Raw genomic sequence first — 144,179 nt, forward strand, 5'->3', positions numbered from 1 at the left:
TCCACAGTTCACATTTATGTCCCTTTTGAACTTCGTCATGTAATGATTAGCAGGATAAAATTTATGCAATATTTTAAATGAGACTTCCTTCACTTTATTCGTTACCAGATACTTGTTAGGAATTGTCCATACTCTTTTCCAGTTAATGTCACTGACAAAGAAATTCCAATAAGAGACCACATGTGGGATAGTTAGAGATTCTGTCTGGAACAAAGCACGGATATTCTTATTACTTTTACTGTGGTTTGTTAGACAGATTCTTCCTATGTGTGAATCTAAAGGGTTGGGGAGAGAAACAGATGATATGCAAGGTTGAATACCTTTAAAAAGCATTATAATACCCGTAGGTATTGCATCAAATAATATGGCATATTCTTTGGGTGTGGCTGGAAATTTATAGGTGTTTAAGAATTCTGAGTAGGACATAAGCTGCCCATTAGGATTAAACAGCTGATTCACTAAAACAATCCGTTTCTCAACCCACCACATTCGACGCTTCGACAGACAGGACACAGCAATACATACGTCATCACTGCGCGACATCGCGTGCAGGACTGCGAAGGACGCAGAAGAGACGCTCGGGATGAAATAAGTTAAAATATAAAGGTTAGTCGAATGCTACGGTTAGGTTCGGTAATATCACACACTTGACCTCAGACTAGGGGTTAAATAAGATCTGTTCATTAAAACCGAAAAGAAACGTTACTGAGCTGATGGAGCTGTCTTTGTAGAGAGACGCTAAGCTAGCGGTGGTTCACGTTTGCTTGTCATTTGGTAACTGAAGATATGCTAAGCAGAGCTGATGCACATATGCAACCACCGATAAAAGTCAGGCGAACTATCGATTATGTGACCGATTTGTGTCAGCTACAGTCGGGGCCGAAAGCAGGAGAAATGTTAGCACTTACTTGATTTTAAACACAGTGTCTCCCTTCACCAGTCTGCAGGTCCTTGTTGTGATGGCGCTGTCGTGTCTAACTCGAGCCCTGCGCTCCCTGACTCTCTCCCAGCCCGCATTGGTCTCCTCTCAGGTAAAAACGCCTCCTGCCTTGGTCCTGTCAGCCATATTTAGACAGTAAACATGACATCAGGAACAATCTGAGCGGCTCTTTTTGGTGTTGACAGGCAGCTGCATGGAGTAAGCTGGGAGCTCAGGTGCCCAGTAGTGCGGTGATCCAGTGCAGAGGCTTCCTCACCACAGCCTCTCTGGAGCAGAACAGGGTCAGATGGAAGCAGAGGGAGAAGTACACCATCAGGCCTATCGGAATGAAAAAGACAGGAGGCAGAGATCACACAGGTAAAGTGCAGTGGTAAAAAAAAAATAGCTGTATGTTCACAGGATGTTTTTGAGATACAGCCACATAGGGGTTTGTTTCTCCTCTCCATAATGAACCAGGGATCTTTCCCTTGTTTTGCGAATATGTAAAGCACTACACTATGTAGCCACTGTGTTTAAAACAAAAAGATGCCACTGAAGTCAGAGTTTATGGTGGCATTTAAATGCTGATGTACAGCTTTTAAATGCTGCACATCTTCTAGTTTATCAATGAGGACAGAGAAAGCTTTTTATGGTGAAATGGCCCCTTAATGCCTGCTCCCTCTATACCCAGACATCGGTGGATGCAGGGGGTTCACACTCAGAGTGGAGTGAAAGTCACGTGAATTCAGACTGAGGTCACACTGCAAAAAAAAATCACATTTGAGTCAGTGCCTGTAGTGTGAATGCACCAAAGAGACTTGTCTTCAAAAGAACAGATTAGATTCAACAGATTTTTTATTTTTTGTAGCAGTCTGCTACAGGAAAGGTTTTGTTACATTTTGTAAAACACATTTTAATAGAAACCTGCCTGGTGCTATAGTTAAAGTATGAAATTGTGCTCAAGGTAAAAGTTTGAACTCCTGTGTAGCCTCAGAATTCAAGGCTTGTGGCTTTCTTTCAAGCGTTTGCCGCCCTACTTCCTTCTACAGGAAGAATACGTACACATGGCATTGGCGGTGGTCATAAACAAAGATACCGGTGGGTAGACTTCCATCGTCTACGGTATGAAGCCAACAGAGAGGGCCAGCCTTTTGAGGAGAAGGTTGTTGAAGTGCGATACGACCCGTGCAGGTGAGACCACTTACTGCCCGGAGTCTAATGTGTACGCTCAAAGTACTGAAAACACTAAGCTGGGTTTGTCTGCGTGCAGGTCTGCTGATATCGCCCTGGTAGCTGGAGGTGAGCGAAAAAGATGGATCATTGCAACAGAGAACATGCAGGCTGGAGACATCATTAAAACATCTGGGGTTATTGGACGCATGGCAGGTACAGGATCCAAGTTTTTCAGTTGGAGGTTCGTCGGCCTTCGTAACCTGTATATCTAATGAGAATTGTTTAATTTTGCAGTTTCGGCCAATGAGGGAGATGCTTACCCGCTGGGGGCTCTTCCTGTGGGGACGCTGGTGAACAACCTGGAGTTACGACCTGGGAAGGGATCAGAGTATATCCGGGCTGCAGGTAACCTACTGTACTGTATCCCTCACTATGTAAGCTGCTGGAAGGCGAGGTTGCTCAGAAAAGCTACTAAAGTGAACGCTGTGTTTCATTTGGTTTTCAGGCACGAGCGGCGTTTTGCTTCGTAAAGTAAATGGAACGGCAATCGTTCAGCTTCCTTCAAAGCAGCAGGTTCAGGTGAAGTAATCTGGAATAGGATTACAGCCGCTGTTAAAGACACGTTCAGTTTGGCTAAATGCTGTCTCGTAAACACACACAGGTGCTGGAGACTTGCATGGTCACAGTGGGACGCATCTCCAACGTCGACCACAATAAACGGATCATCGGCAAAGCCGGGCGCAATCGTTGGCTGGGCATCCGCCCTTCCAGCGGCTTGTGGCAGAGGAAGGGAGGCTGGGCAGGGCGCAAGATTAAACCGCTGCCTCCGATGAAGGTCTACATCAACCTGCCCTCAGTCTCAGCGAGCTAACACGGCACATGTTGGACATGTTTAGCGGATTGTAGATTTTTTTCTTTGATCCCTTGGGATGAAATCTAACGTTGTTCTGAGAAATAAATCTAAATAAAGACGAGCCGTTTGTACAGAAGATTAAAAATTTTTATTAAACACAACTGCTTGTGAGAGCATGGAAAGAAACAATATAAAAATCCAAAACATATTTACATCTATAGTAAAACATGCAGAAGTAACCCATATTTTTATTTTTTTTTAAGATTTTTTTTTAGTGGTAAATTTAAAAATACTGTCATGTCATTTAAAATAGGGTTTGTGCAAAGACACTGGGTGGCATTTCAAGTAACCGGAGCAATGAGATGGCATGATGTAACTTTAGCTAGATCAGGAATAGAAGGATCAACGCTGATGATGCGTTCTTTTGTTTGTGGTGCTAAATCACGGTGGCAAAGTGAGCATGCCTGCTCATTGATCCAGCCTTGTTTAATGCCCCCATGCTACCTCTGGATTTTGGGCAAAAAAAAAAAAGTCTTGAGGTTACATACATTGAAATACACTTGTTATTTAGTATATGAAAAGCTAACCCGCATGACAAATTCCCCTCACATAACTCTGCCGCTGTTAATACTTAATGCTGAAATATTTAAGGTTCGGTTTGCGCTCCTGACTTGAAAGAGGGTGAACTCTTCAAAAAGCAGGAGACGGAATAACTTGACTGTACAAGTCACAGGCAGACACGTGCGGTGGAAGCTGTAAAACAGACCTCAACATTTAGTGGCAAAAAGGTTACGTAACAAATGAGCCATGATGGGGTTTTCAGACCAAACATGGCAGTTAAAGCCATCAATGTAACACATCATCCCTATGGTTAAAAAAAGAAATCAAGAGCCTTCTCCTGACTACAGGTAGTGGTTTAAATTCCAAAAGTAACACCTAACACTTTACCTTGAGAACCAAAGTATGTCCCAATTTGAGCTACAATGTGTGTAAACCCATATGAAAGTGCATCAGGGAAATGTATATGAGGAAAACATACCTAATAGTGTTTGCATTGTACTTCATAGTTATGAGTTCTGGAAATATATTTGGCATTTATGTCAAGAAATAAAGGTATACTATTTGTGCTTTCAATTTAGTGGAAGAGGGAGGGGAGTTTGTGATTCACAATAGTATATCTTGTACATGTTTATATACAATGCTAAAAAAAAAAAAAGCCAGCCTATCAAAGCTTGTTAAGTCTTCACTTTATAAAAAGCAACAACCTCATAGAGAAGGCCCTTTGTCCAAAGGTTTCCTATTGCAAAAGTTTCACGTAACACTACTCAGGAAGTACCATCGAACATAGAGCACACCTACACAGACACACGGGGGGGGGGGCAGTGACTTGGACGTCAGGCAAGACTCCATACACTTGTAATCATATTTCCAAAGCGAGTCAGCACTTGGCTGTCCCCTCCCTCCGAGTCAGACGGACTCATTTGTAATATTCCCTCCATAGCCTTATGCAATGCTGAACCCTTTCAGTAACGTGCACATCCAACCACAGTGAAGCTGCAGATTACACAATTGTAATCACTTAGAAATGTTTAGATTTGGCTAAATGTGGAGCGCTAACTGGTGAATTTGTCTCAGAAATCGTAATACTGATCTCCGCAGGGACCACAAACACATCACATATACAATTTGAGTTTTCACTTTGACATACTATGAAGTTAGGCCTGGCCAAGATACTCCTGTGACTGGACTGTTTAAAAAAATAAAAGGACTCGACTTTGGCACATCACTGCACAGTCTAGTTTTTGCTAAGTTACTGCAGGTCTGTGACAGATCTGCTCAGGTAAAGCTGAACACAGGGGCGACCACGTTTAACCACAGAAATGCTGAAATTCCACCTGGAAGGTCGAATTATGTAAAGGCGGAAAGTATAAAAAACGGCACAACAGCTCATGCAATCGCAACTAAATTTGGCATTTCAGCTGTGGGGAAATAAGTAGTTACCCTGCTTCTAAGTGGCTGTTACTGTACAGTTTGCATGTACACCAACAGCAAAGGGAAAACATCTGCATTAATAATAATGAACTGATCTGATATTCTGCTTACACGTAACAAATGTGTCATAGCTACATTTATTATAGCTACCTTCAAATACATTGCTCGACTTGGGTTTTTTTTTTTTTGACTTGCTTTAGGTATACAGTGTGCTTCAAAGCAACGAGGCAAAGAACATTCTGTTCCTTCCTATAAAAGCTTTACCTTACTGAGAAAGTAAAGGGACGAGTAAGAAAACTGAGCAGTGAGTTAAAAGGATTCCATCTAGATTCACAGCAATATTCCAACTTTCAACAACGAAACACAAACACGGTCTCCAACAACCTCACGCACGCCACTGCACATCACCATCACACTCCTCCATTGTCTATAGAGTAACAATAAATGTAGGATTTCACAGAAATAATAAAATGTTAACAAAAACAAAGTGCAAACACAGCTGCCATTATCGAAATGTGGCAAATTGTCAAAAAACCTCAAAATACCTCCGAGGCGGTAGCGCAAATATTACAAATTAGTACTTGTTCTGTTTTGTAGTGTGTAAAAAAGAAAAGAAAACAACAGCAACATCCAACAACATCAAAAACATCAACATGAAATTTTGTCTTGAACGTGTGAGTCTGTGAGTCAGTAAGATTTCCACAGGAAAACTATTACTGCCGGGAGGAACGAGGAGGATGTCGGTTTTTCTTCTAATTTTCTGCAGCCTCTCGCTGAGTCGGGTAGAGCCGAGAGATTCTGGTGGCGGCCGGGGTCACACGGGCTTTGTGTAACCGAAGATTCCCACCGGGAAGTGTTTGACATGCGTTGGCCACTGGGCAGCGAGCTGGAAAAACTTGACGTCATTCCACTCCACTCCGTCAATAGTTACTAAGGGCAGAAAAGACAGAGCTAAATGCACGAGAAAAACATGATGGCTACGCTGTATTATGAACACAAGGTGGCAGTGGAGCTCCAACAGTGGAGGCTCTCAGCTCTCACCTCTCAGCATCGTGTGCTGGTGCTTGGCTGTGCAGATCAACCTGCTGATACCATCAATCACTTGGCTCTTAGAGTCCAGCTCTTTTTCCTTCGGCTTCTTGCTGAGAAAAATCACTGGGAAGGGAGAAAGAAGCAAAGTCATATACAAAAGAGCTAAAAAAATACTTTAATAATGAGAAATCCACAAAGTTTGGTTTCACAGGTCATGGAGGATGCTGCTGCATTACTTGCACAGAGCCTGCTGGGAGAAGCCTCATAAACTGCCTCAAACAATGTCGCCTGAGTCAGCATCAGAGAGCGCTGAACACTACAACATTTGGACCTCTGTAGCCTGCTTCACATCTCTGCTGGAAACCACAAACTTGATTTGACATCAGCTCCTCCTGGTACAACACACCCAAATAAAGCTACGTTCAGCTGCTCCCTTATTTCCCAAGAGTTCGCCACAGTAGATGTGTCCACATGTTTCACTTGGCATAAATTTCAGTCCAGATGCCCTTCTTGACAAAACCCTCCCATTTATCTGGGCTTGTGACCCCCTGAGGCTGATTTGTGTTTCCTCCTTGAACCACCAATCTTTTTGTGTACAGCACATGTGACTCTGACTCAATATAATTGTATTTTCAGTAACCACGGCTATAATTTGGAGAAAGAAATAGAAAATGTGGAATAAATGAGGTAATCTATCTGGTTCTGCCTGCTTTGGTTTTTTTTACTGTTCATTGTAACTACAACAAGAGAGTGGAGACTAAAATTTCAAAGAGTGGAGAAAAATAAGCAAATAAAACCAAAAATACAAATTTGAAAAAGATTTTTTAGTAACTTCTATGTGCAACTCCTCCAAGTGTACCTTTTTTGTTCTTCTCCTTAGTAACAACAGTCATAGCCATGCTGGGTGGAGGAGTGAGTTCTCCGCCGCAGGGAAGGCGGCTGACTTGTAGTGAACGGAAGTTACTCTTCAGGGTGTTCTTCAGTCCTATGTCTCTCTTCTCGCCCTCTTTCTTCTTCTCGGGGCCTTGCCATGTCCAGTAGTCCACTTGCAGCCCCATCACCTCACTGCCCGAACATGGAGAGCTACAAAGGGAAACAAACACGGCTTTGCTTTGGTTTGTTTGTGGTTTGTTCATTTCCACATCCGTTTACCCTGAAAGCTACAGTGATGTGGGCAATTATGAGTAGTTGTTTTAATAAGAGACGTGGGCTTTTCATACCCAGCTCCAGACAGGGTGGTGGACACAGAGGGGGACTGTGGGGGCGTGCCCCCGATCTCCTTTCCATACGGACCGGCCGATGGAGGCGTCGGGGAGGACAAGATGCTTGTGTTGCCTCCCATGGCATCATCTGAGTCCACTGCAGATTTAGGGGGGGGAAAAAATCACTGTAAGTGAAAACTGTGCCTAAAAAATATTTAATGCTTTCCAGATTATGCCAACTCTTCCTATAACTGAATTAAGTAGGAAAAGAGGGCTTCTCTCTTTATTTTCCTGGTCAGTATCCTGTGAGTAAAATCCCAATGACACTAAACTGATAACACATCTTTAAAAATGTGCTTTTCTTACCTGAGGTCGAGAGGCTTTGTTCCACAATCCCAACTTTCACTACCTGTAACAAAAATAAGAGCCAGTGTTAAAGAAAATATTCAATATAGAATGAATTAAAAAAAAAGTGCAGGACATGTTTGCATGGTAAACAAATGTGTTTCTTACCCCAATAAATGGCACAAATTTCTGACAGGAGTCCTCATCAGGGCTGTGAAAAAGAGCGAGAACAAAAAGAATCTGTGAGTTTGACCAACGGTGGGTCTGAAACACTTTCAACACTCCAGAGGTGCACATGAACACTCAATGGTCCTGGAGGGCAGATGGCTGTGGCATGGCCTGCACCATGTCCCATCACAGCGGAAATGGCACATGACTGGCTTGGGTGGAATGGGATCATCTCGGGGAGTCACGATACAATGAGATGAATGAGAGGACCTGCTCCTTACAACCAGAAGAAGACGGGGAGGTGGGGTCTCTCTTGTCAACCAGGACGATAACAACAAGTGTCTGCTTTTAAATACACGACTGTTTTGGATCTGTCCAGTAACTGTGTGGCTGCTTTATGTCCAAGATTACATGCCTATCCAAACAAACAAAAAACAGGATGACAGTCAACATCCCGTAAAGTTTGAGGCACGCTCAGGCCCATGATCAGAGTGCAAACGGTTAGCACCATAGTTCTGCAAGTGTCCAACAGTGACACTTTTAAAACAAGTCACTGATTCTTCCTTAGTCTTTAATGAGCTTACAAAAATAGTCTGCTGCAACATCAAACAACACAAGAAGCACTGCTGGTACCCACTCCCATACGCATATGCAGGACAACACTTCCCAAACATTTTAATGCCTTGCTTTCATTACACAGAATTCCAGTAACATTATCGAACAACTACATCAGGACTGAACTGCACCACCTCTTTACTGTGTGTCAGGTCATTCACAAGATCCTAATAAAAAACATCTTATAAAATATGGACATGCTAAATCTACTTGCACTATTAAAACTTGAGTGTGTCAACTCGTAATACCCACGTATTATTTCTAAAAAACATCTGCCCGACAGGAAGCAACTCGACTGTAAGCACAACATTCAGGTATCTGAGCACCACTGTGAGCTGTAACAAACTTCCAAAAATAACAATTACAAAATAATCTTAACTGTCAAGCTTTTGCATACAGGCTTTGCTTTACTCTGTTGTGCACACAAAACGCATTTGTCAGTAGTTAGTATCATTCATGCAATTCAGAACACTAGCAGTGTTATTAAGAGTTCAGTTTTAGTTTTTCGAATGGGAATGTAATTTAACTTATACTGTGTTGTCTCTGTTCACATCATCAGCATTTTTGGTACATTTTATAGATTTTAAAAGATAATCTGAAAATGTTGTGAAACAGTGTTTAGGTGACAAAACAGCTGATCTTGTGACTGATATGGAGTTCTTTTGGCCCTGCAGTAACAGTTGCATCTATAATAAAACAAGGAGCGGTTTTAAGTGTAGCATCATATATACATATATACTGTTAGATATTGTAAGTCAGCAAACCATCCACGCTGTGAATATTTATTTTAAGGTTGTTAGGCAAATCGTCACAGCAACAACACGGAGGACAAAGTAAGAATCAAAGTCATACCAAACCAAAGACACACGCTGGGACAGAGTGCCAAGTGAAGTTACAGTGAGTATCGAAAGTGAAAAGGGAAATGTTAAGACACAGCAAGAGGAGCTCAAGCCAAATGGAGAAGGGAAAATAGGGAAGGGGGGGAAACGAAACACGAGTTGAATTAGATACCTGATGTAAAAATCAAAATACAAACTTCTTTTCCTTGAATGCAAATCAAAAAGGGGGGAAAGGGGAGGAGAAGGAATGCAACAGCGTTAAAACTGTGTTGTATTTAGTACCTTCTGACCAATAGGAAGCCACTCTCACAAAGAAGGGGGAAGGGTTTGGTCAAATCTCAGAAAGAAAACAAGCAAATGCACAGAGAAATGCAGTGGACTGTCTCTGTCTGCAGATGTGACTGTGAGACACCTAGAATGGACTTTTTAACATTTTTATCAAATCATACAAAACCTACAAGTCCTGCTTTCATTCAAGTCAAAATAAACAGAAGTGAGTTTAGTGTGGAAACTGAGCTGACGCTCGCTTTGTGTGTTTAATGCATGTTCTTGCAGCTGCATGCTTACATGCACATTCATCTAATTATGTTCCTCATGCAGTTTTAGCTGATATTCACTACAAGTGCTAGTTTATGATGGGCTGTCAATGCAACATTAGTTCAATGATTCATTTTTTGGAAACATAGAAGAAAATTAACATCAGAACTATCAGTTACGAATAACTGCAACACAGACTTGCTTAGAGCACAAAAAAAGCACAGATGCATGCTCAAATACAGAAAACATTGGATGAATAAGCCACGACTTCAATAAGCACGGTCACTTTACCTCTTCTGCTTGTAGGTGAGCATGGCTTCTGAGATGGGAAACTGGTGGGACACGTTGGCACCGGCCAGATACTGAATGATTCGTCCTGCTACATCTATGTTATCTTCAGGGAGCAAAGAGATAGATTGTTAACAACAAGCCTCTCCTGTTTTATGTCTTGCTAACAAGCTGACATTTGATGCAAATGGTAATTTTCACATAGAGCGGTGTGCTAGGGGACTGTGCATTCATCATTCACATTCCACTGAATTAAGGAGATGGGGGCTGCTGAGTGTAAAATGTGATTAAAATGTGGGTGAAGTCGACCGTGTGACACACGGGATAAATTATATGTCAAACAAAATGCATGTGGGGGTCGCTCGTATCTTGGGGCGCAATTTTTTTTGGCAACTTGAAATATAGACTTGAGTTTTAATCAATTCATTTTGACCTGTAGCTTCTCGGCACTTAATCGACTGAGAACACTCAAAGTCGGTCCTATTACAAACTGCCTTCAGTGTCGGGATCACACCTTATGTTAAGAATAAAAGACCTCTGCTCTAGATCTTTTTTGTTTTTTGGTTCAACCCAACTGCTTTGAGATGATTTAACACCATGTGTAACATTGTGACTCTTGCACCTTTGGGGATTAAAGGGAGGGAATTAATAGGTGAGGATGGGTGAAGATTATCAGGCATGTTTGGGCAGAACAAGTGATAATGGAGGAGTTGGATTGGAATAGAGGCTTAAGCATGGATTTATGTGAGCCATTTTATGTAACATTCTCACATAGTGAGAGTGTAAAAAAAATATATTCAAGGCTTAAAGTTAACAAGAAAATCCTAAAATAAACATCAAACACGCAAATGTCTTCGATTTGGCTGCTTGGATTAATCCTACGGATTCCTACTTTATTGTTTCAGACTAATTAGCTACAACTGGCACACAGCTGGGAGGTTTAAAGCTAAAATCGTTGGAGATGTTGGAAAAAGTTGAAACAAACAAACCCAAAAAGGTTATGATGATGTGCCTTTTCAAAAACAACAACCTCTGTTTTTAATATTACAATGTGTTAGAAGCTTCGGGGTAAAAATGAGAATAAGACTTCTGACAGTCTGGCGGTCTTCTTAATCAGCAGCAGGCAGTTTAAAGGAAGACGGAATAATGCCATGATCTCAAACAGGATGTAGCTGTCTTTTGCAATTGGAAGAAATCTCTTTCTCCAATTCATCAGCCCCTGACCTCTGCTCCCACCCAATTTCTTTCCCTTTCAAGTTGGCTGCACATAAGAAATGCAGACACCAGAGCTGCGTGTCCTACCTGAGGCGGGCCGGTCTGTCCTGCAGAACAGCTCCCTCCACGCAGTGTCCATAAAGATGCTGTTGAACCGGCTGTCAAAAGAAGCCACGTGCTTTGCCAGGGGATGAGAGCCTGTGGAGAGGATTTTTATATATAAAACAAATGCTAAAAGTACAGAATATGCCTGTATGGATTTCGTATAAATCAATGAATTACCAATGGGGATCACCAGGAAGCGTATGTAACTCAGCCAGTCAGGAGTCTTGTTGGCTAGCTGCTCCACAAAAAACCTCAGGATGGTGCTGAGGTAACTCTGGTCACCCGCCACCGCCACCTTCATCGTCGGTGGTGTCTGTGCATTACAGTTACAGCTGCAAGGGATAAAAAATGGAGACAACAGATGAGTAATTAAGAGGAAGACTAAGATCCAACTTCTTAGAAATATGGGTCAGAGCATGAGTGTGAGAGAAGTGACAGAAGTCTGAAGCAGAGATTTATTTCTCAATAAGATCCGTCTGGTTTAAAACCGGTCTTACCTTTTTGGGAAGCCAAAATACGTCATAGGCTATAATTTATTAGGTACTTGCGAGTATCTACAAGCCTTTCTAGAGCAAATGGCACAACATTTTTTAGATCCTACTCCTACAATAATAAACCAAAGACCAATTCCATCTTTAAATTAAACGACAAAAAAAAGAAAGAAGAATAAATTCAGTTTAGCCAGGAAAAATTCATCAAAAGAGTCTTAAACCCGCAAATAATTTCAAGTTTCACGAAGCTCTTTCTAAAGCAGCAATCAAACCCTAAAAGTACTTACATGCTGTAACATATAATGGATCATCTTAAAGAATTTCTAGGTAATGTCAAGAGAGATTAAAGCAGAAGAGAATGTTGATACATTTGGTATTAAAAAGACAAGCAAGTTGTGTTTACTCCAAGTGACAACATCTCAGAAAACATCATTCTGTTAGCGGTGGCACAGCACTGAGCAAGCACGTTAACATCAGCGACATGCGCGGCTCTGCGTGACGTTGCCCCAGCTGGAGTAAATGCGTTGACTGAGGAGCAGGTGTCTAAAGCGCTAAAAAGTTGCAGTTCAGCTGAATAAGGGAGAAAAACATGTTTGACAGAAGCAGTACAGCAAACCGAGAGAGCCTCGTCTCCCACTGACATGACATCCTGAGGAGATGACAGCCAAGCAGGTGGATCCAGGAAACGGAGAAGGCAGCTGAACTTAAGCTTTTCATGAGGAAACGGCCGTATTTTGATAGAATGGGTTCACGCACAGTGAGCGCTTTAGCAGCATGAGCAATACCATCCTGGAATTATCTAGTGAGTAGCCATCAAACACATATAGTTCGGTGAAGATTGGCTCAAGATAATGAGATAAAAAAAATAAAAAATAAATAAACAATAAAAATCACGCCATCTGATGGGCTGTGTCATTCAGCCAATGCGTGTGTATGTATGCATGTATGTGACTCACAATCTCTGGATGCGAGTAACGATGGTGTTGAAGGCAGCCTGAACATCTGCAGCAGAGCAGGTTGACACAATGGGCTGGCTCTGTTCATGGAGCAACTCGGCTACATACTGCACAGAAACACACATGAGAGGGACACGATGAGTTAATGGATATACCAGAGGCAGGGTTGGAAAAAAGAAAAAAAAATGCTACTCGGAAGCACACACACATTTTTTTTTGTATTTTCCTCTTTTTGCAACACTGTAATGTGTGCATGGGTAAAAATAAGCCCTGTTCTGCATGATCCGTGTGGTTCTATCGCATGTATGAACAAATGAAAGTAAAGGAATTCATGATTCAATGCTACTTATAGAAAAACAGACCTGTCCTTGCCACTCTGTAGTGTTGATGAGAATGATGCTCTCTGGTAAGCGTTCGTCAGAGATGAGAATCTGGTTTAGTTGGTCATAGACGGACTTCCTTGGAACCTTTGACACAAATTAGGAGCGCAAAGTATGACAATGACACAAGTCAGCACATTTCCACTGGACTGAAAAGAAAAAAAAAAGTGTAAAGAACAGAGTCTGATGCTCGATCCTGGATGCGGTGTCTACCTGCGCTATGAGTCTTGAGTCTGGGGAGCACTCAGACTCCATGCTGCTGGTCCTGTCGCTTTGGGCCTTGGAATTCTGCCTGTCTTTCATGGAGGTGCTGCGAGGTCGTCTCTGCAGCTTGTTTTCCACTTTACTGAGGCGACAACAAGCGAAGAATAAAATATATGACAGTCAGGAAGAAAAAAAAGAACCTAATGATCCGGTTTATAAGAAAAGCAAATTAACAATTAAAGTAGACAAACATTAGATCTATACTGAATGCTTATTCCCAGATGTAGTCATCAGCACTTTACCTGGGAGACATGTGGTTTTGGGACTCAGTCTTGCAGAGCTTGCCAACGGAGCAGGGCACCCGTTCAATGTTAACATCCCAGCTGCTCACCTCCCCAGGCCCTGGCCCGCTGTCGTCAGTCTCTGGCTCCTGAACCAAAAGGGGGGGAGCAAAGATGAGCCAAGAGGGCTGTAAGAGGACAACGCTAATGTTTATCAAACACAGGCACTGCAGGTTTGCAAATGTTCAAGACAATCAATTTGAGAGAGAAAATCTAACTCAGTCATACCACAAGATTAGTGGAAAACAAAAAATAAAGTGCAAATAACACAAGTGCATTTAACGTCACGTCTTTTTCAACATTTCAAAACTGTATAAAACAATATGACAGTTCATTTCTATTAACAACGAATATTAGCTGGAGTCATGCATTAATAATAAATTAACCAGGGCTCCATGATCCCAGGCCTATGGAAAATAACAGCTAATTTGTCTCTTCTGTAAGTTACAGAGCTCAGTTAAAATACTTAAAAGACTGAAAAACAAGACCAAAAAAAAAATTTTAAAATCCAGAAGAAAGATGCAAAAGTACGTTTCAACCTGCAGGGCTGAGTCCAGCCATTTGTCACATTACAATTTGGTTGAAACAGAGCTTTTTCCCAGCAGCCGTTGCAACGTGAAGAGAGCAGGTAAGCATGTGTTGCTAATTAAAGCTTTGTTTATCAACTGTTTCATGTCAAATCGGCTGCTGTCAGAAAAAAGCTCCATACGCACTCCATGGGCCAATGAGCTTCCCAGCAACTGTCTCCTGGCAACCAAAATTTTCACCTAACGTTTTATTTGTGTGTCTACAGTAACGCTTTTCTATGTGTCTGCATAGTAAAGCACACAATTAGAAAGTACTTCAAAGTTTGGATCAAACCACACATTAAAGGCGAGTGTCAAAATGTCCAACATACAGTCAAACATATCATTCCTGCATACACACTTCCATATGCACATTAAAAGATCAAGACCTTTAAAATGAATATTTCCGATTTTGAATTTTTCTTTTTTAAACACTCGCAGGTATTGCATGGCATCTCCAATTCAAACGGCATCAGTTTCTCTTTCTGTGGTTTTGTGTGTAGCCCTCCTGCTGCCAAGACGAGAGTTGAAAGAGCAGAGGTGGAGGGTGAGGAGCTAGAAAGATACTGGCTTGGTGAATAACTGAGCTCATTTTTTTGAGGTTTGAGATAATGGTGTAAGCCGACCATGACATACGAGATAAAAAAGTCATGGTCTCTTAGCAGGTGGCTGGGGAAACACTGCTCCTGCAGCTTAGATATTCAGTTTGAACTCACTCAGTGGATTGGGGTGGTGAGTGGCTCAGAGGGGCGGCTGGAGCTCGATGAACAAGGTTAGACCGACCCGACAGCACAAGAACAAAAACAAACACAAACACCCCTCTTTCCATCCTCATCAGTCAAGATTTATCCAGCATGAAGCTGCCTTGCCTGCTCTGCTGATCCATAATGGATGACTATGCTGTTTAGTTTGCATGCCCTCGCACGCTCCCTCCCCTCTTTTCTTTTTCCCGGAAAACAACTAAGACCCACGGGAGTAAAAGGGCACTCAAGTGGAGAGGGTAGGGGGTTGGAAAAGAAAAATGTGAGAAAGGGATGCTCAAGGGTATTAAGTAAAAGAAAAAAAAAAGAAGGAAAGAAAGAAAGAAAGAAAGAAAGAAAGAAGTGGGATAAAAAAAACAAAACAAAAAAATGTATGACTGTTCCAAAAACATACCCCAATGGTTGTGTCTGTGACACTGTCATCCTGATATCGCCCCCCTTGTACTTTACATCTGTCCACAGTGAGAAAGTCTCCACTCTGGGGGGTAAAACACACATGCCAACACATTAGATCATTTTAACCATGAAGCTCACCTTTCTGGTGAAAATAAAAGCTCCAAATGGAAGTGCTCATGTCATAATTAATGAAATGCAAGATTTGTAACCGACCAGTTTTACAGGGTAAGTATATATAAATACCTCACCTATAGTGCCTGTACATTTCACTACTGCTTGGTGAAATATATATAAACCCCAGAAGTGCAAGAGGCACATTCCTGTTTTTAATTCTCGTCTTGTTTGAACGGCTCTTGTAAAGTGTGATTTATTTAAATATTAGATTAAATAGTTTACATTCTGGCAGCAAGACATGTTTATGCAGTTCGACTAGAATGTAGTAGCCTGAATTGCTCTGGGCCATTTTATTACACGCCAAAATGGATTCCCTGATATATATAAACACCTCTCGCTCTCTCGCCATCACACTCAACGTGTCTCTCTTGTTGTTCAGATGGGCCATAAATTTCTGAGTAGGAGTTCAGGATTGCTCCATCCAATCTTCTCTCTGAGAAATGGGAGCATATTTGTGTGCAGTGATGGTGGTGAAAAGGTCATTTTGTGTCAGACCCTATAAATTCTGAAGGACAGCAGGACCCAGTCCTTTTCTGCCAGGGTCCACATGGCGGACATGCTAAGAATATCTTCTCTCTAGTATCCTTGGGAATCCCTGAACCACAATATGAACAGAGGGCTGCCAGGAATTTAAACACTGGGGCAATACAGGGGAAAGTCTTTTACGTAACACTGTTTATAAGGACGTCTAAAATAACTGCGAGGCAGAACTTTATAGATAAACAGTGCAACTCAAAGGCAAAGGGGTCTGTTCATAGAGTTCGTGCTAATCAACTCACAGGGCATGACATCTCTCTCTGCTGACTTTTTTGGCTGTGGATGCTTCCAATTTCTGTCTGCGAGCTGGAGTGAGACATCCCTTCAAAAAACGGCCTAGAAGCAAGAGCAAATATTTGAATTAGACAAGAACAAACAGTTTAAGTAGGGGAAGCCTTCGGATTGATCGAAACGTTTGCTTTAAGATGTAGTAAAATGGGCATCAAAGTAAGAAAAAAACATTTTTGAACTAATAAAGCAAAATTCATATTGCTCTTGTCCATACTACAGGTGTCAAACAATTACAGTGTAGTTTAGAAAACTATGAACCTTCAAAGCTACGTGCAGTCAATAGTCCGAAAGCCCAAAGCATATTTATAAATCAATAACATATAAATTGTCAATCTGTTGATGTCAAACCGTCCCTGTAAACATCGACTATTAAATTGATGTAGCTTCCAGTTCACAGTTCAAGCCTCACCCCTTTGTTCTTCATTACAGCCTGCAGAGGGCAACTTCTCCGGTTACCAAAAGGCATCCAATTGCATACAAGTCAAATGGGAAACAATGCTACTTCTCACTTTATTTCTGAACTCAAGCACTTCCCTTATGAGTTTATGGTCTTGGATGTAGCTTAAAGGCTTATTTTATACAGCATAAATACTAAAGCAGCATATGACTTAGGATGTGGCAGGTCAGTACCACATGAGCGAGCAGTACTCTCATGTTCCCAGCCAAATCCTTGGAGATGGTGAACATATCTGTTCATAAATAGGGATGATCTCAATGACTGGGCATCATAAAGGACACTGCAGCAGGACAATGACCCTAAACACTGCAGTAAATCTACAACAGAACAGCTTCAAACAATATCTGCTTTTCAGAGTGACCCATTCAGAGCTACTGAAACTACTACTACGTGGAATGACCTAGAGAGAGTCACTCATCCTAGAAATATATTACTGAACTGAAAACAGGTTGCAGAAGAAGAATGCTGGTCTGACCTACAGACACAAAGTATCTGTCATGGTTACTGCTGCTAAAGGTGAAGAATAAGTTCAAGATCAAATCACAGTATAAAAATGAATGGGTGCTTTTTCCCGACAATGTATATGCGTACTTTTCGATCATTATTTAACATTTTTAAAATGTAACAGTTCACCCTATAACCACATACAAACTTTCAACTATAAACATTTTATCTGGAAAAAAAATATGAAAGACAGACATACTTGAGTTTGGGCTTAGGAGTGCTCAGGACACTCTCATTGTCCTCCATCTCTGGCCCACTGTCACTCTGATTATACACCTCTAGACTGTCATAGAGTAAGTCCAGATCCTCCTCAACCTCCTGTGTCTGGTCTACTGGGTCAGAGTCCAGGACCTGTCACACAGGATAGACACATCATCAGTATCCTGTAATCAAGGATTTGTAATTATGGCCATGGATTAAATAAGGGCAGGGTGTTACTGGGTGCTGTGCATAAACTAATCACTTTCACAGCTGGAGTAATGGAGCTTCAAGAATGAATGAGAATAGTGAAAGCTGTAAAACAAACATCTGTATGTAATATATATATATATATATATATATATATATATATATATATATATATATATATATATATATATATATATATATATATATACAGTCCTGCCTTAGTTCAAAGAAGAGCTAATAAAAAGTGAGCGTTAGCGAAGTGCTAAGATGCTGAGCCTTGCTCTACCAGCTGCACAGTGGAGATGTATATCATAGGAACTACACACAGCCAGGCTTGTGGACTAATCAGGTGATTAATGCCACTCCATAAGTGCAGGAGCTGGCAGGGAGCAGACAAACACAGTCTGTCCCCTCTCCTCCTCCCGGCTATGTATTTATAGAGCCGCAGCCACAAGAAGGAGATTAGCGACAGGGAACGTGATTAAAAGATCATCGGGCCACCTGGAGCTTTCAGAACCATCCAACAACCCCCCCCACACACACACACTGGCAAAAATGCTGGTGAAAGCAGCACTAGGTTAAATATCTCAGACAGAACTTTTTAGATCTTGATCACATATAAACGAATCCCCATTCAGTCTGAAAACCCACATAACTTGTTTTTATGAATAGGATTTTTCGAAACATGCTCGCTGATATAGTTATTGGATTGCTTGCAACACAAGGAGGAAGAAAGATGAGAAACAAGGCATGTTCCAGGTTTTCCCTATAGATTTCTTACAGTTCAAGGATAATATTTTCATCCAAAGGGCTTAACACAGATTATGCACTAATGGACATGTAGGGGTTGCTGCATACAATTTGTCAATGTCCTGCTGATGACCTGATTACAAGGCATTATGCTGAGAGACATTTATTCATAACAAGAGCGCAAATCTAAATAATACATTTTGTATTGCATTAAGTAGTAAAAAATAAGATGGTTAATGGATTCCAGATATAAATCGCTGCTAATGGAAATGTGCATCTGTGAGGAGAAATGTAATGCAGCGTAATGATGCTTGTAACCCTGTTGTGGCAGTGATTTCTCTACTGGTGATTGCCCTCTAGTCAGGAGCACATTAGCAGTGATGTAACAGAATGCTGCTTAGACAGTCAATACTGAGATTATTCCGTCCTGCCTCGAGGGTAATTTACTAAATGCAAGTTTCACAGCTGACCTCCAGAAGATTTCATAAGAGAAGGACAGAAATTCCTGGGGGCACAGCGAGGAGGATGCTGTATCCCTCATTTGCTTTGACATTGAACATGTTCTTATGCGGTGTCAGTTCAAACAAATGCAATTACCTTTTTTTTTTGCAACTCACCTCATCGGTCACCTTGAACCTCTTCAGCAAGGCCACAAATTTCTGCTTAAAGTTAGGTTGCTGCAACAGAAAAACAGAAAAAAACCCCACATGCAGTTATGAGAGAAGGATTAACAGAATAGAAGGATACCAAGTCACAGTTAAATAAGCACGATAGCTCCACTCCAGGTAACTGTTCACTGGATTACATATTCAGAGCTGTTCTATGTAAAGGCCATTTTAGCCACTTCACTGGGTTCATTTACACGTCTGTCCACATTGTCTTAATGGCCTGAACAAGGAACACAGTGTGTGCTTTCCCTTAAAAGCTTGTAGAGAAGCAAACACAGGTTTTAAGCTATTCACAAAGTGACTGCTGAGCATGGAAAACTGCATACAGTGGAAAAGAAAGCTACTAACCCTAGTCATGGAAGTGGTTCGGATCATTTTCCTGCGGGCCTTCTTGGGCTTCCTGACCTCGTCGTCCTCATCGTAAAGATCCTGAAATAGAGAAATTATTAAAATCAATTTCTCTTATATTTTTATAAACAAAGAAAAAAAAACCTCTCTACTTCCTGAATAACATTTGATGTAGACTTCTTTTGTTTATATGGGAGATTTTATTTCTTGGTGTATGTACTATACATTTGTCTGGATCTAAACATTCTCTGGCACGAACCTGGCCGTGAACTGCGTCATCACTGGCTTCTTGCTCTGACGAATAGCTGTCGTCATCGTCCTCAGAATAGTTATCCATATCTGGGGAGCGGTCTGAGGTACGCCAACCACACACACACACACACACACACACACAAACAAACACATTGAGGTATAAGTCTAGAGGAATATATCTAGGCTAACATTAGCAGCATTACACCAAAAAGGTTAAAATTTAAAGTTTTGAAAAGACACATCTTTTCTAAAAGTTCAAAAGACAGAGATACAAAGTGTGAAACAATAATCCAAGATGACTGCAATATCTAATAAAACAATGGTTCTGGTTCTAAAAATTGTTCTGGTCAGGAATTTATTAAGTGAAACCTCCTAAACTTAATGTTTAACATGGTTTTCTTCACTAAATATTCTTCTTACCCTGCCAGTGCAAAGCATAATGTCTTACACATACCAAACTGCATAATGCTAATAAGATGTAAATCAGGCTGTTATTAAATGTTTAGTCCATTTTTCACACATATCAGGGTGAGGCCAAAGGCAGTTTTACATTTTGTGCGGGGAAGGTTTTTCAGTTTTCTGCCTAATGTTCTTCTGTTTGTTAACAGTAGACTGTTTCGGCTACAGGACAAGAATAATGGGCAAAATATATGAGAATACAAAAATGCACGGAAAAGCTCTTTTTGTTTAGTTTTCAGGTCTAATGGTTAATAAATTCTGTGTCATCTGAACTGGACATCATTTTAAAGAGGCAGTTTGTTAGTTTGACAGCTGAGGGCAAATCAGGTGATGGAATATCTTTACTTTTTATTTTTTTGGTAAATGTTAATGCAGACTTCCTTTTGCCCGTCAAACATCCTGTTCTGCGTTCCTAGGTGGGATGGATGCTATTAAAGATCACTGCAGAGGAGAGAAAGGCAAACATCTTTTCTTCCCTCAGAGTGACACCAGTTTAATACTTGGTGCATGAGCTCATCTGTTATGTTAGAGCGGCCTCCCTAATAACATCCAGAACAGCGACGGATCAGCACAGCGGGATAAAAGCACGGAGTCCGAATAGGGCCCAGTATTTCTCCTCAGTCCAGAATTAGAGTTGTGTAAGGTAATAGGCCCTACATCTGTTCAACTCTCAAATCAACATTACAACCATAGCTAAAGAGAATAACATATCCTTGGCCACAGCACAGCCTGGGATTAATAGAGTTTATTCTGTCCTCAGTTGGGAAATAGGAGCCATGTGGAAGGAGGGAAGAAAGAGGCCTGAGTAGGGTGAGCTGGCTAAAATTACAAGCAGAACTTGGCTGGGCAGCATGGGTGCAGGCCTGTCTAACAGACCCAACACAGGCAGGTGAGAGATTGCTGTGCCCACCTGAGGTTTTGGTCTTGCGGCCAGCCTGGCCGCTACCATCCTCGTGGTCGATGGGCTGGCTGGAAAGAGAGTACACGCTGATCTCCGCCACACGCACTGGCGCCTCCTTTACGTTGCTATGGAGACCCAGAATCTGTCCTCCGTCTGTTGGGTGTTGCATCACCTGGACATAGTTCAACATTGAGGCCAGGAATAATTTTTTAGAATCCATTCAAATGACAGGCTGAAAATTGAGGTATAAAAACCCCCACTTTAGTCCTTTTTTGTCCCTCACTGAAAAGTTCCTTATACCTTTCTTTTTTTAACGTTTTTGCTGAGACTTCATGACTTCGATACTTGCTATGCATACGCTGGAGCAGGAGGGATCAAATATTGAAAATACAAACATTTTTCGCAGCAGACAATCAGGATGGAAGAATTTGTCTCTTTACAGAGCAGATAACGATCCCACAGAGATCAAAATGGCTTCTGCCACACTGCTTTACACCAACTGACTACAAGCAGACAGCTATGCTACCTCTAAATAAATCTTCATTAGCACAAAAACTGAATGTCTAGAGGAGCCAAGCCAATTTGTGCATATCACCCAGACAAACAGAATAACACAGTTTACATAAACTGTTTTGAATCAGATGAGAAGGAATGAGCTTTCGTTCCGAGCTCCATCTGTGGGGTGCTTTCAATATTTCACTTGATGAATTGCTGTACAGAGAGTGGGCTCATTTTGCTCAAACGCTGACAGGGGTGCACTTTGAATGTTCCATTCAAAGTCCAATAAGCGACTTCCTCCTACACAATGCTTCGATAGTTTCAGAATGAGGGCACAAGAGGGTTTACGCCACAGCAGATGACAACGCAATTACCCAACAGCATCCAATAATGGCCTATCTAGCTTTATTCATAGAGGTCTGGGAGTTGCTTCATTGCAGCAAGCACCAACAGCACAACAGCTGAGTGGTATTTTAAAATACAATAATGCATTAGTCTGTCCATCAATTGCCGTCCTGGGGCTCCTGCTGGAAAATAACTTTGGAGAGGCACATCAGGAGCTGTAATGAGAACTGTCACCTTTTTCTTTCTACAGATAAATGTAGAACTCAATAATTATGTCTAAACCTAATGGCAGTCTTGAAGACGCCCCCCACCACCACCACCACCAAAAAAAACAAAACAAACCAAAACAAAACAAACACCCCAACCATGGAGCACACTCGGCTTTGTACAGTTTTGAGGGGATGACAGTTATTGATCAGTGATCTTTGCTTGTTTGCAGAGAGTGAATACAGTGGAACGACTGCAGCAAAGTTTCAACGTCTGATATCAACACTGATAACAGAAAAACAAATACGGCCGTTTTGAAAGTCAAATATAGCAGTTTGATGGCCGAAGATACGTGCAGGATCCAGCTGAGCACTGTACTCACATTAAAGGACTGCAATCAAGACAAAAAAAAAAATTCCACTTCAAACAAACATCCAGCTCTCACTCAGGTGTTTCTGCACAGCATGCCTGACTGCACTGTTTTTATACAAGTGCATATGAAGGCAGATCCAGATGGTTCATAATCTCATACGGCAATATGTGTGATGACTGAGTCATCTGAGAAAAAAAAAAACGTGCATCACAGGAGGGCCTCTCTCTCTGGCAACCAAGACATGATAAACAGAAGCAAATAGCCATGTCAATCACTGTGAAAGAAGAATGCCATCGCAGGCTCCAAGCAAAATGAAATGTTCCTCAAGAACAGCTTACAATGAAACAAAAGTAAGTGAGTGAAATAGCTGCCTTAGTTAAGGCACTGTGCAGTACCTCTGCCATATTGATAACTCCCACAGCCAAAGTCTTGTAGCCCAGGATGGTTCGGTTCTTGTAACGTTTCCTCCTCTGCAGCATAATCTGCAGCCTATTGGCATCCCGCTTCAGAAAATGGGGGTACTGAAAATAAGACAAATCAAGTAAGACAAGCAAAATAATAAATTCATTATGTCCTGTAAAACGTAAGAGCTTTTGCTGCATACTTATAAAATAAAACAGTTCTGACTGTTTTTACTTCCAGGCAGTATTTTATCCTGATCTGACAAATGTTTAGATGCCCCACAGATAACTGCCATCAAACGCAGTATATACTGTGGCAACAGGCATATTATTAGTCATCAGATACATCTGGTATTTTACCAACCACTGTGCTCCTTGGACTGCCATTGAAGAATTTAAATTTTCACAACTAGAGCCCATAAATGCATTTATGAGAAAAATGCGTCACTTTTTTCTCAACCTTTTAGGATGTACTTGCCTCCCTCGGAAGTCACACTGTCCCAGATCTTTACATGTCATCTCCATCTTACCAGCATCAAGCCTTCACTCAACATCACTGTAATTTCACCCAGTTCTTACTCTTCTGAACTTGTGCATTTTTATTTTTTATACAACTTTATAAAACTCGTTCACTTAATTTTTTCACCTCTGTAAACTGCATTCTACTATTGCAGTCTACAAATGCCTTAAAAATGTCAATGAGAACAACACAGGAGATGCTGCAGAACTTCGATCTATAAATGGGGTAGACAACAGATTCCACACGCTCTTGCTCCTCAAGTAACCGCCATATTTGTGTGAGAATTCACAGTATAATGTCAGAGCGCTTGCCTGCAGTGAGAATGTGAGCTCCAGATCTGTCTCCATCAGTCCACTGGGTGGGAGGACATACTCGTTTGATCTCAGAAGACGCTTAGAACCCTGTAGGAGACAAAGCAAAGCAAAATGTCACAAAAATGCTAGACAAAAACTCATCACACCCAGGGACTTCCAGGAGTGACTTACTCTTACTTGAAAACACCATAAGCCTGTTCTAAAAATAAAAATGACAGTGTTTGCTGTTGAAACTGGGAACTGTTACACTCCCAAGCCCTCTTGCGGCGCGACTGTCTGTTCTGTGTTGCGGGGGATCCTTTCCGGAGCTGAGAGAAATTGGTGGAAATTTGAAACACCTGGTCAGTGTTCGGCACAGCTATTTAAACACTGCTTTCCTGTGGACATGTGCTGGGGGCTTTGCCTCGCAGCCCTTCTTCATTGCTTAAAACCACAGCTAGAGTTACAGTCGTGGCCGGTGAGACGATCACGACCGGGATGTTCCAATGTGACACTGGGAAGGACTAGTGGTCCAATCCCGGCTCAAAAAATATATATCAGGTAATGCTGACAACAGACTGATCAAAACCATTCAATTTGTTTTTTGTTTGCAGCCACACATTAGAAGCAGCGCACAAGTTCCTAGCAGGAGAGCTAACAGCATGTAGGAGGCAACAGCTTTTCTTTATTTGTTTGCATAGTTTATGATCAACAGCAGTTATGTGAGTTGATAAAAGCTCTGTTGATGACGACGACGTCTTTTCTGTCTGTTTTGCTGTCAGTGTTTAACTTGTTTGGAAGGCTTTGTTTTTTCTGTAACATGACATGTCCTCAACTTGACTGTTGCTTTACAGCTACACTACATAAGTAATGCACATGTGAAGTCGTGCACCCACAGTGAAACTGCGAGGATACAGAATTGGAACTAGTAAGACCATAAATGGCGCAATGAACCGAAATGAGACTTCTGCAAATAAATTAGGTGAAGGACCACAGTGTTTTATTTTAACACCGGTATTGGACAGGTACTTGGTACTGGCAGATATCCAATACCAAGGCTGAAAGCGCTTGTTTGCTTTTCATCAGGGCAAACAAATAACAGTTAAAAAAAAGAAAAGAATCACATACATGAAATCATTAGATGCTACTTGGTTGATAAATTGACTAAAAATCCTTGACACAAAAATCAATGAAGTAAAAAAACAAAAAAAAATCCCAACAAATCACATATTTTGTGTTTTTTCTTAACCGGTTATCAATGCAGACAACAGGGAGTGAGTGTGCATACCCTATTTTAGTACCAGCCTCCTTCACATTCACACATTTATGCAGATTCGCGCCTTGTGGTAGCCTAGTACAAACAGTCCTCAACTCCTTTGCTTCTACTAGGATAAGTTAAATAGCTTGTGCTAATATATTTAAAACAGTAACTCTCTAATCAAAGCATAACACTAAGAAAGTTATTAGTATAAATACATTCACACAGCTATTGTATTACACTTTTTACTTCCACTGATATTCAAGCTACTACTCAAAACCAAAATTAGCTTCATTACCTAATGCTTTCTATTCTTGTAGAGAATTGTCTGTTAAGCCGGTTGAGAAAGTCTCATCACCTAAGCTAGTACTGGGTTCTGGCACAATGATATGGTGACCTAACATTCTCGGGGGATTTAAATGGCACAGGCTGAACGCCGCCTCTTCCCTAAGTGTAACTGTAAAGACAGCAACACACAGCGTGTCCTCAGATGACCTGTCTCAGCCCTCAGCAGTTCCTTAGATTTCTGTGATATGCCTTGGATTAAAGCCTCTCGTGTTTCTTGCCAAATTACAGATTTCCACAACTAAGCGTCTTTTTCTCCCTCTTATAAACTTAAAATTGGGAACTAAAGTGTGATTATGAGGAAATAAATAGCATGTCAAGCCTTTGGCTCCTGATGTTTTGCCAGAGTAGCAGTGCTGTGTCATCCCATTGACAGCTACAAAAATGTCATGAACACTCAAAGCTTAGTTCAGGTATGTGCTCTATCTGATGATAGAATTAAATAAGACTTGGTGAGCAGTATGGAGTAGTGAGGATATCCAGTGTCTCTCTTAATACCCAGGAGAGAAACTCATGGAATAGTCCCACGCAGTGGGTACGACATTGGATCTGACTGTTGCAAGAGCTGCCAAATCATGTAACAGATACCAAATAAAATAGTTGAATGTGTGCTGAGGAATCATCACAAGACACCAGAGGGGTCACTTTACACTGCAATATACTTCAGATGAGATGGCTTGTAAAATCTTGTTCTAAGTGATAATGCGTGGATCTGTCTGTATGTCCTTGTGATTAAGTGGCTTCCTTTTCAAGACATTCTTTGGCAAATTGTACAAATTAAGCTAAACCAGACCTAGCTTTGTCACAGATTCTATTTGCAGCTTTTAAGCATAAAACTTATAGGCACTGTAGACGCTGAAGTAGTTTGCAGCTGATTGTAAAGCAGGTGAAATGACAATTAGCACCTCCGGATCTGATACCACTGCCCTTAGTTACAAAAGGGTGGAATGCCTGCCATATGTTGGGAAAGAGTAGTTGCCTCAAGTCAAGTAGTAAAAGTAATTCACGAGTTTTGTTCACAAGTGGGAAAGAATAGAGTAAGAGACTGACAGAGGAATCTGCAGGTGCTGTAACAGCGAAGATAGAGCTGAGCCTAAAACTCACAGTTTAACAGATGAACTATGGAAACATCCTCTCACATAGTCACAACCTGTTAGTAGTGAGAAAGTACCAAGGTTTTAGTACAAGCAGCAGTAACTAGGTTTCTACAAAGAACCTACTTTGACTGTTTCCCTGGCAACCCAGGAAAAAAAAGAGTAATTAGATGATCGGACTGTTCGTTCATCGTTTTAAAGTTTTAGCAATATAATGGTGCAGATATGTATCACCACAACACACACATGCATACACACATATATTGCATTATACACACTTAAAGCCTTTTGCTATGTTTCTAGTACTGAGCAATCATGTGAAAATAAAGGGTAATAAACTATTTTTCTATGACACAATGTGGGATGGCAGTAGGAAAATCACTTATGTAAGTGTTTAACATATTTAATATGACATTGCCCCGGGGTACAAGAACTCTTTTTCTTTTTTTAGCTTCATAAAATAATTGTTAAGCACTCCACTGTGTCCACATCCAGAACTGGTTTAAGTACTTCTATGTCTTTAAAACTCAATGCAGCAAGAACACAATGCAATGTTCTAGCTTAACTCACAAAAGGCGATAGAGAACAATGTGCATTTAAAAAGCAGAAGGTGAGACACAAAACTTTAAAGGACTGAGGGTTTAAGGATGTTAACCGTTGCTGACTCTTAACAATCATTCATTTCTTTTTCTATCTAACCTAATGGCACGATATGCTCCAGAGAGGAACGTGCTGCCAGTGCCTCGACAGTACCTGCAGCTTTTGTTAAGTATGGATATATTTATATAAAACATTAAGGTCAAATCTCTGTCCAAGTCTGACCTTGTCACTAACTTGAGCTCTATAAAGAGGCCTTATATGCACCCTCATGCTTACTGGCTAGTACAATGAATCAAGGCACAAAAGCAGAACACTCTGAAACTGCATGACATGCATTAACAATACAGAGCCTTGGCAAGGAAAGCTTGTACTGAATGTCCTTTGGCCCTCCCTTTCTCTCATCCTCGCTCCCCTGCTGCACACTTTGACTGTCTTTCTGGGGCCAGATGGGCTATGTTACAGACCTTCTCCCAAGCTTTACAAGCCTGTGAAAACAAGTTCAACTATACAGTCTCAAGGTTTCCTTTTTAGACATTTTCAATTCCCTTAATTGGACCCCCATCCCTTTTTTTGTTGCAGTAATGAGAAGGATTAAGGGTAGGGATGAGAGCTCAATGTGAAATTGTATTAAATAGATTTTAAAGGTTTTGAGGCTTCTGCCTTTACCCAACACAGTGTAAGTCAAACATGCACAAACACATAACTGGATCATATCTAAGTATACTGCAAATGGAAGTGCTTTGGACAACAACTTGCACTAAAATGAGAATTGAATGATGTTCTCCTATCATAATCCAGATGACACTGAGGCCTGCCCACAGCCTCAGTCAATTGTACACAAAAGACAGGAAAAAATTTGGGATCATGGAGTACATACGTAGAAGCAACATATGGAAAAATATGTATTACACGTAGCTACTTGAAAAGAGCCAGAAAAAAAAACAAAAACAACTTTTTGCAGACTAAAATGCAACGTCATCATTCTTTCTGCTTCAGTTTAAGCAGACGATCCAAATGTCTTTACATGAGCTCTGTGCGTGCATGCAGACCACTTAACCTAATGAGGCCCAGAGAAAGAATAGAGAAGGCCACGGACCATGCTGCAGAGACAACCCGATGACATGCAGTAATGAAGCTTTGTCATTTACTGACTGAAAACAAAGCCGTTCCTTTCCTCTGTCATCCTCCCCGACTGTCTCTTTTATACCCTCAATGTCTCTGTTCTCTCTAACCAAACCTGCTAGAAATTGCATTTAATGCTCCAGTTCCAGAGCCATTGTGAACAGAGCTTCGCTCTGCTGTCCTCTGGGCGGCTCAGCAGAAATGGAGAGATTTCACGCTCTGGAGACGGTGTAGCTCATGGATCAAGCCACATGTGGTTGCTTTCTTTCTCCTTCAGGATGACAGTAAAGAGAGGATGATTTGTTCCTTCTAGAACAGAATTGTCCAGTCCAGTACTACATAGACAAATTTTCAATTAAATACATATATATTAAAAAAAAGGGGGGGTACTTTTGAGAATGGGATTTAAAAAAAAAAAAAAAGGTCAAATAACGAAGAGTGGATTTTTTTTTTAAATAAAGTGTCTTTTATATATATATATATATATATATATATATATTAGGGGTGCAACGATATTCGTATCGATATTGAACCGTTCGATACAGTGCTTTCGGTTCGGTACGCATATGTATCGAACAATACAACATTTGTAATTTATTTTATCAATTTTCCTTCTGACGATGCTGTCTGTGTGGAGCGCTCAGTGAATCTGTGTTCGACTACTCCGCCTAGGCTGCACTGTCCAGCGCAGATCCACTGAGCGCTCAACACAGACAGCATAGTCAGAAGGAAGAGCGCAGGGCAAGCTAGCGAGACAGAAGTTAAGCTCTCCTTGCAACAGGCAAATTGACCCTCATTCAGATCTGGCGTTTGGAATTATTTTGGTTTTCATGTGACGTATGACCCTGAAGGTAAGCGAGTCATGGACTAAAGTAAAACAGTATGTTGGATGTGCCATGCAATGCTCAATTACATTGGTGTGAACTAGTGTGTTAGCGCAGTTAGCTTGTTAACGTGTTGGCCGTCTAGCCCCATGCACGGGGCGATCGGCGGTAGCTCGTTAACGGAGATTTGCCGTGTTGTGGCGTTAAGGTCATTTCAACGAGATTAACCTGAATGCACTAGTGGGAACACAACGAATATGACTGCACACTTACGCCGACATCATCCTAGTGCAAAGACAAGTGGAAGCAGACAAAAAAAAGCAAGCATGATACTAACTTTAGCCGAGTCATTTAGACAGCTGTTAGCACATGATTCTCCTTATGCTGCTGAGAATATAGCCCAGAAGAAGCGGATAGTATAGCTTTTATTTTGGAAAGAGACATTTCTCTGTAATAAACTCTCTTTTCCAAAGATGAGTGATTCCTCAATCAGATACAGGGCTTGCAATATCGCTAGCCCGACGATTTTTTCAGTCGGGCTACCAAAATCTATCTCTTCCCTGCCCGTCGGGCTATTGTAGGAAAAATATATGTCAATGCTTTTGCATTCTTTCAGAAATGTAGCTGGGTAATTATGTCATTGGCATCGGTGAGCCACTGTCAATATGTGACATATTGAAGTCGCGTTTGAATTTGCGCTTGTTTTTTTGCTTTCACTTTGCAATCGCGCGAACTGTGTATAGAGAGCGACAGCACTGATCTGTGAGTGATGATAATTTGCGCACCAATTCCTCTGACATCGTCTTATTAATCGTTAGCTTACTATGCAAACATGACAAGTGAAATCTCCCGCAGCAAGCTTAAACATGTGAGAGGTTGATTGCGCAGAGAATCGCTGAGCTTATGTGAGTGCGTGTGTAAAAGCATTTCAGTTCTGCTGAGCCAAATAAGACAGGTCAGGGTGAAGAAGTGACAGCCAAAGAAAAGCTTACCACAAAACGGAGAAGTTATGACAAATCAGACTATAAGGCAAAAAGAAAGTGCAGCTTTATGGTTTCATGGACAAAAGAATTTCTGTGGCTGCAATATGACGAGCTAAATAACCAGGGCTGCACATAAGTGGTCCGCAGGTGCGCATTCGCTGTCAAAATAAAAAACACGCACAAGGGTTGGGGTTAAATTTAAAAACTGTACTTTTGAGTTAAAAACTGTATCCAGTAAGGGTCCTAAGGCTAGACCCCCTATGCTAAGCAAGCCTACCGCAGACATGAGCGAGACAGATAAATATGAAGGCATGCCGGCTCGGACGTCGCCCGGATCAACAAGGTCCGCGTCAGGTGTTGAGGAACCAGGGCACCCTGACGAAAAGTGGGCTACTGGAACAAGAAGGCATCGGTGGGCAAGGGACGAAAACAGGGCGTTGTTGGAATGCTACTACGCAAGTAACCCCGGCGGAAGGGGCTACATGAATAGGATGAGGGACCTATGGATTCTTCGATACCCAACATCCACAATGACGGCGAAACAACTAGTAGCTCAGTGTTCCAACATTCGAAAGAAGGGACTGCTCTCACAGCTAGAGATTGACGAGGTACAACACAAATGCTACGGCAAGGAGGAGTCAGGACGCCAGGTCAGGGGGGAGATATCATCACCCCCACCCGAGATTGGGTACATAGCCCCAAGTGTGATAGGAGAAGGATCGTTGAGTGCGAGAGGAACTGACCTGAAAAATAGGATCATGGCCAAGCTTGAAACCTGGATCCCCCGTAGCCGGTTACCAAGATTACGTGAAGTACCCTCAGAAGGTCTGCTAGATGATGTTAATGCAGCACTACGGGCAATACCTACAACCACGATTACCGACACTAACAAGCTGATCTACAATACGGCAGCAGTGATCAGTGAGATGCTTGGCTACAAGTTGAACAGCCACAAGGGGCAGTACCCTCCATGGAGAAGGAGGCTAGAGGGCAAGATCAAAGTAGCACGGAGGGAGGTTAGCCAACTAACAGAGTTGCAGAAAGGTGCGACAAATAAGGTGCCTAAGAAATACAGCAAGCTGTCCATACCTGAGGCCTTGGAAACTGCCAAGCAAAGACTCACAGCCTTGGCCAGCCGCTTGAGGAGGTACACCAGAGAGATAGAAGGCAGGAGAATAAACCAGCTGTTCTCCACAGAACCAGCAAAGGTGTACTCTCAGTGGCAAGGGAACAATAAGAGAACAGCACCACCAAGGCTGGAGACGGAGCAATACTGGAAGAGCATATGGGAGAAGGATGCAACCCATAACGGCAATGCTCAGTGGCTAGTGGATCTGAGGGCAGACCACAGCGACCTCCCTGAACAGGGTCCAGTAACCATCACAGTGGCAGATATCCAAGAAAGGGTCTCCAGTATGAAGAGTTGGACAGCACCAGGGCCCGACATGGTTCACGCCTACTGGCTGAAGAAGCTGACTGCACTCCACGAGCGTCTGGCAGCACAAATGAACCAGCTGCTAGTTAACGAGAGACACCCGGAATGGCTAACCGAAGGCCGGACGGTCCTGATCCCCAAGGACCCCAAGAAGGGACCGGTCCCCTCCAACTACCGACCAATAACCTGCCTCAGTACTACATGGAAGCTCCTGTCAGGCATCATATCGGCTAAGACGAACAGGCACATGGGTCAATACATGAGCGGGACACAGAAAGGAATTGGCAAGAATACCAGAGGCGCAAAACACCAGCTACTGGTAGACAGAACAATCAGCCGAGACTGCAAGACCAGACTGACCAACCTGTGCACTGCCTGGATTGATTACAAGAAGGCCTATGACTCAATGCCCCACAGCTGGATACTGGAATGCCTAGAATTGTACAAGATCAATGGGACCCTAAGAGCCTTCATCAGGAACTCAATGGGGATGTGGCGTACAACACTAGAGGCCATAGCACAAGTCACCATCAAGTGCGGGATCTACCAAGGAGATGCTCTGTCCCCACTGCTGTTCTGCATAGGCCTGAACCCCCTCAGTGAGATCATTAACAAGACTGGCTACGGATACCGACTACGGAACGGAGCAGTTGTCAGCCACCTCCTGTACATGGATGACATCAAGCTGTATGCCAAGAGTGAACGAGACATCGATTCACTGATCCACACTACCAGGCTATACAGCAATGACATTGGAATGTCGTTCGGACTGGAGAAGTGTAGTCGGATGGTAACAAAGAGAGGGAAGGTAGTCAGAACTGAGGGGATTGAACTACCAGAAGGCAACATTGCAGACATAGAGGACAGTTACAAGTACTTGGGGATCCCGCAGGCGAATGGGAACCATGAAGAGGCCGCTAGAAAAGCTGCAACCACCAAGTACCTGCAGAGGGTCAGGCAAGTCCTGAGGAGTCAGCTGAATGGTAAGAACAAGATCCGGGCCATCAACACGTACGCCCTGCCCGTGATCAGGTACCCTGCTGGGGTAATAGGCTGGCCAAAGGAGGAGATAGAAGCCACTGACATAAAGACAAGAAAGCTCCTTACCATGCATGGAGGGTTTCACCCCAAGTCCAGCACCCTGAGGCTGTACGCTAAGCGGAAGGAAGGGGGCCGGGGACTGGTGAGTGTCAGCACCACAGTCCAGGATGAGACAACGAACATCCAAGAATACATTGGGAAGATGGCCCCAACTGACCGAGTGCTCAGTGAATACCTCAGGCAGCAGAAACCCAAGAAAGAGGAGGTAGACGAGGAACCATCATGGAAGGACAGGGCCCTGCACGGTATGTACCACCGGCAGATAGAGGAGGTGGCTGATATCCAGAAATCCTACCAGTGGCTGGACAAAGCTGGACTGAAAGACAGCACAGAGGCACTAATCATGGCAGCACAAGAACAAGCTCTGAGCACAAGATCCATAGAGGCTGGGGTCTATCACACCAGGCAAGACCCCAGGTGCAGGCTGTGTAAAGATGCCCCAGAGACAATCCAGCACATAACAGCAGGGTGCAAGATGCTAGCAGGCAAGGCATACATGGAACGCCATAACCAAGTGGCCGGCATAGTGTACAGGAACATCTGTGCGGAGTATAACCTGGAAGTCCCGAGGTCAAAATGGGAGATGCCCCCAAGGGTGGTGGAGAATGACCAAGCTAAGATCCTGTGGGACTTCCAGATACAGACGGACAAAATGGTGGTGGCTAACCAACCGGACATAGTGGTGGTAGACAAACAGAAGAAGACGGCCGTAGTGATCGATGTAGCGGTTCCGAATGACAGCAATATCAGGAAGAAGGAACACGAGAAGCTGGAGAAATACCAAGGGCTCAGAGAAGAGCTCGAGAGGATGTGGAGGGTGAAGGTAACGGTGGTCCCCGTGGTAATCGGAGCACTAGGTGCGGTGACTCCCAAGATAGGCGAGTGGCTCCAGCAGATCCCGGGAACAACATCGGAGATCTCTGTCCAGAAGAGCGCAGTCCTGGGAACAGCTAAGATACTGCGCAGGACCCTCAAGCTCCCAGGCCTCTGGTAGAGGACCCGAGCTTGAAGGATAAACCGCCCGCAGGGGCGTGCTGGGTGTTTTTTTTTATATATATATATATATATATATATATATATATATATATATATATATATATATATATATATATATATAAATAAATCATATATATATATATATATAAATAAATCATACATATATATATATATATATATATATATATAAATCATACATTTAACTGGAAATAGTAAAAAAAACATGACAGTACAACTTTGTACTTTAATCTCCATGTAAACCCAGGCTTCATCATGTTAAGTGAGGTCTCTGTTGATGCAATTTGGTCTAAAAACCAAACAAACACTTGTTCATATTCATATATTTTAGGGGTCGTTGTTTTGACAGAGAATTAATTTGTTTAAAAAAAACTGTCCAAAACACTCAGCTTTTTTAAACCTGACATTAAAATCACACACAAAGTAACCTCCATACAATATATTGAACGGAAATGTTGAATAACACCGAATAACACCGAGATTAGGCGAGGCGTGCATGCACAAGCAATCAATGAAAGATACACAATCCGTCTTAAGGTGCTAATGCTACTGCTTAGCATGGTAATGCCAGTCTGCCATTTAAGGAACCTGAGAGCACGTGACTCACCACAGCTTCCTGTTCACCTAGGGAGGTTTTTTCTTTTTAATCAACCAGCAGGATTACTAGCTTGTCTTCTCAGTGTCTAGGCTTTGCAATTACATTCAACAGCATCAAGTAAAGAGGAAGCAGTGAAGCACAGACTCCAGATGGTGACACACCGCGATCTTACAACTGAGCCTGTTATTCCAATCACACTAGGGAGATTAACCCACCCACCTGTATTTTGACAGCTATAGACAGAGAGTTCAGCTCTTTATCCAGTTCTTTGAGGACGACCAGCTTTTTCAGTGTGAGGGTGCAAAGCCTGTGGAAAAGAAAACAACAGAGGTTGAGAAAAAGACCCGAGTAAAGGCACAAGTACAAGAGCACCTTCATTACTTGATGAGGAATCTCAGTGTTCAAGGCTACTTCTATTCAGCTTTGTGTCCCCTTAGGGAAAAATCTATGGCCTTTTTGTAAACAGATGATACACAAAAGTACTGCTGCTTTACAATTCATACTGTCTGGTTAATGGGCAAATTCCTTCTAAAAGATGGCATAGCACAGATGCTTTGACAAGCCACAAAGTACCATTAGTGAAGCCTGCAAATGCTGTTTGAGCATGATAATACACATTAAAATGCTGAGCAGAGAGGCTTATGGGATTCACTGCCGTGTTTATGATTAAATAAGATGAGGAAAAATTTGTTTTTTTGGGGTTTTTTTTAAGTGGGAGCTGTTAAGCTGTGATCCAGGATGGGTGAAATACAACGAAGCAATCGAACACAGTAACACATAATGTTTAATCAGGAAAAAAAACCCCACACAAACACACACAAAGAAAATGCACACAAACACACACACAAAATTTCACGGCTATACAACTATTTCACAATTCTGCTTCCTTTCACCCACACCAGCTCCCCCCCAAGGAAACTTCCCTCTGCAGTGAGATACTCCACAAAAAAGTCAACAACTCTTAGGCCAAGTTTACTAAACTTCCTCCTGACCCACTTTTCCCACCAGCCCTGTTGGATTAAATTGTGATCAGCTTGAGCCAGAGATGCAGACAAGAAAGAAAAACAAATCAATCACTCAATTTTTTTTTTCAAGAGCCACTTTGCTATACTCACTTCATCCAGGCACTTCCTGCTAGACGACTATGATTCACAAAGACTCATACTGTTCAATACAAAGAAAAATGCGGTGTTGCAGATGACAAAAATGGAGTGGTTGTTTATTATTCCATGCAGGAGGATGACGAACACTGTTTGTTTTTTTTGTTTTTGTGTCTTTACTGCTGCTAAAGGCTCAAAGATAGCTTTAACAATTAAAATAACAGTTTAAAATAAGATTTTAAGAACAAATTGTATAATAACACTATAATTTATTATACGGCTTCAAATGAGATAAAGACCAATAAATTCCAAGGGAGGTTTTTCCAAGTGTCCCAAAATATTTATACACATTCAATTATGAATTAAAAAATATATCTGAACAGGTCACGAACTCAGTGTTCCTGTGATGACTCTCTCTAGGCCCACTTAGTGATGACAGTCCACTTGGCTACATAAAGTACCTCATCTGCCTTGGAATAACAGTTGCAAATCTATTTGAGGTTGGAGTAATTAAATGGTAAATCTTCTAGGTAATGCACGGATTCAGCTTGCCTTCCTGTGAGAATGACTCATCAGTCGGCCATAGCTCTCTGTCAGGACACAAGGAGAGAGAGAGAGACCGAAAGTAGGGCTGATGGTTTAACAACATCTCTATCCCATCACAGCTATCTCTCCTCGCACACACTCATTCTCCAGACTCTGATTCACATGTAATCAAAACAGCTTCAGGCGCTGAAGGGGGTCACCTAGGGTACTGGGAATTTTTTTTATTTTTATTATTATTATTAGAAGTGTTATCACCACTCCTGCCTGCCAGTGTGTTGTGTTGTAAGTGAAACTCATGGCCATCTGTTGTGGCCTGGTGCCAGGCTGGCCCTGTGCTCCTACATAGAGCCAGTTTACTTTGCCACTCAAACTGTGATTTCAGTGACAAACCAGGTGTAGCACAAAAACACTAATCAGTGTGGTAAAATAAGTAGTACACAATGATTCAAGGACATTTTAACTAGTTTCAGAAAAGATTGTGACAGTGTGTGATTTAACAGAAGAGGGGGGGGGGGGGGGGGGCTGCTATTTGTGTGTGGTCTCCCTTCCACTTAGTAGACACTGGCACACGCTCAAGATAAAAATAGGGGCTTGCAGGAGCCCTTCACAAGTTGCATTAATCCTCCCTTTTTTTTCTTTCCCAACATTCCCACATTCCCAGAGAGACCCTGGGGTGGAATCATAGCACGCCTGTCTGTGCCAAATGGGACCAAAGCAAAACAGTGTTATCAATCCATAAGGAAAGGCAGGGTGAGTGCAGAATTTATAAAACAGTCTCCAATTCAATAGTTCTGTGAACAGGCAGTGGAAAGGAAAGATAAGTGACATATTTTCTGTTTCCCAGTTGATAAGAGTCCATGAAATTCCTTTCAATTTCAATGCTTGTGCTGGTTCAGCCAATAAACTGCCTGCTAAGCTTTTCTGATTGAGTTATCATTGTGATACACTGAGTTTATTTATGCTAGAATCCTGGTTATAAGGTCTTTACAGGCTGAGTTTGAGAGGGGATTACAGCCTACAAAATGACTGGAAGGTTGAATCGACACCTGCTCAGACAGTTATTTGATAAAAGTTGAATGTTAGGAAAGGATTTATACATTTGTCGTGTATCTACCATAGCAGTGACCTTCACTGGTAGACTAATGAGCCCTGTCACATCACACAAACTGTTCTGAAACAGCTAAAGAAACACAAGAAGAAACTCACGGTTTTGACCTGGCATTCAAACTCTATACATCACATCATTTTTACCTTCAACAGAGAAGAGTGGACTAAGAATGCTAAGTTCAAATAGTGCTATGCGTAAAGACTGTACAAATCCTAGCAGGACGCTTAAGTTCACCAATGACTTCCTTTCAAATGGCACGTCAAAAATGATGTCACAACTGCTGGAGCGTGGTGGCTTTGGTATAATTTTGGCTGCTTCAGCCCGGCTGGTATGTCATCACTCAGCTGCATGAGTAATGCTTCTCCATCTAAGTCCATTAGCGCGCCCAAGTCACTCACTGCACCATTACTAACTGTTAACCTTTTCTGCCTCTAAAGTAGAGCAAGGTCATTAGATTGCATGGCCATTTCCGCCTTTTAGATCAAGCAGACGTTCAGATATCATCAAGGAAATCAAAACTATGGAGGTGGCAAATGTTTCCATTTGTGTTAAGCAAGTAAAACTATCCAGACAAGCAAGGAACTGTTCAGACAAGCAGAGGAAAGATAAAGGATTTGCATGGAAATCTCTGTAGCTGAAATAGCAAACACAACAAACCTTGCCAACTATAAACACAACCTCATTTCTCTGGTAGTTTATTGCCAGTCATCAATTTTTTCTGGTCTAACCATGGAACTAAAACTGTATTACTGCAATGAGAAAAATCAATATAATCAACACTTCTTATGAGACAGATGGACGCTGTGAACTGGCAAAAAAAATGTACCTTATAGATCAAATGTTTCTCTTTGCTGTATTTGGTTTTAGGTTTAACCAATCTTTTCTAATTTTCCTCGGATGCAAAATAAACTGTGAAGTTGCTGTTGTAAAAGACGGTCTGTCTGTAGCTACACTTGAATCCTTTCACTTTTATCTGTGTTGGACAAACAAAACAACTTATCAGGCAGTCCACTCAAACAGTTGTGGCCAAATATTTGGTTCCAGATAAGAGCCCTGTGATTGTGGGTTGTGGAAGGGTTTACATATCATCTTATCTTTTCTCTCTGCTAATAACAAATAAAGGTACAGAAGTAAAAGACACATTTGAAGTTTTAAAAGTTCAGTTTTGTATAAGAATAATCCTTTCAACCTGTCCCAGAATAAGGAAATAACAACAGAATTTGCAGAGTCATAGTCAAGCCAATCCATCTCTACCTCTAAAGACTGAATATTTCGGTTCACCCCTTATCAAAGAGATGTATGAACATCAGAGGAAAATCAATTTTGAGAGGTGGATTAAAAGGTGGACAGCAAAGTAGCAGTCAGTCAAACACATATTCTGCACCGCTAATAATTCTTTTTGTTATCTACTCTCTGCAGCCAGGCTGGCTTTCTTTCACGAGGAGGCCTGACACAGGTTCCTCTGGAGTCAGCTCTTTGAGTTTGACACTTTAGTAAAATTATATGACTGTGTGGAGACTGCTTATGTCACATACACTCTATATTTCACTGACTTCAAAAGGTATTTAAAAAAAAAGAAACTAAAACTCAAGACTGGAACCCCATGGACCTTAGCTTCCCATCACAAGACTGGAAATGGACATGCACCTTATGATTGGTCAGTAATCCGATTCCTCATTTCGATCATTCTTAGAAATCTGCGTAGACTTAATTCATTCCAAAGTCTCCTCTCTTTTTGCAAGAATCTCAGTAAAGTTGTTCAACATTCATTAGCTTAAACTCAAACACAATCTGTTCAACTCGCCGATTTAGAGTGCAAGTCATCAAAGGATAAATGTTACTAAACTTAAGTCATCAGTCAATTAAAGATAAGCTACAGGAATGATTGAGTATGCCATCTTAGAAAGAAAAACTGAATCACTCAAAATAAAAAAAACAAAAACTGGAATTAGTGCATGTCTAATGGAAATCTTGGGGCTGAAAGTATTTATTATTTCCACTGTATGCAGTTCCACTGTTAGGCTGACAACAATCAGCTTACTACAGAAAAATACATCATCACAACATCAGTTAAGTGTATTTCTGGCGTGAACGGGCGTTCATTCTGTCTACATCAACATCTTTGAAAACTGGTTGCCCAACATGTACTGCCCCTTAGGAGTACATGCAGTTACTATCACCAAACTATTCCTGGATATCTGTATTTGCATGTCACAGGTGATAAGAACACTTCTAAATTTCAGAGCCTTTAAAGAGCCAGCAGCTAAAGTAATCAAAATTCCAAGAAAAATAGAAGCCCTATTTTGATAACGGTGCTTGCGCAGGATGACTCTAGCTGGGTTTTCAGCTTCTTCACGTTTTTCCAATGCACATTCGTATCAGTTGAAATGACAAACACCCGTAGCTCTTCAATGCTTTCTAATTTGGACAGTTTTTTTTCCAGTGACCAAAAAAAAGAAGAAGATCTAAACATATACAGGACCATCAAAAGGTTTATTGTGCAAATATGGACATGCTTCTTTACACAAATGAATGTGCAAATGTGCATGGTGCTGAAAGGGAGGCAAACAAAACCTCTGAATTTAACTATATGCTGCCTAAACAAAAACACACTTTTGTAATTCATCCTGTAATCCCTTGGTCAGCATTCTAGTTGATGTTTTGCCAGTTCCATGCCCTCGGATCACTGCACAGCAATTGTCAGTGGCACAAAGCAGAGGGAAGTGGTAGATGGAGGATGAGTGATGTAACAGAGTGCTCAATGAAAAAAACAGTCTATGGTGGATATGTGCTGGGGGGCTTCCAGATAAGGGGGGGGGGGGGGGGGGGGGGGAGAATGCTTTTAGTGGGTTTAACGTATTATTTTACGTATTCTCTGCTGAGATTTAAATGCAGTTGCATTCACTCTAATAAAGCACCGCTGAGCATAATGCAGTGCATGAAATTCTTAAGAAGGCTGCATATGGTACCAGCTTATACATGGGGGACTGACAAAAAGCAAAATTCTCTGCAGTCCATGTCCCTGAAGAGAAAAGCTACAGCACTGCGTTCCTCAACAACACTATTATTTTTTCACATCTGGTTGCATAACTTAACCCAAATAAAAGTTACGCTAGTATAAAAGCTACTTCTACTTAATATTTCATTCACTTACAGCAAAAAACAAGGAAAAGTCTATTCATCAGAGGGTTCGCTTATGGAACTCCTGAGTTTGTCTGGGCCACAAACCAATTATGTTCTCTGTCTTTTTAATATTTTATTCATCATCTTTCAATCAAACTGCAACGAAAGTGAAAAGGCACAAAACAAAGCCCTGCATTCGCTGATCTAAACTCCAACACACCCACTTAAAAGTTCTGTTTCACATTTGTTAAAGTTTAGACAAATATGACAAAGCAATAGAGGCTGCAAAGCAGTGGCAAACGTAAGTGTGATACGACATTTGAAAGTTGCTAGAGTATTTTTTAAATACAAATATAAATTATGATTGATGAGGACTAATACATGAGACCAAATATATTAGTTTAAACAAGTTCAAAAAGTAGAATGTGCCATGAGAGCTTAGCCTGCACTTAGGCTTGCATGCAAAAGCTATTTTAGCCCCCAAATATCTAGTTGTTTGTGCCAGATGGCCATATGCTGGTTGGGCTTTAATTCCCTGAATGAAATCTTCTGATGGTCACAGTGACAGAGCAGGAAAAGGCTTTGACCAGACAAAGGGAACAAGAGAAGCAATTAATCTGGTAAAACCTGATTTCTGTAGTATTTGTGTGAGGAAAAACACACATGGCCATAACAATATAAAATTGGAAGCAAACATATCTTTGATAAGACTGTCTCTTCGTAGAGTGGTGTGTATGGTGCCAAAGAGGTTTTAAAGCTGCAGTCATAGACTTTGGGGGACCGTGCTGTCTGTCCATTTTTATACCAGCACATTGTTGAATGTCAAAAGGCCAGAACTGAGTCAGACATTACAGAGATGGCAGCTTATCCCTTAACAGAGGGGTGTACTACAAAGCGAGATTAATGACTTAGTGAGCTATGTCAAGATTAAAGTCAAGAGTTTTCTGTGTCACAAAAGCACAAAAGCAGCTCTCTTTACCTGGCTAAGTTATGCAGAACATATATCTTTTTTTATCCACAACATGTTATAAGTGAATTATAGATTTTTTTCCTGCTGGATGGATGGATGGATGGCTGTTAAGCCATCCCTTTCTAAAACCACTGCGAGAAGTGCAAACTGTTTTTGTTGCACTGTCACAGGAATATGCATGTATACAAATGGTGATGCAGACAATGTATTGATCAAATTACACTTGACTCTAATCGGCTGCTAAGTATCTTTTACACCCCTGGAACTACTACTAGAACGTAGAGCACACACCATGAATACTGCCTCATTAACACTAATTTTAATTTGATCTGCCAACCAACTGAAGTGCTTCCCACATCTTTTATTAGGCGCTGCGACAGTAATATATAATATTTAAATGTATCCAGTTTAACGCTTCAGACTTCTAATGTGCAGCTGTCACTGTAGAAATAAAGAACAGCACCAAGAGTCCACTCAGCCATAATATAATTAACTTGAATTTAAATGTTTATTTTACCACCCGGTGTCATAAATCCCAAGATAAACACTTTTCTGCAGAATTAATCTCATCTTATTTATAACAGTGTTGCGTTATATTATGTTAAAGATCCTGATAGAATTTTAATCACACGTTTATCATCATCACCATCATCTGCTCAACTGAACATCCCTGATTGGAGCTTGGTGCACTCACAGGGATCGTTTTTCATGTAAGAAGACTCATATAATCTGTGAAACTCCTTTTTTGTGAGTGTGCAAAGGCCCTAAGCAGAAAGCCTGGCTAAACCAGAAAGGATCCAAGATGGCGCCAGAAAGGATCCAAGATGGCGCCGCGTATGGATGCCCTGGTGCTTCAGTGCGTTACTTTTGTCTTGTTTTTGTGCATTTCTTCTGTGTCTGGGCACTCCTCTGGATATTCTTACACCAGAGAAGAGCTCCTTAACTGCAGGACTACAACGCCTGTGGATTTATTTCCAATATTTGTCGCATCTGCGGCAGATTTACTGCTGACTCTGATCAGGAAAGTGAGACGTCGAAAGAGAGGTAAGCGAGCCGGCGTACTCGTGCGTCTGAGGAAACGCGGACTGAGAACGGCCCTTCCTGGGATCTTCCTTTCTAATGTACGCTCACTCTGGAATAAGATAGACGAACTGGCCCTGATGAGAAGCATGAACAGAGACTTTGCCTCCTCCTGTGTCTTATGTTTTACGGAGTCGTGGCTCAGTGAGGACATCCTGGACTGCGCGCTCAAGCTGGAGGGCTTTCATCTGCTGCGCGCGGACCGGCAGGCCGCTCTCTCCGGTAAAACCAAAGGTGGAGGTGTCTGCTTCTACATCAATAGTGGCTGGTGCACAGATGTAACAGTGATTGCTCAGCACTGCTCTCCCTCTCTGGAATATCTTTTTATTCACTGCAAACCGTTTTATTCTCCGCGGGAGTTTGCTTCATTCGTATCCTGGCCGCTGTTTACATCCCGCCAGACGCGGATGCGCGAGCAGCTCAGTGCGCACTCGCAGAGCAGATTCTCCACACGGAGCGGACATACCCGGACTCTCTCATCATTGCTCTTGGGGACTTTAACAAAGCCAATCTGAGCCATGAGCTTCCGAAATACAAGCAGTATATTAAATGCCCGACCAGAGAGGAGAGGACATTGGACCACTGCTACAGCACGATCAGCGGGGCCTATCGCGCGGTGCCGCGCGCTTCACTCGGACTTTCTGATCACGTCATGATCCACCTAATCCCCGCGTACAGACAGAGGCTGAAGCTCTCCAAACCTGTCGTGAGGACCAAAAAACTGTGGAGCAACGAGGCTGTGGAGGAGCTTCGCACGTGTTTGGAGACCACAGACTGGGACACATTGAAGGCTGCTTCTAACAGCTTGGACGAGTTTACGGACACTGTCACCTCCTATATCCACTTCTGTGAGGACAGCATTGTGCCATCACGCACCAGGGTGAGTTATAACAATGACAAACCCTGGTTTACCCCTAAACTCAAAAAGCTGTGGCTGGAAAAGAGTAAGGCGTTCAGAAGCGGAGACAGGGACTGCTACAGAGAGGCCAAGTACAAGTTCACTAAGGAAGTGGACATTGCCAAACATCAGCACTCTGAGAAGATGCAGCAGCAGATCTCAGAGAATGACTCGGCCTCTGTGTGGAAAGGTGTTAGGAATATTACAAACTACAAGCCTAAAACCCCCCACTCCACTGACGACTTGCTCTTGGCCAACACCCTCAACGACTTCTACTGTCGTTTTGACGAGCCATCAGGCAGCCTTCACACCTCCAACGACCCCAACAATAGAGGCACTTTGGACACTCATTCCCCCACCTCTCCCCCCTCCATAGAGCCATCACCACCTTCAAACTGTTCACCTACAACACCCCCCTCCTCACCCCACACAAAAGAGGATTTCACACCACCTCCTCCGACCACAACTCTTCATATTCATGAAGCAGATGTGAGGAAGCAGTTTAAGAATCTGAATGCTCGGAAAGCTCCCGGCCCAGACGGTGTGTCTCCTGCCACCCTCAGACACTGTGCAAACGAGCTGGCCCCAGTGTTTTCTGGCATCTTCAACTCCTCACTGCAGGCATGTCATGTGCCTGCCTGCTTCAAGTCCTCTACCATAATCCCTGTCCCCAAGAAACCTAGGATCACTGGACTAAATGACTACAGACCCGTGGCTCTGACATCTGTGGTCATGAAGTCATTTGAGCGCCTAGTTCTCTCCCATCTCAAGACCCTCACGGCCCCCCTCCTGGACCCCCTGCAGTTTGCATATAGAGCCAACAGGTCTGTAGACGACGCCATCAACATGGCCCTACACTTCATCCTGCAGCATCTGGACTCCCCAGGAACCTACGCCAGGATCCTGTTTGTGGACTTCAGCTCTGCCTTCAACACCATCCTTCCAGACCATCTCCGAGGCAAGCTTTCCCAGATGAATGTGCCTGATCCCATCTGCCGGTGGATCACTGACTTCCTGACGGACAGGAAGCAGCACGTGAGGCTGGGGAAGAATGTCTCGGACTCCCGGACCATCAGCACCGGCTCCCCTCAGGGCTGTGTTCTTTCTCCTCTGCTCTTCTCCCTGTACACCAACTGCTGCACCTCCACCCACCAGTCTGTCAAGCTAATCAAGTTCGCAGATGACACCACCGTCATTGGGCTCATCTCTGACGGGGATGAGTCTGCCTACAGGAGGGAGGTTGAACGTCTGGTGTCCTGGTGCAGCCACAACAACCTGGTGCTGAATGCCCAGAAGACAGTGGAGATTATTGTGGACTTCAGGAAGCACACAGCCCCACTCCCCCCCATCATCCTGACTGACACCCCCATCACCTCTGCGGACTCATTCCGCTTCCTGGGTACCACCATCACCCAGGACCTGAAGTGGGAGCCCACCATCACCTCCGTCATCAAGAAAGCCCAGCAGAGGATGTACTTCCTGAGGCAGCTGAAGAAATTCAACCTGCCAACACGGACGATGATGCAATTCTACACTGCAATCATCGAGTCCATCCTCACCTCCTCCATCACCGTGTGGTACGCTGGAGCCACTATCAGGGACAAACAGAGACTGCAGCGTGTTGTGCGCTCTGCTGAGAAGGTGATTGGCTGCAGACTCCCATCTCTGCAGGACCTGTACACCTCCAGGACACTGCGGCGTGCAGCCCGGATCTCAGCTGACCCTTCTCATCCTGGACACAGTCTGTTTGACCTGCTGCCCTCAGGCAGGAGGCTCCGGTCCATTCGCACCAGAACCTCTCGCCACAAGAACAGTTTCTTCCCCTCTGCTGTTGGACACATGAACAATAACCACATGACTGTCCCCGCCACTAACACATGACCCTACGCTGTGTCACTGCATCATTTCATGTCTGGCACTGATCACCACCTGCACTCATGTATATATCTTTCTACGTAGCACTCTTAATTCTTATTCTCATGTATATATCTCATGTATATCTCATGCACATATCTTTCTTTCTACATAGCACTTTAATTCTTATTGTTTGCACTGAAGCACCGCAGCAAATTCCTAATGTTGTAAACCTCAACATCTGGCAATAAACCCATTCTGATTCTGATTCTAAACAGAAAAGTTGACAACTGTTATCTCCAACTGAGAATTTAGGCTTTGTCAAGCCAGCTAACACAAAGTAATTCTGGCTGTCTTGACCTTCAGAGTATACCCCTCTGAGGTTACTTCACTAAGTCAGAATCCTTACAATGCAATCAAATGCTCAAATCTTTTCAATATCAAATACTTGAGCTTGCAGAGAACAAGTCAACTCCTGTTGTGATTAAATCCACTGCCCAGTTTTTATGGTAGTAAAACATATAACAGCCATAAGTCTGAAAACTAAAACAACTCAATCTTTCTATGAACTGTTCATTAATGTATTTCGGAAACTGTTAACATAACATGAAGCCAACGTTCAACTCTGAAGCAAGGTCCGCTCAGTTGTGATGCATACTCCACTATAGGAAGTGCTGATAGCATTGCAACTGTTGATTCACAGGCACTGAGTCTATATGCACGATTTAAGGAATTTGCAAGAAATTCGCTAAAGGACACAAATCAACTTTTCTGCATTTAATTTTATAAATAAAAATAGCAAACCTAAACTTATCAGTAACATCAGCTGACTATGTTTATCAAGCTCCAAGTGAAACATCAAAGACTTGTCGAACAGGGTGCTGTCTTTGGTTTCTCTCTTCTCCGGCTGCATGCTCCGTTTATTTCAATAAATCATATTTTGACAAACTATGGCTAAGTGCACAACTTCCTTGGATTTTTGGAGGAACACGGCCACTGGGAAAACCCCAAGAGACAGGAAATACGTCTTTAAAAAAATCTTACACAGATTCAAACCACAAACAGTGTACAGGTTATAATTAATACTGTGCAAAATAGAAATATTGCCATTTAGGAAGCATTCATATTCAATACATAGTTTAAGTCACTGCTGAATTGAACATTTACTTTCTAAAGCCAGTTGATGCATGACTTTCCATTGGTTTCATCAGTCAGGTATGAAAGCACCCTGGCAGATGTGATTAAAAAAACAAAGGTAGGGGAGGGATTGGTCATAACACTCTGTAATTAGGTCTTTATGAAGTTCTTGGTCATGAGGCTATCCTGAGCAGTGGTACAATATGACTGCGGGATTAATTTTAGGTAATTTTACAAGTGAGTGGTACACTGCAGCTCAGTGCTAGATTTTATTTCAGTTTGGTGAGTTAGGCCTTCAGTTCTTTACCTCAAATACTCAGATGAAAAAAGATTTATGTCTGAGAAGTGTAAATCAGAGGTTTAAGCAGTATGTGCTTGTTGTGAGGACGTTCTGGTAAACTCCTCTGAAAATAATGGGTAGCAAGTTTATATTCCTGGCTGATATAAATATGGGTTAAAGGGAAAACCATCGTTAGAGGCAAGTCAAAAAATGCAAAGCTTGCTGTTAAGTGACAACAGGAAATGCATGCTTACATCTAACCTGGCTCTATATTTTACCACGCAGTAAACCAACTGAGAAAGCACTTTTCCCAGTTGTACTGGAAATCTACCAAATTACCAAACTGGTCCTTAACTGGGTTAACACAACCCAGTAACATGATTTGTGAGTCAGCAAGTAAGAATCCTTGAAACAAAAGCTTTCAGTTGCAGACACTCCCACTGGGATCTTTCAGGCTACTTTCTTATTCAACTCTCCAGCCTCTTTAATACTAATTAAAAATACAACTCCCTGTTGCAGTCACACCTCAGTGATCTGACAGTAATTTTCAGGAGCTCAGTAAATAGTTGTCATCCTTTGTTGTGTTTCTGCAGTGGTAAACAGCTCTTTTGTCTCTGCCCTGAACACATATTGGTGAGGTCAGCAACCCGATGTTTGTAGAGGAAATGCAAGACATGACAAGACCAAACATGGCATGACTACAGGCAATATCAGATCCAAAGATACCAGATCATCATCATCACAAAAGAATATAACAAGGAAGATAGTATCTTGCTAGCATGCAGATGATACTGATGATAGATTATTTTAATAAAAGTGTTTATAAGTTCCTGTCTGCTGTATTCAGTAGCTTCCATGTGACTCTTCATTCACTACTCCAATAGATACGGGTGAATGGTAACTGCCACTGACAATGTTGTGGCTAAATTTTAAAATCCTATTAAAGGTGAATAGTATTCCTGCTAGAAATATTCTTTTGCAAGTGTTCTATTGGTTTGATCAAAAGCTTAGTAGCGAAGCCTTCTTCCACTCTTTCTGTCCAGCCTAGTGATCAGGAAAATTCAAGTTTTTGATTTTTTAAAGAAGAAACAAAATATTGAAAAAACTCAATGGAGGATTTAAATTAAAAAAAAGAAGGCAGGGCTAACATTAGGTCAGTTTCCTCTAAATCTGGGACTGTTATTTGTTGGCAGAGATAGTTTGATAATTTTAAAACACAATATTACTGGATATCATTTTATTCATTATATAAGTATCACTTTCTGATGCTAGAGTGGATCAGTGAATGTACACAAGGCTCCATAAGGTTTCTGTACCCCTCCAATTTGTCATGACTGCTACTATACTAACAAGGACACCAAGTGAGCATGTGCCCTCAAAGGCAAATAGAAAGTAGTATAAGGATGACAATGGATTCCTCGTGACTAAAGCAGTCCATGTGCACATCCACAAAGAAGTATAATGCAAATCTTATTGTATCGTCATACATACTAAGAAATGTTTGGAATGGCATTAAACAGCATGAATATATTAAAATGTACACAGCCTGTAGGAGACTGGATTTATAGCATGCTGAGCTTATATAAGCCTTTTTAAAAAAACAACAATGATTCATCTTTAAAAGCCATGATGAATGGGCTGCATTGTGAAAAGATGAAAGTGCAATGAAAGGGCTGGCAAGGGAAAGCCAGCCAGACCGCTGCGTTGACCCCGAGAGCTTTGACACATCCATTGCTCCACGTCAGAATAGACCCCAGCTGAGTTTTCATGATATTGTACAGTAAATCTGAAGTCCTTAGTCCTATTTAATGCAGTCTGACAATCTACCACCTTTAATATGAATATGAATAAGCAGAATCAATTTTCAAAGCTGTAAAACCTAGCCAGCAAAGATGTACATGGCTGCTCCTATCTCCAATGTAAGGACACGGCATTGAAACTGAGTGAACTTGATGATATCTTTCAGTTACATTTAAGCATTGCTGACATTTCATCTAAAGGATCAGTGCAGCTTTCCTATACATATTTAATACTGACATATGGTGCCTCTGCTGAGCATCAGACAGGATTAGGTCTGCCCTTTAATTCTTGCATCCACCACACCGAATCTGTCTGCTCTCATTAATGATCTGGGAATTTAGAAACACCCTCAGCTTCCTAAGAAAAGAAACAAGAAGAAATCGACTTTATTCAGGTTCTACAGATGATTCACGTCTGTATTGAGCTCTATGGTAACTGAACCAGATATGGCAGTATGATAAATCAAGTGTAGAAAATATTGCCTGACGAAGCAAGGTTTGCCTGTTGTCATTGCTAATGATGCTAGAAGGACTTCAGCTGACAAAAACACCCTTCCAAACCTGCACTGACTCGTACCATTTTCTGCAAAGTAGACAAGACTTTCAAGAAAGAAAAATGATCAGGACACTGAACTGGGAATTGTGCAAACAACTATACAACGGTCAGCATCAGCAAATAGTTCACTTTCCCCCCTAAAGTGATTAAAAACCTGACACAACCCCACCCCCCATTTTATACATCCAAATGACTAATGGACTAACTGTATCCGTGCTCCAGCTTCTTCAGAGATTCTGCACACAGATCATGTTTTTCCTTTTTATCAGTTCAGCAGTAATTTTAACACCAGTGATAGCAAGGTGAGTAAAAATAGAGAGGTGAGGCCAATTAGGCTGACGCTGTTTGCTGCCAAGTAACAAGCACAGTCATTTTTCCATTACCACAGATAAGCATGTGAACGCAGTATGAAAAATGCCCATTTTTATATCGTGAATCGTTAATTAATGCAGTTTGTGAGATGAAGATGGGAGATGTTGGATCTATGTTAACGATCCATCTTTTTAACATTAATCTTAGACTATGTAATACAAAATTCTCATGTGCAATGCTTTGCGGCACCTAGATTTAAAACAGTAACATCCAATTTTTTGTCCTTAACCAAGTAAGTGTTCATATTTAATTTAATTTCACCTCAGTGCAGATCTAACTTAATTCTTTGTTAAAATAAAGCTGCTTGAATTTAATGCACAGAAAAAGAGAAGGTGGCACAACTGCAGTGTGGGTCAACTGATCAAAGGCGCATGGACAGAAACTGGAATCCAGACAGTTCAGACTCCTTAATCTGTGATTAGACGAGCAAGCAAGCAGGGCATCCAACTCCATGTTATCGGAGATTTCTCACTCCAGGGACTGTTATGTCCTCATCCAGACAGAAAAGGCAAAGATGCTGATTCTTTTCTGGGGCTGTTAGCCAAAACAAGGAAAAAAAATCTTCTATTTATGAGACTCAGTAAGATGAAAGAAATGTTCTTTGAGTATGGCTGACAGTTAAGGTAAAGTGATTTGACGAAGGATAAATATAACTGCACTGCCAGTCTGTGTTTGTTTACAAGAGAAGACTCTGCTAGAAATGTAGTACAGGATTTCAGACTGCCATGATGACAAATCTTCATGTTTTAAAACGGTCTGTCATGTTTTCTCATTCATCAACATCATAAATGTTTTGTGTCTGAAATAATGGTGTCTGTGTTGCTGCTGGCATATACAGCTCAGGAAATGCCTCACTGGGAGAGGTGGGAAATAAACAGTGCAAGAACAAGAGAGAAAATATGAGTTGAGAGACGCTGTCCCCAGTGTGCTTATTTTGACAGGATCCTCCCTGTATCAGAGGACACTTTCCTCGCCTCGCTTGCTGGCTCAGGAAGCTGGATCTCTTCACTAGCAGAGACCCCAGTATCCGCCCACAGAAGAATCTGGCCTCGCTCCCATACTGAGGTCCACGCAGGGGGAAACAAACCTTTCTTCCCTTTGTGAGACATTCAACATGAGCATTCAGTGCATGCCTGATCACCATAAAGCTCAGGGCCAATTCAGCAAAACTTTTCAATAGAGTGGACAATCCACAGCTCAAATCCTGGCTCCGTTCCAGAGAGCAGGTTGTTAGTCAACAACGGAAGGGAGAAGGGTACTGAAACCAGACTGAAGGAGGCTGATTTCAGTTGCACCAGCAGCTCTCTAGTTGCCAGGAATGTGGAATGTTTCCCAAGGAAATTCCTCCTCCTCCAGGAAAGCAGGGAAGGAAACCAAGAGAATTTTGACACATATCAAGCAGTGGGAGTAAGCACGAAAAAGAGGGGCGTGAAGGTGCTGATTGGTCTTCTGTCAGCAAAGTGTGTGAACAGCATGGACAGCATGGAGCCAAGTTGAAATCTTATTTGAAGACATGATAAAACAAAAGGGAACTAGTTTAACTATTAATGTGACTAAAATATGAAACATGTCTTAAAAGAAAGCCACATTATGGATTCTTATTTCTCTAACAAGAAAAATAAAAACGTCACGATCCAGTTACATTTGCAATATTGTTACTTTCAGTATCTGCTTTAAAAATGGAGCTGTCATCCCTCTAAATGCACCTTTGTTCTGAGTTGTTTATATTTTGCATGGGCATCTTGCCAAGTATCATGCCATGAAGTCAAATGTTGCTTCTGTAACAGAGCATTAACAACATGCTCTTTGGGGATGATTCCTCAGCCTAAAAGCTTGCTTCATTTACATCATTCAAAATACCATATCAAATATGAACATTTAGCATCAGGTGTCAAACAACGATTGTAAACATGGTGCAAACAGATGTGGCGACTGTGTCACAATCCTGAAGGGCACTGGAGGCGGCTGATGTATATGATTCCAAAAGGAAGCAGAGGATTAAGCAGACAGTGTGTGTGCAGCATGAGATTACTAGCTCCTCTTTTCCTGTTATGAAATCAGATTACAGCAGCTCCCCTGCTAAGAGAAACAATACCCATGCCTTGAGATGAAACACTTATTGAGGAGGTGAAAGGGTGAATTTAGATCATATTATCTGACAGTCAGGCGTTCTTTACTTGTACCCAGATTTAATGGTCTCAGCAAAGGGTTAATCACTGAATTTACAGAAAACTCGAAAATAAATCTAAGAGATTAAGGCCATGGATGATACTAGAAACTGCACGCTAACAGTTATGCATGAGGGATATTTTTACATATCCCTTATGCATCACAGCATAAAGGCATAAGGGATAAGTAAAAAATGTCTTGCTGATGGCTTCATCTCTGCTGACCCAGAACAAATATGACACAATAACGTTGCTCTACTTGAGCCCGGGTTTGTTTTCGTTTATCATCTATATCTGCCATACACAACACAAATCTGTTTGATACACTACAGATTGAGGCAGAAGATACAAACATCTGACCAGAGTCTGCAAAGTACACTCAATTACTATCAAGATAAGGCTCTGCCGCTCATGAGAGAGTAAAGCCATCTTGGGACTCACATGAATCACACAGACAGAAAGAAGGACGCACTACTCGGCAGAGATAAACATCAGACGGGAAGAGGAAGACGTTTTTTCGTAGCTTGCGAGCTAACTGAGATGTATTCACTTCTCTGAGTCCAGAGAAATGTAATAGAGGGATCTTTATACACAGAGGATTTAAAAAAGAAAATCAAGGGCACGCCAACATTTTCAGATCTACAAAACATTTTCCATTTAGCAACCCAAAGAGGATGATGTTTACTCTGAAAGCAGACAAATTGTCAGCTTGAAAGTAAGTTAGTTATAGCTTCATAATGCACCTAAAGCTTTGGACACATTGGAGGTTGGAGAGCTTTTATGGACACATTAGCACGCTGCTTGTTCGTGTGTAGAGATGATGTTGCCACAGATTTGAGCTAGGTGCCACTTTTCAAATAATGTCTGGGCTTGGTTTAGTCTCAGGTAGTATATTTTCAGCTCTTTTAGGGTTTTATCAGTGCAGATGTTTATGAAAAAGTCCTCTATTTTGAACTTGGCAAGAAGCCAATGCTCTCATCCTGCTGAAAATTCTTTATCAAAATAAGATAAACACAGGACCATATTTTGACCGTCGCATTAGTGCCATTCCTGCAAATACCACATCATTACCTCAACAAATTCTTGCCTGTAGACAGCTCAGCTGGATTTTTGAACAGGCCACTAAACTTCTTTAGTTCTGCTGTGTAACCGCAGCTACACCTGTCTCTTTATTATTCTCGTATGCTTAAATAAAGGGGAAAGGATTGGTAAAAATAAAACCACTCTACCAAAACTGTTAGGGTCAAAACAGCTAAGAAAGCACATCATCCACCATGCAGAGCACTGACTAAATTATTTTTAAATCTACTCTAGTACAAAAATACCCCAGTTTTTTAAAAGCTTAGTTTTACATGCATAACTTTATATTCAGCACAATTTCCCAAAATATCAATGAGACACTTAAATGTGTCCAGTAAGCAGGTTACATGAAGATGAATAATGTGGGTATTATGTCCCTCAGCTGTCTTTGGTAAATCTGCAACATCAGCAAAGCAGTTGTCTATTCTTTTAAGAGGGGAAAACAGGTGAGACTTCTGCACTTCCCCCCTCCACTGCAATAATAATAAAAACAAGAAAAACAAGGGGAAAAATTATCAGCTTATAAGAAATAACCTGCAATATGAACAGCACGCTGTATTTCACTGGAGGGTGGCAGACTGGCAGGCATGGCAATGCTGGAATCAAAACAATGCTTCTCTAACTATTCCAACAAGCCTGTTAAGGATGGAGCTGTCACAACACTACGTCCAACAGGTAGGAGCCAGAATACTGTATGGTGCACTGCAATAAAACTCTATTTGCATTTGGATATACCCAGAATTTAACAAGCGCAAGATTCTAAAATATGAATTTTGTTTCATCCAGCTCCACAGTTAGAAACCATAAATCTGTGCTAATATAATAGCATATAAAAGCTAACAACATGTTTTCCATTCTGACAAAAACATCCTTTCCTGAGCATGGCTTTCAATGGAGCTGAAGGGCTTAGGATTATTTACCATGTTGTAATTATTAGAAAACAACAGCTGTGCGTGATGTTTTGGAGTACCACAATAAAAAACACTCAGCTGGTAACAGCCCCGTGGCCTCATCTGAAACCGTGCCACTTAGCTGGACACCCACATTTGCTAAAGGCCAGTTGAAGAGCAAACAGCTGCACACAACATGGCCCAGCCCCTGAAAGAATGCCAAGGCAGAATCCCCAAAACAAGCCTTGGGTTGGGCTTCATACAGGACTTTTCACACTAGCTTACACTAGCAGAATAGCCTGTGAGCACTATATCTCAAAGCCACCGCATATAACAATAATTACAATAAGGCTTTTCAGGCTGAATAAATAATTGTGTCATGAATTAATATGCCTAATAAGTTCTTCTCCATACATATCAGATCTAACAAAGTATCCCATTCATCAACAAGAAAGCTGTGGGTCGAGTAACAGTGTACCTTCACTGTAAAACTCATTAATAATTCATTGTGATCCTCACCCATATTCATCTCGGATACAGTGCCTTGTACATCATCCACTTCAGAGAACAGTGTAATGACAGACGTAGGAAATCAATGTACATAGTATGGCATGTTGTATGAATGCACAACATGCTGCTTTCTGCAATCCAGTCTTAAAACTTAACAGATACAACTATCCAAAATAATCTCATGCATTAGTCACTGTGCAGCATTTGCTGTGGCCTGTCCAGGAACTAAATAAATAGTGAAATCACATTTTCAGAAACAGGACTACAATGAAAAAGGGCAGGGAGCTGTATAATCTAAAAGCAGTGCTGTCACTTCAAAGACGATTCATTCTCATTCAAGCTGGCTTTAAATCGTTTGAACCATCACAGCCAAACAGAACAATATTCAACATTCACACAGGGATCTGAAAGATCAGGAATTTTCCCACATGCAATGATTCCGTTCGTACATACATGCTCATGCAGGCACTATAGAGACACAGGCACATATACACACATACGGCACATTGACTGTAGAGGAAACCCTCCCCTCCAAGCCCACTTCTATCCCAATGAGTGGAACAGATCTAGGTCAAAGCTGATTAATGTGCCCACAGCTCCCGAGAGGTTTCTGGTCAGGTGGCACCAATGCCTGCTCACTGCTGAAGAATACTAACGCAAAGTGTCGCAGATAACTGATAACGCAACAGGAAAACAATAACATTAAACAATCAAAAGTATTTAATTTCTTGTCATATCCGCTGTTTCGTCATTACTGTGAGTCGCTTTGTTTGTGATTGTTTATTGCTGTCTATAACGGGGTAGTCGACTCCGATCTATAGAGACGTAATCACAACACAACCCACAGCATAAGAACTTAAAAATTCTGGGAATTTCAAATCGCCAGGCAGCTGCAAAACTGCTCGTTTGGTCAGGCAGCTCATGACACATAGGGCTGCAAAAGGATAAAAAGGATGTCTGTTGCTTATGAGACGAACGGCATCCATGCCACTGTATTTATAGATAGTTATGCCGCTATTGGGTGGCAAGCATTCCTTATACCTAATCAACTACAGGCCTATCCGGACATTTATTATGTGCAAAGCTTCATCACCATAAAAAGAACATAAAGGAAACCTAGTAGAATCCGTATAACAGATGAACTGGTTAGCTGAACTTTTGTTAGCCAGTTATAACGGTCGAAATACATTAAAAACACCGAGTGTTAATAAATTATTACAGGCTTGTTAATTCGTCTAAGCTATTAAGATACAAATGGAAATTTTAACATTGGTACTTTTGGCGCACTGCACCTTAACGTGGCAAAACAAATGTGCATTTAGCACAAAACATTATAGTAACTTCAAAACATTTGCTAGGTAGCTTTAGCATTAGCCACCTTGCTAGTTAGCTTGACAGTTAGCTCCCCAACAGTGTTTTGGAAATGTGAGGCAACTCGTCCGTCCTGCCTAACGTTCCACTCAGCGAGGGCGTTGTTAAAGCAAACGTTAGCCAAAGATTTATTCAACGTTATGGAGGCTTGCAAACATTGTGATTTGTGGTATTTTCACGCTAACATGCCAATGTTAACGTTACCTCGGGACGCAGCTTGGAGATGATCGGTCTATCTCCCAAGTCGCAAAAAGGTTCATGGGCACAGGCATGCTGCCGGAGCCCGAGCCTAGGACCACAGCCCCGGCCAACGCTCCGGTCGGGAGGCTCGTCGGCGCTGGTCCACCACCGCCACCGCTGCTCGGGTTCAGGAAAGCGGCACGGACGCCCCCTCTCTCTACAGCCGCCGCCATCATCACCACCACTGCTTGGGGAGCAGCCCTAGCTAAGTGTCGGACGAACGCGGGAGCCGCTGAACTCCGTTGCTACCTGCTCCTGCTCCTCCACACTGACTCCCAGCTGCTCCACACTGACTGGAGATGCTGATAGTCGGGGCGGGGCCTGTTACCACTGATAGAGCACGTCGCTGCGTCCAGGGTGGGACATGCTTACTATTAAACTGAAATTTAGCATACACACGATAGATACATTAAAAAAATACACGTCATAAAAATACTAATCTATCTCTGGCCTTGTTTTAGGTGAAATTTAATTAGTATTTCCATTTAGCTGGGTAAAAGTGCTGGCCTACATTAAAAGTTCAGCCTGGACTTTTTAGTCTTTTTATCCTTTCATTTAATCCAGTTCGTTACTGTCCTTTATTTATCTATTCTTTTACATTTTCAAAAAAAGTGCAAATAATGAGTTAAAATAAAGATCAAAATAAACATTCAGCTAGGTAATAGCCTTTTACCTCATTTAATATCTACGGAATCTAAGCAGGTGACAGCCTAAATACCACCAAAACTGATTAGGTTTGTTTTTTATTTTTATTTTCATGTGAATGTGTTTAAATTGTTTACTAATATCAAAGCACTGCGCGTCAATGACACAAACCAAATCTTTTCAGTTATCTTCAGTACTCAAATTTTAATTCAAAATCTGCCCACTTTCAGGTGCATATTTTTTCCTCCTCAAATAACTGTTGAAATGTTATTCAAGATTTATCATCAGTCTTTACCGTGAGTCAGTTATTGCATAATAACACCTGGTACATGATACCTGATTCAGTTATTGTTCTCATAAGGCAGTTGTTGGGAAACGCATTGAGTGTAACTGTGACTAAAGACTCTAGAAACCTGACTTGACATAACATGCTCAGGAGGGTTGGGTAACGAGTGTGACAGCCTGTTTAAAGCACCGGGAAAACACACACACACACACACACACACACACACACACACACACACACACACACACACACACACACACACACACTCCATTTGTCAAACCTTTCTCTATTTTGAAATATTCTGTGGTCTTTTGTAATATTAACACGTCATTCTGGATTTCCTGATCGATCATTGCTGGCGTATTCACCTTGGCTTTAATTACTTTTCATAGAGTTTTTTTCCAGTCTTTCACTACAACAATGAGTCACTGTCAGAGCTCGCACAGATAAACAAATGTGAATTTTTTTAATGAAAGAACTTCTTCTTTATTGCCTGCAAACCTAACCTTATCACACCTGACAGTAGACACATCTCTGACTGAGGGTAGCAAACATAAAACAGTGTCAAATATGTTATGGTTCACATGTCAAAATCCTGATCAATTACAATAAAACAGTGTAGAATTAATCTTCCACCCTAAGGCAGTGTGCGTATAGAAATCCGAATAAAAAGAAGGAAAACTAGTAAGCTATTTAGTATAAAAATGCATTACTGAATGAGTGCATCGCCACCTAGTGTTTGAAAATAGCTCTACATCCAGCAAAAATCTGGACACTTTAAAAAGCTATGGTTGCAAGTTGAAATTCACCCAATAGATGGCGCACTTTCTGCATTTATGGATCAATATTACAAGAAAGCTGCGCCTTTTTCTCCTCTTCTTCTTTTTGTCTCGCTCTCTCGATTGAACCTCCTCCTCCTATAAGTGTGAGTGGGTGGATGCATATATTCTGACACTGTGACACTGCTGATGTTTCCACAACACGACAGTCTGACACTTTATTACCAAGCCTCTCACCTTTATTGAGTTACAGCAACAAGAATTACAATACTCAGCCATTAGACTGTCACATAAACACCTGATCAGTGACAGCCGTACGGCCTCAAAATTAAAGAAATTGTTCCGCTTTTAATATCAGGAGAACAACTATCTGGGAAAGGAGAGATCCTGCAGTGCACTGACAGCTGACAGGCTTTAGCAAAGACAGGAAAGTGAACATAGCAATGCACCTCTCTGACGTCACCACTATACTGTAGGCAGTGAACAACGTGTTGTCTCTTAGGTAACACTGATTTATTCCTTGAATAAAAACCACACATCTTTCATAATTCCAGAGTGATAAAAAGCAAAGGCATGTTTCCAAGCACATCTTTATTTTTAGGTGTGTGAGCTATTGTTCTAGACTTGTGACATTGTTTGCGTACCACCTCCACACCATCAAAGTCAGGCATTTTTAATGAACAAGCCTTTCATTAGAAGCTAAAAACAGCACTCGCCTCAATCACTGCGCAGGCTCCAGTCACACATGTTCCAGCTTAAATTTAGAACTTCAAGGGCATCAGTCTTTTTTTTCTTTTCTTCCTAGTGTTTGCAAAAACTTGTAAAGTTATCAAGACTTGTAGGAAACTTTGTATCTCTCTCCAAGAAATGGGAGCCAGCAGTTTGTTTTGTTGTTGTTGCTGTTTTTCTGTCTAATGAATAGGAGGTTAATAGGAAGTAAGCTAAATATCTCCAACAATCTCACTGCAGTTTGGCTATACAATGCAAATGAATCAAATCTGATAATGTGGCTATTGTTCCAGAAGAGAGAGAGAGAGAATATATTAGCACTGTCAATCTGTTCACAAGTGGGTGCCTGTATGCAGCAAAATTTGGACCATATTGGTGCATTAATTAGAAGTGTTTAGGGCCCGCTGAGGGGCATAGAATAAATTCTTGCCAGCCATATGCTGACCCCCGAGGTGCGCAGTGGCGTGGTGCTGCGGAAGAGTATGGATACTCATTTGCAGCACAACATACTGCGTGGGAGCAGCATGATACCTGCAGCAAAGAGTGTTTATTTGAGTTTGTGCCTCTGGAGGCAGAGTCAGCATCTGCCTTCCTACACACTTTATAGTTTGTGCATATAAAGATGTTAAGTGGACACAATCAAAAGAGACAGATGAAAAGAGCTCCATCTTTTCTAATTTTAATTGCACATTTCAGAGGTGTTTTGTACCGTTTAAAAACAGAAAGGATCTTAAAAAAAGGTTGGTTTTAACAGAGTTTGCTATCTGTGCTTTCATTGAAGTGCTCGGTGTAAAGGTCTGCAGAGGAAAAAAGGGTTAACTTTCTGCTCTATCAAAGCCAGCCCATTTAACATTAGTTTAAAGGGGGTCTTGTTCATCAGGGAAGCCGTGCACAGCGTTACTGTGATGGTTCTCATTTCACACACATATTACAGCCGGCTCCGGTGTCGGCTCGCGGTGATTGGTCTTTGGTGAGTAGTCGGGCCCAATTTAAAGACCTTGTCTATTTGTAATCTGCTGAAAACATTATCGCATGGCCTGACACAGTGTATAGAGCAGATAAAGCCAAAGCGTATCTCTTTCGTCTTCATGAGCTCTCTGTACACCTCTCGCTACTAATAACACTTCAAAACACTAACAGCTGCAGATAAGCTGCTGATCTAATTAAGGTTTTGCAATCCCAGCACATTAACGATATTATTTTCTTGGATTACATCGTCTGTTCAAGCACAATTGACGTACAATTTCCAGAATTTTTGATTGATCTCAGGTATTATCACGAATCCTGTGCTTGGTTTGAGTTTGTGTGCTGCAAGCATCTGTAAGGGGGATGAAACTGAAGCCCATCGAGTCTGAAAACAAATGAGAAAATATGACTGAAATCTGTCAACAGCAAGAAGAAAAACACACACACACACAAAAAAAATCCCTAAAAAAATAAACTAAAGCACCAGAGGAATTTAAACCTGAGTGGCAAAGCTCATTTAAATCAACATTTCCAAAAATCCACTTTGAATCTATTTCCCATCTTTTTTTTTTCTTTATGAAAATAGGAGTTATTTAGTCTTAGCAGGTAAAACGCAAGGTGATACAGCTGAATGGCTGTTGAACGTCCTTATAGCGTTAGCAGCATACTATAGCATACTATAGTATGCTTCTTTGAAAACCAGCTGCCTGACTGCATGTGATGTGAATACCTCTCTGTAGGAGTTAGGAGTGTCACGCTATTCACGGTACTTATTTGGACTAGTCTTATGACTGAGTGTAACCCAGTAGAGCAGGTATGTGACTGACTGATTATCCTTCAAAGGAACCTCAAATGAATGTTTCATCGTTAACATTATTATCTACATTTCACCCTTCTAATTTCCCATATGCTCCCAAGATCTTTGTTGCTGTGCCTTGTCTTTCACTTATGATCTTTGCTTAGGGATTAGCGACAAGAAAGAGGAAAGTAGCCTCTACATTTATTAAGAAAAGAAGCATTTTCCTTTTTTACAGTGTTAGAGCCTCAAACCAGATTTGCATAAATCCAGAGCGATGTGGGAGTCAGACTGGAACATAACAATTGACAAACACCTCTTTTGTCTTCACTTTCTTCTATGTGCTTTAGGTGTGGTATAGATATTGATTTCTTTGTACACTGTACCTGGCTCTGTATAAAAGTGGCCCCTTCTGGTATGACCTCTGAATTATATTGAGTATATCACAGGAATCGCTGTTTCTTTAGATCCTGAATTGAGTTTACTGGGAAACGTGGTCAGTCGATCTGTGAACAAACACCAAGTAAAATTTATAGAGGTCACCTTATACGTAGCTAGGAAACGTATTGCAACAACATTAAAATCTGCCTCCCCTCTCGGTATGTACCATTATATACAGTAAAAGCTGTATCGGTACATTAGCCAAGATTTAAAGATGTGACCTTGGGTGATGCATATATATAAAAGATGGATATCCAGTAATGAAACCACTATTGTAGATGCTTTTTTTGAGGGGTTACGCATCCTCATCCTCGGAAAAGAGAACATGGCATCAAATTTACAAAACAGATCTTTGGAACGTCTCAAATACTCTCAAAAAATGTATTTTAATTTCAGTTGTGAATAAACTGCAACCCAGCGAAAAAAGGGATAGATTCAATACTTCATATTGCCACTTATCACTGAAAAGAAAATCCCATTTGGAGGTTATGAGTGAAATGAGATTCTTTAACACAAGCCCTTCATCATCTTACAAATAAACCAAGGCAAGAATGCATCTGTGAATAGAGGTTCCTAACAACTCGGTACATTTATTGTGTATTTGCACATGAATAACAGAGACATTCCCATTCCATCTAGCCAAGATGCATTTGTGCTGGTTGTTTATGGAAACCCTCCTTACGCAGGGCGCATTAACATTTCGAGTGGAATAAAGTCATTTTTTTTCTCCATTTTTTTTCCTTCAGAGTGATAACAGTGTACTTAAGAAACAGAGTTATAGTAGGAGATGATAAACAAAGAGAGCTGGCCGAGGGGAAAATGAAAACGTGATCTTGCTGGATCTTACTAATATGCAAATAAGGGGAGACATCATGTGTCGGCTTTAAATCTCATTTCAAAACTCGCAGTACATGAAGTCTCTCAGTGGTTACCAGTGTAGCTTCACTGAATACACAAGCAGACCCCCCCCCCCCCCCCCCAACACATATTGTGTTTCCACTGTGGACAATAGAGCCTAAAAAGACAAGAAAGCAGAGAGCTACAAAATCCATTTGCATCAATATCGGCTGCATAGACAAGCAGGCAAGACAAAAAGCCCTGTAGGAGTGCTTAAGACCTGCAGCATCTCACGTGAGGGCCTTGAAGGTCTGAAGCCAGGTAGCCTTACAAAGGGCAACTCTGGACAATGGCCAACACATGGGGAAATGTTCTGCAGCCATTAAGATTACCATTTAAGTGGAAGCAGGAAATGCACCTGCCATCTCGCTCTCCTTCCTCCTTTCTTCTTAATATGCTCAGATGGGAACCTTTGTTGAAAGGAACCATTTTGCATTTATATTTCCCAGGGTAAAACAAGAGGCACAGGGGGAAACTCCCGGCTTGCCGACATGTTCCTCGCAGAGAAAACATTTCCTAACGAGTCCTTTTAAGCTTCGCTTGATTATTTTTCTGCATTTGAATCGTAGCTGGAATTGCTAGCGCGTGTTTTCCATGTTTCCACAACCCCCCCCCCCCCCCCCCCAAAAAAAAACAAAAACAAACTTCATCTATTTTTTACTGTTAAATAAAAAAGGTATCTGCCTATCACAACACTCCCTGAAGCCATCTGATGAGAAGAAGCAAACCCTGAAAAAAACAAGTCCTGAAATGCCTTATGCAAACTGCGATGCTAACAGAGGCTATACCGCTCCCTCTGTCCGACATGCGGTTAACACAGCCAGTGTTGTTTATATGTGTGTGTTTTTGTGTCTTTGCACATTGTTTATCGTGCCCATCCAAAGATAGACTTCAATTCAAAAAGCTGAGCTGTCAAGATTAATCTAAGATCAATTTCTGTGCAGTATGACTATTTTCTGTGATGGCAGACAGAGTTTCTTTGTGATGCTGGGATGGCAACTTACTCAGAATAAATGTATTTTTCTTGCACATTCCCCCCGAGAACAGCGGCATTTCAATTGTAGTTGTTTAAAGTATGCATTCCGAACTACACACTTCAATGGCCTGTCTGATATGTCTAAAAAAAGAGCAACTGCATGGAAACCTTATTTCAAAAGTACAGCGAAAGATTTAAGACATAAAATCCTTGAAAATACAACTGCAGCTTATTTTGAGAAAGAAAAATAAGGAAGGGGATTTTCTAACTACTCAAGACAACAACTTTGAGCCCCTACTTATTTACTGTTGGACAGGATGACAGATGAGGTCCGGAAGGAATTTGCAGATGACACTGTGATCTAAAATGAGGGTAGAAGAGAGCCTGGAGAGGTGGCGGTATGCTCTGCAGAGAAAAGGCATAAATGTAAGTACCGTAGATAAGACAGGATACATGTGTGTGAATGAGAGGGACTAAGGTGAAAAGGTGAACATGCAGAGGATTAGAGGTAGTGAAAGTGGATAAGCTTAAATGCACCCAAAGAAGGGGGCAGTAAAAAGGAGAGGTGAAAAAGAGCATGCATGCAAGGTGGTGTGGGTTGAGGCAAGAGTGAAAGGGAAGATTTACAAGACAGCAATGAGTCCTGCTAAGATGCATGGTTTGGACACGCTGTTATTGACAAAGAGACAGGAAACTAAGCTGGAGGCGGCAGAGCTGAAGATGGGAATGACTAGGATGGACGAGATTAGAAACAAGTACATCAGAGGGACAGCTCAGGTTGAGCAGTTTGGAGACAATCCAAGAGACGCAAGGTTCAGATGGCTTAGATATGTGGAGAGGAGGGGTAGTGGATATTCTGAAGATAGAGCCAGGGAAGGGGGAAAGAAGACCAGAGTGGAGATTTATGGATGTAGTGAAGGAGGACATGCAGAGGGTTGGTGCGAGATAAAAGGAAGCTAGAAACAGGATGAGGTGGATACAGATGATCCACTGTGGCAGAAGAAGAAGAAGCTAAGTACCAGCAGACATTTACTTTGCTTTGTACAAATCACAAATCATCAGAGAGACTTGGGTTCAGTCCTCAGTTACGAGTGCCTTGTTCATGGCTTTGTAGGTCAGAGAACTCACGCTTTAAGATTTTAGCAACAGAGAGGACGATAACTAACACTGCTGTGTTATTAAACGAATAGTTGATCATGTGTCCATTCTTATTGAACTGTGGAGAAAGGATGGATGGGCACAAGAAGAAAATATCTGTGATTAAGCCTGATGAGATGCTGTAAATATGATCCCTTTATCCAAGCTGCCAGTAATGAAATAAAAGTGCCACTGTTTCCGAGAGAATATGTTGGTCCTTGTTACCAGATAAAGCTGTTATTGCACTGCTTGTCCTTGCTTCACGTTGTCCTTCAGCAGGCACTGAGCTGTGACAGGAAGCATGCAGTACCTTCTGAATGTCAGCAGGCCATGCTTTGACCTCACTGTTGCCCTAACCTGTCACTGACGTCTCTCACCGCTCTGCCTGTGGACAGGTTAAGGCAACATGGAAAAACTAGGATATCTGAATTTCACAGACAGAGCAGAACAGAAATGGGGAAGGGATCACTTTGCAAACACTACCCCGAGGGCCACAACGGAAAAACAGTACTTGCTTTATCTTGTCGGCGAGCCTTAAATGTCGGGAGCATTTTCCCTGACCCCTGTCAAAACTAAACGCCGTCAAAGTGAAGCTGTGCTTCGGTGTGTGACCTGTAAGCCTCCACATTAGATCCAGGGAAAATAAAAGCACATGTTTAAATAAGAGTTATGTTTTAGGGTGTGTGCCATAGAAAACTGGAAATAAACAGCAGAAATATCTCGTAGCTGTCAAAGTAGACAGTAAAATGGACCACACAGCCAAAGCAATGCTTTTACTTAACATTGCACATTATATGTTATTGCTGTTGGTTCAATCCACACAAAGTTTTATTGAGTGTTTCTTGTTCTGGAACTATTTCTTGGCTGTGCACAAAGACTTCCTGGAGTGGTCGACTCCCCTGGCAACCCTCACAGTAATGACAGGTCCTTGGTATTTTGAAGCATCGACTCAACCCCGGTGAAATACAATACAGACATAATGCTAAGAGAGTATAGGTGGTCAATACATATATGGTGCCCAAAGCTAATTTTTGCCCAGGCTTGAGTAGAATTTTAAAGCAACCCTGCACTTCATGCATCACATTAAGTGGAATTTTTTTCTATTTTTCTACAACATGAATACGATTTTAAGACAGCATATGTTGCTATTGTGGAATTGATAAGAAAAAGTCTGGTTTTCTTTGTGTATGTTGTTTAATCTGGAAGTAACATGCACTGGCACATATTGTGACAGGAAGTTGAACAGTGCAAAAACCTGAAAAGGGAGGAACCAAACAGACCAAACAAATCAAAGAACCCTATCTGTCAGAAACCACAGCTTAGGTAGCTTCTCAGTGGGATGTTTGACCTAGATATGAAAACAGAATATCTGAAGCAGCAGGGTATGTCAAGCACGAGTCCCAGGCATTTATTATTTAATCATATTCTGTTAATCCTGCACATAACTGAACTGAAAACTCCTCAGCAGTACAATTTTGAGTGGGTTGTGTCATGGTCCTGGTTGGCCCAGTATTCTTAGTTTTCGTGTGTTTTGTATTTTTTCCTTATTTATGCCTTGGTAGGTTGTTCTGTTAAGATGTTCCTTATTTGATTACCCCCTGTGTGCCCCTCTATGTATCTGTGAGCCCTCGTTTCCCCTCCTTGTGTTTTATTCCATGTTTTCCCCAGCCCGTTATGTCTGTGTTCTCCCCGTGCTCTCTCTCCTCCTGTCTGAACCTCTGTGTACTTCCTGTTTTACTTTGACAGTCTCTCGTCAGTATGCGTCATGTTGTCTTCACTCCTGCCCTGTCTCATTACGATTATCTGTGTCAGCTGTGTTCCCCGTGTGCTCCCACTTCCTTCGTTAACCCTCTGTGTATTTATGTCCGCGACTCCCTCAGTTCAGTGTCGTGTTCTCCCTCACGACTGTGCGCCCCTCCGTGTGGTTCCTCGTGAGTCAGTTCCTTTATGACTTCCCAGTTTTGTTTCATATTATTTTGTATCGCCTTAACTTCTGTCAGCAATAAAGCTGTATTTTGAGTTGAGTTTGCGTTTGGGTCCTCATCCTGCCTGCACACAGCCTAATCATGACAGGTTGTGTATTTGTTCATAGAGACACCCACGAAATTCATCACATGGTACAATGGAGCTGCAAGGTTGCTGCCTTTCCAGCTGGAGGCTAGATTCTTCTCCCATCAAGGGTAACCGTTCTCGTCTCGATTTATTTTGTGCTGACTTGGTTAGCTCTGACAAATAAAAAGCTCACAATACGGAACAAAACTTTCGCAAAGTTCACCTTCAAGAATGTTTTTCTTGTGACAGAGTTTTTACTGTGTGCACCTACACTGCTGCTTAAAATGACTTCAACTTCAGGTTCTTGCTGAAGGCAGTGTATAAATAAGGCAAGCAAGTACAGAGTTGGGAGCTGCGAAAGAAAGAAAGCTATTTCAGATTCTCACAAAATGTTGAATGGACTCATCAGAATGTATTTTTTAAGCCAGAGTTATACTTTTTTTAACCAAAACATACAGAGGAAAGGGTGTCAAAGTAACAACGAGGAGGTGAGGTTTTGGTTTCCAGATTTGCTTTGAGATACGTCAGCTCCGGTTTGAAGTAGCGTCTCGGTTCGCCAGCCGTTTGAAATGACCGAAAATGACCTGAACACTCACATTAAACGAGCCTTATTAATTTTCAGAAGTTCTGGGTTGGAGAGGATTAGGAGTTTGTTTATGTGTGGCTGTGCAGATGATTACTAGGATGGCTTTTACTGGCGATGCTGAGGGATTAGAAAAGAATAAACTCAAATGTAAAATGGTCTGTTATCTCATGCCAGGGAGGAGTGTGGGGACCAGATGTTATCTTTATGTGGGTAATGGGTTATCACATCTTGGGTCACAGCTTACAGATTTATTGTCCTTCTCTCTCCCTCTTAGATATTACGGAAGTTTTCATTATCTCTTCCACACACTGTCACCTCAGTGACTCAGCTTCTTCCTCAGCCCAATGCGTAGTCACAAAGCAGCTTAGTTCCCGTCACCTCATTTACCCTCTCACACCAATCTTCATAACTCCTTATCACCATAAACATATCACTGAATTCCAGCAATGACTTTCCGGTTATTAACTTTCATACTGCAGTTCTAAAGCTGATGGGAAGATGGGGAATTTATCTGGCCATACTTTGAGGATAAGAAATGGTTAATGGTTGTTTGGCTTTATCTCCTAAGTGGGAGATTCTGAATGGTTTGACAGATGCACCTATCAAATAATATAATGGGTAGTGAGTCAAATGTCAGATAAAGCAACAAAGCTGCAAAAACAAACTAAAGGCTTTATTCAGTTTGGTACATTTAGCTGGTATTCGCCCAAAATGCCATTTAACCACGCTGTCACATAAGAAAGCAAATATCTGACAAATGCGTGCAACCATTAACACCTTAAATCCCCCAATTATTTAATCAATACAGGCTTCATCAGAGCTGACGACTTGGATAATTCTCAGAGCTGGTGTCGTCTTCTTTTTCGTCCTTGCTCTGAGAATTATCCAAGCCACCAGGGGAACAACAAGGGAATAAACTGGGATTAGACTTCTGTATATCCTGGGAGCTGTCGCATAATGCACAAATGTAAATGGGGTCATGTCAAATAAGTAGAGAGCCTGATATTTCTAGTTGGGTAATCATCCCAAAGCGGAAGTCCAAAAATATGGAGCTTTCTGAAAAAGGCAGTCCTATGTATAGCAGATATTAATTCTTTGATATCTCCAAGATTTCTGCTGACATGTATTCTATGATTTCAACAGAACTAAGTGTCTGCAGTCATGCTAGCAGCCCTGTGAGGCTGTACTAAGGCACATAAAAGATAGACGCAACCACTGTGACTGCAGCCATTACTTTGTGACCTTTTGATCTGCACTAGAGCCTGGATGATAAGGGATTTTTGAGACTAATATGGTAATGATATTTGGTGTTTTTAAAGCACAACATTCCCATATATAAGCACATATCCCAAACATTTGTTATGCATAGTTGTGTCTTTACTTGCTTTTCCTCTGCTTGATTCTACTCAGATCAGCTAGCTGTTGTGTGGTGCCAGCAAGGAAGCTGCAGAGTTCCCTCTGTTGGAGAAACAATGCAAATCAACATTCATGGCTGTGTTTCTCACCTGTTTGCTTTGACTGTTTTCATTTTCATTCATTGGCCATTATAAATGAAGATACCAAAGATAGCTAAATAGCTAATATCTATACAGATAATATCAGTTGGCCAATAAATAATTTGGGCTAGTTTGCACCAGTGGTTTATTTGAAATCAATCAAATTAATCAAATCAGACACGACAATATTTGGAGAAAGAGCGTAGAGCTAGCATGCTAGTTTGGTTAGCAAGTTGCATTAATAATTAACCCCTGGAGGGCCTTGGGTCGATTTGTGGCTCTAAGACCAATAGTGTATGCATTTTTCTAAGATCCTCCAGGGGTTAAAATTATTAAATAAATTAAAGCTGAAAGTTCTTAATCACATAGTGGATATTCTAATGGCCGCCAGTACTACCCCTCATCCTTCTAGTAGACACACTTAAGGTGTGAATTTTCTTGAAATATCACAGTCACAAGATTTAAAGAAAACTTGACCTTTGATCTCCTTCAGAGGTCGATACCACTAAGATTCTAAATAATCCAAGATTGTTAATAGATACGCTTATAGCACCAATTTGAAAATCCTAGGTTATATCTTCTCGAGTTATCTTATTCAAGAAGATTTTTAGAAAACTCGACCTTTTCACTGGTATTTAAACTTTTCTGAGATTTTTAGTAGATACATCTATGGCCTTCTACGTTGCCTTCTACGTTGCCTTCTTGCGTTATTGTGTTCACAAACCTGGGTGCCTGTGCCGCCTGCTGGTGGGGTTTACTTTTTTCTACCAGGCTGTGAACACGTTTATTTCTGCTGTAAAGTTTCAGGATGGACGTCTGTGGTGATTTAGCTGCTTTAAAAACTATCCTCCAATGGCCTGTGAAGGAAATGCTGCTGTTTGGCACTTTTGTGCTGCCTTCAATTCAGCCCCACAGGCTGCCTTTTGCTCAGACACGACAACGCTTTGATAATGATCCGGTGTACTGAGAATCTCTTTTGACTATGAAAAGTCCGAGCATCACCAAAAACCTGTGTGATTCGTTCTCCAAGGACCATGAACCACACAAAGGGAAATGCCAGTGCAGAATTGCCTGGGTATTCATTCAATCTCTAAGTTGTTCAGATATTTCACTCCGTAAATGAATAGATGGAAAAGAAGAAATAAATAAATAAAAGCCAATGATTTGTCCCTGCATGCATCACTTCTATTTAGAACAATTTGCTGTGTCATTTTTGTCAATACAGAAAGTTGAAAACTAAGACGTAAGAGGTGCTGAAGATAAAAACTTTTCTGTTCTTTTGTTCGAGCCAAATATGGCAAAACAAAAGAACCCTGTGAATGAAAGCACCAGATTATAGGAATTAAAGTGAAGTGTAGCAGAAGTAACAACAGTTTATAGAGAGCTGTGTGAAATACACGGACCCCACACGCTATACTAGTGTTTTATTATTGCATGTCTGCTGTTCAAACAGTTTCAGAGCAGATCACAAATACATTTTTATCCAGTAAAAATGTTGGAAGACCTCAAATTACATAATTTAAGAAAGCAAAAAAACCCCAAAAACAAACAAAAGACAGCAACAAAGAACTAGTGTTGTACTGTTGCCCCTCTCTGCGTGTGTGTGTGTGTGTGTGTGTGTGAATGAGATCAAATACACAGCACCTTTCCATAGGATCTAACAAACCAACACACCATCCCCTATTGAGCCCCATACTGCACACCCCCATCTGCCAGCCCACTTCCCAGCACTCCAGCAGAACCTTTCTATCATCTATTATTGAAGAGAAAGCCTCAGACCTGCGGAGCAGCCACTGGCTGATTGAACTCCTTTGTGTGAACTTGAGGCCAAATGTCTGTCACTGAGACTGCATTTGCATTTATTTTATATGAAGGTTTGTAATTGGAGCAGTTTCTTAAAGGTTGAAAAGTTTTTTGTGAGGTTATGTGAGCTTCAACTTAGAAATGCAGAAAGACTTTTTCTCAAGATGGTCATAAATAGTGATGTCTTCTACCAGTGCTTCACCAATGCTGTGACTCACCACCAACTTCATTAGCTTCACCTTGCTAGTATGGGGTTGGACTTCCCTTATGCCTTCAGAACTGCATTCATTCTTCATGGCATAAACAAGGTGCTGGAGACACTGATAGCTTCACATTGTTACTGTAAATTTGCCATCATAGGCATCCATGATGGGAGTCTCTGGATCCACCACAACCTAAAGGTCCTCTATTGGATTGAGATTTGTTGTAGAGCAGTGGTCCCCAACCCCCGGGCCATGGACTGGTACCAGTCCGTGAGTCGTTTGGTACCGGGCCGCGACAGTTGAGACTCCGATGTGAAATGTATGGTTTTCAGGGGTTTTATCGTTATATTGGGCAGGGATAGCTCAGTAGGTAAAGTGGTCACCCCATGATCGGAAGGTCGGCGGTTCGAATCCACTTAACGGCTACCCTGAGGTACCCCTGAGCAAGGTACCGTCCCTACACACTGCTCCCCGGGCGCCTGCTTAGTGGGCTGCCCACTGCTTCACTGAGTGAATGGGTCAAATGCAGAGAAAAACAAGTAATTTCCCCATGGGGATCAATAAAGTATCCATTATTATTATTTTTTAATCGTTTTTATATTTAACTCAGTTTCCCTGGGTCTTTTCCTGTGTGTTATGAATAAATCTCCTGGTTTTTTTTGGTACCATTACTGGTTTTATTTTGTTGTATTTATCCACGACACCTTAAAGGCCGATCCGTGAAAATTTTGTCGGACATAAACAGCTCCTTTGCGACATGGCACATTATCCTGCACGAAGCAACTATCAGAAGATGGGTATGTCATGGTTATAAAGGGATGTACATGGTCAGCAACAATATTCAGGCTGTGGTGTTTAAAAGATGCTCAGTTGGTACTAAGGAGACAAAAGCGTCCCATGGAAAAAAAAAACAAACCCACATCAGTACAACACAACCAGAGAAAACCATTGATATAAGACAGGACTGATCCATGCTTTCATGTTGTTTATGCCAAATTCTCATATCAAGACTCATCAGATCATGTAATGTTTTTTCCAATCTTCTATAGTCCAATAGTGGTGAGCTCCTGTGAACTGTAACTTCAGCAGGTTTTCTTGACCACATGCCTAAATGCACTGAGTTGCTGCCCCCTTATTGGCTGATTATGTATTTGCCTTAAGTAACAGCTGAACAGGTGTACCTACTAAAGTGGCTGGTGAGTATACTTGTCAAGAGTATTTGTCCACAAATCAGAAGTACGGATCCAATAAAAACAAAGTGACTGACTCTACAGTCGGGACTGGGTTACTGAGGAGGCAAATTGGGGAGCTACCCCAGGGCTGCCTGAGGCTCAGTTCACCATGTGGCAATTAGTCTGTAATTTTGAAATTTCTGAGGTCCCTTTGTGTAGACCTCCCATTGACTATAAAGCCTTGTTTTAAATCCCCAGTTATTTCAGTTTATACCTAATTAGGTTTGTGCTAAAAAGGTCAGTCTGAAGATTTTACACATGAAGTATCACTTAGCCTGTGAAAAAGGTTTTTACTTTTCTGTAACGGCAATCATTTACTTTTCAGGCCTTTTGGGCAATTTATATATACTGTATATAAGATCAATATGATCAAAAGATGTTTTGCAGAGAAAAATGATCGTATTCTTTTGCACAACTGTTCAACAGTCTCCAACATTAGTTTGCTGGAATTTTTAACCTCTCCTTCATACAAATTTTCATCGGCTGAATGGTATTTGAGGATTTTCTTGTCCTGCCTGTGCACCATTCATGTAGTCGAACAACTCTATATTTGATTTGTCCATCTGAGGACATTATTCAAACATTTTGGGCTGCTTATACGTATTTGGCAAATTTTCATTTCGCTCTAATGTTCAGTTTTCACGTGCCACCTTCTTTGGAGGCCTCAAACCTGTGCTCTCTCGTTCTGATCGTAGACATATAGACTCTGACAGAAACAGGAGTAAGAGTTACCTGCAGATCCAGGATTGAACGTGTGGGTTTCTTCTCACATCAAACATTTTGCTCTTGGGCTGAATTTGCTGGGGCTGAACAATCTGTAGTCATTTGGAATCTAATGCAAGATTTTTCTGTCAGCCGTACAGCCATACTTTAGAGAGCTCTTGAAATCTTGGCAATATAACACCGCACGCCTCCACTGAAAGGAAAGGAGCGGACACGCGAACGCTTTAATTAAAACAGGGTTCATCTGTCACTGCCTAATTGCTGGCACAGAATCTGCAACTTCTGACTCAAATTTATGGCTTGACGTTGTGATTAATCTAATGCAGTTGCTTTGTCTGTTTGAATGATTCGCTCATTTGTTTACTTATTTATGAAAATGACTACACAGTGTCAGTCTAATGTGTCATTTAGAAAATTAACTTTATCCTATGGCTTGGTTTTTAAAGAGGATCGAGTATTTGCTTGCTCATATATGCTGAAAAGGCAAACAAACACCATGAGAAATGCTTTTAAATGCTTTTTTATGATTATTGTAAATTCAAAAGGGCATACCTCAAACTACCGTTGGCCCACGATTACAACAATTTAGCCCATCTTTACTTTCAAAGTGTAATCCCAACAGAAATGAAAGACCTCACGGTGCAGGTGAAGCAAACGTGTGCAACACTGGCAGAATTCTCAGTGCTGACATTTCTGAGAGTCCAAATTGAGTGGCAGTGGGGCTGCTGAAAATCCAAAATGTTTCAGCAAAGAGAAACATCTTGGTAAAAGATAAACAGACCATGCAGCACAGTGACTTTCGGAGCACACAGCCTTTTACCGTCTCTGTGTGTGTGTCAGTCTTTGTGCATGTCCCTCACACAGGCATAGTAACAAGCTTAGCAAAGCTTGTCCCTGTTTGCAGAGCTCGAACCACGGCCTCGTGTGCATATTTTCCCCTTAAAGGGCCTAGCATGTATAACAGAGTGTGTAAGTTTTGCCACATGCTATGCTATAGCTCCTGTTTCTCCAAACTTTAAAAAAAAAAATCTTTTTCATTTTATCGTTGTCCACATGGAGTCAGATAAGTTCGGATTTTCAAAGGCGGTGACAAAACCTCCATATACAGGATCAATACAAATGGCCTGTTATTAGATGTGACTGGAGTGGGTTGTTTGGGGACTTTTCAGCAATTGGATAACTCCCCCTACAGAACTCAGTAATCGATTTGAAATCACCACGCAGCAGATGCATTGAATTCTCCAGCTATTTCTCATTCCACTCTATGATGCCATACTGTGCTGCTGTGACCGGCCCTCGCAGAGGGAGTCTTAGTTCCACCCTTCAGGCCAAAGATATAAACAAAGTAAATCTGCTTTGCCTCCGCAGCTTTAGCAGGCTGAATCTGCACATGTGATCCTTACAGTCCTATGGATATTATGTATTTGGCTTCCAGCTGTCTATGTGTGATCTTATCTCGCATTTGCAGTGCATATCTTTTCTTGTCCCAGCGAGGCAGGTGTTTTGGTTTTCCATTTGTTTTCTCATTCCTAGGAATTCAGTGCACTGGAGCTGCATATTAAGGAGCGCAATCAGACTCTGCACACGCTCATAACCTGAGTGTCATGAGGACAGATGACGGCTCAGACTATACCAGCTCTCAGCGTAATGGCTGCTACACTATTACATAGCATAACACCTATTCCACTTTGGAAAGGGAAGCGATGAGGGGGTTAGAGAAACTGGAATGTCCTTGTTTGCTTTTGCTGAAAATGTGCACAATATGGAGCATTCAGCGTGACGACCTTGCACCTTTTGATGCACTTTTTACGGGTCATTAAAAAAAAAAAAAACCCACTCAAGCTAAGAAGGTTAATCTGGCTACGTACGCTCTCAAAAATATAGCTGTGCTGTGCACCCTTAACAAAATTAATACATTAAATTTAAAGCTGGACAGTAAGAGTATTCTAATATCAAAGGAGTTTTCTTGAGCTCACTTTAATATTAAATGCATTTAACATCATAAAGGAAGCCTCTGAGATGAGATGAGAAAAAATGCCTGACCTACTGTGTGTATTTGTACTATGTGATAGTTTAATGATATCAGGGCTTTTGCTGCTCTGTTTATAAGATAATACCAGCTGAATATTAATAAGTAGAAATTGCTGTTTACATTGATACAAAAAAATCAGTGCAAACAGCAAATTGATACGTGAACTACAGAGCACCGTTGGGCAGGTTTCTGCTCAGGGGCGTCTAATACATAATCCTTCCTAACACGTAAGATTATGATACTCATAATCAACAAGCTAAAATCCAGAATAAACTAGTGTAACTGATCTTCTTTATCTCAAAGCGTCATCAAGCTCTGTGTGAATAAACAAGCTTGATCTCATAAATGAAAGCAGCAAAGTCGGACTTTTTTACTTTAATCAGATCAGTGGGATAAAATGACGATCAGTGCATTTTCTGCTATAGATTCACACAATGAATTTGCATGAATTGCAGTCCAGTGTGATATTGCGTCATTGATCTGCATCTCTTTTTAACTGTTTGCCCCTTGAAAGCTTACTTGGAGAAACCCTTGAAGCCAGTAAGGGCGGTCTCTGCCTATGTAGCTACCCTCGGAAATACCCCGAAACTATTCTAATGGTGGTCAAAATGTCGCTAACGGTACAGAGGAGGTCGTCGAGTGTCATCACTGCGGGTGGAAGAGTTAAAGTGCAGCCTCTTTACACACGCTCAAAGCTGTGTTACTGCTAATGCAGTAAACTCCACGTTTTCAACACCTGCTGCATCACATCAAAAGGTATGGAGAGTCCTCAGTTGTGAAGAAGCCACAGGAAACAGTGTTTGTCTGTGAGGTAGGCGCCGACTGGGATCATACAGATTGTAGAAACAGCTACAGCAGCTCTCTCGCTTTGTCACCGTCGAGGCTTGCCACAAGTTCTAAACAATTGTTTCTTCACGCCTCCCCCCCGCTGACTTCGAGAGATATTTGTGAATGCTCTGATTACTAAATGTAAATAAATAATATTTTGCTTTTGATGACAGTTTTTTTTGTCTGTTTTTTCCACCTGTTCTTCAGGCACTGCAGATTTTATTTTTCAGTGCATTCCTGTGACTTGTTGTCGTTTCTGACCTGCCATAACAACATCATCTCTGTTTTCTGGTGCCTCTTAATTTATAAATGAAGCCCCAAGTAAGAATATGGATCATAAGATTAGGAATACAAATGAAAAGCAGATGCTTTGTTGCTCTTTCAATGTCAGAAGGGCTTGGATAATGGAAGGGGAGAGACTTTATTTAATGTAGAGCACTTTATTTCTGACTTTTCCCCCCCAAGATCTGCAAAAAGTAGAGATGTATGACAAAAATAGTATACTCTAAATATTTAAAAGAGCCCTTTCCCCTGGCTCCTGTCACGGCTGATGGAAGGTATGGACTCAAGCGCGGAGCTCTGGGTTGAAGCAGACAGTGCGTTTATTTAAAGTGCGTGAAAGATAGTCCTTAAACATCAATATATCCAATAATTGTCCTTTCTTTTTCAGTTCCCAGAAGTGGTGAAGGTGAGTTTTCCCGTGAGGTCTGTGTGCGCTCCTTCCGTGTGAGCTCCTCCTCCCGAAAACACCAGTGAATCCTTTACTCCACTCCTCCGTCCCGTACTTCTCCAATCTGAAAGTCGAGCAAACACAACAATGGATGAGAAGGCTTGCCTGGCCACGCGGGTGACAAGATCACGCGCACACTTAGCTACCGAGCTCCGAGTACAATCCAGCGTCGACTGCCGTCTGGACACATCGTTAAATACCTCCGTCTAGTGAGGAAAGATTAGCGGCAGCTGGAGCCGAAGATTACACTTCCGGGTCAGAGATCGGCCTTTCTCACTCTCTCGGAGACGCCGTTCCTCGGCAGCCAGACCCGCAGAGTAGGGAGGGAGAGAGAAAGAGAGGAGGGCATACACACACACACACAAACAAACAAGCAGGTCGTCCGGGAAGACCATCCGACCGTGACAGTACCCCCCCTCTAACGGGAGCCCCCGGGCGACCCACGAAACTTATCCGGGTGCCGGCGGCGGAATTCCCTCACCATACCATGGTCGAGGATCGCAGACCGCGGCACCCAAGAACGCTCTTCCGGACCGTACCCAGCCCAATCCACCAGAAACTGAAAACCCCTACCGCGCCGCCTGGCATCCATAATGCGAGTAATGTCATAAGCCGGGGCGCCAGCGACCATCCGGGCGGGCGGCGGGGGCTCAGGAGGCGGGCACAACGGGCTGGTCCGGACCGGCCTAAGTTGAGAAACATGAAACACATTATGCACCTTTATGTTGCGCGGGAGGGCCAGCCGGACCGTAACCGGGTTCAGGACAGCTTGCACCGAAAACGGGCCCAGAAACCGGGGACTCAGCTTCTTGGACTCGGTCCGCAGGGGAATAGTCCTAGAGGAAAGCCATACCTGCTGGCCCACCCGATAGGCCGGTGCAGGAACGCGACGACGGTCAGCGAGCTCCTTATTACGGCCGCACGTCCGCAGAAGAGCTGCCTTGGTCGCCCTCCAGATCCGTCGACAGCGCCTCATGTGTTGTTGGACGGAAGGCACAGCCACCTCGCCCTCGGAGATGGAGAGAAGCGGGGGCTGATACCCCAAGGAGGCTTCGAAAGGAGAGAACCCCGTAGCAGCCGACGTGCTGGAGTTATGGGCATATTCAACCCATGCCAACTGGTCACTCCAGGAGGACTGGCTGGAGGAGACGACACAGCGCAGCAAGGCCTCCAGCTCCTGGTTAGCTCGCTCCGCCTGTCCATTAGTCTGCGGATGAAAACCAGAAGACAGACTGACCTGGGCTCCCAGCTCCGCACAAAACTGCCTCCACACCCGAGCGGTGAACTGGGGCCCACGGTCCGAGACAATGTCCTGCGGAATGCCGTGAAGGCGAAAAACGTGCTGGGTAAGGAGCCGGGCGGTTTCCAGTGCGGTGGGGAGTTTGGCAAGGGCAACAAAATGGGCAGCCTTAGAGAAACGGTCAATAATCGTGAGTATTACGGTGTTACCAGAGGATGGCGGAAGGCCGGTGACGAAGTCCAGAGCGATGTGCGACCATGGCCGGCCGGGGACGGGCAGCGGTCTGAGGAGTCCCAATGGAGGGGAGTTCGATGACTTATTTCGAGCACACACTGGGCATGCCGCCACATAGTCGCGGACGTCCTGAGAAAGAGATGGCCACCAGAACAACCGTTGCAAAAAAGTGACAGTGCGGTTCTTACCCGGATGGCAGGCGAACCTCGCGGCGTGGCCCCACTGGATAACTTTACACCTGGCCGCCGAGGGAACATACAGTCTGCCGTCCGGACCAGTCCCGGGGTCGGGTTCCTGTCGCTGGGCGTCCCGGATCACCCTTTCGATCTCCCAGGTAAGAACCCCCACAAAGCAGGAGGCGGGCAGGATGGGCCTCTCTTTCTCCCCCGGGTCGACGTCAGGTGCAAACTGGCGTGACAAGGCGTCCGGTTTCGTGTTCTTGGACCCGGGTCTGTAGGTAATGGTAAGGGTGAACCGAGTGAAAAACAACGCCCACCTGGCCTGTCGGGCGTTCAGACGCTTTGCCGCTTGGAGGTAGGCGAGATTCTTGTGGTCGGTCCAAACCACTACTGGATGCTCGCTCCCTTCCAGCCAATGCCGCCACTCCTCCAGCGCCAGCTTGATGGCCAACAGCTCCCGGTCGCCCACGTCGTAGTTCCTTTCCGCCTGGGTGAGACGACGGGAGAAAAAGGCACAGGGGTGCAGTTTACCGTCGAAGCGCTGTGAGAGGATGGCCCCAACCCCTGAATCCGAAGCATCCACTTCCACCACGAACGGTAAGGCGAGATCAGCTTGGGCGAGAATGGGAGCCGACGCGAACAGGCGTTTGAGACGGTCGAAGGCCTGCTGAGCTGCTGGAGACCACAGAAAAAACTGTTTGGGTGAGGTGAGTTGAGTGAGAGGCAAGGCTACCTTACTGAAGTCCCGGATGAAGCACCGGTAAAAGTTGGCGAAACCAAGAAAACTCTGCAACTTCTTCCGGGTCGTGGGCACCGGCCACTCCAGAACGGCCTTGATCTTCGCGGGATCCGCTCGCAATCGGCCCTGTTCAACGATAAAGCCCAGAAAAGAGACAGAGGAAACGTGGAACTCACACTTCTCAGCTTTGCAAAACAGGCGATTCTCCAGCAGACGCCGCAACACCAGCCTGACGTGCTTGACATGCTCTGTTTGGGTCCTGGAGAAAATCAAGATGTCATCAAGATAGACAAACACAAAGCGGTTAAGAAAATCTCGCAAAACATCATTCACCAACGCCTGGAACACAGCGGGAGCGTTTGTAAGCCCAAAAGGCATCACCAGATACTCAAAGTGGCCCAGGTGGGTTTTGAAAGCAGTCTTCCACTCGTCCCCCTCACGGATACGAACCAGATGATAGGCATTGCGGAGGTCGAGTTTGGTGAAAACGGTGGCCCCCTGGAGGAGCTCAAAAGCTGACACCAGAAGAGGAAGAGGGTATTTGTTCTTGACCGTGATCTTATTCAGGCCCCGGAAATCTATGCAAGGGCGTAGGGTCTTGTCCTTCTTTTCAACAAAGAAAAACCCAGCGCCCAGTGGAGAAGTGGATGGGCGAATGATGCCCACAGCCAAGGAGTCAGTTATGTAGCGCTCCATAGACTCACGCTCGGGCTTAGCGATGTTATAGAGACGGCTTGAGGGCAAGGGAGCACCAGGGAGCAGGTCTATTCCGCAGTCATACGGGCGATGGGGCGGCAGCGATTGGGCTCTGTCCTTGCTAAACACCTGACTCAGGTCGTGGTAATCCGCCGGTACAGAAGACAAATCGGGTGGAGTGGGCAGCCCGGCCGGATCAGTAGTCACGCAGACAGGCACTGCAGAGCGTAAACACTGCTCGTGGCAATACGTGCTCCACCCAGTAATACACCCCCTAGCCCAGTCTATATGTGGGTTATGCTGCTGAAGCCAGGGAAAACACAAAACTAAGGGGGTGTGGGGCGCCTTGAGGAGAAACAGGCGAATCCTCTCTGTATGATTGCCGGACAGGGTGAGAGTAATTTCTTGGGTGCGGTGAGAGACAGAAGCTAGTGTGCTGCCATTAAGCACCGAAACCTCGAGCGTTTCAGGGAGAGGGACGACTGGCAAACCTATCTTGAAGGCCAGAGCCTCATCCACAAAACTCTGCTTGGCCCCAGAGTCGATCAGAACGTTACATGGGTGAATGCAGGAAAGAAACTGTAATTTCGCGGGACAGCTAAGGTGGAGAACCGAACTTGCAGGTGCACCCGTCAGTATCCCCACCTTTACTGACGGGCAGACTCTTTTGACCGAGAGGGGCAGGCATCCGCGAAATGCCCCCTCTTCCCGCACTCAAAGCACTCACCCACCAGTCGTCTTCTTCTCCGGTTGAATCTAGTCCGCCCCAATTGCATGGGTTGCTCCTCATCAGCTGGAGAGTCGGGTTCCTCCTCCCTCCATTCCAGCGAGGGAATTCCCACGCCCCCTGCTGACCTCCGCCCATCTCCAGATCGCCTCCCAAACTCTCGCATATGGTCATCCAGACTGATACACAAATTCACCAAGGCACTCAATGATTTAGGTAGCTCTTTGGATGCCAACTCACGTTTGATGTTCTCATTCAAGCCGTTCAAGAAGGCCCCTCGGAGTGCCTTCTCCTCCCAGCCGGCTTCTTCGGACAGGATCCAAAAATCCACGGAGAAGTCAGCCACGGTCCGCCGACCCTGTTTCAATGCAAACAAACGATGAGCAGCACTGTCTGGGTTAGACCCCTTATCAAATACACATCGAAACTTGCTTAAGAAGTTACTGTATGAGATAGAGGGCTGAGCGCTCAGCACCGCTTGAGCCCACTGCAGAGCCCTTCCCGTCAGTAGCTCGACCATAAAGGTGATTTTGGTAATGTCAGAAGCATACGCTTGAGTCTGCTGCCTAAACATCAAGGAGCATTGAATCAAAACCCCCCGACATTTATCCAGGTCCCCGCCGAATTTCTCAGGCACCGGCAACGCGTGTTCACGTCGTGGCGGGGGTGGAGACGGCGGAAGGGGAGATGCCGCCGCTTCGTCAAGCAAGGCTATAGGTGGTTGTGGTTGCGCAGGGCCCCCTTGTGGCTGAACGGGTGCCCTGGGTGTAGCGAGTAGCATACCTTTTAGCTCCGATACCACCTGTAGTAATGCGGACTGCTCTTTGGCGACATGCTGCAGCATTGTCTCGTGTCGCTCCAATCGTTCAGCCTGAAGCGCGATTTCGCGCTGGAGGGGGGTAGAGTCCGCTGAGTCCATTGCTGGCTGGATTGTTCTGTCACGGCTGATGGAAGGTATGGACTCAAGCGCGGAGCTCTGGGTTGAAGCAGACAGTGCGTTTATTTAAAGTGCGTGAAAGATAGTCCTTAAACATCAATATATCCAATAATTGTCCTTTCTTTTTCAGTTCCCAGAAGTGGTGAAGGTGAGTTTTCCCGTGAGGTCTGTGTGCGCTCCTTCCGTGTGAGCTCCTCCTCCCGAAAACACCAGTGAATCCTTTACTCCACTCCTCCGTCCCGTACTTCTCCAATCTGAAAGTCGAGCAAACACAACAATGGATGAGAAGGCTTGCCTGGCCACGCGGGTGACAAGATCACGCGCACACTTAGCTTCCGAGTACAATCCAGCGTCGACTGCCGTCTGGACACATCGTTAAATACCTCCGTCTAGTGAGGAAAGATTAGCGGCAGCTGGAGCCGAAGATTACACTTCCGGGTCAGAGATCGGCCTTTCTCACTCTCGGAGACGCCGTTCCTCGGCAGCCAGACCCGCAGAGTAGGGAGGGAGAGAGAAAGAGAGGAGGGCATACACACACACACAAACAAACAAGCAGGTCGTCCGGGAAGACCATCCGACCGTGACAGGCTCCACTGTATTTTGGAACAGGCTGTGAGGGTGAATCAGCTGTATGTGCACTCATCTGCATTCATCATGCAAGCAAGTTAATTGAAAATGGGAATGAATTAGTCATAGTAAAACGAATAACATGTATGAATTGTATTTTTGTATGCTGTAGTAAACTGTGATCTTCAGGGTTTTTTAATCCCTTCATGGCTGCTGCTGAGCTCCATATATATTCATCCATCCATCAGTCTTCTTCACTTTAAAGAAAAGTACACTTTAATTCATTTCTTATTTAAGTTTTAATGTATGAGGAATTAATAAATACGTAAATATTTATATGAATATCATATGTTAATAAAATCAAATACATAAAAAATCATTTGGTTCTCAGCAAGTCTTAAAATGAAGTGAATTCAACCTAATAACAACAAAACATGGCACTCTACACTGTGTAAATATCTGTTTAATTAAAAACTATGTGCACCCTTACTGCTTTCACAGCTATTAATAGGGTAAGTAACAGCCAGGCGCTCCTAATTAAATCCCTGATTATCAGTGTGAGTGTGAGCACCTCTATAAAAGCAGAAGTTTTGGCAGTTTGCTGGTCTGCAGCGTTCTGGTGTGTGGAAGCTCAAAGCCTAATAGACAGGACATCTGCCATGAAATCAGAGAGAAGCAACCGGTGCTGCCCATCAACCTGGGAAGGGTTATAAGGCCATTTCCAAACAATTTGAAGTCCATCATTCTTCAGTGAGAAAGATTTTTCACAAGTGGAAAACATTCAAGACAGCTGCCAATCTTCCCAGGAGTGGACATCCCAGCAAATTCCCCCCAAGGTCAGACTGTGCAATGCTAAAACAATGCTGCAAAAACCCAGGGAGATCCATCTCAAACTCTATAGGCCTTATTTAGCATGTTAAATATTAGATCCTGTGACAGTACAATTAGAAAAATGCTGAAAAAGTAAGACTTGGTTAGAAGGTTCTGAGGACATAGCCTCTTGTCTCAACTTAGGTTTGCAAATAATATCCACTTGACACATAAGAACAAGGTGGAGATGTTTGGTTGCAATAAACAAAATAAAACACCACATATCAGCACAAATAATTCATATCAGCTGTCAGCACAGTGGTGGAGGGGTGATAATTTGGGCTTGTTTCACAGCCAAAGGACCTGGATACCTTGCAGTCATTAATCATAGAACAATGATCCCAAGCACAGCAGCATAACATAACGGCTGAAAAAGAAAAGAACCAAGGCGTTAGACTGGCCCAATTAAATTCCAGACCTTAATCTCACTGAGATACTGTGATGGGACCTTAAGAGAGCTGTGCATAAATGAACACCTGCAAACCTCAAGAGTGGGCCAAATGTAATCCACGTTGATCTGAGAGACTGATGAAGTCACCATTACTTCATGTTATTGCTGCCGAAGGTGGTTCTACAAACTACTGAATCATTGGATGGAAATATAGACTGCCTCTGGATTTTTACTTAGTTTTTCTTAAATAAATAATAAAACCATCATGTGTAGTTGTCCATCTGCGGTTGTATTCATTTGATTTTTAGTCCTAATAGCAACCAAATTATTATTTTTTATCATATCCTGATGCATATGTGAAAATTAGCACTGAAAGACGTACTTTTTACTAACTATATATGTTGCTCACAATTGAGTGAAATGTAGGAATGAAATAATCACATGCACTCAAATGGATTTATCTTATGTGAATGCAATAAAGTTTGGGAACTTGTCATAAAATGTGGCTTTTTTTCTCCCATGTGGCTTTTTTCTGGGTGTATGTGTATACAGACACCTGTCATACATTTAACGGCACACTACATTAAAAGCTATGTAGACTGAGCTTCATGAATACATGCACACAACAGCTGATAACATCACTGATGCCATGTTTTGCTGGTGTTTTTATAATACAACAAAATAAATCACTTAACTCCTGAACCATCTGTCACTATCTGTCATTTTGTCTGCTGGTTTTAGAAAAACAGCGCGTCCTGAATGAATATGAGACAATCAGTGGCAGCTGTCATTTGTAATCAAAGCAGGCTACAGCAGCATCCACCGCTAATGCAAAAATGTTTTTTTTTGTTAACTTGTTTCCCAAGCCAACGGCCAACATTTCCAAACTTCAAAGAAATGCTTTCACGCCCACATTCTCCTGCAAATCAAATAAGAGATTGAATATAATTGCAGCACATGAATAATTCAGTTGTGGGGTTTATGATAAGACACAATTCTTATCAGGGCTTTCCCTCAAGGTCCTGCAGACTGCTTTCCCCATTTTGTATGGCTGGCTGCTTGTGCAAAGTTCTGCGGTCTCTATCTTCTCGCTCCCCTGCTTGTTCTGATGCTCGCCAGGAGAACAAAGTCAGCAGAATTCACACTGACTGACTGACACCGAGTCACTGCCAACATACAGGCGGCTCACTCTGCAACAATGTGGCTCAGTAGATTAAGACTTCAAAACAGACACCCTTCAAAACACACAATACGCAAGGAGACGGGTTTTGCGTTAATTATTCAAATGTAACGTCTCTCTACCCTTAATAAGCCATGTTTACAGTGATGAGGAGAGCGAGGCAGGAGGTGGAGAGAGCGCAAACAGAGAAGGTGAGGTGGAAACAGTTTGTGATTTGGTGATGCTGTTTGGAATAATCTGTATAGCTGCATTGTTAGCAAGAGCGGAGCGAACAATAGGCACCATCTGTGAAAGACATAATAACAGCCTAGAGTTGCTTCTTTCTTTTTTGTTTTTGAACACGTCTGTCCGGAAAATGGGGATCAATGAAATCTTTAGCACTTTAAAGCACAACAAGAGTTCTCCCCCGTGTGTGCAGTTTTCCAAGTGTTGTGCCTGTAAAGCGTTTTTTCCCCCTTCCTCCACTTAATCTATTGTTGAGAAGCTTATACTACAGGGTTTAACAATGACCTCAACAAACTCTTCTCTTTCCCTGGCACTCTGCGACTACTTGGGAGTTTTACCATACTTTGCAGCTTACTTTTACTTCAGAGCTGTCTATCCTGGGCTCATATCAAAGGGATAGAGTTTCTTAACTGCTGCCTGATTTTCTCAAAAGAAGAAAAAAAGAATCCCCCCTACTATTCTCTGCACCAAAAAGTCACCTCCAGATATATCTCATACACATCACAAAAAGAAAAGAAAAACGGAGGTGTATTTCATAAAGGAGGAAAAGAGGGATGTGCTATCGTTAACTCACGTATGTCGATCTTGAATTGATAGATGAGACAGGTCTTCAAATTTAACGTTCAGTGCTTTCTCCTGATATACCAAATCCATCCCTGTCATCTGAAAGTTTGCATTCACCCTGCGATGATGGCCCATGGCTTCAAGGCACTCAGAAGAGATCATAGACAAAGCGGAGTCAAAGCTGGGTATTAAACGGACTCGGAATCCATTTCACTTTTGGCACTGCCTGCCAGACAACTTTGTTCTGATATAGAGAGGTGACCTCGGCTCTTAAGTGCCTGCGATGACTGCGGGGGTCAGCGCTTTTAGAAGTCTTTCTCAGATGTTGCAGGGACCTTTAAGGACATCTATTTTATGTGCAAGAAAGGATTCTTTTGGCCACTTTCCCGCATGCACGTCTTCATAGTAACTCACTACAATGGACTGACTGATGGATGAATCCAGTAGGAGTGGGGCCTGTCTACGCTCTGTGATACCTAATTTGGTAGGTATTTTGATATTTTGATAGAAATCACCACAAGGTTCTGAAATATTACATTATTTTTATTCTATGCAGAACTGCCAGTTACAGAAAAATAGTAATGACTTCATGTCCCTCGGCTGATTCCTCTTGACAATCTCTGACTTCCTTCTTTTTTGAATCATTGAAGGAACTTGGGCATTTTAAAAAATGTCATCTTTGTCAGTCAGTAACTTAAAATCTATATAGATACATATTTTATAATGGTTTTTAATAATTCTGTAATGCTTCAGTGAGAGGTTCATTTCCTGAGTAAAATGTTACAGTTTTTCTCAAATGCTAAAACACATTTCACAAACGTTACCACCAGGTCCCCCAATGTCCAAACACAACACCCTTCTCTAAATAAACACAACCACACCTTCCCACTGCAAAACTCAAACTCCCACACCAAGAGAGCAGCTCGAAGCTGTCAAAACTATAAACACTATACACAGCATTACACACTACAGCAAAACAATTGAAAACACAATGCTCAATTTGTGAGAAGGTTCTTTGTTTCATAACTGCCAATGCATATTTTAGAAACTATACAGTAACGGATCGTCGTAGATCTCTGCAGAGGATTAGGCATTTAGATTTGTGAGTTTCATATGAGTAGTATAAATCTATAGAAAATCCTGCATGTACGTACACTACTGTAACACAACTCAATGCAAAAACAGAATCTATTGCACACAACAGTAATCTTGAAAACATGAACAGGGTGTGAAGTTTTTTTATTTACGTTATTCACACCACACACACACCACAATCACTGTGCGGCATCATGTCGCTGAGCTGTTGCTCGCATCTCGTCCGTAATGATGGTGCGAGGTTGTCTTGCTCTCCCTCCTGGACCTTCTCCTCTCCCATGTTGGCCTTCTCCTCTTCCTCATTGGCCTGCTCCTCTTCTTCCAGGGCCAGCTCTTCTCCCTCCTCTGCATCAAATTCCTCTTCCCCTGACTCTGCCTTCATCCATTGTGTTTGTTTGGAACCTTCAGCATACTGTGCACTCTGAACTTGCTTTTACATGTGGGTACAGCATTAGCAACAAGTGTCTTCAATTTTGAGTCATTGTGTGTAGTGAATGACGCCAGGTGTGTTCCCTGTGTTCAAAGATTGGTGACTGTGGCAAGCATTTTGCATCACATGGGCTTTCATTTGAGAATATGAGCAGAGTTGTTTTGCAACATGTGTTTTAGCAAGGAAAAATGTGTTTAGATTTATGAGTACAGAGGGTTGTGTTTTGTGAATTGTGTCTTCATGTGACATGTGTTTATGGTACTGGAATATGGTGGCTACATTTAGTAAATGTGTTTAGACTACTGGTCATTTAGGTTACAGGATTGGCTTTTGTGTTTTAACATTTGAGAAAAACTGTAATTGATAGAAAAAGACAAAAATACTTTATTTATGATCTGACATATGATATTAATCTTGAGTTCAAAGGATAATCAAGTCCAAAAACTCCACAGTAAAGGTACTTTTGGGTTAAGTAAAAATGGAAAGCGTTACCATGCTAAAATTCAGTTATCACATTACAGTTAATTGAGATTATTGTAAGTTATGGTTAATCACCCATCTAATGTTTTACCCTGCTCACTTGTGCTACATTCAGCGGGCTTCTCGTTGCGTGGAAGGAGCAGAAACCTTACAACTTTTAAAGACTGTAGATATGGACTTTACATTCATTTTTATTGCACAAAAGGACGAAGAGCTAAAGGTGACGCACAGATCTTGCCCAGGCTAGAAACACCTCTCCAGTAACAGGAAATTGAATCTTTGCGAGCATCTGCAGAGACAGCATCCTAACACAAAGCTAGTAGCAAAGAACCGCAGACAAAGCAGGACGGGAAAGCTGCTGCTGAGCCCCAAACCAAAGGCTCATTTTCAGCAGGTAAAAAAAAAGGGGGAGAAAGCATCCGTTGGATTGGAGCTATGATTTCCACTGTTAATAATTTGTGAGTTTTCAACTTTAAAATTTAAACACTAAAAGATCTTGTATATGTCTGCATTGGGATAGAGATTTGTGTGAGGGCTTGGAACAGGCTGTATTGTGGTGTAACAGAAAACTAATATAACAAACAGTGTATTGAATTACTTTTTGGAAGGATTAAATTACATAGAGCATTACTTTTATAAAATGTAATGAGTAATTAGCTATTATTTCAGTAATAATCCCAACATTGGATAAGGCTAGGGAACACACTGTACTCTTACCTTTATCTTAATGAGTAAAAAACGAGAACCACCATTAAGGTCCTTGAGAATTGTACTCACGTTTGAAAGGTAAACACTGGGAAAGTGGGAGTGAACAAGAACCTTAAATGACAAAAATCGAAAATTTTAGTGACAATCCATCTCAACCCAACCCTTCATGCCATTTTTCCAGCAGCCACTAGGAGGCGCTGGACTTTTGCTGAAACCAGTAATGCTACTAATAATGTCTTTATAACAATAAAACAAAAGTACCCCCTTGGAAGTGCCAGGCAACCATGACTAGTGACCTCCAACAGAAAGTTGTAATTTTCAGCAGGCCAATCAGTGAACCAAATCTAAGGAAATCTATAAATGAATGTTATTGTTATATGATATTATTGCACTTAAACTGTGTGTGTGAGAGAGACAGAAAATGTAAGAAATTGTTTGCTCTGCTTACGACCTCCTGGTTTGCCAGGATAGATTCACTGACAATAAAAGTGGTACTGCAGTTTATCTGGCGATAACTTTTTAAGTAGACCAAGATTTAGACTCCCCTCAAACATCATCAGACCAGGACTCACTCCTGCTTATGGTCACCAGAACAGACAGTTCAGGAAGGGTTTTCACACATTCCAGGGCACATCAATTCCTGCTGGAGCAACATGTCAAACTGTTAGTTTTGGCCCCAGGGGCGCTCTTGTGCTGTACAGGATGTCCCACGCCATCAGACAGTTTCAGGCTGCTGTCAGACTCTATATGTTATTCTCATGCTTCTCCTGCCCAAGGCCATAGAGCCAAACGCCTGTGTTTGCTTTTAGCACTTCAAGGTCCTTTGGATCCTCACTAAAAGTGAGAAACTTGAATCTCAAAGTGTTGACCTATAGAGGTCCCTAGATATGCATTCGAAAGCACCTCCTGCCTACACTGTGTAACTCCATGACAGGCCCACTCTGTGGTATTCTGGGCTAGAGACCTTGACAGAAAAGGGCTTAATCTCCCATGACATTCTAGCTTTCATTCTGGCCCAGGTGCTGTACTCTTCACCTGACCCCTTTTACACAGAAGGCTTTAATCCTAAACTTTTCTCTTACTGACTTTACAAAGGCACAAGTCACATTGGAGACATATTTTTTAGTGTTGGGGTAAAGAAGTTCTGTAGAAAGCATAAAAAAGCATACAAAATGCAAACCTTACAAAACATGTAGTCTGATTTTCTCAGGGATTAGATCATTAGAAATTATTATCATGACCACAAAACACTCATTATTTGTTAGTAAATATGGTAGGTTCTCAATATATAATAGGAATACCTTAAGTCATTAATGTGCTTGCTGAGAATTTTCTTTATATAAGATCTTTATTAATGTCATTGAACTCTGTTGGATTCAGCTTCTTCATGCCTCTATAGTGAAATGACATTGAGATAGGCTTCTTCAAAGACCTGATAGGCAGCTCAAAGCAGCATATTTATTTGCTGCGGTAACGTTTAAACATGAGAAAATGTGCATTTCTTTGTCAAGACCAAATGTCTCAAGTGAGAAGACGCAAGGAATTGCAGCAAGACACGACTAAAAGGAATATTTGAACGATGAAAAAAAGAAAACAGAGGCCAGATGATAAAAAAACAGTTTACTTGGTGAAAACGGTGCAACAAAGCACGAGAAGGAACCTTACACAAAAGACAACAGACGACAGAGACGCTAAAAAATATCAAACTCAGCTGAAAATCAGACAAAAACCTGAAAAACACTTTTCTCTCTTTATTGTTTCTTTAACCCAACATCAAACAGTCTCACATTCCTTCAAGCCAAATTTTAACTTCTTTTTGGGACAATTTTTATATTGATTTTACGACAAAGAAAATAGCAAAACGTAACTCCAACCCTTGTAAACTTTCTCACTGGATAACAGCGCTCGATTTGTATGTGCAAACTAAACAGTGCTCACATTGAATTCGGTCACACAGCGCCTTTGGACTAACAAAAAAGAAAAGGATCCAAGTGTGTACAGCTGACAGGATAGCTTATTGAAAACAAAACAACAACCAAAAAACAATAACATTTAATCCAACTTTCAACAAAACTGAGTTATTTCTAGTTCTAGTTCCACAGCATCTTTAGATGAAACCATTTCATGAAGAAATATAATAAAAACACAGTTAAAAAACCCCAACTAATGGCTACTGATGGTACAATAAAAGACTCAAATCAATAGAGGACCACTTCTTGGCGGGAATCCAACACTTAACCACATCACTTGGCTCAAATTGCTCTGACACAAAAAATTATGAGCAGACAGCAGTCTAAAGAGAAACTTAAGGTCACATCCTATAAACAGAGTATTGGCTTGCACAGAAGAGTGCTTAAACCCGCGGACTTGGGCAGATAACAGAACTGGGTGTCCAGCGTAAGAGGCTACAGAGGCTTTTTAAATGCACAAGTGATTAATACACAAGGGTTAATGATTATGATGCAAAAGCTGGCATTTATTTGACTCTCACACATAGTAAACCTCTTGAAACACTCACACACAGGAAAGGGGAAAGCTTCAAAACGATTTTACACATGGTGTGAATTGTAAGTCTTGTATTTGGTCTGCAGGGAGCTGTATGACAAACTGCGTGACAACTATTAGCATTTAAGGTGGCAACCACACAAATCACCACTGTTGAACACAGTGGAAACGGATGAGCTCGCTGCATGTTAATGGAAGCTCGGCGGAGGATAAATAATTTAAGACAGCATTACATAATGAATGAACTTCCTTCAAATGAGCATTGTTGAACGGCGGTGGGTTGAAGGAGGATAAGAAGCAGAAAGGCTCAGTGAGAGTTTGACAGTACAGGGGACCCAAGAGACCGCTGTGGCCAAGTGTGCCCAGGGCCTAGAACTGCAGCCATGAGATCAGAAGGAAAAGTCTCTCACATGAAGGAGGGACTGACATGAGAAAAAGGGAGGAAGAGGAAGAGGACAGTGACTATGGGGAGAAAAGGGAAAGAAACAAAAAGAGGTGTTTAGCTGGGATCTATCTGTCTGGTAGCCGGTTGATTTTTTTCACCTTGATTAACACAGGAAATTAACAGGGGATGTGTGCAAAGCCTTGAGGCAGAAGAGCCCCTCAGAGACCAGACAGCGTGCCTGAAAATTGAACTAGGCCTCAGGTAAAATGATGATAAAAGAAAAAAATGATGGAAAAAGCTTGCTACATAGCATGTGCAGTTGAATAATTTATTGAAATGTTGCTCCAAGTGGGTTGATTTCTTTTATGATACATATCTGAAACTAACATGAGCATGTACAGTAATCGGATCACAGATTACATCACCGTTATCTTACAAGGTGCAGTATGTGGCAAATCTGTAAAACCAGGTAAGAGTAGTGATGACAAAAGCATTCCCACTGGCTCTGGTTTATGACATTCTCTGACATAATATAGTTGCTAAGCTAATTAAAGTTATAACTTTGCTTTCATATGCTGACACAGATATTTTAACTAGATACTATTTTAAGTTACACTTAGTAGTTTTTGAGGTTATTTAAAAGAAAAAAGAATATTGCACTCTTAAATATACATTGTGTAATTGCATCGTCCAACAGATTGATGCATTTTCATAAATTTAAAATTACTCAATTTAAAATTCATAGGAGCAGGCACTGGAAGCCACCGTCTTGAACACAGTGACTGAGGTGGTCGTTCAGCGTTGTCATGTCTGGATAAAGACCAGCCACATACTTTGTACGCTCTATAAGCTACTTTTAATTTGAAGATCTTGAAGATCAAATTGCTCTTTAGATATGACCAGTTAACATTTATACTAGTACTGTGAGCGTTAATCTACAGGGTGGGCCATTTATATGGATACACTGTAATAACATGGGAATGGTTGGTGATATTAAAGTCCTGTTTGTGGCACATTAGTATATGTGAGGGGGCAAACTCCTCAAGATGGGTGGTGACCATGGTGGCCATTTAGAAGTCGGCCATCTTGGATACAACTTTTGTTTTTTCAATAGGAAGAGGGCCATGTGACACATCAAACTTATTGGTAATGTCACAAGAAAAACAATGGCATGCTTGGTTTCAACATAACTTTATTCTTTCATGAGTTATTTACAAGTTTCTCTTTGTTCACAGCCATTGACATGTCGAAGAGGTTAACACGTGAGGAGCGGATCAAAATTGTTTTGATATCTGGTGAACGCAGTAACCGGGTCATTGCAGCAGATTTCAATGCAAGACACCCTACGAGACCACCCATCTCCCATGCTACAGTTAGCAAACTGCTTGCTAAGTTTCGTGAAACTGGTTCAGTGTTGGATTTGCCAAAATGTGGACGCAAGAAAACTGTCACTAATGAAGAAACATCAGTGGCTGTCCTAGCTTCATTCAGCAAGAGCCCACAGTGTAGCACTCGCCACATGTCACTGGAGAGTGGCATTAGTCGAACATCCCTTCGGCTCACCCCTCATCTGGGACTCTCCTCAGCTCTTTCTGGGACAGTGGCGCGGCTGCCCCTCTGTTGGTCTTCCTTGGTCTCTTGTGTTCTGGGGGCCTCTGGATGTCTGGAGTCTTGATCTCCTCCATACCTGCTTCATGCCCTGGAGGACGGGGCTGTGGCCCCCCCCACACCCTCTAGCAGATCATTACATGAAGGAACCTTTTAAATACAAGCGCGCTCATGCTCACAGGTGTACACACGGGTGCTCACACATACAAACTACACCCTTTTTGGCTCCTACCTCAAAGCACACTGTGCGCTGTTGATCTTACACAATAATGTTTAATATTTAGTATTTACTGTTACATTCCCATAGATCATCGTGATGTTGTTTATTATGTTGCTCTTTTTTTTCTTCTGCTTGTTTTCTCTTTTTTCTTTTTCAACAGGTGATCCAGGTGATTGATATATGCATTTTTTGTCTGCTTATTTTGTTGTTTTTTGTTTTTTGCCCTTTATCCCCGTCCCTCTTCCCCGCTGTTTTTCTTTCCCTTTCTTTCTCCCCTTTCTTTTCCCCAGTCAAGTCAGTCTATTTAACAAGTGAAAATAAAATAAAATAAACAATAAAAGGTGACTCAAATAGACCATTACGGCAAGGCTGGGATGGTCCATTTGGTAAAGTAAATCCGTTGGGCATCTTTCTTTGCCTTTAGACAATAATTCTGATGGCAAAAGAGCCAAACGGGACAGGCAAGAGAAAAAAAAAACAAAAAAAAACAAAAAACATCCCTTCGGCGGATATTAGCTATTCACAAACGGCACCCTTACAAACTTCAGCTACTGCAGCATCTCAACGAGGACGACCCAGATCAGCGCACAGAATTTGCAGAATGGGCAAAACAAAAATTGGAACAGGACCCTCAGTTCACGCAGAAGATTTAGTTCAGTGATGAGGCAAACTTTTATGTGAATGGTGAAGTTAACAAACAAAACCACAGCTATTGGTCTGACACTAACCCACATTGGATGGATCCCTCCAAGACTGTTGGAACAAAAAAGTGATGGTTTGGTGTGGTATATGGGGTACAACGATAGTGGGTCCATTCTTCATCAATGGAAACCTCAAGGCCACTGGATATTTGAAATTGCTACATGATGATGTGTTTCCCTCTTTATGCACTGAAGCTGGCATGTTCCCTGAGTTTTTCCAGAAGATGGTGCACCACCACATTATGGGTGCCAGGTACGAGCATTCCTAGATGAACAGTTTCCTGGAAAGTGGATTGGTCGTCGTGGGCCTGTTGAATGGCCCCCAAGATCTCCCGATCTGACCCCCTTAGACTTTTATCTTTGGGGTCATCTGAAGGCAATTGTCTATGGTGTGAAGATACGAGATGTGCAGCACCTGAAATTACGGATACTGGATGCCTGTGCTGGCATTTCTCCTGCGGTGTTGCTATCAGTGTGTGAAGAGTGGGAGAAGAGGGTTGCATTGACAATCCAACACAATGGGCAGCACATTGAACACATTTTATAAGTGGTCAGAAACTTGTAAATAACTCATGAAAGAATAAAGTTACGTTGAAACCAAGCACGCCATTGTTTTTCTTGTGACATTACCAATAAGTTTGATGTGTCACATGGCCCTCTTCCTATTGAAAAAACAAAAGTTGTATCCAAGATGGCCGACTTCTAAATGGCCACCATGGTCACCACCCATCTTGAGGAGTTTGCCCCCTCACATATACTAATGTGCCACAAACAAGACTTTAATATCACCAACCATTCCCATGTTATTACCGTGTATCCATTAGGGCTGCCACAAACGATTATTTTGATAGTCGACTAGTCACCGATTATTTTTGCGATTAGTCGACTAATCAGATCATCATCCATTAGACGTAAAACTACAGCTTATTGCACCAGCAGCATCTGCTCTTATATAACTATCATTAGCTTACAGCTTTAAGCTTTTAAGGTGCTAACTAAAAATAAAGACAAGATGATAGTTTATTAAATTTTAATGAAATTTGCAGATTGTTTCGGTGAAGTTTAATAAACTCCTTGCTATCTAAAATATAACAGGACACTGGAGTATATTCTGGAGCATCTCACACTTCTGATAATCAGCTGTCTGCTTGACGTTTATTCAGCTGTGTAAAAACTATAACTTTAATCTCAGACAAACTGATTTACTCAGGAACAAATAAAATACTAAAAAAAAAAAAGCCAAACAACAACATTTTAAGTTATCTAAGTGACTCATATATACACTGAACAAAAATATAAACGCAACACTTTTGTTTTTGCTCCCATTCCCCATGGGATGGACGTAGAGACCTAAAATTCATTCCAGATACACAATATAACCATCCCTCCCAAACAGTGGTCACAAATCAGTCCAAATGTGTGGTAGTGGGCACATCTGCCATATTGAGATAATCCATCCCACCTCACAGGTGTGCCACATCAGGATGCTGATCTGACATCATGAGTAGTGCACAGGTGTACTTCAGACTGCCCACAACAAAAGGCCACCCTGGAATGTGCAGTTTTGTCTCACAGCAAAATGCCACAGATGCCACAAGCAATGAGGGAGCGTGCAATTGGCATGCTGACAGCAGGAATGTCAACCAGATCTGTCGCCCGTGCATTGAATGTTCATTTCTCAACCATAAGCCGTCTCCACAGGCGTTTCAGAGAATATGGCAGCACATCCAACCGGCCTCACAACCGCAGACCTCGTGTAACCACACCAGCCCAGGACCTCCACATCCAGCAGGTTCACCTCCAAGATCGTCTGAGACCAGCCACCCAGACAGCTGCTGGAACAATTGGTTTGCACAACCAAACAATTTCTGCACAGACTGTCAGAAACCGTCTCAGGGACGCTCAACTGCATGCCCGTCGTCCTCATCGGGGTCTTGACCTGACTCCAGCTCGTCGCCGTAACAGACTTGTGTGGGCAAATGCTCACATTCGATGGCGTCTGGCACGTTGGAGAGGTGTGCGCTTCACGGATGAATCATGGTTCACATTGTTCAGGGCAGATGGCAGCTGAGAATGTCCCAGTTCTTGCATGGCCAGCATACTCACCGGACATGTCACCCATTGAGCATGTTCGGGATGTGCTTGACCGGCGTATACGACAGCGTGTACCAGTTCCCACGAATATCCAACAACCTCGCACAGCCATTGAAGTGGAGTGGACCAACATTCCACAGGCCACAATTGACAATCTGATAGACTCCATGCGACGATGTGTTGCACTGCATGAGGCAAATGGTGGTCACACCAGATACTGACCGGTTCTGGGTCCCCAGACCCCCAATAGCGCAAAAAACTGCACATTCCAGGGTGGCCTTTTGTTGTGGGCAGTCTGAGGTACACCTGTGCACTACTCATGATGTCAGATCAGCATCCTGATGTGGCACACCTGTGAGGTGGGATGGATTATCTCAATATGGCAGATGTGCCCACTACCACACATTTGGACTGATTTGTGACCACTGTTTGGGAGGGATGGTTATATTGTGTATCTGGAATGAATTTTAGGTCTCTACGTCCATCCCATGGGGAATGGGAGCAGTAACAAAGGTGTTGCGTTTATATTTTTGTTGAGTGTATTTAACCTGAGTAGCGAAAGACGGCGGTGGGTTTGAAAACGATTTGCGGGGAGTCCGGTGTTCTCACGGCGCTAGTGAGCCTAGCCCCCGGCTCGCTAACGAGCTAGTGGGTAACAGATGTCTCCGAAAACGTCGGAGCGCTTTTGAAAATATGTGGTGTCCTGATAAACTGAGCAGATATTTGAGGTTTACACAGCTACATTCTCGCCTGAAAATATGTTAAACGTTTATTTTGTGACCCAGAAAGAATAATAAGAGTAACATTAAAACTAACTAGCTGCCGCCATTGTTGGAAACTGCGCTGGGCCGCGCTATGAATTCTGGGTAGCTGACATCCTGACATCCTTGTACATGCAATGCTGCCATCTTCTGTTTCAGTCCGTTATTACACTCTTAAATCCTGCCACTTATTCCTGCGTCTTTTGTGATCGTACAAAGTTTCAAACGACGCGTCGACTATTAAATCAGTCGTCGACGATTTTGATAGTCGACGTAATCGTGACTAGTCGACAAATCGTGGCAGCCCTAGTATCCATATAAATGGCCCACCCTGTAGTTTAAATGACATTAATGCCATCACTGCATTGGGGAGTTAGCGTGGATCGCCCTGTGCGTGGGGCTGGACGGCGCTAACGCATTGACGGGTTATTTTAGGTCATTTTAACAAGATTAACGCTGACAGTACTAATTTATACATGTATATTTTCATCATCTCTTTCTTATTATGACTCTTCATCTGGCTCCTCCATCACTGCTCTTGCTCCTTCCACATTTCCATCATATACTCTTCCTTTTCACCTCAAGCCTCACCTCCTGAAGTCAGAACTTTAAAACATGAAAACATGTATTGTTGCATTGACTTATTGTAAGCAGATTAGACACGTGACTCTCCAGAGGTGTGGACTCGAGTCACATGACTTGGACTCGAGTCAGACTCGAGTCATTAATTTTATGACTTTAGACTTGACTTGAAAAAATGTTCTAAGACTTGTGACTTGACTTGGACTTTTACACCAATGACTTGGGACTTGAATTGGACTTGAACCGGTTTACTTGAAAAGACTTGATATTTTACCCCAAATATAAAATTTAACATGCATATTATATAGAGATTGAAAATGTGACGTCATTCACGGGTAGAACCGCAAAGGATTCTGGGAACTCGTGGCAAGCGGTACTAGCGCACGCAGGCTTTCAATTGAAATCAGTCACACAGCGATAAAAAGAAACACAAAAATGTCAAGAAGCCGTTGTATTATTAACTGCAATAGCCGGTCGCATGACAGCCACGGGAAGCCGACGGGTAAAGAGATCGGTTGTTATCGGATTACGTCGTTGAAGAGAAATTGTTCGAGCCATGTTTCCGAAGTAACAAAGATGCGACGGATGGCCTGGATTGCAGCCATTCAAAGATCAAATATAACGTCCCAGAACACTCCAGCTCACAGGTTAGTCTGCTCCAAGCATTTACACGAAGGTCAGTGTTTTTTAGTAGTTAATACGTCATTTTCATAACATAATTAGTGATATAGGTTACAAGCAAGTCTGGCGCTGAACAGAAATTGTCGCGCTATGCTCCTTTGTTTATTGTGCATAAATAGTGAATTGTCCTGACACAATATTGCGTTTCGCTTCTGTTATTATGGTACATTGACAAAAACATATACTTTTATTCACAGGATAAAACAGGTTTTTTGTATCACTAATTGCCCAGTACGATTACAGCATACAATATTGTTGTCACTGCTACATTTCTGTGATGCTACCAGAAATTATTTCCACTACTAATTAATTACCGTTGAGCTCAAAGGTCCTATTAATAAACGGTTAAGGAATGTGTATTTATGACGACGATTTGTGAGACTGGTAAACTTATGATACGTACGATGGTCTTTCGTTCGACATGGTGCATTTCAAGGTCCTGCACCCATCCGTCGGTAAACTGTACCTGGGCTTGTTGCAGTGACCGGAAGTTACTAAACTTCATGAGTGTATGCACTCACTCCAAGAACCGTATGATTATAAATATGCATATAAATATGCTAAGATGAGATAGCTGACTTCATCTAACTAGCAAATGTTGTCCAGGCTATGTTGGTGATACAGTTTTTTTTTTTAATGTGTATGATATTTTTGTCATGCGATTTTAAAGCCGGTCCTACAACCGCATCCAAGAATAACATGCAGCTTATCTCAGAACTGTCGGTGAAAATTATTCTTGGAGCTAGGTTTAATTGAGCTGCATTTTAAAGAGGTGCAATTTCACAATTTGTGTATATTTTCTAAGTTCACTATTTTGTCATGTGTTGAGAAAAACACAGATTTTAAAATTACATGGTCTAATATTTACATTTAGCATATAACTGCAACATTATTTTTTCGTTTTTTTTTTTTTTTAAAGACTCGAAAGGACTTGAAATTCAAAGTTTCAGACTTGTGACTTGACTCGGACTTTTACACCAGTGACTTGAGACTCGACTCTGACTTGCCTGACATTACTTGAGACTTGACTTGAGACTTGAGGATAAAGACTTGAGACTTACTTGAGACTTGCAAAACAATGACTTGGTCCCACCTCTGTGACTCTCCCATCTGGCATCTGGAGAGCTGACAACGAACAACAACAACAGCTGGTTATAAGCGAACATTATGAGAGCTTATGTTAGACCCAAGTGTCCTAAAAATCTAACTTTCCCTCTGAGAAACAGTCTGATTACATTCTTCATTATATGAGAGTTTATTTTCAATATGTTTGAGTCAAACAGTCATAGATCCACTCCAAAGAAAGTTTCACTGACAGAAAAGTTCCAGATATCTTCAAAAACTCAGCTTAGTATCGTGGTCATTGGACAGAAGTGAGTTTCGCTGACTCATCGACTAGTATCAGCTTCTTTAACAAAGTTTTACAGCTTCCTCTAGAATAAATAGGCATGGACACCCATCTGAGGCAAAGCTGTAGACGGCCAGTAAAGCCAGCTGTGGGCTTTACGAGACACAGGCTAAATTTAATGTTTTCATCCTCTGTTGGCTTAATAAAGCATGTTTGTCCTAAAGCCAGGATTATGCTAGTATCTAGTTGTAAGATTTTACGTAGAGTACCTTTAAAACATACCTTTACAAAGGATTTAGATGGGTAAAAATAGGATGCATCAGCAGGTGAACATCCAGATGGTCACTTGCAGTTATTTTTCAGTGCAAACTGTGTTAAGACTGTGTAATTAAAGTAGAGGATCCAAAGCATGCCTGAAGTTTGGTTTCTGTGGCTGATGTGATCGCTGCATACTAAGCCCTGGGAAGCTTGACGAGGTGAGCCCGGGCCATTCATCTGGGCATGGTATGCATGTAGCGTAATTGCTAATTGCGCTCAAGCACAGAACTCTGTGAAAATTGCTGTATTAAGTAATTAACAAATCTATAAGGCATGGGTGAGGACAGCATGTCACTACCCCCCCCCCCCCCCCCCCTCCAATTAAGCCTCTAAATGCATAAAATCATGAACCTTATGCCCTGCAAGAGCACTTTTCAAAAGTGTGAGTGTGTGTACGTGTGTGTGAGTGTGTGTGCAAGAGAGGAGTCGAGATGCTGAGAGAAATTGAAGTGTACTTGGGCGCAGAATGTTAAACGCAGTGTGAGTGCAAGAGGAGGAGTGCACAGGAGGGACAATCATTCAAGGCACGGTACAAGACAACCAAGCCTAGTGTGAGTACACCCTCAACCCAACCTAATAAGTGCATATGAACTGCTGCAGTGGAGTCGTTTCATCTGGTGTAGTTCTTTAATCTGTATTTGTAATATTATGCAAAGAAGTTGACGATATAACTAAGTTAGAGAGAGAGATCATTCAACAAATCACATGAGCTGCTGCCATAAACTGCGGTTAGCTTTCAATGCTAAAAGATTCATCTTTGAATCATCTTCAACATTTTTTTATAGTGAATCTTTTTCATTTCATGGTCACTCAGAATTTACTGTCGCTGGCTAAAGCGTGATACTTCAATCAATTGTCATATACTGTGTGTAGTAGCATCTCATCAGACCAGCTGTTTGAAGGTTTATTTCAGTGCAGAACCTTCTTGTGTACAGACTTACTTATTTAACACCCAAATTCTAAACTGGGCATCTCTCCACTGTAACTTCACACATTCAACTTTGATGTTATTAATCAAACGGTATGAAAGTGTGGTATGGCTGAAAAGTAAGCCACCTATTTTACTGCAAGGGGGGAGATCTCATTGTCTCCCTGTGATGAGCTGAGCCTCTTCAATGTCATTTCAACACATCTGTGTTAGCTGCTCCATCATATCAACTAACACTAACAAAGCTAGAATCAACTAACTGATATCAGCGCAACTAAATCGTTTTATTTAACAATGGGATTCATGCTAAATATCAATCAATATCAATACTGAGGACCTGTCCAGGGTAAACACCTCTTTGGTTAAGAAAATCAACATGCTACATTTAGACTAAAAGTTCTGTTTTCCATCTACCATTCGATTTAGACATGTACTGGATTGCTATAGTTATTTTGCAAATGGAGATCGTGTTACATTTAAGTATACCAGCTAGCTTCAATAGCATGCTTAATGCAGGGAGAAATATTTTTGTTTTTATGCTATTTATTTATTGTTTGTGTGTTTTGTATGGTCTTAATTTTCCTTGATGTTTTTGCATGCTTTTATTGTGAAGTCTGCTGCTTACCGTGACGCCTCACATTTTGTGTAACTGTCAGGGAGGGCATCTTATAGTCATCCTATAGGAGGGACAGTGGCCTCACTGAAGAATGAAAAACAGAGGGGATGACATAAATTCTAAAAAGACTTTTAAGGATCAAATCCAAAAGTTGAGCAAAATGTATTTATTTTTATTTTGATAAAACTAAAACTGGACAACTTTTTTTTTTTTTTTAAATTGACAAGTGGATCTTTTAAATAGTCCGTGGCCTCCAAGTTTATTGACCCATAGAACCAACTGGCATTTCCTTCACTGTGGTCGTTCCCACTGTGAGCAGGTTCTTAAAATGGGGACCACCGACTGCATATAGGTCTGTGGCTCTCTTTGCCATAACACACCCCTGCTGCAGACTTCTTTGTGCTCCATTTGCCCCGTGCTGCAACTGCTGCTGCTTGTTATACAACTTTGCCAGGCACTCACCGAACTGCAAAACATCTCCATATAATTCCAGTCACACTTTATTATTTCTATCCATAATGTCTGCTCCACTCTCACTCGTGTTCTTTTTCTCCCTCCTCTCTCTCTTTTGTCACTTTTCCATTGTCCCCCATACAGTTTTCCCACCTCCCAGGAATACTAATGTTTCCAGCTTTAGTGAGAGTCTCTCTGGCTGGTAATCACGGGTCTATCATGGGAGCGGACTGAGCAGTTATTACTTGTTTAGTCCTTTAACTGAGGAATCAGGGAGAGGAGATTTAAAATTCTGAACAATTTTCCAATAAGAGCATGTCACAGAAACATTATAAGCATACAAAATATGTAAGAACACCAAAACCTCATAATAAATAAATAAATAAAAACATGCCAAATGGGAAACTGGTTCCACTGGAGTACACTATTGGCAGCTTTCCTGTCTAACCAAGTCAAGATGGAGTGTCATAGTTTTTTCTTCTTCCATCTGGTTGAGGAAAATCTTCTTAATCATGCTAGCACCGTTTACATTCTGACCACTGAGAAATGATGATATTATCTGTCACCATCTCCAGTTGGCATCCTTGTTTCCTGTTTTTAATGTATTTAAATTTGAGTTTCTCCTGAGACTTTCTGTCCTAGTGATGGAAAATATATTTATTTTTGAAATTGCTTTATGGGCTCAAAACTATGGGCAGAAATCTGTGCCATCAGAAACTGAATTTGAATAAGTTCAATTTGAATTTGAATTGCTCAGATTGAATCTGAATTGTAACTTGAATAAATGCTTTTGAAAACTGAATTTGAATTAGTCTAATTTGAAATTGAATTTATGGTTTGAAAATGATCATCACTAAATTGAAATTGAATTTTATACTTTGAAAATGAATTGATTTGCTTTGAAACTGCATTTTATCCTTTAAAAATTCAGCTCTCGAATAATTTCAGTTTCACTTCTCACCATTCAGTTTCAGTTCTACAATTCAATTTCAGTTCCAAAATTCAGTTTTTTGGAACTTACATCCGGTTCCGGTTCAAGCGCAGATTAATAGAACTACGTTTTACTAGCGGACCGAAAGTGTTACCGACGGGAATCTACAGCGTCTTGAGCTGAATTAAGACTTCAGAAGTCATTCGTCATGTCGAATGACCAGCGGATAAACTCTCAGGTTGGTAATAAATGTACTACATGTATAAGAACAAGCGTCATGTTAACAAAGGATAGCCGTACGGTAACTTTTATGCTTATTGTAGCTGCTAGCTAAAAACGCTAATTTAGCGTAGTTTGCCCTGAATTCAGCTTTGACAACAAATATGATCGACTGTTTCTAGTAGAATTCCAAAGTTGTCATCTTGTACCCTCTCAGAGTACCCCCTCTGTATGCTTGCAGAGACCCCTACAGTAGGGAAACATGCAAAACGGTGTCCAAACCTTTGTATTTTAGCTTTATTTATGTCTTACACAGCATCCCAACTCTTTAGCTAACTTAATAACTTTAGCTAAAGTGAATAGTTAGTCTAATTCATTAGTGCAGCATTACTGGATTTTGTACGGATTTTGACCCTATTTTTCTTCCTTTCATCTGATTGGTCAATGTCATGTCAATCACAAATGTAACAATCCAATCAGAGAACAGATGGGTTTGGCTGTCGAGGGACGCTTTTTTTTAACTGCAGGTCTTTGAAGGGAATAAATGCCCTTTTACATGCCAACCCAGCGTTTTCCTTCATCACCACGAAGGAAAACAGTCTGTGGTCGTCCGAGTTTGGTGATTTTTGTGTCACAGGTCTACGTGTTTAATACAGGGACTTCCACAGCCTTTTCAACAGCGCTGCGGACCGCGGGGTGGGGGCGGGCAGTGTTTTGGAAATGACAGTCTTCATTACAAAGCTTTCTTCGTTATGAATTAGCATACATGTTTTTATTGAACATTTGAAGAACCAGCAAAAAAAAACAAACTCTTGTAGAGGACATAAAGTCAGAGATAGAAAAGACAAGGAGCAGGTGCATCTAGTACAGGTAGAGCTGCTGCAAAAACCCACAGAGCCCAGCAGCCAGCGTAACAAATTCTGGATCCTTTGCTTTTAGTTAGCAGTTAGCATTAGCAGCACATCCTGCGTCCGATGTGAAAGGACTTTTATGCTGCGCACTGTGACTCACAGCAATGGTCCTGGGTCAGCCCTGACTTTGTGTTAAACTAATCCTAAAGTAATAATGTTATTTCTAACCACTGATATACCACAACTTTTTCCTTTCAACAGCTACTGAAAGTAAGGGGACCTAGCTGCTATCGGATATTTATATAGCGATCCTCCAGCTTCAAACTGTATCACCCTTCAAGGACCTGCAGTTCAAAAAAGCGCCCCTCCGACAGCCAAACCCATCTGCTCTCTGATTGGATTGTTACATTTGTGATTGACATGACATTGACCAATCAGATGAAAGGAAGAAAAATAGGGTCAAAATCCGTACTTGTAACTTGCAGGTTTTTTTTTTTCTAAGTCCACACACAAATCTTTTTTACGCACACACAAATCTTTTTTACACACACAAATCTTTTTTACAAGTACAAAATATTTATGACCACATTTTGAGCCCATATTGCTTTATTCGTTTATTTTGAGATTGATTCCTAACAATATTATTAAGTCCCCGCCATCCATGTATGTGTATATGTCTCTTTAGCGATGAATTTAGTTATGTGTTATTTTGCTGGTCATGTCTGTTAATGTCAGTAGTCTTGTTTCCATGCTAGTGACCCTCTGCGTCCCTTGTTGTTGCTAATATTCATCCCTGTATATGTCTCCTTTGGTTTGTTCATTTCTTTCTTTGAAGGTTAGTTTTCTCTTGTGTCCTCTTCTTCACGATTCTTTATATATACGGTCTTGCGAAAAAAGTTTCACAGAACCATAGTGTGAAAAACTAAGCATGACCCATGATTTATTTAGAAGCACATTTGCAGAAAGGACTTGAAGTAATGCTTTTGTCTCTGAGTTTATCAGTCTTTCACATTGTTGTTGAGTGATTTTGGCCCACTCTTCTTTGCAGGGTTGTTTTACTTCATTTGTTTACACATACACTGCACTCTTAAGGTCCCAGCATTTCCATCAAGTTGAGGTCTGGACTGTGACTGAGCCATTGACCACCTTAATTTTAAAATTTTTAGCCGTTCTGCTTTGCTGCTGTGTTTGGGATCAGTGTCCTCTTTCATGATCCAATTCAACGTGATATCACGGCAAAACGTGTTGTGGACACGCCGGTCCACCATGTCCATTTCACACTTTGCCTTTCCACATGCAGAAGCTGCAGTACCAGATATATCCAAATATATTTGAACCAAGAAGTTGCTGGTGACCAAGGAATATTTGAAGTACATTCCAGGGTCTTTCTACGCCAGAAATAAAATTGCTCCCTCTGCTGGTACTGCAGCTTACTGCAACTTACTGCAATTTTTAAATCTGTGTCGATTTCACACTTTGCCATGATACTGAGTCCAATTTCAGCTAAGCTTTAACTGTCAGACAGTCGGTCTTACATTTGACTCCAGAATAATTTGGTATAGAGAGGACTTCATGGCTCAGGCCCTGTGGCTGAAAACAAGCCCAAATCATCACCCAGCCACCACCGTGCTTAACAGTTGGTATGAGGAGTCTGTGCTGATTTGCGGCTAATATGTAGCTTTTCTGTAATATGGGACTGTGTATTAGGGGCAAACGTCTCCACTTTGGTCTTGTTTGCCTAAAGGACGTTTTTCCAGAAATCCTGTGGTTTGTTCAGATGCAACGTGGCAAATCTAATCTGTGCCAGCATGTTCTTAGAGTAAAGGTAACTTTCTCCTGCTTGTCCAAAAAGCTATACTTGCTCAGTTATTTTGTAAATGTACTGTTGAATGTTAGCATTTAACAGGCCTGTAGAGTCTGAGACGAGTCTGAGATGTAGCTCATGGGCTTTTTGCAGTTTTTCTAAGCCTTGCATGGTCTGACCTTGGGGTGAATTTGTCACCATTTGTCATCATTGTTAAATCTGTTACATATAAAACCATTAGTATTTGTAGTATTAAAGGATTTGTATCATGTATGCATTGACGCATATTAGTGCAAATCTTTTTTACCTGTTAACAAGATGACGCTTACAGCTACAGATTTTCTTCTGGATTAAAAAATGAAATTGATGTTTCCTCTTTTTAATACATTCTTTTGAATAAATTACTACAAAATGGTTTCATGCATTTGAACATGCTGATACTCAGCAGCAATACTCATTGTTCGACGAATTATGGAAACAAAAGGAATCATACCTGTCTGCCTAACAGCAAAATGCCTCATGAGGCAGTCTCAACCTTCAACTTTGTTAATAAGAACAAGTCCCACAATGTGCAGCTTTAGGAGTAAGAACCTTGAGATCTTTTCCTGCAGTTACTGACAGGATATTCAGAAATAATGCTGATGTTGGATAGTTTGGCATCAGTACTGACCGGAACTTTTACAGACAAGCACAGCTGAGGTGTGATTTCTACAAAGCACGCCGGTGGAATATAAAACATGACGAACCTGACTCGTGAGACACAAACTACCGAGAAGAGTGTTTATTACACATCACAAGAATAATAGTGAAATCAGGTCAGAATAATTGTCAGAGCCTAGAGGAAGGAGCGGTGCCAGTTTGTCAGGTTGTTTTTCTTTTCTTTGATTGTGTTTCTTTCATCATCCTGTCTGTTCTTAATGGGCTTGATACTCGAAAACAACCTGTCCCTGTGGATTTTGCTGCGTGTGATTCTAATATTTAAATTTCGCATCAACTTCATATTTTTTCTCTTTCGGCAGACTGCTCTTCTGCTTAATGGATTTGTTTTATGTCCCTTTTTAATGTGCAGAGTCTTGCTGATGCTGCAGCTTCCAAGAAAAGCCTTCCAAAGAGGTGAAATAAAAGACTGCTTTATGCTCCCATTGCTATCCCACAATCTCTAATATACTTAATGTTACTCCTAAAAGATTTTTTGATTTTAAATGCATCTTTGCCTGTTGTAGTCTGCAGTCTTCTTCTTCTTCTTTTTTATTTAGAAGCCAAGCTGCTTAGCAGAAGAATAAGATCAGTTTCTTAGCCTCCAAATCCATAAATGCCTTTTTTATATTTGGTTACACGTTTTGTTTTAATGCAATCAAACGGATGAATGAACCTTCAACAGCCAGTGGAATATGAGCGATCTCACTGGAGCACCACAAAATGTGTTATAATTTCCCAGCGTTAATGCCGTCACAATGAAGTATTTAAAGTGCACGCCTGCGGTTAAGTTGTCAACAAGTGGTTATTTCGTAGCCCACGGTGTCCAGAGTTATCCTCGTATTGATGCTTGTTGTACAGATAATGCAGGACGAGTACTTTTTCTCTCCACAGTCAAATTACCGTGCCAGTGCTTAGTAGTGCATAAATTCCTAATGAGAAGCAAAGCAAACTTGTGCAATGTTTAGTGGAGCATTATTGCTGCAGAACGGAAGAGGTCTGAGAACAACCAAACAAGACATAAAATGTCATCATTCAATTCATTCCCCGGGGAAGCTAAACCAGAAAAGCAAAACCACAGAAACCATTTCAAAAGCCAGTCATGCTGCTCCTCTGAACGCTCCCTGAAATTTCCCCTAAAGGGGAATGTCAGAGTTCTGCTCCAAAAGCACGTTTCTAATGAACTATAATTACCTTTCAAACCTCTTCTTCATCTCATTTCAGGTGTGGCTTACAATTTCTTTCATTATACCCTCACATTTTCATTCAGCATGTTATATGTAATTTACTCTGACCTCTGCTCTACAGAACAACCTTCAGCTTCCACATACAACCATTAATCCTCTAATTTCTCCATGCCAAGTTCACTGTGTGCAGCCATGTATGGAGCCAGTGGGGAGTGGTGGAAAAATGAATATCCACCAACAGTTTTTTTTCCTTTTAAAACCTGACATTATGGGACCTTATGGATTTCTTTGTATTTTTGCTGGAACCACTGAGTGCATAAAGGCCTTTGTGGTCATTTCTCCCAGACAATGACTCTTTCTGGGCTAATTTTCTTTTTCTACAAAGTCTAGCACATGAAGTCAAAATGATTACTAGCCGTACCTTTGACCTTGACTCTTTGCTTTTTATGCCATTACATCTGGAACAGTGTCTTCTGCCAGAAAGTAAAGGTGATTGGATTTAATGCATCCTCATCAAAACTGTCTCAGTCAGTTCATGTTAGTAAAATCACTTAATTAAATGTTTCTTTCTGTTTAAAGCATCGTTCTCATTATTTTGGGTCTCACATTTTCTGTTTTTTTTTTCAAGCCACTTGACATTTACCTATGACTAATTCAACCATAAAAAACACCTAACTCAAATGATGAGTTAGTGCTGTGTCTACACAAAACAGAGACAGTTTTAAATTATATCTTTACCTTTGGCACTTTGTTACCATAAAAACGTGATTTGTTCTTATTTCTTTAGTTGATTCTATAAAAATAGACAACACAAATAGACATAAAACAGTATTTTTGCATCAGCAGGGTTATTCCCAAAGAGCTATTAGGTGAACATTTAGCATATCTCGGCATTGTGTGCAGCAAAATCCACGGAAACTGGGTAAGTGAAGGATAAAAGAAGAAGGAGATGAGCAAAAAACAACTACACTAGTTGAACAGTATCTGAAAGTCATATCCTTAAGAAATAGGAAAACAATCCAGAGAAGACCTGACACGGGACCTTTGAGATGCTTCTCCATCTACTGCTTTCCAAAGCCTCATTAGAGGTAGTCTCAGTTGAAGAGTGACTGCCATTAAGCCATTCTGAAGGAAGAGAATGCCAAATTATACCAGAACAACAGAAAAAAAGTGATTAACTAAATTTGAAATCTTTCGTTTCATCTCATTTCAATACTGTAAAAACAAACCTGGCTAAAAAAACACTATCAATCATAGACTGGCCTCCCTAGAGCCCAGACATCAACATTATTGAAGCAGAGTGGGATCATCTTAGAAGAGTTTGAAAGAAACATCCAAAGAAGAGCTTTGAATGTCCTTCAACAAGCTTGGGGAATATTTCTGACGATTACTTAAAGAAATTACAAGAAAGAGAGTTCAGGCTGTGTTAGCGAATAAAGGTGGTCACATGAAATATTGACTTTAGCTTTGTACAGACAGTTCTTGCCTTATATGCTGTATTTCCATGTGTTATTACATGTTTCAATAAATTCCCCAGAAACGGGTTTATAAAAGAATAATAACAAAGAAGTCTAAGAAATCATAGCGTTAGTTGCCTTTTGGAGGAATTTCCTGCCTTGTTTGACTTCCTGTAGTGTTGTCCCTGTTTTTGATTAAAAAAGATATGAGCCTACTAATAAGAAAAATGACAAATGCCTTTGGGCATGCTCTTTAAATATGCTGTTTTCTCTTGCTTCAGCTTTATATGATAACCTAATTCTGCATGCATGTGGTGGGAATGTAATTATATGCAACATTCTCCTGTTTTGGTGTTTGACAGCAGTTATTTTCTTACTTGCAGTTGTACATATTTGGTTGCTTTTTTCAGCACTTGGAGTTGGAGTTGGGAACATAATATAGGTTCATGCTCATTCTGTCTTCAAACTTAGCTTACAGACATTTGCCATTAGTGGTATGAAGCTACGTTTTCTAACAGTGCCCCACAATTTTTCCCTAAGATACAGGAAGGTTTTGGTGTATGGTGGATAACACATAGAGTCACATGGCTTGAGGAGCCGTGGAGTATTGATCTTCAGGGAGTGTGGAGAATCAGTCTGACGTGCCTGCGAGCCGCACTGTGGGAAAATCAAATGATATTGTTCTGCACATCCCTCTGCTTCACTGGGAGCACAGAGAGGAGTTTGTCTGCAGTTCTTTAGCTGTGCCCTGCGCCTGCTGTGGCACATTGACTGTTTCCTGCAACAACGTGTAGGATAGTCACAATACACAAGTACTGTGATTGGCAGTTTGATTCCCAGCCTGAGCGATTAGCTGCGTGCAGTTGCGGACTGCATAAATATGTAAAGCCTCACAAACTGAGAATCAATAGAACAATTATGAGACTCTTCCGCCGCATAAACGCTGTTTGCAGTGCGTCAGCTCTTTCAAACAGAGAGAGCCTTTCACAAAAAGGCTAGATGTCACTTCATTCCCACTGATTCTTTGATAAAATTTCAAAAACAAAACACTAATAAGCTCTTGCCCAGTGGGGGATGAGAGTGACTTATTGACAAACACATTACTCAGAAAGAGTAGCTGATCGTGTCAAATGTTCCTCACATGAGAAGATCGTGTAGTAATTTCTTTTTGGATTATAACAAAGAGTGCAAAAATGTGTTTCATAGGAAAATTAGGAACATTTCATAGGTCAAAGTGATTTTCAGGCCAACAGATTTGCAATACCTCACTTCCACATTACAAAGCAGGACAAGAAGAAATAAATCCAACGTCTTCCACCTTCTTAAAAAATGAGCACACGAAAAATGCAGACCCGGTTTCTCAGAGATCCAGACTAATTACACCTGTCCCCCCAGAACACGGCACTCTCTTCAAAACACAAATCAGATGTGTTTGTCAGATACGAAGCCAGGAAGGCCTCCGAGATCATTCAGCAGCCGAAAGCGGAGAAGCCGGTAAATATTTCTCTGTCTGTCAGACAGCTACACATTCATTCTTTTAGGCCACATTACAGGTGCGACAAGCAACTTTTAAAATTAAAGCTGACAGTCTGTATTGAGTAAATATACAGTATGTCCCCGTGTGCCAAAACATAAATCCCAAGTCTTTCTTTACTGTTTTTCACGGTGCTCTCTGTGGGAATCCGAGCTAAGAAGCCACATGAATATCAGAATTGCTTCACTTCCCGCAGATCAGCGGTGTTCACAGACAATCCCCGTGGTGCCTTGTTTGATGGCACTTACCTCAGCCTCAGGCTAGATGCATTCATAAGAGAGAGCTTGTCAAAATGAGTGGCACTTGGTAAGGCGGGACATTGACCGGCAGAGAGGGCGGCGGGGCACTGAAGAGCTGCCTCAAGGTGAAAAGATGCTTCTTTAAACTTGTTAAAGCAACAATAACAACAATACAGGACGTAACTCGTTAACGTTCAGTGATGTAAATGATCTTTTGTTGATTATCTGCAGTAGGAGCTCGGCAGATGAAGTAGTAGCTGCTGCTTATTAAAGATGAAGTCACTGAGATTTAATGCGGCTGGAGCTCTAATTAAGTCATGAAGATGTGGCATTTATCGAGCGCACAATGCAGTGAAGGAACAAATAGGCCACAAAGGGAGGTAGAGACACTGCTGCCGGTGGCTTTAATGCGTTGGTTAATGAGCGTGTTTCTCTGGGTGGTCAAAAGAGGACCAAGGTGCGAGCCCCTGTGCACCGCGATATCCAGCAGATGCCTCCGCGATGACAGCTGGTGAGGTAAATGGTCCAGAGTGCAAACATTCAAGGTAATTATGGCATAATTATCCAGCATCACTGCCATATGGAAACCAACTGAGTTTCATACATCTTACTTTCATCCCGATATGGCTCAGTTGTTCATACATCAGGGGGTGGCATCTTCACCGACAGTTTGATGTAGCTGCGATCGGCAAAAAACAGCAGAAACTCTCTCTGTGAAATTTATTTGGTGTAAAATCGTCCAGAAAAATGTGCAGAAAGTTGGGACTGTGTGTTGGTGGCAGTCTTAGGACTGGCACTGTGCTTCATGCCTGAATAGATGAGTCAGTTATGCTAAAAAGACAGCTCCCAGAAGGACAAATTATTCATGTGAGCCTTAAGTTTTGTCGCAGTGGGAGGACACAGGATGTACGGTCATGCTGACAGCAGATTTGTGGCTTCATCAACAGGACGCGGCGGTGAGGTACTGCAGCTAAAAAGAACTACAGACCTTCTGTGTTATGTTAACAAACAGTCTTTAATTACTTTTGACACTCTCAATCACAAACCACACCAATGAGTGTTCTCTGCAATTAATCAGCTATTCCCCTTGAACTTTTAACTGCTCTTTTGGTGACCCAAGTCTCTCCCAGGTCCTTTTCTCATGTTTACTAATGAATTTCATTTTTCCCACATCAAAAGTGGGCATAATGAACACACCGCATCAGTGCTGTGATTCATTTTTCACACTTCTAGCAACAAAACCTCCTGTGAGAACAGCTGTAGATGTAACCCCTATCATTGATCTCGGAAGGCGTAGCTCGCTGCGTTTTTGATGTTCCCGTGGTCTCTCCATGCTGCTGAAACGCCTCACCCCCCAATCCCCCCGCCCGCGGGCCCGAGGGATCACCTGCTTCACTGAGAGACCCAACGCATAATCGCTTATCTACACTTGTCATGCTAGTGCTGCTACCTTTGCAGCTATTTGTCTTTAGATCTCCTTGGATATCAGTTATTTGACTGCACTTTTTCACGCTTGCACAAATAAGGCGCATTCACGTTGGTGTGCCGCCTCACACGTTCATTTGCATTTACTGCACGCTGCAAGTGCAAACACACTCGCTTAAAAATGCAACACCCCTTAAGGCCTGGATCTGTGTGTGAAAACACACGTCCTGCATTAGGTGGATGAAAAAGATATGAGGTAGAAGCTATGCTTTCTCGACATGAGGGTTTGGGTCTGACTCTTTAAAAAAGGTGATCTAAGGTTGTGCTTACGAGAACTGCAAACATCTGGATATCATTATAACCTTCAAATATAAATGATTAATAAGATTATATTATTGTATAAATATTAAATAACTTAATCAAAATAAACTGGAGCCAATTTATTCACAAGGTGTTGCAACAGCAGGCAGCTCCACATATTTGATCTGTCAGATTTTTATGCTGGATGCCCTTCCTGTTTCCGTCTGGGATCAACCTGAAGGATCTTTTTGCCCGTATCAACCACCGTGGAGTCATTAGCAAAATAGCTGACAGTAACTCACTAATACTAAAAATACAATTCAACCTGTCTTTTTTGAGTGTTTCAAAATCAGGTTACTAACTTATTGCAGTTTAAATTAAGCAGCCACTTCAAAGTCAAAGTCAAAGTCAAAGTCAACTTTATTTGTCGATTCTGCCACATGTACAGGACATACGGAGAATAGAAATTGCGTTACTCTTCACTCCCTAGATAAATAGCAAATGAACATTTAAATATATTTAAATATAAAAGTGATTAAAAAATGCAAGTAAAATAATTAAAAAGTAAAAATTTAAATAAATACAATTTTACATATAACAAGAAAGCTATATAATATACAATATAATGGGTAAGTGACATTGAGTGTAAACCAGGCAGAGTAGTGCAAATAGGCAAATAGTGCAAATGGAGATTTGGTAATGTATGGTCACACAGTGGGTGCGCCAAATAATTTCTGCCTTAAATAAAAGGCATTTCATTCATGAACAGACATTCTTAACTCATCATAATAATACATACACAATCTGCTTTCCTCTTAAAAAAAATTCAAATCTACCAGCTTCAAGGAGTGCGGGGGATGGCTGTTTACAACTCAAGTTCTTCTTAAGTTTTTATTATTATTATTATTTTTTAAACCTCTTACTCATTACTCAGATTTGTAAACCTGGCTTGCAAATGTTTAATATAGTGTCTACAAATAGAGCATTTTGCATTCAGAATTCAAAATATTGTAAAAAATTGTGTCTTTAAAAAATCTTTTATTGAAAATGAGTATTTAAAATACAGAAAGAAATAACTCTGTATTTTACAGTCACTGGGAGGTCACTGCTGAAAACGCTGGCTGGAAACATATTTTTGAAAGGTTTACTGGAAGGGGAAAGTGTGGTAGGAAAACGTGCACAACCAGCCTTTACTGGAAGACCTAACTTGAGAGCGCTTCACAAGTAGAGGACTGAGGCATTAAGAGCTACCACCCACAGACATCTCCAGGAAGGAGGCTGACAGACTCATTCTTAGTATCACTCAGCCACTCCTGAACCAGACAAAGCTTCAGAAGCTTCTAACCTGGGGCTGAAGAGATAAAGACTTGGACTGTTTCTCGGTGGTCCAGAGTCTGCTTTGCAGATGAAAGTAAGCTTTGCGATTCAGCTTAGTTTATTTTTTACATAGGGACGAAAACCAGGCAACACGTCACAGCATTTACAGCCTAAGCTAGTTTCCAAACTACTCTGTGTTTAATAAGGCTGTGTTTTTAATATGTTTTAATGCTTTGTATTTTATTCTATTTAATCTCAACAAGCCCTTAAAAACAGTCAGTGATCACTGTTGGCCTCTCTCGGTTTTTATTACCACTAATCATTTTAAAGCTCAGCTTTTAAAACCTTACAATGTAGCTACAGCCCAGCCCATGCAGCAGTATATGAATGACTAACCTCGTATTGTGGATGGATTATCTCAGTTGTTCTCCTGAAGTCTGGTCCCTTTACAGCATCCTGCCATGCGCTTGCATTTGTCCCTAACTATTGGGAACCCTCACGTTAACTTTAATCAAGTGGAAAAAAAGTTTGCGTTCATCCTCCAGCTTCACTGTTTATATTATGCTAGCATAGCTGTGTCGCTAGCGATCACGTAGCACATCACCAGCTAGCCAAACTTCAGTAACCCTACAAACGTCACTGTTGTTTAGTTTTCCGTCTTCATTTATGTCGGAAGTAATAGCAAAGCTGTATGTTTGAATTAGTTTCAGAAATCCCTCAGTCATCACATGGTATATTATATTTAGATGGAAAGCAGCGAGCTAACGCCCTGCTAACTTCTAACTCTCTTAAATTTCATAAATTAGGTTTTCATGGATGGCTGGATGTTAAACTTAATTGCTACACCTGGTAGAGCATTTTATTGCAGATGAAAGAATTTTTTTAACTCTCAGGGATGCATAATGACATCAGACTTAAAGACCAGATTGGTTATATGGCGGGAATGTGGGGAAAGGTTGTGTGAATGCTAAATCGGTTATTTTTCTTTTATGCTGTCATGCTTTAGCTATGAGTGTGTGATTTGTATTGCGTATATGTTGAATGAATAAATGGCAGTGAGAAATAAATGAACTGAGGTAGATAGGGTTGCCAACTCCCTGAAAAATAAATAAGGGACACCTCGTGGCCAGGGCCGGGCGACCCAGTTGTCTTCACCCTTCCCAGTGTGGTGAATTTTCTAGCTCTTTTTTTGTGTGTGAAATTATTTTTTTAACCCTTTGACTTGAATTTGATTTAAGTAGATGTGTATTCTTTGTGATATGAACACATGTGAAACAAATGATAATTTAGCCATTTATTTTTAGCTCAAAATGACAACATTAACACAGTAAAACAGGTCTCCTTCTTACAGTTTTTTACAGCCGCTAGGACACATGTCACAATACTTAGGTCACTTTTGCAAAACTCTTCACACAATCCTCCTAACTGACCGTCAGCTTGGCAAAGCAGTTCATTTCACATTCAAAATGCACTACAACTACCAAAACACTTCATTCAGGTCTCAAATAAACTCATTCTTCCAGAACACTAGCAAAGGTTGACAGCTGACAAACACACTTTGTCACCCACAAAACAATGACCTAAAAAACACTAACAACATGTAGCATTACACAGTGTTTTCTTGTGTGAAACAAGGACACATCTCTGTTTATAATTTCAATATATGTTACTGGAATGAATCAGACATCATGCAGAATTTGTTACAGTTTTTTCTGAATGCTTAAACCCTAACTGTGATTCCTGTAGCACAATCTCTAAAACTATTCAGACTTATAGCAAAACCACTCACTGAGTTTGCAAAACTAAAAGCACATAAACTGCTTTGCACTCAGTTTGCAATTTTGTAACACACACTTTGCAAAACGGTAGGCACAATTCACTGCACAACACTCAATTACCAAATTTCCAACACACTCCTAGCAAAAGTATACACATGTATGGCTATCATTAACACTAATTTGCCAACTGTCTGGCACACTTTCACATGTGAAAACTTTTTTAGATAATTAGTTCACTTTGCAATCAGCCTAAGCACTATAATACAGGTAAGCTGTGTGTGCGGAGTACAATGGAGGGAGCAGAAAGAGTGAGAAGTAGAGGAGGCCGAGGAAGAGGACGTGGAGGTGAAGAAGTAGGATGAAGAGGACGACAAGGACAAGGAGGAGCAAGAGGAAGACGAGGAGGGGGGAGAGGAAGATGAGGAGGGGGGAGAGGAAGGGTAGGAAGAGTAAGAAATAGAATTGCTGATGACATCAGAGCTACAATAGTGGACCATGTAATCAACCGTGGAATGACCCTGAGGGTAGCTGGCCAACGGGTCCAGCCTAACTCGAGCCGCTACACTGTAGCAAGTACCATAAGGACATCTTGAAATGAGAATCGGTTAGTACAGTCACTTCGCACAAAGATTTGTAGCACTGCCATATGCCAATGAGAAACACACCAATACCATTGATGTAAAAATACTGAAATTGTTACTTTACAGAATTGCTAGATGACCAGATGCTGGGGGCAGAGGAAGCATGTTCACTGCAGACCAAGTAACCCATATAGTCATTATGGCGATTGCAAATAATCCTATACTTGGAAATAAACACTTGTGTTTGTTTTGATGTGTTTCAAGTACACCAGTACTTGAAGTTTGGATCCCTCTATGCTTATGGATCTATGACAGAAGTATGAGCTCAAACTGACATAGCCTACCTTGTGCACAGAGAAAGCAAAAGCCAGATGTGTTTTGTATTCATACCATCAGTGTGCAGTTGGCGCATTGTGTGCTTAGTAGATGATGACTTGTGTGTACTGTTTGATACGGAAACACCATTTTTACGAAGGTGTGAAGAGTTAATCTAGCTGTGTTTGCTTTTGCAAGAGAACTACAATGTTTTGATGATTGGGTGACAGGTTTTCTTATTTGTGTGAAGAGTTTTGCAAAATTAGCCAATAGTTACAAAAAATGTGCTTAAGCAATCAGAAAAAACTGTAATATTTGTTTATGTATTTTTATTTTTTTGCACTAAGTAATCCCAAAATACAAGAATTTGTATACACACCATCCACTGATACACATACAATAGTAATGCTAATCTACTCGGTCTCCTCCATTTGGCCACAGGTTCTCATCCACATCACATCTTATGTCATCTAGGGCAATACACCTAGGAAAGCATCTTCTGGCATGCCAGAATTGAAGGAGTTGTAAAATTGAAGGAGTAACACCTGTGTAGATGTTCATCTACAATGAGAATGAGCTGTGGCTGGTTAAACTGCATTTTTAGATTTAAAATATGTTTCAATAAAATATTGCTGTTGCATTTTGCTGTCTTTTTAAGTTTTGCATTGTGTTATTGTTTTGGCCATAAGTTTAACAGTTTTGAAAACAGTATGTAAGCACATGCAAAATGTCCTGTCTGTACAAAGATTTTTGGCAGTTGTTGTGTCTGAGTGAGAAGATAATTCATGAAATTTGAGAGATGTAGTCATTGAATGCATTTTGTGCCAAAACAATGATAACTGGTCCTCAGTTTAGCCCACATAGACTTCTGTTGTGCTCACTGTGTGAGGAGTTTTGCAAACGTGACCTAAGTATTGAGAAATGTGTCCTAGCGTCTGTAAAAAACTGTAAACAGAAGCCTGTCATGCTTAACTTTTGAGAATATAAGTAAATCTTTCTTTAAAAGAACTCTGTCCTGCTTAACTTAAAATAATAGAAAACAATAGAAAGAAAAACATTCTTGTAACTGTGCACATTTAGTGCATTTAGTACAATTGGCTTCAGTTGAGGTATTATTTCAGCTTTTCTAATGCTAATCAGCTGCTCCTGTTTGTAAACCCGCTTGTTCCCATGATTACACATCTTAACTCATCATCATTATTCATCTATGTATTACTTTTATGTATTAGTCATCTATTTGTTGTAATCATCTATCCTTGCAGTTGTTTATTACACAAAATAAATTATATTATCACACTTCTGGCCACATAGCGCTGATATTCACTGCACATGCCCATATTAACTTTTTCCAGCCAGGTGTTTTCCTTTTCCCATTCTTCCCTTTCTCTGAGGGGAACAAACATTGCTGCTCTAACGCTGGGCTCACACTGTGCGGTTTTAGGCCCATTTTGAGACGATTTTTGAGTGATCGGACCGATTTTGGCCTTCATCGTGCATCGTGTAGTATACGTGGGGTAACGAGAAGTGATTAACACCTCACGACCAGCTCCCGATCATCAATCGCTCGTGAGGGTCTCACCACAGCCGCTCACACTGCTCGCGCGCAAACACGTAAACGTCGGTGAAAAAGATGGAGCAGCACGGCTGTGCAGCGTGTGATCTGGACACAAGCGATGGAGGCACAACTTGTAGAACTTTAAAAAGCTCATCCGAGCCTTTTCGATGTGGCATCACAAAATTATCACGACCACAACAACCGTGAAAATAGTTGGATTTACATTGCTGCTCAATCACAGCTGCCTGATGAGTGTTTTTCATTAGCAATTTAGCAAAGTTGATGGTGGTGGTGTGTGTGTCTGTGTGAGTGAAAGACAGAGAGGGAGAGAGCGACAGATTTTCTGTTATAACCTTCATGTTATGGAGGCACAGGGTGAGCACTCAGGTTGCATCAGAGCATCGGGCGGTATAGTGTGAGACCTGCATCGTGACCTACCAACTTCTAACCCCTGCGAGTCAATCGTGCAGTTTGAAAATCTCCCAGTGTATGTCCAGCTTTAGGTGTACTGACGTCCGAGACTTGCACCGCAGTGTCGGCGTTTGTTTCCCTGTTGGCCATGCTTCTTGTTGTGGTCATCTGTTGTCTTCCGGTATTTTCTCCGTAAGCGACCTTTCCTCGACCAATGAGATGAGCGGTAATCTGAATTGTCATACTCGAATTGTCATAAGTGTGCTGTCAGCTCATTGGTCACAAAGCAGGAGAGGGGCTGGGAATTATTTTTTCAAACAAAGTGTTAATTCCATTAAAAGTTATAGACTACTTTTGATTCTCACTGTATTACGGGACAAAGTGCGTCCCTTATTAGCTCAATACGGGACGTGTACTTTTGTTTCGAAATACGGGACGATTCCGTATTTTAAGGGACGGTTGGCAACCCTAGAGGTAGACCCTAACTTTGGTCTCCTCTCTATTAATCCACAGTTTTTCTCATAATAATTTCCCCTAGGTCTGGCGCTGGTAACAGATTGCTCCAGTAAGATGGGAAATGTTGTTTGTCTAACCAAAAAATTGAGCCGTATTTAAATTACTTACAGTATAATTTGTCTCTTTTTCTTTGTTTCCTGCTAACACCTCTTATGTTAGAGTGCCTACCTTTAAGTATTTGTAGTTAAATATAATAAGATTGTAGTTTAAAATAAAATACATTGACATTCCATTTAGTAACAGGGGGATGAAGCCCTTATACGCACACTATGATTACATTTGAAAATCAAGGTCCGAGTGTGGAAGAAGAGTGGAGAGGCACGATATCACCTGCCCACAGTGCCAAAACTACTACCGAATAGTTGGATAGCCATGTTATTACTGTGCTTGATTGGCCAGCCATCTCACCTGACCTGTACTCCACAGAGAATCAAAGGGGGTCAAGAGGAAGATGCGAAACCCCGACACCAAAATACAGATGAGCTGAGAGCCGGTACCAAAGCAACCTGTGTCTCAAAAACACCGGACCAGAGCCTCAAGCTGATTGTTGACACGCTGCACTGATGCAGTAACCTGAAGTAAACAGGGGTCAACTAAGTACTGAGTATTCTGAAGATGCACATTCGTGTATTGTAAATCCTTTCAATGCATTTTAGGAGATACTTAATAATGTGAGATGCTGGGTTTTCTCTGATTTTAATGAGCTACATATAAGCCATAATTATCAAAATCAAAACAAATAGTTCACTTTACGTGTAACAAATACAGAATGTATAACCTTTTTGAATTAAATCTGAAAACCATTACATTATGTCTTTGAGATGCAGTACTGGATTTACTTTCCAAAGGTTATGCTCTGTTTAGGAATCTAATCACATTTCCAGATATTCTCTACAAGGGAAGGGCGGAGCTGATAGGACACATTTTTTACAAAGGCTGGAAACAACTTTGACAAATGTCAGAAATTAAAACCATATTTCAACATAATTTATGCTTCAGGAAGTCTACAAATTAAATCCTCAGTTGACCTGAGCAAACATCTGTCAAATATAGTAAAAGAGCTGATACAGTGGGAACACCTTGCACAAGCAAAATGAAGTCATCACAGCCAGCCTGACTGTAGGCAACACTGGTGTTTGGTTGGGACCATGACAGCACTGCTTTGGTTGGTGAAATTGCATTGTGAAACCTTGAGGTGAGCATTTTCACCGCATTTACTTCTGAAATTATATGTAAAGAGCGAGGATTGGATGTGACTGAGAAAAACTGCACGCTCGTATGGTAGCGACTTATTCACCACAAGGCAGGCCCATCCTACAGAAGATCCTGCTTTATCCTCCACTTTTGCAATTTGAGACCTGGGAGCCGTGTCTGTGTTTGATGTACAACCCATGGTTGCAAATCATAATAGGAAGACAAGATCATATTAATTGTTTATTTGATAATTTTTAAGGATTCTTGGTGTTTTACTGAACATTTACGATCTAATCTTATTCCCCTCTTGCAAGCCTAAATTAGCAGTTTGTTTTTAATTGTTTAATTTTGATGAAAACACACATAATTTGCAGGTGTTTACTCGGGAAGTACGTGTACTGCATGCATAAGAAAAAAAATAGCTTTTCCGTTCTTTACTGGCCGGCACTACAAATGGGCTGTCTCACTCATAAACAGGCATATTAAATCTGTAGTCGGCAGCAGGCTGATCCAAATGGAAAATGTTTGGAATGAAAAATAATTTCACCAACCAATCATGACCGTCTCTTCCTCCCGCAAAGCTTTGATATATTGTACCGAGCATCTGACATATGAAAAAGGAATCACTCTGTGTTCTCTGAAGCTTTCTTCCTCTGCTTTATCACAAGTGCACTGGAAGATGCCAGACTAGATTGATAACTGCTCATAAAGGATGGAGCCCAAAACAGCCACATAACTTGTTCACCGAGGGAGCCCTGGGAGGACGCTATCTGATGAGTGAAAGAAAGGGGACAGGCTGAGCAACAGAGTGAGTGCAGATAGATCTGGGATGCTGCGGGGTTACTGATGTGCTGAGAAGAAAAAAAAACACAAACCCCCCAAAACAGGAGGAAGCCTGTTAGGACAAGCTTTAGTGCTCGTCTCCATCTCCTTTAAACTAATCAGTCATAACGACACTTTCAGCCAATTCACTCTGGCTCATAGGATGCTATCACATGTCTGGAAAAAAAAAGGCATAGCTACTGAAGCTAAAAATTAGTACATGAATAGAAAGCGAGCTCTGTGATTTGGATCTTGGGCTTTCTCTGTGGGAAAGGCGTCTCTCTTAATATAGAAAGACTCTTGATCTTAAACTGGTAATAATTAAGCAATTAATTCTCATGCTACTCAACTTTAATTCTGAAATGGATATTATATTAAATTCTGGGAGGGAAAATCATTTAATCGAAGGGAACTAGTTGGCTGTCAGGAAGGTGTGGGATCAATCACAGCTTTATAGGAACTGAACTAGAGACGGGAACATTGATCTTGCACCGTTGTGTGAATTAGACTGTAGAGCACAAAAAAAGGGCATCCATTATGTTCGCTTCCTTTCTAATGAGCAGTATCACCATCTGGATCTTCCACCTGTGACAGTATTGGCATCTGATCACTGTTTTATTAGCTGGGGAAAGCAAACTATTCCACTCAGGAAACTCAGTGAAACAGATTTTAAGTTATTGATTTTTTTCTTAATACGTAGGGGAGGTGGAACAATGGGAAAACATATATCATACTGACATATTATTTGCCTGTTTCCTGGGGATGTAAAGCGTTATGGAACCTGGTTTTATTCCCAGGGCTTTAGGTTGCTTTGCAGCTTTTGGATTTGTAGTTTTTCACTGTGTTTCCTGGATGCTCTCACTGCCTTCCTGGTGCTCTACATTCTTTTTATTGTTGATTTTTTCAGGATTCTGTGAGTCTCAGCTCCTGTTTATTTATTGTCACTTTTTTGAGCACTCATAGTTTTATAGTTTTTTTATTGTAGTATTTTTGAGTCTCTTGGTGTTGCTACTTTTCAGTTTCTCAGGGTTTGTGGTATCTTCTGTTCAGGTTTACACTGTGTTTGTAGTACATTTTACTTTGAAGGTTTCTTGTCCTGTGACCATCAAGGTGGTTCCCTGGTAACTTATGGTGTGTAACCTGCTCTGGAGCAGATTCGATTCTAGATTAGAGATCACCATGTATGAAATCATAACTGACCAATCAGTGCTCCAGAAAATCAATTCCTAGAAGATTTCTCAGAGTAGGAGGATCATAAATATACAAATAAATATAGATTCTTAGATGCCTCTTTATTCCTTGATTTTTCTCCCTCTGTTGACAGCAAACAATTTACAACATTTCTATTGCTTATTTCCTATTTAAGCATTAATATATGTTCCTGAAACAGGACACCTGCACTGTAAATGCAGACTTCATATCAAATTTGAATGTTTGATTTCTTTTTTAAAATGTTTCATCTTTACTCTCAAACCCCGAAAGAGCAAAAATTCAAACTTCTGTGAGTTACGTTCAGAGTTTGGGTTTAAAGCATCATGTTTTTATTTATCCTTTTATTTACAGCATGTTTTAAGTGTGTCATAGATTCTGTGCTGAGGGAATATATTTTATATGTGCATGGAGTTAAGCTGTACATTACTAAAACCACTGAATGAAGCACAAACTGCGCCTCATTCTGCTGCTAAGTTTGTGTTACACTGCTGGAACTGCAGCCACACCAAGAATACTTATCCGATCAATAAAGTTGATTTTATTTTGATCTACCGACAAAATAAAGCGATTTCCATCTCTCCTTTATTGGGCCATGGGCCTGTAACCTTTGCTGTTTAAAAGGATCACTTTGAAAGTTTCTGAGCTCTAATGTGCAGCCGTCACCTTACAAATAAACAACAGCCAAGAGAGTGCACTCACCAATAAAATAATTAACTGGAATTAAAGTGTTTATTTTACTGCTCCGTGGGAAAAATCAGCAGATTAATGATTTTCTGCAGCTTTAATCTCTTGTCCTTTTTGCAACAGTGCTTTTTAATGTTCTTTAGAGATTTTTCGCCACCATTTTATCATCATCTAATAATGTTGGTGATTGGAGTATGTGGCCCTCACAGGGATCATTTTCTGAGGACAGAGTCAAATGATGCACTAAATGCTCCTTGGTCAGATGAATATGCAGGAAAAACTCTGGGTTAAATTAGCGAGATGATAAGCAACTTCCTGTGAATGCTTAATCAGATTTACGACTGTTGGGGTAAATTAATCCAGATAACTGAAAGCTTCTCTGGGTAAGATGCACTCTCTTCATAGTACACAACGCTGTTGGTCTCTCCCTCATCAGCCCTCTGTGTATCTTCCCCTTAGTCTTTATCATAGTTTCTGTTGATGTCCTGTCATGCTACTCCCTCCTGTGTTTTTGCTTCTCTGTCTATTTAACTTTTTGGACTTTGTTACTTTTAGACTCTATCCCTTGTTGTTGTTGTGAATAAACCGCGCCTTTGGGTTCTCTCTACATTCAACCCTGACAGTAAAAGATCTGAAGCTGAGATCTGAATCGCAGTATGAATGTCAACAGTCTTGTGTTGTCTCCCAATGTTGCAATACTCCCCCCACCCACTGTGGGAAGAAAGGTTGCTCCTGTTTAAGATGGATTTCCTGAATCAAACGCCCTGCTGATGTTATCCCCGGTTTTCTCTAATCTCCACATCACCCTTACCAGATAAAATTGGTACTAATAAAATTGTGTATGAGCAAGACTGTGGGCTTGGAGGATCGTTAAACCCCTTCCATTTTATTGAACTCATGATCTGAACTACTAGTTACAAGTCTAATTCGAAGATACTTATTTTAAGTTCCTATTTGGAGTGAAAATAGACAAAAAAACAGAATGATTTAGGACTTAGCAGCCTTTTCATTGACAAGTCGCTGCCACAGGAGGATGTAGCGTCGCCAGTTTCTCGATAAGATCCATCACTGGCTTGTGAAGATGCAGAATTCAGGCTTCAAATTGGGACTAACCAATTGCTGACATCATCCCTTGTACATGGTTCTTCTGGACACCTGAAAAAGATGTCCTTAGCTCTTACGTTAGTCCTTCTGTTATAACACTCTGCTGTTGTCCTCATGAGATCTCTATGAACAGTAATCATTACATTTTTTACTGTAAACTTTGTTATTGTTTTGATCAGATTGAAAAAAGGTTCACTTGCACAACCAAAATGCTGATAATGCTGCCTTTTCCTTTATCAGCTGGCAAATGTGTTGTTTTTTTAAATTCATTTGGATCAGCAGTCAAACTACCTCCATGGGAATTAATCAAAACCTTCTCGGAGGAGACAAGAGTCAGTGAATCAGTCACTCTGGTCCTTCCAAGCACACAAGGACACACAAGGACATCTCCAATTCTTTCACTGGAGAGCAGTTCACTGTTCTGCATGCAGTGATAAACGTGAGACTGTGCTTTTGCTGTGAATGGAGGAATGACTGAGAGTCTTTTTTTTTTGGAGTTGCTTTCTTTATGTCGCTGCTTGTTAGCAGAATATGTTTGGAATGTTGATTTCATTATGTCCAAATAATGTTTTTCACATGAAACACATTATTTCTCCCTTTTACTCCTCTGTACTGTTGGCACTGTGGCTCATACCTTTTAGATTAGATACTTGCATTGTCTCCAGTCAAAGATACGAGGCTTTTCTCCGCACTTCTGCTGTGAAGCCGCATGAGATTTTTAAGATATTTCGCAACACCACTGACAGCTCTGGCACTGCCGGCGCAAGACTTTTTTGATTGCAATTCTTTTATCATTCAGTTGGTATTTTACACCATATTGCTACTGGACGTTATGTGATGCCTTTGAGTTCTTATCAAAACAGGACATGGTAATGTTTAATAACTGGCTCTTTTGTGATTTGGCTGCTAACAAGTCTCAGGGGCTCAAAGTGGCTGGAAGATTGTTGAAGAGCAGGCAGAAATCACCTCACTACAGGACAATGGAATTTGACAGAGGCCGCCTGTGACAGCTTTGATAACTCAAGGCTTGTGGTGATTGCCCAGGTGTGTCGAGGTAAGAAAGCAACTTGACTAGGAAGCAGTATTATTTCATTCTTGACTTTCATTTTGACCTTTTTTTTGTGCCAAAAGGCATACCTATTCTAATTAAAAATATCTCTCTCTTATTTATTTATTTATTTATTTATTTTACTCAATCTTTAGGTGCATGCCCTAGTAAAATAGTAATGGCTGTATTAATATAGCTTGCTAGTACAAAGAGTTGCTCCTTGTGATGAAATTCTAAGACAATTCTTAGAAGTATGAAGTTATTTAGCAATTTTCCCTTTCATATTAGACTAAATCAGAGATATTATAATAGAGAAATGAATCCTGAATTGAGAACTACAGAAGCAAGGATGATGGTAAAATATACCTCCTAGGGATAAAAGTGTTTTTTAAAAACTAATTTTGCAACAATGTCACAGTTTCCTTAATTATTATTTTTGGCCTTTTTCAGCATTATTTTGATAGAAACAGTGAAAAAAGGATAGGAAAGCAGGGGCAGACATGCAGCAAAGGGCCGCGGGTTAGATTTGAACGCGGGCCGGCCACTCTCAGCCATGTGGCATGCGGTCGCTAGCTCAAAGCACTGAGCTAAACCAGCAAGCCACACTTTCCTTATTTTATAAAAATTCAGTTTGATATTAATTTAGAGTTAGTTAAGTACATTTAGATAGCGCTTCAAAATAACTGGCCAAACAAACTCCCAGAGGCATTTCATTATGGCTGCCCAGTGGCATGACTTCCTTCTACAGGCCAAAGGTGAAAAACTCTGTTAAGGAATTTTAAGAGAATTTCGTGGATATTGCAGGAAAACAAAGAAATGGCAGAATCATTCTCTGATGCTGAATGACAGCGAGTTAATGAGACACAATGGATTAGCTCGTGCACAGATAATGTTTGCAGTTGATCCCATTAGACATGAGCCAGTGTAACATCACCAGAAATGAGATACAAGGTATCTGGCTACTGGAGAAACGCAGCGGTGCTGCAGCGATGACTTTCGTCTGTCAGAACCTTTCGTCTGCAGAGTGATCACATGATACTCTGACATGGCTCGTCTCATCAGGAAAGGTAACAAAAGCTAAGCCAAGTATCAAGTACCGAAAAGATCACATATGAGGAAGAACATCTATCTACAAATGAATATCCAGTCATTTTTAAAATATTTCCAATTTACTTCCAATTGATTGGACAGATGTGTTCATTACATCCATCCATCCATTCGCTTCCGCTTTTCAGGGTCGCGGGGGGCGCTGGAGCCTATCCCAGCTGTCATAGGGCGAGAGGCGGGGTACATCCTGGACAGGTCGCCAGTCTGTGGCGGGGAGAACATGCAAACTCCACACAGAAAGATGGTGGAATTGAACTCAGGACCTTCTTGCTGTGCGGCAACAGTGCTAACCACCGTGCCACCGTGCTGCCTGTTCATTACACATAATTAGTAATCATTATGTCATATGTGTGCCTGTGGTTTTGCTCTGGGTGCTCTGTTTCCCTCCCACAGTCCAAAAATGTGTACGCCAGGTTAACTGGTGACAGTGTCATGGACAGGAAACTGGTCCAGGATGTACCTTGCCTCTTGACTAATGGCAACTGTGACTAACCTAAGACATAAATGCAAATTATCTTATGTAATAGCCTTTTACACTGTGCGTCCTGTTGATTTAAACAGACGGCGGGTCTGGGCCCAGCGCTGGAAAATAGCTGCTGGGCAGGATAGCTGTGTCTGCATTGGCTTACTTCGCACCCCTTACCCACCCCTGTTGCTTGTGACGTGCTTCATGATGTTGTGATGTGAACATTTATGTGCTCTTTGTGCAGAGGGTTTTTTTTGTTTTCTGTTCTCATGCTGTCCTCCCATAGGAGCCCAGCATGAGTAGAGGTCTCTTCCCCACTCTTAGTGTGTTATAACAATGTCCTCCTCTGCAGCTAGCTGATCGACCAACAACAAGGCAAGCACGGGTACCCCACAGTCCAGTTGCAACACATATTTTTGACACTGTCCCTGAAGGGCAGTCCAAAGCTGTCAGGGGACTGCCAACAAACTACCATCGCTGGGCCGTAATTTCTCTTTGAGCAGGAAATATACACTGGCGTACTGCACAGCCTCGCTTTTATGGACATCTGAGTTGTTGTCCATAAAAGCAAGGCTGTGTTAACAAGCATTGCACTGTTCATGCATTAATTACACTGCAGTTTGTGGTGTCCTTTCAAGCAATAAAATAAGTTAAGTTGTGCTGCAGACAAAACTCTACAGCACTCCATGTGATTTCTTTTTCATTAACATCACTTGGGCTACAATCCAAAGTATTCTCAAACAACAGATGATTTCGAGGGATAAGCTCTTCACCTTTGATTTTTGTTGAGTAACTGTGTCTTTTTATGTAGTGTTAGATCCAGACTAGTCCATGAAATTTTAGGCTGCGTGGTGCCTGGAACAGCTGAGACTGATTCATGCAAGCATGTGGTCAGGAGCATGATCTGAGGAGCTTGATTTGATTTTACTTTGTTCAAACGGCATACTCCACTATTTAAAACAGAATCTTAGATCGTGATCATTTAATTGTGCAAAGCCAAATTCACGATTAAGACTAAAATTTGATTAAATGGGCAACCCTGTCACAGGCTCGTGAAAGCTGTTGGCTAACAATTAAGACTGTATATAAATGACAGATGTTAAGTAAAGTCAGTGTGTTAAACCTAATTATTTTTACTCTCCAGAGGCGGAGACTCTTCTGACTCTTCTTTTTCTGAGACTTCCCTTAGGAAGTGCTCAGGAACTTTTACTCGTGCACCATAGAGAGCATCCTGACGGGAAACATCTTAACCTGGTTCGGGAACAGCACCATGCAGGACAGACGAGCTCTACAGAGGGTTGTGCGGTCAGCTGAGCACACCATCCGCTCCGAGCTCCCTGACCTGCACTCAATCTACAGTAGGCGGTGCTGGACCAAGGCCAGGAAGATCGTGAAGGACCTCAGCCATCCCAACAACAGACTGTTCTCTCTGTTGAGGTCAGGAAAGCGATTCCGCTCCCTGAAGACCAACACAGAGAGACTGAGGAGGAGCTTCTTCCCGCAGGCGATACGGTCTCTCAATCACACCACCACACAGCACTGACCCACACATACAGTTCTTACACACACACTGGACATTCTGGACATTGTTTTCACTTCATCACTTAAATCACTTTAAGCATATTTGCACTGCACAAGACATAATGTGGATTGCACAACACTGGTCACTATATTCTTCATTTCCAGTTAATACTTGTACAGCTGCTGTTATTGTGTATATATATATTTATTTATATTTAGATTTCTTCATACATTCTTATATAGTTCTATACTGTGTATTGTGTATTTTGCTGTACAGTTATTTTATTTTCAACTTTAATTTATATATTTGATCTTATTCTTTCCCAGTTAAATTTACCCTTCATTCTAATTTGTGTTGTACAGTTATTTCATTTTTAACCTTAATTTTTTTTATATTTTATTCCTTCCTAGTTAAATTTACCCTTTTTAATTTTTCATATTTATTTCCTATCTTATTCATAGCCTTTTCCTTTTTTTTCTTTAGTTGTCTAAGCATTTCACTGCATATCGTACTGTGTATGACTGTGTACGTGACAAATTGAATTTGAATTTGAATTTGAAAGGAGCTCTTAGCTGCCTTGCCCTGTGACCTCAGTAAACACTTAATGGGATAACTTAATGGGCTCAATTGCAAATTGCAGGTAACAATGAATAAAACATGAAGTTCAGTTTGTAATGTTTATTTCTAAAACCAGCCAGCGATGTTCAGACCACAGACTACCATTGCCTCCACTCTCTTACTGACTGTGATGACATCTTTGATTCTGGGTGGGATGGGGCTCTCTTCTTGACAGATGTGTTCTCAGGTCAGATCAGGCATTAATTTGCAGGCTTCCACAAACAGATACATCCTATAAAGTTATAAATCATCTTAAAATACTCCTTTGATTACCGGCATCTTTCAAGGTTGTTTTTTAGCCTTTTGCAACGGTCTCCTTGTCCTCCCTTCGTACGACAGCTGAAAAATGTGATTAGTTTTCAAAATAAGGGCATAACATTTGGAAAGTGAGGAATGTCAGCATGCGGTGAAGTGATCCTAAAGTCATTGGTATTGATCAACAAGACTGTCAGCTCCCTTCTAGATTGATGGTGGTCATTCAGAACTTGGGAGCCAGTAAAAATTTTAGTTATTGCTCTTTAAAATGTGCCCATCTCCTCCCTGGGTCTGGAGCAGAGAAGGGAGGGAAAATTTTTTCTCATAGAATCGGTGTGACTGTGAGCTGTGGATGTGACAGACAGTGAGTGAGATGTGAGTGAATTATGAAAGGAAAGACTGGGGGTTTTAAGCGGGCCTTGACACCCTGCTCCCTCGAGGGACATTGTGACCTGGTGTGTCAGGAGGCTGGAGTGGGCGGCGTAATCACCCAGACTTTTTTTCATCCCCCGGTTTGTTCTGCCTTTTGTTAAATGATGGATGATAGATTGCAAAATAGATTCAGGTGTCCTTTTGAGGGTGATGTATTCAGTTATTTTATGAGTTGATCTATACCTGTAATCTTTTATTCTGTCTCATTTACATCTAGTACTTGCCTACCTAGCATACAGTGATAATTATAGCCTTTAGTGCTGGGTGTCATTTTATAAGAAACTGTGTGTGTGTGTGTGTGTGTGTGTGTGTGTGTGTGTGAGTGAGATGGGGGAGGGAGGGGGGATCACACCCCCATGTCATAACCACCAGCAGGACTTCACTGACAAGGGCAGCAGCCTGTAATTTAATCTGATGGCTCCCCCCTCCTTCCACACAGCTCTGAAGGTCATCCTCCTCACTGATAAGAAAGCTGAAAGAAAAGCATTTTCGCAAGTGATAATCAACTGCTTATTCCTTCAAATGCCATGTCTGAGAAGTGGCTTGCACAATTTCACCGTGATACAAGCTGTCAGGTGGTTCTGTGTTGCTCGAGGGGGGATTTGCTGCTGTAAGGTTTCATTCAGAGGGTGTTGGGCTGACGAGCAGAATTGATTGAGGTGGTTTCGGTTTAAAAGAGCAGCAAAGTGAGACATAAAAGCTGACGAACAATAGCCGAGGAAAGGAGCTGGCGTTTTATGAAAAAGACAAATTGGTAGAAATATATCTCCAGTATTTATGCTGAGGCATTTAAGGCAACAGTCTATTGGTCAGTTCTGATCCGATGTCACATTTATCATCGCGCTAACAGTATGCCTTTTTGACAAGTTATGAGCTTCAGTCCCATCTAAATATCTATTTATATGTTGCCTGTCTGGAGGAATAACTGTGTATTTGCAGTCTCCTCTGAAGCCGTGCAGTGCCATTCTTTTTTTCTGGACCAAGCTTTTAGTGGGGAGAGCAGAAGACAGGGAGTACAACCGTGCGAATTCAGTTTGGGATCGATTGCATTAAAAACGCAAAGCAGCAGAGCGGCTTCAAAGAGAAAAAGCAGACCGCCTATATTTAGACGATGGGTGAAAAAGAGTTGCAAGAAGAAGTTAACAGGATTCTGTGGATACAGAGAAAACATACAAGTTATTCTAAGTGGGTCCAAGTGGTTGGATTACTTTGACTTCACATTAGTCATCCAAGTTTCACAAATATTTTCTTTAAGTTTCTTTAAGCTACGTACAGACATGTGTTCACTTTACTCTGCTGCACTTTTACACGACTACTTCTGGAAACTTTTGTGACGGATGCTGGCACGGACTGAAAGCCCAGTTCATGGTCACCTAGCTGATGTTGCTATGGTGACATTGCCTCTGATGGGAGGAGGAAGAATTCAGCAAGTCATTTGTCAACGCTTTCCAAAATGAGCCACAGTGTTTCAAAAATGGCTCATTAGCATTTTCTGATCTGCTACCCCAATTATACTGGAGGGATCTGTTGAAAAATTAGGCAGCTAAAACTTTTTCAGCAGACAGTGTTGAAAATGTAAAATCTTGACATTACGAAACCAGAAACAAGGCTTCAGATCTTCTTTTGCATGAAATGGTGATATTATCAGCAGTAATCCTGTAGCATAATCTTTGTAATGCCTTTGCACTGCTGCAGAAACAGTCCTTTCATTTTCCCACACCTGAAAGTCTAAAACGGTGGCCACTACTTTGAAATGAAAATGAGTTGCACTTTGCACAAGCTTAAAGAGTTTTTGAACTTCAGCTTTTGATTGTTGTTTAGCCCACTGAGCATGCATTAGTGTTTCTAATGTGCGTTTTTAGGTATGCTCACACATTTGGCTCAGCCCAAAGATTCTAATCTATTTCTGGCAAACATCTTTCGTCTCTTCCTGCCCAGGGAACCTATGGATGCGAGTAGCATCAGACAGCGGCACTCTTTGAAGTATTTTGCTTTCATTTTTCTTCCAAAGATCAAGCTTGGCAGGTGAGAATTGCACAGGTTCTACCTTAGCTCCTAAACATCATTGTCGAAAGTGGAGTTACAAAGGAAGTAAAAAGAAACTCTACACTTCTTTGGACAACTTGTATTTGAATGAATTTTTTTACGTCGCATTGTGGAATTTGACCAGAGTACTCAGTAGTGGTTTACACATTTCCTTGGTGAGCTGGTTCATTTACACTCCTTAGACATAAATCTGCTGGGAGAGGGGAAGGATATCCGGCATAACACCCCCCCCAAATCAAACATATGGTGCGACCTGCTGGAGTGACTCCTGGTGACAAGCGACGAGTAATAGTAAAATGCTAATGCTAGCAGCAGGAAGTAGCCTCACCGTTCATAAGGGGTTACTGTCATGGTCCTGGCCCAGCGTTTTTAGTTCCTTGTGATGTTTGTAATATTGTACTTGTGTGAGTTATTTTATGGTTTCTAGTCTCAATCCCTTGCCCTTCATGTTTCTCTGTGTCCCCTCTGTTCTGTGTAAGTCTGTGTCTGCATGTTTGATTTCCCCTCTGTGTCTTTCGGTTCTTAGAGTCCTCTGCCTTATGGTTTATGTCTCTGTGTTTCTTAGTTGCTGTCTCCATTGTGTCAAGTTCGCGTCTCTGTGTGATCCTTCCTGTTTTACTTTGAAGTTCCGTGTCTTATGTGAATGTGTCCTGCTTTGCTTGTCTCGTCAGTCCTGATTTCTCCCAGCTGTGCCCTCCTTCTGTGTCTCATTCCCTCGTTATCCCTCTGTGTATTTAAGCCCTGTATTTCTCTTTGTCAGTGTCGTAGTCTCCCTCATGCTGTGTGTGAGTCTCCCTGTGGTTCCTGGTATACTTTATGTTTAGCTTTCCCAGTTTAGTTTAGTACTGTTTTTGTGTTTCACCTTTTGCCAGCATTAAAGCTGTGTTTTTGAGTTTACGTTTTGTCTCCGTGAGTTTGCGTTTGGGTCCTCTCCTGCCTGCCACACAGCCGAAACATGACAGTTACTTGTTGCAGGACTGCAAATGACTACTGGGAAAACTGGCAGCACAGCTGAGAGGTATTATTATATTCAGCTTCCTTTATAGAGAGTTCTCTTATGAAGTCAGACATACATTGCTTATCAGTTGTCCGTAATATTGGGAATGATAAAAACTCATCATTAGTGAAATTTGTATATTGCCAGACTGGATGGGGGGTGGTTGCTAATAGATAGCCATCGTCAGCTGTAGTCTACATGGATGATAGTAGTTGCTACTACTCTGCTATTACTTGCTAACTGCTAGTTAAGTAATAGTAAAACTGAACGAAGAATATTCGTCTTTAAAGTAAAAGTTGTGCGTCAGCAGTGAAACCAACATGTTCCAAAAGGAAAAACTTTTACTTTGAAAGTGAACAGTCTCCATTTGTAGTTTGAGTTTTTACAATTTCACTACTGCTCCGAGCGTAGTTGATGAGTGTTTGTAGATGAGGTGTTAGGTTCCATGCAAACTATGGGTGGCCAGTCGTGAGTCCAAGGGATTTTTTTTGGAACCAGTTGAAATAAACATTTAACCCCTTACAATATGGTGGTTGCTAGATGGCCATTGACTGGTCTCTAGGCCTATGTGACTGTCTTGTTATACTCACTGCCATAATCACTTGACCTTAAACTGTCACCATGAATATCCCATGTCCAAGATGGTGGACAAGTTTACATCCTGTGGTTAGTGCTTAATGACACACTGATTAGCACTTGTATGCGCAGTCATTAAGATTCTCAGGGGGCTTCTACTTACAGTTTAAAAGGCGGGAAAAAGTTCATCACTCTTAATTCTGTGCTTATGTTGCAACTACCTCAGCCTACTGGAAGAAATCCAACTTGGCTGTCGCTGACATTTTTGCACTAAATAATCTTTATGCTCACTTTGTTCCTGCTGTAATAAGATGCACAGTATGATGGCTAGAGTATGTGCCCCGAAATCAGTCTACATTGAGTTGATGCAGATTGGTAAGACGTTTCAGTCACTTGCATTACTGAAGATGATTTTTCCTCCTTAATAAGTAAATAAAAGCAGCAAGACGTGAAGTAAAATTACAGTTTAAAAATAGGCATAATGGTGAAACTGAATCAAAAAATAGAAAGTAAGTAAATGTTCTTATCCACATTGAAAATGCTGCTCTCAGTGGACCCTGACTAATACTTTACTGTTGGTTGGGAACAAAAATTGCTTTCAAATGACATGACAATCCTGGAAGTCATTTACCTGCACAAATAGAAGGTGGAGGGATACATTTGCAAATGAACTGCATACATTTTGTATATGACACATCCAGCCTGTCATGAAAATGGTGAAGTAGTTTCCACTGTCCAAAAAAGAAAGCAGCTTTTCTGTCAGCTTATAAATTACAAAAATCGTCAAGAAGTTATATCTGCAGTGATGTGACATGTCATTGCTTATATGAAAATATGAAAACTGATGTAATGGGTGGCCAAACAATGACGCCTCTTCAAATTCCACTAAGATACTTTAAGGAGCTACAGCAGAAACAACAAATCCTCTTTTTGGCTAAAGTAACTGTGTTGGCTCGCCATCAAGTGTTGTAGCAAGTAAGAGCTTAGCAATGAAATACACAGACACACAGACACACACGCATACACACACACACCACAGGCACCTAATACAGCTAAAAATGCTGCACCTTGGTCTCCAGTCTCTTCTAACACTAGCTGCAATCTTCTCTAAGACTTTCAGCAAGATGGCCTCAGACCGCGTATTACTAGTAGCGATCCACGTTGGGCGCTATGTTCCATGGCTCAACTGTTGTCTCATTTCTGATTATTTCTTACAAATTGTATCTCCATCGGTCAAGAACAAAGCAGCAACCGTGCCTTTAAAGATATATTTCAGATTCATATCAGTGTGTGTCTTACCAAGCTGGTGGGCTCCAGTGATGATGTGTGGCAAGTTGTAAAAGTCTAAACTTTCTTAGGATGTCGTGTATAGCTGAGCAGACTTTTACAAAGGCTTTTCAGACTTCGACATTCTCCCAGAACTTTGACATAAAGGAGCCTGGGCTGAGTCGTGTCGTCTCTGAGAACTGCATCTCAAAGCAGTTTTGTGGAGGCCACTACCCCGCATATACCAAACCAAATCAAGCCTGTCAAATTGGAGCTGCTGGATTCCCAGTCAGCGCAAAGGCTCAGTGTGTCGGCTTCACCTCCCTGCCTTTACGCAGCGCAGCCAGCTTCCCATGTGCTCTAAGCGGTGTCATTACAACAGGGTCAATATAGCGAAAACCCTGTATGCTGCTATGTGGAGCCACCTGGGGCATACTGATCAGTAACCGTGCTGAAAAGCACAGCTGTAAATTAAAGTGGGTTTATACGGTAGACAGAGGGGGCTGGGTGTTTACTAGGTTGAAATAGCCTACAATGGATACTTTTGTCTTGCAGATATTGAGTCGCTGTTAGGAAAGGCAAGCCCTTGTGAATGTTCATTTCACGACTCGTGTGTACAGCCTGTCAATGATAATGATCGTTCCTCCCCGGACAGCGTGTGAAACTGTAATTGTCGGCTAAACTTATGTCAAGGTCACAAAGAATCACTGTCAGGAGAAACACTGACGGCACTGATTGAAATTATTGATTCAAGACAGATGAAAAAAGGAGCGAATGCAGTGCACAGGCGGCTCTGTACTCTGTTTAATCTGTTCCACATTGTTCAAGGGACACACCAGCGATGCAGACGCTTTACCGATCTTGTGCAAAATACAGGAACATCTCTCACTAACGTGCAATCCATACAAACGCCAAAGCAGTATTAATAACAACATTTAAATCAGAATGATCACCTTTCTGATGTTATAAAAAGCTAAAAATGTGTAGGCTTTGTAAAAGTAGAATATATGTCCCAGCTGGTGTGATATTAAAGGTGTGATATTAATGATATCAGCGGGGGTTCTTGTTGATTTAAATACAGAGCCCTAATTAATTTAATCACTAGCAGCATTTAACTACAACTTGTTGTCAAAATATGTGTTATGAATATTGCATAAAATCACACTGGGGTTCTTAATGAAGTTCTTGCTATTTACCTTAGTTAAAAATGTAGTAGCAAAATAATAATAATGGATTGGATTTATATAGCACTTTTTCAAGGCACCCAAAGCGCTTTACAATGCCACTATTCATTCACTCTCACATTCACACACTGGTGGAGGCAGCTACGGTTGTAGCCACAGCTGCCCTGGGGCAGACTGACAGAAGCCAGGCTGCCATATCGTGCCATCGGCCCCTCTGGCCAACACCAGTAGGCGGTAGGGTAAAGTGTCTTGCCCAAGGACACAACGACCAGGACAGAGAGCCCAGGGATCGAGCCGGCGACCTTCCGGTTACAGATACGCTTCCCAACCCCCTGAGCCACGGTCGCCCCCGTAATAATCTAATAGCAAAGAAAAGTAGGCTAATTAAACAGAAAAAAGGATTTTCTTTTGACCTAAAACTGTACTACATTTTAAGGTTTTTTAAATATTTATGGGGCAGCACGGTGGTTAGCACTGTTGCCGCACAGCAAGAAGGTCCTGAGTTCAATTCCACCATCAGGCCAGGGTCTTTCTGTGTGGAGTTTGCGTGGGTTCTCTCCGGGTACTCCGGCTTCCTCCCACCATCCAAAGACATGCAGCTTGTGGGGATAGGTTAATTGGATAATCCAAATTGCCACTAGGTGTGAATGTGCGAATGAATGTGAGTGTGAATGGTTGTCTGTCCCTATGTGTTAGCCCTGCGACAGACTGGCGACCTGTCCAGGGTGTCCCCCGCCTTTCGCCCTATGACAGCTGGGATAGGCTCCAGCGCCCCCGAAAAGGATAAGCGAACGGATGGATGGATAAATATTTATCTCTTGAACTTTGATATGCAAAATCAACTTCATTAAATATGTAGATATTAATTTATATTAACAGCCATTAAATTTGATCTTTGATATTTGCAGTTTTACAGCCTTTCTCAATTTTATGCCTTCAAGTTCACTCATCTCTTTTTCTGCTCAGCAAGCTACACCACGCTTGTCCCTCCAGGGCCAAACTCAGCACTTTCTGGTGCTTTTTTAGTCCAAATTGCACTGCATATAAATAATGAAAGCTTCTGTTTGCAGGCTGTTACTTTTGGGTCAAGTGTATGACATTTTTTCTTACTAGATTTGTGGGGTTGGCTACAACTAAAACTCAACTGGTTGCTGACCATTAGTTGAGGGATTGGTCTCTAGTGTACTCAGGAGCGAAGTGTGGAGACTTCAAAAGAAAATACAAAAACAAAAGATACAGGATGAAAAAGACCTGGAAGAACAGAAAACACAGAGGATCCTTGCACCTGCCCAAACCCCAAAAGACTGTACAGCATAAATCTTTAATGATTAAAAAAAAAACAAGAATTGGGTCCACACTGAATGTATTTGAGATTTTCTCAAATCCAAACAGGGTCAAATTTATACATAAAGGCTCAAAAATACACCCTGTTAGATATTTTAGTATTATGGGAGCATGTACTGGGTACTTTTTTTGATGATATTAGACAAGAATCAACAAGGCTCTTTATGTTAACCATTTTCTCTTGCATTGTCAACTGAAAGTAGATACTAAGGTTGGAAGGAAAACATCAACAAATCACTCTTTTACTTATCACTCCCTTGCAGAAGATGTTTATGTGAAGACCATCTGGGTGGTGTCAGAACTCATGGATGTAGGAGACCTCTGTATAAGATTTATAGGCCTTGTGAATGCATCTTTATTGCCCTTGCTGAACAAAGGATTCCAACTGTCGAAGGACACCACCCCACCCAGTGGGCAGGGTCTGAACTGAAACTTGTTGTCTGCCTATAAAAACTGCTGCACAAAGAATAAACTTTGAGTTAGTTTGGGATGACAATTTAGAACAGTCTCCGCGTCTTTTTGTTCTTCCAAACTGCTCCCGGTACTCCGGCCGGTGCCGTAATTAACCGTTGATCATACTTGAGAATATTTTAATTGTTATAGGTTAAAGGATGAACTCTGATGATGAAAGCCCACGCCTCAGAGAAACCCGGAATGGAGTTTCTTACACACCCCCACTAATTTTTGGTTGTATTTGTATATGCAGACCTTGTCCCTGATTAGGATTTTAGGTGTTTTCCAATTAGAAAACATGGACTACAACTCTACTGAAGACTCAATTTTATAGCCCCACAGTTAGAAAGAAGCAATGTTACTATTACTACTACTACTAATAATAATGATAAAAAAGCAATTGCAATAAATAAATAGAAAGATTTATGGACAACCATTCATACTGATCTTGAATAAAAATTTTAAGATCGGTTAACTTCTGGTTAACTGAAATTAAGTTAATTTCTGGTGACAATGTGTACCAAATCTGTGGGCCTTGCAAAAGAAGACTGAGCAAATGTTAGTTTGTTTTTTTATATTTTGGTAACCTACAATCACTACTGTTAAACATCCCTCAGCAAGTTGCACCTCAACCAGATGTTAGCCATCAACAAGCTTCTGTCTTCTTGACAGAATTGGTAGAGATCTTTAAAACCTGTTGGTGTCCTAGCACAGGCCCAGCTTCTAAGTGTATTCCACAAATTTTCAATAGTCTGTTTTCATGTGTGTTTGGGATCACTGTCTTGTCGGAACTAGTGATGGGTCGGTCGGGAACGAAATGGTTCTTAGAGCCGGATCTTTGACGTGAACGACGCGAGCCGGCTCCTTATCGCGAGCCGTGTTTTGTTTTTTTCTTCTTTCTTTCACCCTCTCTCTCGCACTTTTTTTCTGCTTCACTCAGCATGCGAGCCTTGTGCTTTACGCTGGGAAGAGGGGGGAGGGGTGGTAGTTACACTCAGTAGCACAGGAACAGAGCAGTTTTCGTTTTGTCGCCAGCTCCGGCGCTCGACCCTGGAAAGACGGGTGACGTTTGTGGAAAAAGTGCTGGGACGCTCGGCTGTCACACGGCATGACCCTCTCCTTTCCGAGTCTGGAGCCCCGGCTTCGTCTGAGCCCGAAGACGAGGATTTTCCGGTCGATGTCCCCGCAATTAGCTGGGCTGACCACATGGAATATGTTGACGGGTTAGCCGATGACGAGCCGGAACCATGCAGGAGCGCTGACGGGCTTCAGCCTGGGTTGAAGCCCGCCAGCGCTCCCCAGGACGATGATGACGTGCTGGACATCGGCCTGGACATCCATGGTTTGTCGGAGGATGAGCAGGAGAGCTCATTGTCGGCCCAATGAACAGTTCAGAGTTCTTTAGACTGTCCCGTTGTTCTGAGTATTGGTCAATCTAGTGATTGCTTTCAAACAAATCCTTTTCAAGTCTGGCAAATAGAAACTGCTAGTTGCAGTAAATCATGATGACCATTGAGAAAAATTAACTGACCAAGACCATGTCAAGTTAAATGACATTGTATCACCTACTTAATGTGCTTCATTTTTTTCTTTCAAAAGTCATTAAAGGAGTATGCAGTACAATTGTACACGTCTTGACTTTTGTACCTCAGCTGTTGTGGCATGGCTGAGTTGAAGACGCAAGCATGTGATCATATTGACTTTTACCACCATTTCAATTATACAACCATACAGAGGTCAGAGATCTACAGATTATGGAAGAAATTCAGTAACAGTTTGGTTACGGAGACAGAAAACTTAAAAAAAGAGAAACCTCAGCAAGTTTTAGTTTCAACTTTTAAGTCGTTCTCCTCCCATACCAACACTGATTCTCTTAGTGGCAGCACCTATCATTCAGGACAGCCTGAATGATAGGCATCAGAATAAAGAGTGGCAGGGTTGCGATGACGTGCACAGCACAACCAAAGCAGTGAGAAGCTCAGCTCAGTCCTCAGCTCAGTCAGATGGAGGAAAGCTCCTCATCCTCTGCATCAAAAGGAACTGGCTACGGTTGTTTGGGGATCTGACTAGGATGCCTGAACAATTTAAGACGAGAGAGTTAATAAAGTAATAGTTAAAGTGTTGCTCCTCTTATATTGTATATAGTCATAATTTGCCACATTTACTGAAATGATTTATATGTAAGAGCATGATGACAGAATTAGGTGGAGCTAAAACTGGGTCCATTGAGTCCTTTCACTTCATGGTAGCTGTGTGCATTTGAAATCTTGTGCACAGAAATTTGACCTCATGGGACATCATCAACTACATATAAATAACATGAAATCATCAGAATGTTTGCATCGTTTAAGCCAATGAAGAGCAGAGATCTTTATGGACTTTAATCAATCGGAACACAAATGAACAAATGGCTAGATTCTGTAATATATCAAATACCTTTGAATGATTAAACACTTGCTTGGCTGAGCTAAATAGGTTTTAAAAAGGGAGAGATGATACATGCATCTTTATACAAGCCAATGAAAAAAAATTCTCATTCATTCTACTTTTTTTAACCGCTAGCTGGCTATGGGAGGGCAATGTTTTCTTCACAGCTAATACGCTCCTGTAGGTGCCACTGGATGTTGGACTCTATCCATGTTCTTCTGTGCTTTACGGCATCATGTATGGGCTGAACTTTGTTGTTTGCTCAGATTGAATCTAAATTGCTCAACTTGAATAAAAGCTTCTAAAACTGAATTTGAACTTGCCTAATTTGAAATCCAATGTATTGATTTGAAAATTATCATCACTAAATTGAAACAGAATTTTATATTTTGAAAATGAATTAATTTAATTTCAAATTGTATTCCAGCCTTCTTTAAATTCAGCTCTTGAATGCTTTCAGTTTTACTGCTTACCATTCAATTTCAGTTCTACAATTCAATTTCAGTAAATTCAGTTTTATGGGTCATACATCCGGGTCTTTCGTGAAAGCCGCAGAGTCATTGAGTGCCAGGTAAATAGAGCTACGTTGTACCTGCGGACCCACTGCTACTGAGCGGACCGACAGCATCTTAAGCTGCAATGGGGCACAGATCAAGTATTCAGAAGTCATTCGTCATGCCAAATGACCAGTGGATAAACTCTCAGGTTGCTAATAAATGTATTACCTGTATAAGGAAAAAGCATCATGTAAAAAATCAATAGCTTAGCAGTAACTGTTATGCTTATTGTAGCTATTAGCTAAAAACGCTAATTTTGCTTAGTTTTCTCTGGGTTGAGATTTGACAAACAAATATGATCGACTGGTTCCAGTAGAATTCCACAGTTGTTATCGTGTACCCTCTCAGAGCCCTGTATGCTTGCAGAGACCCCTAAGGTAGGGAAATGTGCAAAAGAATATCCAAACCGTTTTATTTTAGGTTTATTTATGTCTTGCACAGCATCATCTTTAGCTAACTTTCAGATTTCAGATTCAATTTGAGCAATTCAAATTCGAATTGAACTTATTCAAATTCAGTTTCTTGCACAAAGTTCTGCCAATAAACTTATGCCAATAAACCATAAACAATGAAGGAATCTCAGTTCCAAACGAGCAACAGAATAAACTCAAAGTGCTGGATCACAGACCCAGCCCCTGACATATTGGTAACTCATTGAAGTGCTATTGGGTATTCATAACCAGCCACTTTGCGCATACAGTGAGTGAAAGCATTGGGTGAACTGCATCAGGCTAAATTAAATCGATAGAACTGAGTGGACTCGTACTGATCAGAGAGTTACAACAACTAAAAGAAACATAGATTAATCTGAAAGGAACTAATATAGGTTAACTGTTAGCTGATACAAATCAGGATCTAAAACCAAACCTGTGAAGGGAGGGAATCATATTATTATCTTTTGTTTGTTTTTCTGTTTGACTTCTTCTTTTATTTAATTCCTTCTGGGATTTGGATCCAACAACTTAAGTATGTATATTATGCACGCACAGAACACACATGCAGCTATTACCCATTTCTTGTTTCTTCTACTTGAGATGAATTATCGTTGAATGAAAGCATTGATCAGACACATGTAAAATGTGGCCAGTTGTGTTTTATTGAGCTTTATTTTGAGCACCATGCATTTTTCCTCCATGTCTTCAAGCTTGAAGTCCATTTCTTGCTGTTTTATGCCCTGTTGCTTCTTCTCTTGAAGCAACTGTTGATTTTTGTGCAGTATTTTATTGTGCTTTACCTGCAGCGCTCTGTATTTTTCCTCCATGCCTTGGAGTTTCCACTGCATGTCTCTCTGCTCTATGTCCTGCTGTTCTTTTTCTTGAAGGATTTTACTTTTTTTTCCAGAGCTTCAGTTTTCCTTGGACCTCCTGATTCTTTTTGTCTTGGAGAGCCCATTGTTTCTCCTTTCCTTCTTTTTCTTGAAGCTGGTAGGACAGTTTTTTAAATTCCGCACTCTTTCTCTTATTTTCTTGCGTCAGGAACAAAATCTTCTCTCTGTTCATGAGATTTTCATTCTGTAATTCTTCCAAGCGCTTCTCCTCTAGTGCTATTTGTTTACCTCAAGGAAGAGAGCTGAGGTAAGGGTCTAGGGGTTCATCCCAGGGAAGAGAGCTGGGGTCAGCTTCTCGTCTTTCTTGATCGTTTCTCTGAGACACGTTGGAGTCTGTATACAGTGACTACGAAAAGGATCCAAATGTTTTAAAATGTTTTTCTAGCGAACACTTGAATGCTGCGACATAAGTGCTGCTAACACAGATGCTGCGAATAACAGACTAAAAGTTGTTTGCTTCTCACTTCCCTTTATGCAAAAACTTCAAACGGATCAAAGCCTTGTTGGTAATAGTGTGACATCAACATTCCACAAGCCAATGAGGTAGTTAGATGATTTTGCTTTGACAAATTATCAGTAGTTTCAATCCCTGTTTTGTAAAAAAATGTGTTATTATTGTGTGTATGTGTGTGTGCGTGTGTGTGTGTGTGTGTGTGTGTGTGTGTGTGTGCGTGTGTGTATGCGTGTGTGTGTGTGTGTGTGTGTGTGCGTGTGTGTGTGCGTGTGTGTGTGAGTGTGTGTGTGATTAATAGAACACTGTTACCCAGGGAAGTAACAAAGTACATATACTTCATTTCTGTGCTAAAGTAGAATTTTCAGGTATCTGTACTTTACTTAAGTAGTCATTTTTCTGACAACTTTGTACTTTTACTCCTTACATTTTCAAAATTGGCTTGTTACTTTTTTAAGGCATTTGACGGAAGTTATTATTTCATCACTGTGGGCCATTAAACATCAAACCAATTTGAGCCTAAACAGCAACACAGGAAAGGATGTCCTGTTCACCTATTAATCACCACAAAAATAGATGAAAGAGCCAAAACAGTATGGCATAGTCAGGGGTTAAAGTGGTCCAGTGTTTTTCTTTCTTTGTTTTGCACAACATTGGAATGACTGCAGGTCGTGGATGCAGTACTTCAGCATCTAGCTAGCCCTACACAAGATGAGCAAGCATAAAGTGAGTAATATTTTTTAAGTGGTAAGTAATTTTAAATGCAACATTGTGTGGTCAGTTCTTAAGAGTAGTATTAGTTTTGTATTCTTGTTTTTGTTTAGTTGAAAGGATTTTTGGTTGAAGTCTTCTAGTTTTTCTCATAGTGGTTTTGATGGTTTGTTTTCTGTGTATTCTCTGTGTGTCTCCCCAGTCATGTCTCTGTTTCTCCCTTTGCGTTCGTCATGTCTATATGTCTCAGTCTCAATGTTAGTTTCCTGTTTTATTTTGATAGTCTCTTGTCCTGCTTGTGTTATGTTTGGCTTTTCTTCCCCTATCATTTGTCTGACACAGGCTGTGTCTCAATTCAGGGGCTGCATCCTTCGTAGGACTCGGCCTTCGCGGTCTACGTGGGTCGGGTCCTCCGAAGACCTAGAAGGCTGGAAGTGCGAGGCTGTGAACTGGGACGGTCTAGCCTTCACATTTGCATCACCTTCTGTCTCAGTGGAGTTTAATAAAGTCAGCCGGCAGCTCTTTGCTATCTAAAATATAACAGGACATTGGAGTAAATTCTCTACGATTTCACACTTCTGTTTAATCAGTTTTCTGTTTGACGTTCATTCAGCTGTGTGAAAACTATAACTTTAATCTCAGCCAAACCATAAAACACTCAGGAACACCTAAAACATATTGCTGTGTTACATCACACACTGCATGGACACTGTCACCACGGAAAAGCGGGTCCGGGTCTACCCCAATCGTAAACCCAAGATGACAAGTAAGGTTCAGGCACTGTTAAAGGCATGTAACTCTGCAGGAGTATCTACAGCAGAGCAAGTGCAGACCTTAAAAAAGGCATCAGAGCAGCAAAACTGGACTATTCAAATAAGCTTTCAGATCACCTCTCTGATAACAACTCCAGAAAGGTATGGGAGGGCCTGAAACACATTACCAATTACAAAGGCAACGGGACAAATACAGATAATATGGACATCTCATTAGCAGAAGAACTTAACCACTTCTTTGCCCGCTTCGAGAGAATTGCAAACACCCCCACCATCCACACCGCCCTGCCCAAAATCCCTGGTAGCCCTTCGGGCAGGCACTCTTCAGTTTTTGTTAGCCCAAAATAAATTTAAGTAGCCCAAATAAAAAAGAGAACAATTTTTTGATTGATGTTTCGTTTCCTTTACAATATTATACATTAAAGTATAATATTGTAAAGGAAACAAAACATCAATCAAAAAATTGTTAAAACACAAATTACAACAATTACAATCATCAACTCAAATACTTGGTTCTATCCATCCATCCATCCATTCGCTTATCCTTTTCAGGGTCGCGGGGGGCGCTGGAGCCTATCCCAGCTGTCATAGGGCGAGAGGCGGGGTACACCCTGGACAGGTCGCCAGTCTGTCGCAGGGCCAACACACAGGGACAGACAACCATTCACACTCACACCTAATGGCAATTTGGATTTTCCAATTAACCTATCCCCACAAGCTGCATGTCTTTGGACGGTGGGAGGAAGCCGGAGTACCCGGAGGGAACCCACGCAAACACGGGGAGAACATGCAAACTCCACACAGAAAGACCCCGGCCTGATGTTGGAATTGAACTCAGGACCTTCTTGCTGTGCGGCAACAGTGCTAACCACCGTGCCACCGTGCTGCCACTTGGTTCTAATTGAAGAGAAATTTCTATGAAGTTGTAAGAACTGTGTAGGACATGAATCAGTCTGTGTCAGATCCTCAATCTGAAATTTCCACTGAAGTCACAGGTAAGAGGTAAGTAGAACCAAGATCTAGGCCATTTGCTTTTTGAAGTTTGCAAAGACTGCTAAATTTTGCCAATGGTAGTTCACTCTTTGCAACATAGTACGCTGTTCTAAACAGATTTTTCAGGACTTCTTGTTGTGCTTGGTTTATTTTTAGTATGCTTTTTGCAGTTGATGTTTGTTCTGGGAAAGATACTGCAGATTGAGCAATAATGCATTTCTTGCATTTCTCATATGTTCTGATGGGGTCTTTCTTAAAATTACTGGTCCCAGTAACAAAGGCACTTGTCGACTCAGAAATCAAGGGAAACTCACGACACACCCGGCAGAACATTATGTTATTTAGCTTGTCATATTCCAGCCACAGAAATTCTTTTGTCCATGAAACCAAAAAAGCTGCACTTTTTTGCCTTATAGTTTGATTTGTCATAACTTTTCCGTTTTGTGGTAGGCTTTTCTTTGCCTGTCCCTTCTTGATTGATTGATTGATTGATTGATTGATTGATTGATTGATTGATTGATTGATTGATTGATTGATAATACTTTATTCATCCCGAGGGAAATTGGGTTAAGGCTGCCAGCCGTGCCAGCGCCATCTTACCCTTCGGACCATACATACATTACACAAACATCACGGGGGAGACAGGTCAGTGAGGTATAACAATGGGAAATGCACAACATTAGGAAAGACGAGGAGAAAAAAGAACTCTCCCCAGACTGAGCTCCAACAGGGAGATCAGTTTGAGAACAGAAAACCCCCCCCCACCTCAGCACATAGCTCATGAATCATCACATTGCACAATGTAGAAGACCACAGCTTCCAGTTTTTACAATAGGTCTAATGTCCGTCACTGGTCACCAGGTCTCTCAATTCCCGTTGTTCTTCTCCAAGATCTTATCCATATTGCGTTCAAAAAAACATAGTCTGACAGGGCTCTAGAGTGCGACCAATTTGGTCGCAAATGCGACCAAATTTTTCAGTGGTGCGACTAAAAAAAAATATTTGGTTGCACCTGTGCGACCAACTGTTCGGGTAGCAAAAAAAAAAAAAAAAAATCTGCAACCTTCCCTGTGTTCAACAACAGACACACATTATGCCCCTATCGTGGACTAAACCAATCAGAGATAGTAAGGGGCAGGACCTCTCTGATTGGCCGTGGTCCACTTGAAAGTGCAGGTGGAAGTGGGAGGTGAGTAGCTTGAATAAAGCGATATCAATTCATTAAATCCTGAATCGACTTTTAAATATAACTGTGTTTTGCCAGAAACGCCAGATTCTCAGATTAAAGCTCACAAAACCATTTCAACAACAACCAAACAGCAAATGAGAGCAGGTACACGGATTCCACGCAAAGACGTAAACACAGAACGGACCGACGCATCAGAATCAACTTTGTCTTTCTCAGCTTTCTCACCCGACGGCCCGTAGACGGACACGCTGTCGGAGCTTAGCGATCCTGATGCGTCCGGTCCGCGCTGTGTTTATGTCTTTTTGCGCTGATTCTGAGCTGCAGGTTTTGTCTCTCCAACCAAAATTCACCGAGCCAGCAGCAAAAGAAGCAGCAAACTGTGCTTCACATTTGATCAATGTCATCATGAATTTTGCTGTTTTGCTTCCACGACTATTAAAAACACACTTCATGCACAGCTAGCTCTCTCTCTATCTCTCTCTGTACTTCAAGAACAGTTTCCCGTCTCCAATCTCTGTTTTCTGTGTTATTCATTCGCTTATTACCCACCAGTCTACCGTTGTTTACAGCGCTGTCGGCTGCTGTCTTTTTCTTTTCTTTTTCTTTTTTTCACTTTCACTTTTTCACTTTTTTTCACTTTTTTCACTTAAATGACCTCGGACAAGAAAGCCTATTTTTTCTGTTGTTCAATACTGAAGAAATTTAAACTTTATATGCAGAACATTGTAGAATATTTTTAAGGTTATCTGCTATAAAAAGCCAGACCAGGAAAATCTCCTTCATGTTTTTCTGTTTTATTCTCAGTTACTTTCACACAAAGGCATCTGCTGTGATGTTCACAATTCTGATGAAGTCAGTACTGATAAATGATCAGAATTATAATATTTCTGACTGTCTGAGGCTAAGTTGAATCGAATTGGGACTTTGAAAACCGGAATCGAATGGATTATAGAAATCAGTGATGATACCCAGCCCTAGTGAGCAGCCTAGGCACGACAGAAGTGGATGTAGCTGTAATAGGAAAAGAACTATTGCTAACTTTTCTGTTAAGTTAAGGCCTGATCCTTCTGAAATTCATAGCCAGTGCTCTGACATGGTGTCATCAATCTTTGAATGCTGAAAAAGCACAGTGTATCCAGAAAAACACATTATATTATATAAATTATTATAAAATTTGTGTTCGCCTAACTTTTGTGCCGTACGCCCATGGCAAAAAGTTAGTCTAGAGCCCTGTCTGAGTACTCACAGCCATGCCCATCGTTTATCATGTCAGCCAGCCTTGTGGG

General features: G+C 41.6%; 2 protein-coding genes and 1 long non-coding RNA gene across 6 annotated transcripts; 2 read left to right on the forward strand and 1 right to left on the reverse strand.

The window, feature by feature from the left end:
* Nucleotides 1–496: 496 nt before the first annotated feature.
* Nucleotides 497–4,929, forward strand: mrpl2 (mitochondrial ribosomal protein L2). The gene is made up of 8 exons (XM_082557249.1): nt 497–606; nt 941–1,031; nt 1,126–1,297; nt 1,969–2,110; nt 2,190–2,305; nt 2,387–2,497; nt 2,598–2,671; nt 2,754–4,929. The coding sequence occupies exons 2-8, from the start codon at nt 960–962 to the stop codon at nt 2,961–2,963; spliced, it is 897 nt and encodes a 298-aa protein (XP_082413375.1). The 5' UTR covers nt 497–606; nt 941–959; the 3' UTR covers nt 2,964–4,929.
* On the reverse strand, nt 3,079–55,540 carry LOC309720373 (phosphofurin acidic cluster sorting protein 2). Of its 4 annotated transcripts, none has more exons than XM_082557236.1 (24): nt 55,185–55,540; nt 34,358–34,445; nt 23,783–23,872; nt 22,946–23,071; nt 21,137–21,299; nt 19,775–19,866; nt 19,516–19,596; nt 19,117–19,176; nt 17,541–17,692; nt 16,332–16,425; nt 15,377–15,460; nt 13,617–13,783; nt 13,324–13,456; nt 13,093–13,197; nt 12,731–12,837; nt 11,461–11,615; nt 11,266–11,376; nt 9,967–10,069; nt 7,685–7,727; nt 7,538–7,580; nt 7,190–7,328; nt 6,829–7,052; nt 5,979–6,092; nt 3,079–5,867 (listed from the first exon to the last, which is right to left on the reverse strand). In XM_082557236.1, the coding sequence occupies exons 1-24, from the start codon at nt 55,394–55,396 to the stop codon at nt 5,752–5,754; spliced, it is 2,802 nt and encodes a 933-aa protein (XP_082413362.1). In that variant the 5' UTR covers nt 55,397–55,540; the 3' UTR covers nt 3,079–5,751. The 4 variants fall into 4 exon arrangements, with proteins under 4 accessions (XP_082413362.1, XP_082413363.1, XP_082413361.1 ...); XM_082557237.1 differs by having other exon boundaries at nt 13,617–13,744; nt 55,185–55,539; XM_082557235.1 differs by having other exon boundaries at nt 11,266–11,615; nt 13,617–13,744.
* Nucleotides 55,541–64,964: 9,424 nt separating this feature from the next.
* LOC309719921 lies at nt 64,965–67,048 on the forward strand. Its single transcript, XR_014280357.1, has 3 exons — nt 64,965–65,052; nt 66,654–66,804; nt 66,921–67,048. It is a non-coding gene; the product is annotated as an uncharacterized lncRNA (long non-coding RNA).
* Nucleotides 67,049–144,179: the final 77,131 nt, after the last annotated feature.

This window comes from Aulonocara stuartgranti (assembly GCF_965226115.1).
Source record: "Aulonocara stuartgranti genome assembly, chromosome: 13".
In the NCBI taxonomy this organism is placed as follows: domain Eukaryota; kingdom Metazoa; phylum Chordata; class Actinopteri; order Cichliformes; family Cichlidae; genus Aulonocara; species Aulonocara stuartgranti.

Coding starts and splice junctions, on each gene's coding strand:
- mrpl2 (XM_082557249.1), top strand. CDS start 960: ATGGCGCTGTCGTGTCTAACTCGAGCCCTGCGCTCCCTGACTCTCTCC. Junction 1,298..1,968: donor AGGAGGCAGAGATCACACAG/GTAAAGTGCAGT, acceptor TTCCTTCTACAG/GAAGAATACGTACACATGGC. Junction 2,111..2,189: donor GTGCGATACGACCCGTGCAG/GTGAGACCACTT, acceptor GTCTGCGTGCAG/GTCTGCTGATATCGCCCTGG.
- LOC309720373 (XM_082557234.1), bottom strand. CDS start 55,396: ATGATGGCGGCGGCTGTAGAGAGAGGGGGCGTCCGTGCCGCTTTCCTG. Junction 19,867..21,136: donor CCGCAAGACCAAAACCTCAG/GTGGGCACAGCA, acceptor GGCGTACCTCAG/ACCGCTCCCCAGATATGGAT. Junction 7,329..7,537: donor ACAAAGCCTCTCGACCTCAG/GTAAGAAAAGCA, acceptor CTAAATCTGCAG/TGGACTCAGATGATGCCATG.